We start from the raw sequence: 107,555 nt of genomic DNA, 5'->3' as shown, positions 1-107,555 counted from the left end.
TGTGTTGGTGTTAGAGTCGCGGGACCCAGAAGGAGGTGAAGCGGGGCAACTCAAACGTCCTGGGGATCCAGAGGTGTGGGGATTAGTCTGAAAAAGCCGGATTATTTGGGGGAACCTACTTGGGAGAAGGGGGCGTCCTCAGCTGTCATCTCATTTTGCCTTTTACATGCCCGGAGTGGGAGACTGGATGAGTAACTCACGTTCACAGAGGGAAAATTATGTGCTGGAAGATCACACAATTGGCCCCTGGTGGGGCTAGGCTAGGCCTCCCCAGAACTTCGGGCCTGACTGGGGACATTTCCACGCGGGCAGGATCCTTCTTTGAGACTCAGTGTGCCCCTTCCCAAATCTAGAAGTCACAATCCGGGTCTGGCACAGTGGCAACTGGCCCTGGCAGCTGACTCGGGGGTGGGGGGGGGGGGCGGCGGGGGGGAGTGTGGGTAGGTGGGAGAGGTATCACCCCAAGCATGACTGCAGACTTGGGTCCTCACCCCAGTCCCACCACTCCCTTGCTGGGTGATGCTGGATGGCTTCCTAGACCTCTCTGAGCTGGTTTCATTCCATCACCTGCGTCGCTTCAGTCGTGTTTGACTCTGTGCGACCCCACCTGCCAAAAGCACCTACCAAAAGGGCTCACTATGTATGCGGGTGCCCAGCAGGTTCTGTTTTCTGTTACATTTTGTCTTTCCTGTTTTGTTATTTATACAATTACACGCATGCTTTACCGAATTCAGAAGGCATTGAAGGTTTACAGTACCTTCAGTGAAAAGTCAGTCTCTTCTCTCCCAGCCACACAAATTCCTTCCCCTGAGGCACCCACTAGTCCTGACACCTTGTGCGTCCTTTTGGACTCAGTCTCTGCCTACAGTGCATCAGCAGACATGTATTTTGTTTTCCTTTTTGTACACAAATAATGGCTTCGTGGTTACTCTGAGAGTTTCACTTTTTCTGTCTCAGGGAGCCATGCATGCTGCTGCTGCTGCTGCTAAGTCGCTTCAGTTGTGTCCAACTCTGTGCGACCTCATAGATGGCAGCCCACCAGGCTCCCCCGTCCCTGGGATTCTCCAGGCAAGAACACTGGAGCGGGTTGCCATTTCCTTCTCCGGGAGCCGTGCATATCTGTACACAAAAAGCATCCTTGTTCTCTTGGCCGTTTACCCAGTTTTCCTTCGTGTGGAGGTCCATCCACCACGTCTTCGATGTCCCCTGTCAGTGGATGGGCAGGGTGTCACCATCATTTGCTTTCACCAAACAATTGCATGGCTCACACGTGTAACAGGATGGTTTCTCAGGGTATCTGGGGCTATTTTTTCAGGTAGTTTATCAAGGCCATTATCAGTTCAGTTCAGTTCAGTCGCTCAGTCAAGTCCGACTCCTTGCAACCCCAAGAATCGCAGCACACCAGGCCTCCCTGTCCATCACCAACTCCCGGAGTTCATCCAAACTCACGTCCATCGAGTCGGTGATGCCATCCAGCCATCTCATCCTCTGTCATCCCCTTCTCCTCCTGCCCCCAATCCCTCCCAGCATCATGGTCTTTTCCAACGAGTCAACTCTTCACATGAGGTGGCCAAAGTACTGGAGTTTCAGCTTTAGCATCATTCCTTCCAAAGAAATCCCAGGGCTGATCTCCTTCAGAATGGACTGGTGGGATCTCCTTGCAGTCCAAGGGACTCTCAAGAGTCTTCTCCAACACCACAGTTCAAAAGCATCAATTCTTTGGCGCCCAGCTTTCTTCACAGTCCAACTCTCACATCCATACATGACCACTGGAAAAACCATAGCCTTGACTAGACGGACCTTCGTTGGCAAAGTAATGTCTCTGCTTTTCAATATGCTGTCTAGGTTGATCATAACTTTCCTTCCAAGGAGTAAGCGTCTTTTAATTTCATGGCTGCAGTCACCATCTGCAGAGATTTTGGAGCCCCCACAAATAAAGTCTGACACTGTTTCCACTGTTTCCCCATCTATTTCCCATGAAGTGATGGGACCAGATGCCATGATCTTCGTTTTCTGAATGTTGAGCTTTAAGCCAACTTTTTCACTCTCCTCTTTCACTTTCTTCAAGAGGCTTTTTAGTTCCTCTTCACTTTCTGCCATAAGGGTGGTGTCATCTGCATATCTGAGGTTATTGATATTTCTGCCAGCAGTCTTGATTCCAGCTTGTGCTTCTTCCAGCCCAGCGTTTCTCATGATGTACTTTGCATAGAAGTTAAATAAACAGGGTGACAATATACAGCCTTGACGTACTCCTTTTCCTATTTGGAACCAGTCTGTTGTTCCATGTCCAGTTGTAACTGTTGCTTCCTGACCTGCATATAGGTTTCTCAAGAGGCAGGTCAGGTGGTCTGGTATTCCCATCTCTTTCAGAATTGTCCACAGTTTATTGTGATCCACACAGTCAAAGGCTTTGGCATAGTCAATAAAGCAGAAATAGATGCTTTTCTGGAACTCTCTTGCTTTTTCCATGATCCAGCAGATGTTGGCAATTTGATCTCTGGTTCCTCTGCCTTTTCTAAAACCAGCTTGAACAACTGGAAGTTCACGGTTCACGTATTGCTGAAGCCTGGCTTAGAGAATTTTAAGCATTACTTTACTAGTGTGTGAGACGAGTGCAATTGTGCGGTAGTTTGAGCATTCTTTGGCATTGCCTTTCTTTGGGATTGGAATGAAAACTGACCTTTTCCAGTCCTGTGACCACTGCTGAGTTTTCCAAATTTGCTGGCATATTGAGTGCAGCACTTTCACAGCATCTTTCAGGATTTGGAATAGCTCAACTGGAATTCCATCACCTCCACTAGCTTTGTTCGTAATGATGCCTTTCTAAGGCCCACTTGACTTCACATTCCAGGATATCTGGCTCTAGGTCAGTGATCACACCATCATAGTTATCTTGGTCGTGAATATCTTTTTTGTACAGTTCTTCTTGCCACCTCTTAATATCTTCTGCTTCTGTTAGGTCCATACCATTTCTGTCCTTTATCAAGCCCATCTTTGCATGAAATGTTCCCTTGGTATCTCTAATTTTCTTGAAGAGAGCTCTAGTTGTTTTTCTCTATTTCTTTGCTTTGATCACTGAGGAAGACTTTCTTATCTCTTCTTGCTATTCTTTGGAACTCTGCATTCAGATGCTTATATCTTTCCTTGTCTCCTTTGCTTTTTGCTTCTCTTCTTTTCGCAGCTATTTATAAGGCCTCCCCAGACAGCCATTTTGCCTTTTTGCATTTCTTTTCCGTGGGGATGGTCTTGATCCCTGTCTCCTATACAATGTCATGAACCTCTGTCTGTAGTTCATCAGGCATTCTGTCTATCAGATCTAGTCCCTTAAATCTATTTCTCACTTCCACTGTATAATCATTAGGAATTTGATTTAGGTCATACCTGAATGGTCTAGTGGTTTTCCCTACTTTCTTCAATTTCAGTCTGAATTTGGCAATAAGGAGTTCATGATCTGAGCCACAGTCAGCTCCTGGTCTTGTTTTTGTTGACTGTATAGAGCTTCTCCATCTTTGGCTGCAAAGAACATAATCAGTCTGATTTCGGTGTTGACCATCTGGTGATGTCCATGTGTAGAGTCTTCTCTTGTGTTGTTGGAAGAGGGTGTTTGCTATGACCATTATCAGTCATCCTCAATTGCCCCCTCTGACTGGGCATCCCTCAGGCTTGTTCCCCACCCCTGGGTTTGGACCAGACCATCTGGGGAATGAGAAGAAGCTATGTTGGCTTCTTGGTAGATTGGGGGCTCACTGCCCCCCACCAGGCTGTACTGAGGCCTGGTTGGTGGGTGCTGGGCAGGGAGGGTCCCTGCCAAGTCTAGTGTTTGGTGTTGCTGCAAGGATATTCTCCTCACCTAGACGGGAGACACACTGTTCTCCCCAGAGCCTTTAGCCTACTCATCTCCAGGCCAGGCTCCCCTCCCCTACTATGAATTCTAGACCCCAGGCCAGAATTGTCCCCCAGAGAACCTCCACTTTGTCACAAGAGCTTCTGGAGTGTAGCTTCCAGAGGGGAGCTGGGCCTCCCTTCTGTGTTCTCTGCTCCATGGAGCAGACATGAACAGATCCTCCCAATTTCTGGGCGCTAGACCTTTAATGATGTCACTCACAATCTCCTTAGCTTTGCAGAGGGCCACGCTTCCCTGGTTTCTGATCCCAGGCAACACAAACCAGCTCTGACTAATACAGACAGAAAGGGATTCATTAGAAGCTGTTGAGCGTGTCATGGATGCTCAGGGAGAGCCAGAGAACCAGGTCCAAAGGCCACACCCAGCCGGGAACAGTGCCCCAAATCACATGCCGGAAGTGGCTTGGTATGGACACCGCCACTGCTGCCCTGGCCAGACCCCTCATCTTGCACCGACACTGGACGCCGGGCATTCCCACCACAGTGCTACGGCTGCCTCCCCCGCCTGCCCACGGAGCTGGAGGGTGTCTGTGCCTGGGGAGGGGAGGGGGGCCTGCCTGCAAAGGTGGGGTGGGGGAGGGAGGAAGACCTGGACAGAGGAAGGGGGTCCAGGTGCTGGGCACCCCGAAGGGTGACAGTAGACCCTGCAGGGTCTTGAACTTCTCCATGCTGCACCCACTAGATGCCACCTAGACTCCGAGCGCCCAGAGTCTGTCATTTGGTTCCCGTGACAGTGCTCTGAGTAGGTGCCATCACCCCTTTCTCCCGGTAGGCACCTGGCACCCTGCATCGCTCAACTTCAGAAGAAAGGGAGGCGGCTCAGTGGGGGCTGCCGTCCACCTACCCACATCCCTGCTGACACAAGAGGCCCTTCCCTCTGCACTGCCCATTCCCTGGCCTGGTGGCCTCAGAGTGCAACCTCTGGGGCCACAGGGACTCCTGAGGCAGAATGGGGTTGACACAGAGGATTCAGCCAGGGAGGCAAGCCAAGCTTCTAGAACATTCCCAGAAACCAGTCTCTGGGGAGGGGGTGAGTCAGAGGGTGGGACAGGAAGGAGAGTGCATTCAGGCTCTGCCATCAGTCCAGACCCTCCATCTAGAGGGTGGCTGCAGAGGGGATCCGTTTCCTGAGCGGACTCCTGCTGTCAGTTTCTGTCTTCCTCATTCATTCATTCAGTCATCTGCTCGTGTATTCAGCATCACTGACTTGCGCTGGGTGCTGGGGATCCATAGGATCAAGGGGCTCACAGTTGAAGGGAAGAGAAAGACACAAAAGGGCAGGTCAATACTACAACAGAGAAATGAATGAGGAACACAGAGGGGGAGTGGGGCCCAGGGTCTTCAAAGAGGAAGTGACATTTGAGCTGGCTCTCAAAGGATGCACAGGGTACACACGGTGGTCCAGGTGGGAGCAGATGCCCCCAGTGCAGGGGGCAGCCTGAACAAAGGTGTGCAGGCATGAAGAAGGCTGCAGTGTTCCGGAAACGTCCAAGAGGGAGGTGTCAGAGGCCTATGGAACTTGAGACTGGAAGGGCAGAGGGAAACCAGCCAGCGAAGGGCCTTGGCAGCTCAGATGTTTTCCTGGGCAGGGTTTGGAGCCGAAGAATGACGCAGATGGACCTGGGTGCTGGAAGTTCAGCGAGTCCACATTTTGAAGTATTAGCAAGTGGGTCTCATTACCACCCTGAACTCAATGTGCCCCTAACCCACATGGTCGGCTGAATGGAGTAACCCTTTCCGGATGTTTTTGGGGAACTACAAAATGTTTCAGTTTCTTTTAAATCAGACGAAAAAGTGAATGTAATGGTAATGAGTATGTAACAGTGGATCCACTCTGGATTGCATCCATCTCTATACCAAAGCGGATGTAAATTTTAAGATCTTGACCCACATCAGCAAGAGTGCCAAGGACTCCTGAAAGTCCTGGTGCTCTTGGCACATTAAGGAGGCAGCTCTTGAGTTTCAAAGCATGTCTAGAATAAATTCACAACAGGTCAGTAACATTGAAAAGTGTTTGAGTTTGTGGAATCTGGGTTTTTGAGCATCAAAGGAGATTCAGAAGGCCTGGGAGGACCAGCTACACCTCCAGCCTCCACCTGAGATGGGGAAAGAGCCTTAGACAAAGCTGAGCCCCCTGGGTGCTACCCGCCAGGGAGAGGGTTGAATCCAAATTGGCTGAGATGAGAAGTGAGGGTCTAATCAAGATTCCATTGGGGACGTCCCTGGTGGCACAGTGGATAAGAATCCACCTGCCAATGCAGGGGACATGGGTTCGATCCCTGGTCCAGGAAGATTCCACATGCTGTGGAGCAGCTGAGCCCATGCACCATAGCTACTGAGGTCTCCGTGCCTAGAGCCTGTGCTTCGCAATAGTGTTGAGTGTCAGTGGTATCTCAGTAAAACTGGAAAATGAATAAATAAAAATGCACCCATACCGGATTCCTCAAAAAATTAACCAGCAATCACACTTCTACCCCATGGACTGTAGCCCACCAAGCTCCTCTGTCCATGGAATTCTCCAGGCAAGAATACTGGAGTGGGTTGCCATTTCCTTCTCCAAGTGATCTTCCAAACCCAGGGTCTGAACCTGGGTCGCCTGCATTGCAGGCAGACTCTTTACCGACTGAGCCACAGGGAAGACCTCTGGATATATCCAAAGGAAGTGAAAACAGGGTTTTGAAGAGATATTTGCATACTCTTGTTCATCGCAGCTTTTTTCCCCAAAAGCCAAGAGGTAGAAGCGATCTAAGTGTCCACTGATGGACAGATGAATAAGGTGGTCTCTACACATACAGTGGAATATTATTCAGCCCTTAATAAGAAAATTCAGGGACTTTCCTGGTGGCCCAGTGGCTAAGACTCTGCACTCCTCCAGGTTTGATCCCTGGCCAGAGAACTAGATCCCACCCGCTGCAACTAAAGATCCTGCATGCCGCAACTAAGCCCCAGTGCAGCCAGATAAATAAATAAAAACAAATATTAAAATAAAAAGTTGAAAAAAGGAGAAGGAAATCCAGCAGCTGTACAGCATGAACTAACCTGGAGGATATTATGCTCAGTGAAATAAACCAGTCACAAAAGACGCATGCTCTATGGTTCCAGTGCTATCTGATGTCTAGTGCAGTCGGTCTCAGAAATAGAAAGTAGAACAGCGGTTGCCAGGGTTCTAGCCTCAGGGAGGGAGAATGGGGTGTTTGTTGTTTAATGGGTATAGAGTTTCAGTTTTGCAAGATGATAAACTTCGGAAGATGTGTCTCACAAGGACGTGAATGTACTTAGCAGCATTGAGCTGTGCCCCTAAAAATGGTTACGGTGATTTACTTCATGTTACCTTTTTTTTTTAACCACATCAAAAAATGCAAATATCCCTCAACTTTATATGCATTTCTGTGGCTGTAAAAATATTCACAAAAGAATTTTATAACCTAGTTTTGAAAGTTCTCCGGGTTCCAGGAACTCATTTGACTTGCTGCTAACCTTGATTTCTCCACAAACATCGTCCACTCTTAGGAATCTTGGGAATCCTTCCCAAGTGAGAAGATGTGACCTACCGATTGTTTTCACACACGGTGACACATCTTAAAATGCTACATTTGTGAAGCTGACACAACACTGGGTGTAGAAGATATTTAAAGAAACATTTACCCTTTTTAAAACTGGGGGAGGGGCTTCCCTGGTGGTCCAGTGGCTAAGACTCCATGTTCCCAGTGCAGGGGGCCCGGGTTCAAGCCCTGGTTGGGGAATTAGATCCCACTATGCTGCAACTACGGCCTGGTGCAGCCAAACAAATAAACACGTAATTTTAAAAATTGGGGAGCTTATGTATTTTGAAGCCAGTGACCTTCCCCTCCCCCAGACCTAAGGACTGGAGGCCCCTCACCCACAGGGTCTCCCAGGGAAGCTGTCCCTGCTCAGGGGAGAGGCCTCCCCTTCTGTCCTCCCTGATCCCAGTGCCAAATCTCGGCTGGGCCCCAAGAAAGGACTTCTGAGAGGAGACAGACCCCAGGAGGAAAGGGCAGGGTGGTATTACTGTGAGTCAGAAAGTCAGAGAAGTGGATCAGAGGGAGAAGCAAGGTGTGGGGAGGAAGCTGGGCAGAGGTGCTGAGGGGGGAAGGGCAGCCCTCCCACAGAGGTCAGGGGGGGCCCACCTGGGGCCCCACAAAGGCTGGGTGCAGAGCTCTGGACTGAGCCCAGGGCCCCGGGGAGCCCTGGTCGGCTCCAGACCGAGTGACGGCAGGGTGCCACGAGGTCTGGACAGGGCAGCTGTGAGATGCCTGGAGGAGGCAGGCCAAGAGGCACTCACGGGCCGGTCAGGTTCTATTCCCAGCTCCCCCCTGCCCCGCCCCATTTAGACAGAGAGCATTACACACAATTTTAAAACCGAGGCCCACAGTAAAGAGTGTGGGCCCTGAGCCGGATCCCTGAGTTCAAATCCTGGCTCCGTTACTGATAGCGACAGAATGAGGGGACAAAACAGGTGACTGAAGGGTGATTAAATAGTTAATCCCACTAGGGGGCTGTAAGTAGAAAGATATGGGAGACCCCTGTAAGTTAATGATTACCTGAGAAAGCAGTTTGCTTAACCACAAAACCAATCAGGCTTGTTTAGCAACAAAACCATGCCACAGGACATGCCCCAGAGCAGTTAAACAATGGCGGCATGAGCCCCCCTCCTGCCCGGTGAGCTCAGTGAGCTGATGATCTCGGACATGCTCTCTGCACACATGAAAAACAGCAATCTGTGGACCTCGCTTGACCATGTAGGGACAAGAAGACTCCCCTGCTCCACCTGGAGGAGGAACCGATGATGAAAGCATGACGTCTGCTCCAGAAAGACAAAGAAGGTCTCCCCTCCTCATGTTTCCTTTGATTATAAAACTGCAGCCCCACTGAGTTCTTGGGGCGCAGCATCTCTCGCCCACCTGCGTGTAGGCCTCATAAGCGTCCTAGTCTAATAAGTCATTTCTTATCTACCACTTTGCTCTAGCCAAATTCTTCGCTGCCCTGAGACATAAAGCAATAGGATACCGGGGCTCTCCGGAGCCCCCCTGGAATGACACCAATCGGTTTCACGACCACAATAAGACCTGCTGTGTGACTATGGGCAAGTAACTCAGCCTCTCTGGGCCTCGTTTGCCTAAGTTGTAAAGTGGAGCGATGGTGGGGCAACCCCTCCATAGCGTGGCTGCGAGTAGAGCCTGCTGATGTCAGCAGAGCTCCAGAGGCACTTTTCAGCGCTGAGAACTTTGGGAACATTCTCATTCGTCTTCATTGGAGCCAGGATCTGCTCCCATCATCCCCTTCATACGGGTAAGGAAGCCACAGACGGAAGGGCTGGTGTCAGTCCGCTTTGTAGACAAGGCCCTGCAGAGGCGCTGTGATGAAGTTGCCCTCTCCTAACACAGCTTCACCCTCCCTGGAGGACAGAGAAACAGACCCTGCTCAGAGAGAAAGAGAAACAGAAGCAGAGAGACAAGAAGTCAGAGAGAGAAGCTGCCGAGACAGAGGGAAGGTTCTAGACCCCGACTGAGGTGGGGACAGAGTTAAGGGGAATGTGGCCCCCGATTCTCCCCAGGGACCCCTTGTGTGTGGGGGGGAGAGGTTGCAGGTCCCTCGGGGCGCCCCAAGGTGGCCAGGAGAGTGGCCTTGAGCAGAAGCCTAGAGCAGGCACGCAGCGCTGACCACTGTCCCCGAGGTGCCCTGTGAGCGTGGGGCCCCAACAGTGGCCAAGCAGGGCAGCCAGAAGGGAGCCCAGAGGTGCCCATTCTCTGAGGCCTCCCCAGAGCTGCAGTCACTTAAGCCCCTCAGCTCCAGCCCACTGCCCCTTCCCAAAGCGGGAAACTGAGGTAAGGCAAGTGAAAAACCAGGAGTCCTGGGTTTTGAAAGGGGAAGGTTGGGAATCCAGAGTCTTGGCTCTAGATCTCTGCCCCAGCCTCTCGGAGCCACCCAAGGCACCTCCTACCCAGAGAGGGTGATGTTCCAGGTGGGCTTCCTGGAAGAGGTGACAGCAGGCTGGAGTTGAAGGAGCAGGGCTAGAGTGGGGGGTGGGGACTAGGGTACAGGCATCCTTCTCAGGCACCCCCTGAGCAGAGATGGCCCCGGACTGGGGAGGGGACGGTGTGATTCCCAGGAGACCCTGGTCTCCAGACCCCTGGCTGAGCGTCTCCCAGCTCCAGGGGGAGGAGGATGACAGGGGACTCGGCATGAGGCCAGAGCAGCAGCCACAGCCAGAACATAAACCTGTCAAGGCTTCTGGCGCCACCGCCTCCCGGCTCCAGCTCGCGACAGGCCCTGGCTGGGCTGACAGGAACCAGGAGCCCTGGAGCCACAGTGGGTGGGGGGTTTTGGGGGGGGCTGTGGGGGAGACAGGACGTGGAGGCAGCTCCCGGTTCTCAGCCTGACTCCTGCCCAGGGGGCTCCAGCCCACCCTTCACACCTGCTCAGAGGGTGCCCCTCCACCGCCGCAGACACCAACTTCTCCGCTTTCACGGCATCACAGCTTCTGGTCCTCTGTGGGTGTTTGCAGTTCAAGCTCCAACTGCTTGCCACAGGGCAGGCTGATAAATCGAGAGGAAGAATTGTTGGGGCACTGAATAGCGACTTTATTCGGAAAGCTGGCAGACGGAGAAGATGGGAGACTAGTGTCGCAGGGAACCGTCTTCCCCATGTCAGAATTCAGGCTTCTCATACTAAGAGGGGAAGGGGAAAGTCCCGGTTCCGGCCAGACTCCAGAGGGGATGTGTTCATTTCTTCCTCCCCTGCTGCCATTCACAGGTGGGCCTGGTCAGGCTCTGTCCTGTGAGCTAATCTAAGGTGTTTTAGCTTAACACTCGTTACCTGGGTGGCAGGATTCCCAGAGGTGGTTCATTGTGTATAATACAAGCTTACAGGTGGGATTTCATTTGGTGGTCCAGTGGCTAAAATTCTGCACTCCTAATGCAGGGGGCCTGGTATTTGATTCCTGGTCATGGAACTAGAGCCCTAACTAAAGATCCCACCGGCAGCAACTAAGACTCAGCATAAGTAAATAAATATTTAAAAAAAAAAAAAAACCTTATGGACAATAGTGATTAACTTGTAACAGAATATGAAGGTCCTTCCCTCTTACCTGGGCACTTGGGACCCTGGCCTCTGGATGCCCTCAACTCACCAGGGTCCCCCCTGCCCTAGCCGCCCCCAGCAGGACCCCCACTGTCCCTCCCAGCATCTCTGCTTCTGCTTAGTCTGGTACCTTCTGTGTGATTGACCGCTCCCTCCCCTGCTGGACTCTACCCATGTCTCTCTGGACTGTGCCTGAGTGAGGGGCCGCCAGGCTGACAGTGCGCCCATTACTGGGGGACCAGGCCTCCCAGCTCCTTGGGGCAAAGGCCTCTGTCTGTTCCCTGATGACTCACAGTGGCAGCCGCCTGCAGAATAAATGCGGACTCCTTTTCTTACAGTAAAACGCACACATCTTAAGTGAACAGCTTGATGGAGTTTTACACATGCGTACACCTGGGTAGGGCTTCCCTGGTGGCTCAGTGGTTAAGAATCCGCCTGCCAATGCAGGAGACCTGGGTTCAGTCCCTGGGTTGGGAAGATCCCTTGGAGGAGGGCATGGCAACCCACTCCAGTATTCTTGCCTGGAGAATCCCATAGACAGGGGAGCTTGTCGGGCTACAGTCCATGGGGTCGCAAAGAGTCAGACACGACAGAGCGACTAAACGACAACAACCACATCTGGGTCATTCAGATGGAGAGCTAGGTCACGTGCACCCCCAGCAAGCTTGCTCTTGCCCCAGTCCGGGGACAACCTCTACCCCAAGTCGATCACCCGCTGTTATTCTTGCCTGCTTCTCATCTCCCTACGGAGAGGATCACATAGCGTGGGTTCCTCTGCCTCAGGCTTCTCTTGATCAGTGTGATAACATCCAGGACAGTCACCCAGGGGGCTGCCTGGGTCGACCATCCATGCTCTTGTCATAGATGAATAGCCTTCCACGGTGGGGACGGAGCCCCCACAATGCCCTTCGCCCGTGGACAGACATCTGTCCTCTGTACTGTGTCCAGTTTGGATCTGTTATGAACAAGACTGCTGTGAGTGTTCTCAGACCTGACTTCTGTTGGAGGAGGGCGCGTGTTTCTCTCTACAGAGGAAATACCGTCAGCAGAACTGCTGGGTCTTAGGGGAGACATCAGAACTCTAGTTCCCAGCCTGGTCAGTCCTGACCGTCCCTCTGCAGCCATGTCACACCTGTCCCCACCCTCTCCCCAGTGGACACACTGGGTGACTCCCCCTCCTCCTTCCAGCAGCCCAGTGGCTGAAACTCTTGACTCTTCGGTCTTATTTGGGAGAGCTGGACGGCTGTCCTGACCTCACTGCCCCCACCCCCGTGGGCCCAGGGGCCCCTCTCACAGCAGAAGGGCCCACAGGGTTGGTCAGCAAGCCGAGAGCCCTTTCCCCCATGAGAGCACAGAACTTTCTTCCTGCACCAGGAGCGCTTCCCATGGCACTCTGGGACCATCCACTTGGGGTGTGTCCCTCTGTCTTGGCCACTTTGTTCCCATAGGACGGGCTGTGGCCAAGCTGTTCCCGTCCCCGGAGCCCAGCACACAGCCGGGGGAGGATGACGGCAGGCGAGGATGCATGGAAAGGTGGGATGAGAGAGGGCAGCCTGAGATGAACGTCCCCACCCTGGGCACTGAGCCTGGAGATTTAGGCTTAAGGTCCAGTCTGCCTGCAGCTTTTAACTTCTGGGGGCCCTGCTGCAGCCTTGGCGTCCCTCTGGGGTCCAGGCAGGATTGAGAACCTGCCCTTCCCTTCATCCCCGCCAACTAAGACTTAGACTCAAGGCAGGCCAGCTGGGGACAACCACAGCCACATCGGCCAGCCTCCCCAGGCCCCAGGGGTCCCCGTCCCGAACAGCTCAGGCTGGACCACGTCCACGGCGGGAAGAGAAGGGGTCTCCTGCCCTGTCGAGGCCCTTCTCTAACATTCTCAGAGACTCCTCAGGGGGCTGGTGGCTGGACCAGGGGAGGTGGGTAAGCTGTGGTCAGGCTCTGTGAGCAGAGGCGCCATTGCCCACCCCGCCCTTGGCCCTGAGCCCAAACCCAGGTTCCTCTCTTCCCAGAACTTCGTCCCCCTGAGTCACTGGTGTTACGTGCTTTGGCCTCATTAACCTCCTGAACCTTCCAGAAAGGAGTGGAAACATCCTCCCACTGAGGAAGCTGGGGGTGGGAGTGGGAGAAGGGCAGGGGACCACCCTGGCTGCAGCCCAGATCAGAGGCAGGGACCGGGGCGGGGCTGGGCACCCCTGCCTCCCCACCAAGGGCCCTGTGGCCCCCTCCCTTCCCCTCCAGCAGAGTTCTAAGACCCCTCCGGGTCCCATGGCCAGCTGGTGGCACTTACCACACTCCTGTCTATTCATCTGTAAAATGATGCTAATCGTGGGATTGCCCCAAGGATGTGAGGTTCACATTCGTGAATTGTTCAGTCCAGTTCCTGGTGCCTAGTAGGTGCCAGACAAGGATCCTTGGCATCGCTGTGCCCTCTGCATGTGGCCCTCGCTGGGTTGGGCTGGAGTGACTGGGTGGGGTGGAGGGATTGAGGAGGGAGCGGTCTGAGTCTCCTGGTCTCCGTTTCTGCTGCCCTCGGTCTCTCTCAGCCTCTATCCTACCAGGGGTGCATGGAGAGGCAGTTTGAGGGCAGCCAGGAGATATTCTTGGAGTCCTTGAGGTTCAGCGTGGACAATGAAGTTGCCATGGAAGGAAGTCACAGGCGGCCACAAGAAGGTGACCTTTGAGGTGGGCCTGAAGGACCAGGGGATGTTGGCTCCAGGTAGAGGGGCAGAGAGGTGGGAACAGCAGCAGGAGAGTGAAGGAACAGCATTTGTGTGCCCTCGAGCTGCCAGAATGACAAGGAACCTCGGGGCCGACTCTGGGCACCCAGCAGGCAACACCGTGTCCCCAGCAGCTCTGCAGAAGTCCCCAGGGCCACCGGGGGGCAGCCTGCATCTCAGGCTGGGGCCAATCAGGGGGTCTCAGGAGGACCATGCCCTCAGCCTGGACTACCTTCCTAGGAGGGACCTCCCAACAGGACCCTTAAGAGACCTCCTCTCTCAGGTCACACCCTCGCATCTTGGTGCCCCAGGTGGAAACGTCCCCGGGGAGCTTAGGCTGACGGAGGTCTTCAGACCCTTCCGTGTGAACCAGCATTCCCAGTGGAGCCCCTGATCCATGCCAAAGAGGGGGAGTGCCAAAGCACACTTGTGGGGAAAAGAGGGCACAACAGTTCAGTGGGGCCACCTGGGCTCCTGCTGCAGGGGAGAGCTGCGTGTCTGGAGAGGAGCCAGGGTGCGGAGATGGGGGGCTGGGAGGTTGCAAAGGGCGTCCGGGGAGGGCCCCTGGGGCACCCCGCATACCTGCCGGTTGGAGTGATGGGCCGTGAACTGTCCCCACCCCTGACACAGCTTGTCTTTCTCACTCTTCTTTTGGCTTCAATTTTGCCCTTTTCCCCTACTGAGCCCAGACCTGGAACAGAAGCCCATTTTCTGATTTTATCTTCTGTTTATTGGGAAATGGTCGTGCCCATCTCCGGGCCAGCTCAGACGGCTTCCCCCCAGGAAGTGAGGGAGTTCCCATGGCTTATCAGAGTTAAAAATAGAGACAAGTGATGCAGTGAGAGGCAGAGAAAGGTAAGAGTGGGGGATACAGGGAGAGAGACAGAAAAACGGGGACAGAAGGGCAGGGATACAGCAGGTCCTCTGCCCTCATCTGTTCGTCCGTCCATCAGGCTGACGTCAGAGGCCCTGGGCCCCACTGGGTGTCGCTTCATGGCTCAAGGCCATTGTCCCTGAGTCTGTGTTCCCCAGGTTTGTGCACCTGAGAGCTGGAGCGCTGAGTGGGCTGACGTGGTCATTGTCACCCCACTGCCCCTGCTCCCGGAAACAGTGTCGGCGTCTCCGTCCCATGACAGCCTCCTCGTCGTCCCTGTGGAAGTCGAGCCCCTGCTGATGCAGGACTGGCCTTGAGGGCCGGGGCTGGAGCTGGTGACTGCCTGCTGAGTGTAGGAGGGAATGAATGAGTGAATGAGTGAACAAGCAGGGACTGAGTGACCCGAGGACCTTACCGCTCATCTCTTCCATCCTTTACATGCACGAGAGAACTGAGGGGTGTCAGACAGGGCACCAGGGCTGGGGCTGGGGCAGGACACTCCTCGGAGTGCCATGCAGGGCTCTCCCTGAGGGCAGGTCTCACAACACGGCTCTGGGGCTCACGCTCCCTCTCTGCTCTGTCAGGATCCCAGTCGGCAGCTCTATGGGCCAGCCACCCTGGCTCACGAGGCCTTCCCCTCCAGCCCAGTCCTGGACTCCCAGGCCCCAGAAGAGCCCAGGAAAGCCAGCCCAGGCACGGCTGAGGTTCCAGTGAGAGCCTGGGGTGGGGTTCAGGGTGTGTAGGGGGACACCCTACCCACACTGTGCTGGGCTCTCAACCACCCACAGCTGGGCTCTGGGCTCAGGAGCTGGCTGAGACTTCGTGGCCGGGCTGTGCCTATCACAGAAAGTGGTGCCTGTCCCTCGTTGGGGCCTATGGTCCAGGACAGCGGTTGATCGGGGTCTTCTCCAGAACTCGACTTGGGGGCTGGAGGCCCAGGGAACCACGAGGGGGTTGGGGGCCGGGGCACAGCTCTAGGTTTGGCTGTGGGGTAACGTGGTGGCCTGAGGTCCTCTGGGACATCCATCCGGTCAGAGGCAGCCAGGACCCCTGACCTTCCCGACTCAGGGGTCTGTCAGTTCCTGCAGATACCTGTCTGCACGCCCCTCGCCCTGGCCTCAGGCAGCCCTCCATCTAGGATAGGACTTTGTGGCCCCTTTCTCCAGTCTGGAGACCAAAGGTGGGGACGGGTCTGATTCCACAGGATTGGCACAAAGTCGGTCTGTGCCGCTTGGTGATGTTGTGATATAATAAGAACTGTATACTTGGTCTTTGTCCTGGCTCCTGGGACAGAGCTCTTAAAACTTTGGAATTTTCTGAGTGAGAGGAGCATATTTTGTTATGCATAAGGAGCCCCTGTCAACCATCCCTCAGTTTATGCTAATGAGGTGACTCTGGGTGGGCCCCTAGAGTGCTTTAATTTTTTTTTTTTTTATCTTGGAGCTTGCAGGATCTTAGTTCTCAGACCAGGCATCCAACCCGCACCCTCAGCTGTGAAATCACAGAGCCCTAACCACTGGGTTTCCTTGGTGGCTCAGACTGGAAAGAATTCGCCTGTAATGTGGGAGACCTGGGTTCGATCCCTGGGTTGGAAAGATCCCCTGGAGGAGGGCATGGCAACCCACTCCAGTATTCTTGCCTGGAGAATCCCATGGACAGAGGAGCCTGGTGGGCTGCAGTCCATGGGGTCACAGAGAGTCGGACACAACTGAGCACGCACAGGCACTGGAGCACCAGGGCAGTCCCCCTAGAGGGCTTTAGGATGGAAGCAACCATGTGGCCAAAGGCCTGGGAGTCTCGGCCCTACTCCCCATCAACCACAGCGTCCAGACCCCCCTGCCCTCCAGCCGCATGATCAGAAGGCCAGAGGGGGAAGACCAGAGTATTTAACCCCTCTACCTACAGCCCCCTGTCCCTGCCGGGCAGACCCTTCCCGTGGCTCCTGCTCACTGGCCCTGGAAACCCCACCAGTCCTTCAGGGACAGGAGTGTTTATGGCCCCGTCGGTGCCCTGGGTCCCCTGGATCTGCTGCCCACACCCTTGTAAATGCTCACATTTGCCCCATTAGACAGTGTGCCATCTGTTTCCTGCAGTGCCCGACCCATGCCGGGTGCTGGTGGAGAGCAGGGCCTCACAGTTACCCAGCTCAACCCTGGCTTTTACATAAGGGGGAAACTGAGGCCCACAGAGGGCAAGTGATCCGTCCAGGGTCACCCAGCCCCAGGGTCGGGGCTCATGGCTGCTCTGGAAAGGCCAAGGCTTTGCTCTGCAGAGGCTGGAATTCCGTGTGCCCCTCCCCTCCCAGCCCCGCCCAGGCTGGTCACGTGAGCATTTCCTCCCCACCAGGAGCCGGATGTGTCTGCAGAGGCTTAATAAACCCATTAGGGCTGTTTGCACCATCCGGACACACACCTGGGCACCCAGCCAGCGCCCTCTTCCCTGCCCGGTGCCCCGTAGCAAGGGGCGTCTCCTGGCCTCCTCGCTGTCCCTCACCCCAGCCTCCAGCTGTCCCCACCCTGCCCACCCAGCAGTCACTGTGGCTTCCAGGCCTTTGTACGCTTGGTTGCTCCTGCCTGGGTCCCTTTCTTGGGGTCACCTGGCACAGTGTGGCCCCTTCTCCAGGAAGCCCTCTCCTCTGGCTCCCAGACCTCTGCGTTCCCTCCACCTCTTGTGCTGGCTGGTTGCCCTCTCCTGTTGAAGGAGGAAACAGACAGAACAGGCTCCATCTTGAAAGCAGGACTCCATCTTGGGCCGGACTGTGGGCTTTGAGCTCTACGCCCAATATGTATGGAAATGACATACCAACTGGAAAACCAGGCCCCCTGGATGGAAGAGCCCCAGGGCTTGTACCTAGACTCTCTGTTGCCTAAAAGAATACCCTAATTATCTGTGTAACTGAATAGAATCATAAATTCTATTATGCTTACTGGGGTATGCTGCTGCTGCTGCTGCTAAGTCGAGTCAGTTGTGTCCGACTCTGTGCAACCCCATAGACAACAGCCCACCAGGCTCCCCCGTCCCTGGGATTCTCCAGGCAAGAACACTGGAGTAGGTTGCCATTTCCTTCTCCAATGCATGAAAGTGGAAAGTGAAAGTGAAGTTGCTCAGTCGTGTCCGACTCTTAGCGACCCCATGGACTGCAGCCTACCAGGCTCCTCCATCCATGGGATTTCCCAGGCAAGAGTACTGGAGTTGGGTGCCATTGCCTCTCCAACTGGGGTATGACCACAGGCCTATTGATAATTGTCCGCTGTTAACTACCTAGGCTTAAGGCATATGAATCAGGGTTAACTTTGATTGTATCTTTCTTTTCCTTTGTTCAGACTAGTTTCAGGGAATTTGGGGAGGTGGGTTTGGGCACGTACACTTAGGGTATATAAAGTTTTCACAAAAACTGGTCGGGGTCCTTGGCTAAGAGGAGACTTTACCTTGGGCCCACCGGTGTAATAACCTGCACTCCACTATCTGCATTGTCCTTCTGAGTGAGTTTGTTTCCCAGAAAGCATGGCTACAACATTTGGTGCATGGGCTGGGAAACTCCTCACTTTGAGAAGACAAGTCCCATTTGGGACTACTCCGAGGCCTTGTGGCTCGAATCTTCTAGAGGTGGGAAGGCGCCTCACCCTTCTGGAAGGATTCTGCTTCTCAACTCCTGGACCTTTCCTGTTAGCAGGTAGTGGATGGCAGCAGGGGAACTGAGCGCTCAGGTGAGGAGGAACCCACCCGGTAGGGTGGAAGAGGGGGCCTGACCACCCCCCTGGGAGGGATTAGAAGGGGCACAGACCCACAGGAGCCTGGAATAGGCAGGTGGCAGCGATTGCTTGGTACACAGGTTGATGAGCGTGTTAGGGCTTAGGAAGGAAATTTGTGAAGGTCATTTAGGAGGTGGTGTCCGCGCCGTCTTGGGGAAAATTATTACCAAGCAATCACCAGGGCATTTTTAGGAGAAGAAACTTGGTTTTTGTGTGCTCGTAGTCTGCCCTCCCCAAGGTGTCCCATCTGCTATGAAATTCTCGACCCCTTCGGAACTGTCAGGCTAGAAGGAGGGGGATATATAAGTGAGTACGAACTGGCTTTTCCAGAGACGGCCTGGGACATGGGATATTTAACCCATCTGTATTTTCATCCACACCTGATCAAGCCCACCAAGGCAGAATGGACTTTAAAAGTTAAGGGAGAAACAGTCTTGGATCACGTGGTGCTCTGGTTTAGCTGTGCTGACCCGAAGGTGAAGACACGCCGATCCCCCTTCTCCCTCTGGAATCTGGCAGGTAAGGCTCTTCTCACCCCAGTTAGGAAGGAGGCAGAATGGCAATTTAAGTGTCACTGAGTGGAAATATCAGAAGTACATAGGGTACCGAGAACTTTGTAGACAGAACAAAAAGGAAAAGTAGAAGATCTGAGAAGGTAAGCAAGATGAGGGGAAGTGATTCTAAGGCAAGCGTATTGGAGTGCATGATTAAACATTTTAACAAGGGATTAGGAGGAGACTCTGGGGTGAAGATGAAGCCTAACTGCCTCCACATACTCTGTGAGGTCGAATGGCCCCCTATGGGAGTAGGATGGCCACCAGAGAACACCATGAACTCAAAAATAGTGGAAGCAGTCTATACAGTAGTCACAGGAGAGCCAGGACACCCGGATCAACATCCATATACTGACTCATGGCTAGGGTTAGCTCAACACCCTCCTACTTGGACAAGGTTCTGTATCCAGAAGGGAAAGGGAAAAATATTAATGGCACAAAAATTGACTGATGATAAAAAAGGAAATTCTACAGGATTTGGACGGGGATGACCTGACCCCTCCCCCATACTGGATAATGACGCGCCTGCCTCCCAGTGCTCTGCCAGGACCTGAGGCTGCCTTGATGCCCAATCCAGGACCAGGGGAAGTTCCTGCCCTGCTCTTCCACCAGCTCTCCCGGAGTTCGTAGAGCTGCCACCTTGGCAGGCTCCGATCCCATCGATGGAGACCTCTGGTCAATGCCCCCAGAATTCCACCTCAGCTGGACCTCCTAGACTGTATCCACCTCTCCCGGTGAGTACTGATGGGAAGGGGGAAGAAAACACAGCCATTAGACAGAGGCTGCACTCCGCCAAGGAACAAGGGGAAAGAACCCCACTACAGATGCCCCTCAGAGGGTACAACAGCCTCCAGTTCAGGACGCATGGGGCACTACCGTCCGCCCCCTGTAGCCTATTATTATCAACCATTTTCCTCTACGGATATATTAAACTGACAGAGACACGCTCCACCATACTCGGGGGAGCCACAAGCCACGATTAGGCTAATGGAGACTATTTTTCAAACCCACCGCCCTACATAGGATGACATAATCCAACTACTAGGCTCCCTTTTCAGCACTGAGGACAGACACAGGATCCTAACTGAGGCCAGAAAATGGTTAAGAGAAGTGGCACCTGAGGGTACTGCAAGCCCGCAGCGGTGGGCAGAACGAGCCACCCTGAGGAGAGGCCCGACTGGGACTGTAACACAGAGGAGGGAGGGCCACCTGGGAGATAGCAGGTGGCCATTTTACAAGGTCTCAAATCAGGGGCCCGAAAAGCTATGAGTATCACAAAACCCTCCGAAGTGATTCAAAGGGAAAGCAAATCACCCTCTGAGTTCTGCGAAGGACTGTGCGAGGCCTATAGACTTTATACGCCAATAGACCCAGCCCCCGGAGAAGGTAATGGCACCCCACTCCAGTACTCTTGCCTGGAAAATCCCATGGATGGAGGAGCCTGGTGGGCTGCAGTCCATGAGGTCGCTAAGAGTTGGACACGACTGAGCGACTTCACTTTGACTTTTCACTTTCATGCATTGGAGAAGGAAATGGCAACCCACTCCAGTGTTCTTGCCTGGAGAATCCCAGGGATTGGGGGGCCTGGTGGGCTGCCGTCTATGGGGTCGCACAGAGTCAGACACGACTGAAGTGACCTAGCAGCAGCAGCAGCAGCAGACCCAGCCAGAGGCTGCTGGGTCTGCAGGCTTTGTGTCTCTAGCCTACCCTGAAAATGTCAGATGGGGGGACACCAAGTGACTCATGAGTTTTTATACATCCCCGAATGCCCAGTAGCTTTGTTAGGAAGAGACTTGCTGTCTAAATTGGGGGCACAAGCGGCCTTTCCCCCAACGAAAGACCCCACTGTTCGAGTGGGCTCAACCACCTCTTTACTCTTCCTCTCAATAACCCCTCAAGATGAATGGAGGGTGCCCGATCTCCGGGAAGGGAAACCAGACGGGCTAAACAGTCAAGAGAGAGAGTTAACTCAACAATTCCCTGAGGTCTGGGTGGAAAACAACTCCCCCCCCACCCCGCCCAGGCTTGCAAAACAAGTCCCACTGGTAATAGAACTCAGACCCGGAACAATTATGTCAGCATCCGCCTTGGGCCTGCCAGACCTTGCTAAGCCGTTGACCTTGCTAAGAGTGACCTTGTAGTCACTCTTTACGTGACTGAAAAGGGCAAGGTGGCTACGGGAGTGTTGTCCCAGACTATGGGGACATGGGACAGACCAGTGACTTATCTCTAATCAGCTGGACAGTGTTGCCACTGGGTGGCTGGGAGGCTTACAGGCAGTTGCTACAGTTGCCTTACTGGTCCGGGGGGCAGCCAAGCTGACTTTGGGCCACGATTCGTTCGTAAAAGTCCCGCATGAGGTCAACACTCTCCTGCAAGGGGACCCCCATAAATGGCTGTCGACATCCCGGATTACCCAATACCAGGGACTGTCATGTGAGAACCCCCGTGTTACTACTGAGCCTTGTCAGGCCCTGAATCCGGCCACTCACCTTCCTGTGGGAGAAGGTGGGCCCTCACACGATTGCAAGGAAATACGCCAGCAGGCCTGACTTGAGAGACGAGCCAATCCCGCACCCAGATTGGGTCCTGTACACCAAGGGCACCAGCCTGGTGAAACAAGGACAGTGACTGTCGGGATTTGCAGTCGTCATGGAAGAAACCATCGTTGAGGCTCGCTCTCTGCCATCACACTGGTCCGCTCAATGGGCCGAACTATATGCTCTAATCCAGGCCCTCCAGCTGTCAAAAGGTAAGAAGACAAACATTTACACAGACTCCAGGCATGCTTTTGCCGCACTACAGGGCTCTGTATAAGGAGAGAGGCCTTTGACAGTGAATGAAAAAGATATTAAAAATAAGGAAGAAATTAAGACCCTATTAGATGCTGCCTGGGAACCAGAAAGGGTTGCAGTCATACACTGCTGAGGACGTCAAAAAGAGGATACCCCCCGGGCTCAGGGAACAGACTGGCAGATAAGACCGCTAAACAAGCAGCCGAGGGCTTGGGGGTGACGAGTGAAGCCCCTATTAAAGCTCTCATACGGCGGAGCTACCTGAGCTAACGCTAGACTCTCCAAATACACCGAAGCCCAAAACCAACTAGCCAAAGCAGAAGGGGCCATCCAGACTGAAAAGGGATGGTGGGAATTGCCAAGTGGCAAATTATGGGTACCGGAGGAGCTGGCACCCACTCTGGTAAGCCAAACACACCAAGCGACCCACCTGGGGAGGGTGGAAGAGCTAATTTGAAAATATTTCTCGGTTCCCCGCCTCTCTTCCCTATGCAGGACAAAATCTCAGAACTGCACTGCCTGCTCACAGGTCAATGCTGCCTCTCGGCACAGACAGAAACCTCCAGGGATTCAGCTAAAAGGCATGCTGCCCTTTGAACACCTGGAAGTGGACTTCCCTGAAATGAAACCTCACCGACACCACCATTACCTGCTGGTCATATGTACGTTCTCGGGATGGGTAGAAGCTTTTCCTACCCCGACTGAAAGAGCATCAAAAGGAGCCCAGTGCCTGCTTAGGGAGATAGTTCCCAGATTTGGATTTCCTACCAGCATTGGATCAGACAATGGCCCGGCTTTCGTAGCTGATTTAGTATAACAAGTAAGCAAAACTTTAAACATCAAGTGGAAATTACATACAGCATATAGGCCCCAGAGTTCTGGGACGGTGGACGGAACCAGCCGGACACTTAAAGAGACACTCTCCAAGTGGATCTTAGAGACTGACGGTTCCTGGGTGGACTTGTTTCCGATGGCTCTGCTCAGACTCAGGATGACCCCACAGTCCCATGGCTCTTCTCCGTACAAAATTGTGTATGGGAGGCCCCCTCCCATAATAAAACAGGTGTCAACAAATTTGCCTCAGGTAAGGGGAGATGAGATTTCACAGCAGATGGAACAACTGGGTAAGGTAATAAATCAGGTAACTAAGTTTGTACAAGTAAGGGTGCATTCCCCCTTGGGGAACAGATTCATGAATTTGTGCCTGGTGATCAGGTGTGGGTCAAGGACTGGAAACACGACTCCTTGGCCCCGCACTGGAAGGGTCCATATACTGTCGTTCTAAGCAGCCCCACTGCAGTTAAAGCTGCAGGCGTCACTCCCTGGATCCTCCACATGAGGGTGAAAAGAGCATACCACGAGACCCAGAGGACACCGAGTGGACTACACAACAGGACCCCACTGATCCCCGTGAAACCAAGATCATCTTAAAGAAGAAACAGAGGTGAACTCTACAATCAACTGCTGCTACAAGGATTTGCCGGTATCATCTTGAGACTAACTATCTTGAGACTAACCCTTTCAGTACAGGGAGGGACCTGAGCTATAATTAACGTTGAATGTTGTGTATATATTCCTGATTTATCTGGCTATATGTCAGCCACCCTAGATGACATGAAAGGTCAGGTAAAAGTTATGTCTGATGATAATCTTCCTTTTTGGACTTCGGTCCTATCTTGGGTGAAGAGTGATGGGTGGAAAACTATATTTACCATTGTTATAGTTGCCTTGATAGTTCTGCTTTGTGGACCCTTTATTTTACAATGTATTATGAACTTTGTAACTCAAAGATTGATGTCGTTCTCCCAGATTGGAGGTCGGAGAGTCAGGGTGCAATATATCCCTATGAATGATGCTCATACTATGAGTTAAGAGCATCAAGAGAGGGGAATGAAGGAGGAAACAGACAGAACAGGCTCCACCTTGAAAGCAGGAGTCCATCTTGGGCCGGACTGTGGACTTTGAGCTCTATGCCCAGTATCTATGGAAACGACAAACCAACAGGAAAACCAGGCCCCCTCACCCCCGGATGAAAGAGCCCCAGGGCTCATACCTAGACTCTCTGTTGCCTAAAAGAACACCCTAATTATCTGTGTAACCAAATAGAATAAATTCTATCATGCTTATTGGGGTATGACCACAGGCCTATTGATAATTGTCCCCTGTTAACTACCTAGGCTTAAGGCATATGAATCAGGGTTAACTTTGATTATACTTTCTTTTCCTTTGTTCAGACTAGTTTCAGGGAATTTGGGGAGGTGGGTTTGGGCACATACACCTAGGGTATATAAGGTTTTCAGAAAAACTGGTCAGGGTCCTTGGCTAAGAGGAGACTCTGCCCTGGGCCCGCAGGTGTAATAAACTGCACTCCACTATCTGCATTGTCCTTCTGAGTTGAGTTTGTTTCCCGGAACACGTGGCTACAGCACTGTCCCCCACGGCGCTGAGCGACCTGAGGACAGAGCTCCGCCTGGGTCATCTCGGCCCAGAGTGGAGTGGATGACGACAGACGCTCGGTGTCCTGCATGGGGTTTGGGCCCCCAGTCTGAACCCAGGCATCTCCAAGGAGTTACAGCTTCTCACACACTTCCGCGCCCCCACCCAGAGTGAGCACAGGAGTGGGGGTGAAGCCTAGAAGCTCTAAGTCCTCCAGCCAGGAGGAGAGGCCACAGAGAGGAGGCTGGGGGGGAGGGACGGCATGTGCCCACAGGGCAGGTGGGCCTCACTAGACCTAACGGGGTCACTGGATTCATCCTCGCTGCCCGGATGGCTCGGCTGGCCTAGAACCCCTGGGTTGCCCCCCTGATGCTGTGTCCTCCTGAGAGCGGCTGGGACAGGCACGCAGGGAGACCAACAGATGTTCATGACCCAGCCATTCAGGGAGCTGTTGGGGACATTTATTCCTCAAAGCGGCAGGCCCAAGCTTTGGGCTAAGGATACCCTCCCCTCCCCCTTAGTTAGAAACGCTCTCTCCTCGGGCTCTGAAGCAGCAGGGTGGGCCCCCAGCCTGCACCAGGGGCCCCCTGGAGGCCCTCAGGAGCCCCCCACAGCTGAAGGCCTGGACATGTGGTGGGTGTCATATTTTCTCACGAACACCAGCTCCCCTGGGCCGGAGATGGGCGTGCTCCCGCAGGTGTCGTACCTGGGGGGCGTGGAGGGGAGGGGAGAGACAGAGAGGATGGTGAATGGACAGCCCGATTGAAATCTGATGGCCATGGCTTAGAGCCTGGAGTGCTGTGTCCCTAAATCTGAGAAAACGCAGCTCTGTCTCCCCCCTCTTTGTCACGACCCCGCCCCCATGGTCTCCTCCATTCCCCACACCCAGGACGCCTCCACAACAGCATCTGCGTTTCCCCTGATCAAAACCGGTCACTGGCTCTCTCTGGCCTTCAGGATACAGCTCAGCCTTGAATCAAGGCCCAGGCCTTGGTGGCAACTCTTCTGCCCCCAGACCCTCCCCACTTGCTTCCCTCCCCCTCCTCTCCAAATTCTCTTTAGGGATCAGATGTCTCTTTCCTCTAGGAAGCCTTGTGGACATCGCTTTCCCCACCAGGCCCCCGCATCTGAGTTCTAAATGAAGCCTTGAGCACTCAAGTCAAAGCTCAGCGCTTAGAGGAAAAACAATTCACCTCCATCCGCCTGGACCGTCTGCTCTGTGCCCCCACGTGCAATTCTAGCTCTTGCCACCAGGGGGCAGATGGTGTCCGCTCAGAAACTGTGGCCCCACCCACCGGCTCCACCCATCAGCGGGTGTCAGGCAGGCAGAGGGACGAGGGAAACAGGGGTCAATGCGCCCACAAGCACACATACTGGCTCTAGAACGCTGGGGATCCCTTGATCAATAACTGTTACCCCCGTTTGGCCTTCAGGGAAAACCTCTCCTGCAGAGCTAGCAATGCGGAGCAGGGTTGGAGGCCTGGATCCAGGGAAAGGGAAGAGGCGGCCCAGGTCAGGGACCCCACCCTCCCAGGGGAGCCTCGACCCTGTCCACGTACCAGGCGAAGATGAGCAGGGCGAGGAGGGCAGCGAGGAGGACGGCCAGCAGGACGGACAGGATGGCAATGATGACCACAGTGCCTGCGGTCTGGGGCCCTGGGGCAGCCTGGAGCACCTCGGCTGAGGACGCCAGGGGGTGCCACAGGTGGGTAGGGCAGGAAGGGAGGAAAGAGATCCGACCTGAGAAGAGGGACCTGGAACAGCCCCCAGACCAACAGCCTCCCAGCCCAGCCGGGAAAGAATGGGGCGGGGGCACAGGCTGGGAGAGGGGCTCTGACGGACTAGGGGCTGGCCCTTTCCTCCCAGCCCACCCCCAGGCCTCGTGTTGGCCCTGCACACCTGGCCGCATACCTTGCTGCAGGCGGGTCTCACTGGACCACTCTGTCTCAGCCATGGGTCCCCTGTCACTCATCACCAGGAACTTCACTCTGAACAGGAGATCCAGCATTGGGGGTGCGAGTCCCGGGGACCTGAAACCCTCCCACCCTGGTGCCTGTCAGTCTGTCTCCCTGACTCCCAGGACCTGGGAGGAACAGCCTGGAGCTGAAAGCGCAGCCTTAGAGTCCACCGGAAGGGGCTCTGATCCCAGTCGTGACTGTCTCCGCTGTGCGGCCTTGGGTGCATGGCCTGCCCTTTCTGGGACCCTCAGTGTTCTCACCTGGGACAGTGAGTGGAGTGGGCTAGGTCCCCCAGCACAGAACATCAGTGAATCAAGTCCTGAGTGAGATGAGATGGGGCCCACTCTGACTGGATGGGGAGACCCCGCCCATGTGGTCCAGGTGGCCCATGGGGTGGGGGCTCGAGCTGGGGGCGGGGCCTCTGCTCAAGAAGACTAGACAATTCACCGCGGCCTCCCTGGTCCCCTCCTGCCATTGGCAGAACTGGAGCCACGCTCCCAGGCACCCGGGCTCAGGCCTGGACACAGGCAGGAGCCTTCCACCCCCGCCCCGGCCCAGTGCTCACCGGTAGGGGCCGGGGCCCGGAAGTGGGCGGTTGCAGCCTCTTGTCCTCGGGGAGCAGCGGGTATCGTTGCCGACGCGCAGGACCCGGAGCTGGTTGCTGGGCGGGCCGCCGGGGTAGAGAGCCCGGCTGGCCCTCAGTGTGAGGTAGTAGCCCCGCTGGGGGAAGTCGGCAGGGACCGGGGTGTCCTCCACCTTCTGTGGAGCCGTGAACTTCTGCGTGGCTGAAGGTGGCACGGAGGGTCAGACGGTGGGGGCGGCCACATCCACCTACCCCCTGCTCCCCCCAGGCTCACTTCACAGAGGGAAAAGCAAGACCCCGGCGGCACCCACCGTTGCTGTGGGCCACCACTAGCCAGATGGCGTCAGAGTCGGAGATGCTGGGGTGGCTGAACTGGCCCCGCGGCTGCTCCAGCGTGAAGGTGGACTGGGTGAGCCTCCCTGCCAGGGTGGCACTCGAGAGCTGGGGCACGTAGCTGATGCGCTCTGGGCCGGGTGGGGGCAGAGAAAAGAGACTCAACAGGATGACCAACTCCTCATAGTCTAGTCTGGAGGCTCACGGTCCGGGAAGCCCCAGTCTGAGGGGGGAGTTAGGGCTTTTCCTGGGGGTTCTAATCAGGCATTAATCAGGAGGGCTTCTTGGCATCCAGCCCCTGGCCCCTGCCTTGGGAGCCTATTAGGGGTGGGCACCATTGGCGGTCAGGGGGAAGCCTTGCCCCCTGGAGTCACCAGGGTCTCAGTGAAGTACAGGGCAGATGGAGGTTCCAGAGGCCCCTCCCCAAGCTGCATAGTCAGTTGTGAGAGAGGCATCTTAGGTCTTGCTGGGGTGAGACTCAGATTTGGGGAAGCCTAAAGAAGCACAAGCTGGAATCAAGATTGCCGGGAGAAATATCAATAACCTCAGATATGCAGAGGATACCACCCTTATGACAGAAAGTGAAGAGGAACTAAAAAGCCTCTTGATGAAAGTGAAAGAGGAGAGTGAAAAAGTTGGCTTAAAACTCAACATTCAGAAAACTAAGATCATGGCATCTGGTCCCATCACTTCATGGGAAATAGATGGGGAAACAGCGTCAGACTTTATTTTTTTGGGCTCCAAAATCTCTGCAGATGGTGACTGCAGCCATGAAATGAAAAGACACTTACTCCTTGGAAGGAAAGTTATGACCACCCTAGATAGCATATTGAAAAGCAGAGACATTGCTTTGCCAAGAAAGGTCCGTCTAGTCAAGGCTGTGGTTTTTCCAGTAGTCATGTATGGTTGTGAGAGTCGGACTGTGAAGAAAGCTGAGCGCCGAAGAATCGATGCTTTTGAACTGTGGTGTTGGAGAAGACTCTTGAGAGTCTGTTGGACTGCAAGGACATCCAACCAGTCCATTCTGAAGGAGATCAGTCCTGGGTGTTCTTTGGAAGGAATGATGCTAAAGCTGAAACTCCAGTTCTTTGGCCACCTCATGCGAAGAGTTGACTCATTGGAAAAGACTGTGACGCTGGGAGGGATTGGGGGCAGGAGGAGAAGGGGACGACAGAGGATGAGATGGCTGGATGGCATCACTGACTTGATGGACGTGAGTTTGAGTGAACTCCAGGAGTTGGTGATGGACAGGGAGGCCTGGCGTGCATTCATGGGGTCGCAAAGAGTCGGACACGACTGAGCAACTGAACTGAACTGAGCCCAAGCCTGAACCCTAGGCTGGACTCTGGCAGAGCCCAGTGACCTTGAGCTCTGACACTCTCCGGGCCTCAGTTTACCCACCTCTCGAGTCTCCCCAGCTCCACCCACATGGTCCAGGTTGGTTGGTTTGATGGGAGGCGTGAATGGCTTGGTGGGGGGGTGGTGGTGACACAGGAAGACCCCAGGCCCAGACGTGGGGACGGGTCCTGGCTCAGAGCGCAGGGTGACCTCTCCTCACCTAGAGCTCTGCACCTCCCGCCCACCTCAGACTCCCTCCCCTTTGGGAACCTGTCCCCTTCTCAGCCTCCCACAGCCCTGTCCAGCCTTCAGGCTCTGCTCAAAGAGCTCAGAACCCCTACTTCCTCTCCGGGCCCCCTGAGGTCAGAGCTCCCCCTCCCTCCAGCCCCAATTGCTGGAGAGCTCCAGAAAGATGAGATGGGCTAGGGAAGTTTCCAGAACCCTCTTCCTCTTTTGGTTCAGTTCAGTTCAATCTGATTCATTTCTATTAAATTCAGCTAAGCGCCAAAGGTTCAGGGCTAGAACCTCCCCTCTCAGAGCTCTCAGCTCTAACACTGAGGCCCAGGGCACCCTGCATACAGCAGGTACTTAATGTTCGTGCTTAACAGAGGAGAAAGGCGCAGAGCAGCAGCAATGGGGGTTGGGGGCTGTATCTCTAAGTTCTTCCAGTTGAAGAGCCTGACAGTGAACTATGCCTGTCGCTCCCTTGCAGAGCTTCCTTTTGGAGTGTTATCCTTAAAGACTTCTTTAATTTTTTTTAATTAAAAAAAAATGTTGGGGGGCCATGCTTGCAGGATCTTAGTTCCCCACCCACCCCCTGCAGTGGAGGCACATATTCTTAACCACTGGACCGGCAGAGAAGTCCCTGAAGTCCTCTTTAAACCTTTCCTGGGGACATGGAGGAGGGGAAGGAGGGAAGACACTTGGTGACAACTGGGCTCAGGAGACAGGGGACGAGAAGCCCAGAGAGGCAGGAAGCGCTCCTTGCTCCCCTGTCTTGGGGGGCGGGGGCACAGGTGTCTGCCTCGTGCCCTCTTCTGGTGGGCTGTCTCCCCTGACCCATCTGGGACCCAGCCCCAGACTCAGAACTCAGACTCAGGAGGCAGCTGGGGGAGGTGGGCTCTGTCTTCCGGAAGCCTGAAGCGTGGTGGGCACCACCCCCTCCTCACCCCACCCACCCTGCCCCGACCCTCACTCACCCAGGCTCATCCCCATCTGGAGGCAGGCCAGCAGCAGCAACAGTGCCATCAGCAGCGGAGACTGTCCCCTGCCAAGCCCCATGGCCAGAAAAAGCGTCCAACCGTCTGTCTGTCCAAGGGTCTGTCCGCAGCATCCAGAGCCCCAGAGGCTCCGCTCCCTGTGCTGGGATGGGGCGGCCGCTTCTGGCACCTCCTGCTGCCCCTCCCAGGTGCCCCCTTCTCTCAGACAACTGGTCGGACAGGTTTAGGGGCTGAATCTGTTGGCCCTAAGGATTTGGCATCGCCAGGGAGGGGTCTGAACAGAATAATTAGCTGTGCTGCCAGACCAGCCCGGGCACCCACCCCCGACTCCAGGAGGGCCTGGCCAGGGAGGGGCCCCCGGAGGGGGCGGCAGCCCTGGGATCCAGGCAGCCCCAGTGGCAGTTCTGCCAGGCCCTGTGGAATCTCCTCATCCAAACAGTTCTCCAACCTGGCACCCAGGGCTCCCCATGGGCACCCTGTGCGGAAGGGAGTAATCCTCATTTCCTGGATGAGGCACAGAAAGCGGAAAGGGGGGCTTGTCTAAGATCACCCAGCCAGCTGGGGCAGACCCCAGAATTGGAGGATCACCCCCAAGGCAAGCCTGGGGGCATTCAGGGCACTCCCTGCTGCCTGGCCCCGGGAGGGGGCTCCCCACGGCCCCCCTGTGCGGAAGGCAGTAATCTTCATTTCCTGGATGAGGTACAGAAAGAGGAAGGGGGCTTGTCTAAGATTGTTGGGGCAGACCCCAGAACTGGAAGATCTCCCCCGCAAGGCAAGCCTAGGGTGACTCCCTGCTGCCCTCCTGCAGCCTCGCCCTGGGAGGGGCTCCCCCACATCATCCTCCCTCCTCTCCTTATCCAGGTGACCTCCTCTCTCCTTCCTCCATCTCTGGCCACTGCCAGAGCAGGACAATCCCCCCTCCAGACAGAAGGTTCTCGGCTGGGGCCCAGGGCTGGTGGGTGGAGCATGAACCGACCACCTCTCATCTGGACTGGAGTAGCCCCCCTCATGGGGTTCTCTGCTCCAAGCACAGGGACCCCACTCGGCCTAGCTCCACAGCTGACCAGAGCCACCCTCTTAAAACTCAAACTCCTTTGGGGGACACTTGAATTTTAAAAAAACAATTAATTATATTCCTTAGTCATTATAATGCATTTGATTTATATCTCTATATAATCAAATATATAATCTAGTTGATTGCCAGCCCACCTGAACTATCTTTCTTTCCCAAAATACTTAAAATGTGCAAATTGTTTATTGCAGTGAACTTGAAAAAAGGAAAATATTCCTACTGACACTATGTTATTACCTAGTAGACTTTTTTCGACCAACTGTTTACTTGGACTTGCTAGCAAATGGTTGCAGACTTTGCAGGATATGAACATTACTGCATTTCACCAGTGACTGACTCAGCCTCAAGGGAGTGTTAGTTGCTCAGTCGTGTCTGACTCTTTGCGACTCCATGGACCGTAGCCCACCAGGTGCCTCTGTCCATGGGATTCTCCAGGCAAGAATACTGGAGTGGGTTGCCATTTCCTCCTCCAAGGAATCTTCCTGGCCCAGGGATCGAACCTGGGTCTCCTGCATTAGCAGGCAGATTCTTTACCATCTCAACCACCAGGGAAGCCCAGCCCCCAGGGAACTGGGGGCCAAAACCAGAGGGAGAAACTCAGGGAACAGGATTTCCCGGGTGGTCCAGTGTCTAGGACTCTGTGCTCCCAATGCAGGGGCCTGGATTCTATCTCTGGTCAGGGAGCTAGGTCCCATATGCGGCAACTAAAGATCCCGAATGCTACAAGTAAGACCTGGCACAGCCAAATAAATGAATAAATATACTTTTTTAAGTATTTAAAGGGGGAGGGGAGGCAGACAAGGTTGGGGTAGTCCAGGTGTTCATGGGGAGCCTCAACCAAAAGGCGCTGAGACACCCTCTCCCAAGGCCTCTCGCCTCTGTGTCTTGGCTCAGGCCAGGCTCTCCCTGGAGGGCCCTCACTGCCTTTCGTACCCAGCGAGCTCTTGTCCTTTGGCCCTACCTACCCCAGGGTCCGGTGTCACCAAAAACTCCCGATTGGCCTTGGTGCCTCCTCTTAAGGCCCTCCACAGCACCTGACGTGCACCTACATCCTCTTATACACTTGTTGCAATAAAATGTATTGTTTCATCAAGTGCAGCTCTGGCCACACCTGGCCCTCCTCCTGCTGGAAGCTCCTGGAGGCAGGAATCCCCCTCCTTTCCCCACAGGATGGCCGGGTGGACGGGGAGGGCTCCCAGGTCTGGCACGGGGTGCGGGGGAGGCCTCCGCAAAGCAGCCACTTCGGAGTGCTGCCGGTTACACGGATGGGCTTCAGATGCAGGTCATCCTGTGCTTGACGTTTAGCCATGAGACACGGAGGTCGTGCTTAGACTTTGAAGCAGAGGTGTGGGCCTCTCAGAGGACATGACCTGCTGCTGGGCCTGGAGGCAGAAGAGAGGGGGACATGAGCCGGCAAGTCCTGGGCAGACCCAACCCCGGAAAAGCTTCTTTATCTCGCCAGCCTGTTATTACAGAAATGGTCACACCTGGGAAAGTTGGAAGTCTATAGAACAAAGAATGCCCTTATATACAGTCCCTACCCAGATTCAACAACTGTTAACATTTTGCTATACTTGCTCTCAAGCCTCTCCCGTGTGTGTGTGTGTGTGTGTGTGTGTGTGTGTGTGTGTATGTATACACACTATGGGAGAGTATAGTATATATGTGTGTATAGTATACACAATATGCTTCCCCGGTGGCTCAGCGGTAAAGAATCCACCTGCAATGCAGGAGGTGCAGGAGATTCGGGTTTGATCCCTGGGTTGGGAAGATCCCCTGGAGGAGGAACTGGCAACCCACTCCAGCATTCTTGCCTGGAGAATCCCCGTAGATAGAGGATTGTATCTGTAGCCTGGCGGGCTACAGTCCATGGGGTCACAAAAGAGTCGGACACGACTAAAGCGACTAAGCACAGTATATACATATGTGTGTATATATACACACTAAGTTACTCTCTATACATCAATATATACCTGCTACTGCTGCTAAGTCGCTTTAGTCGTGTCTGACTCTGTGCAACCCCAGAGATGGCAGCCCACCAGGCTCCCCTGTCTCTGGGATTCTCCAGGCAAGAACACTGGAGTAGGTTGCCATTTCCTTCTCCAATGCATGAAAGTGAAAAGTGAAAGTGAAGTCACTCAGTCGTGTCCGACTCTTAGTGACCTCATGGACTGGAGCCTACCAGGCTCCTCCATCCATGGGATTTTCCAGGCAAAAGTACTGGAGTGGGCTGCCATACTTACATGTATATAAAACATATATATGTATACTTACAAAAAGTATGTATAAATATATATGTATACTGTATATATTACACTTACATATATTTTAATATAATGTACAGTAATAAAAGTATATAGATTTACTTTTTTCTTTTTTTACTCTTCTGAAAGGCAGCTGAAAGCAGCCATCTGAACATGGGAGGAGCCGGCTTTAACCTTTCGAAAGTACATTCTTGCCCATCGACTCATCTCAGATCCCAGAAGCAGGCAGGCAGGCCTGACTATTAATCTCATCATACAGATGAGAACACCGGGCCCCTCAGGGAGAGGAGCTTTCTCGGCCCTGTGGACGGTCAGTGGTGGGGTTGGAAACCGGCCCCCTTTTCATCTGTTTAACCCAGGGGCCGTAGGAGCAAAGGACCATGCATCTCTCTCAGTCTGTGGGCCCCTCATTACTGCTCTGCACAAGGTCTTGCTTTTTTTTTTTTTCTAATCTCTTCCGGCCTTCTCTATCCTATTTCTGTGCTCCCCGAGGCATCGACTCTCCTCAGTTCGGTGTGTGTCTTTGCATCAGTTACCTATGGCTGCAGTGACGTGCATTAAGGTCTTTGTCTGTGGTCCCCAGCATGCAGCTCACAAAGGAACATCCTTGGTTCCCTGAAATAGCCCCGGAGTGATAAAGGTGAAATGGCTGTTTTGTTTTGTTTTCTGTAACAAGCCCCTTTCAACCACACCTGAGTTTATGTTGCTATGATTTTGGAAAGCCCCTAGATAATCACAGGAGGGGGGCTGGTTGCCAAGGGAACCAGCCACGTGATCAAGAATTTGCAGCTTCATCCCCCGACCTCTGGAGAGGGGAGAGGGGCTGGAGGTTAGATTTATCATCAGCTGCCGATGGTTTAATCAATCATGCCTATGTAATGAAACCTAAAAAAAAAAAAAAACCTCAAATATTGAAAAAAAAACTAAAATACTGAAAAATCAGCTCTATTTCTACTGATTTGAAATGCTATTTTCAAAAAATTTTCTCTGTTTAGCTGTGTCAGGTCTTCATTGACTCATGCGGGATCTTCCATTGCATCCCTGAGACTCTCTAGCTGCGGCTCGTGGGCTCAGTAGCTGAGACACACGGGCCTTAGTTGCAGCAAGCGGGCTTAGCTGCTCCACAGCATGTGGGACTTTAGTTTTCCAACCAGGGATCAAACCCAAGGCTCCCGCATTGCAAGGCAGATTCTTCACCCCTGGCCCACCAGGGAAGTCCCTGAAATGTTCTATTTTTAATCACAAGTCACAGGCGGGGGCAACCCTCGATGCCCTTTTCACTTGATCCAGGTCAAGGTCCCATATGTCCGCAGGGCGATCCTCCCCACGGCCCACCCTGGGGCGCCAGCCGGCTCCGTCTCTCCCCCCAGGCCCAGTGCTCCTTCCCAGACCCACAGGGCCTGAGGAGTCCCCCTGGTCCTGCATTCAAACTGGGGCTTCTGCAGGGGAGCCAGTGTGAAGGGGCCAGAATGCCTGGGGGAGCCAGGGAGGGCTACAGGGGCAGGTGGGACACACCGAGCCCTGGGGAATAGTCTATTCCCAGGGACCTACCTGGCTCTGTACCTGGGGTCACTTATGGGACAGGGTAGGGCCTGACCCGAGCCCACTCTCAGCCCATTCCCCACCCCCTGCCCCGAGGGCTCTCCCACTGCCCTAGGCGCCTAGATTCAGGGCTCGGACAAGGCACAGGGACTGGAGGGCGAAGCTGAGCCTGACGGTTCCATGCAGCAACATCTCCACTGGGGAGCGGAGGAAGGGGGGCTGAGGACTTGGAGGGAGAGGCCAAGATGATTAATGGGGCATTCCTGTCTGTCCCTCAGCGGGGAGAGGTCGAAGTCAGGGAGAAGAATGGTTGTCAAGGGCGACGCATTCTTCCTGGGAATAACTCCAGCCTGCGTCACCCCACAGGCAGTGGGGTTTCAGGGAGGTGGGGACTCGAGTGTCTGTGCTGAAGGAGCTTAGAGATGGTCACTCATCTGACGGGGGAGGGGAGACTGAGGCCAGCAGAAGGGGGCAGGGCTGCCTGCCGGGCTCACCTAGAGGAGGAGGAATCAAGGGTGACCCCTGGGCTCCTGGGGTCAGGCTGGGAGTAGTGGTGGTCGGTGGGGAGGGGGCCAGGACACGGCTGCAGTGGGCCCTGGGGAGGAGAGGAGGCAGGGAAAGCTGGGCCAAGGGGCCAGCGTGAGACCGGCCCTTCCTGCCTCCAAGCCTCTGCACACACTGTTCCGGCAGCTCTCACCATGGCCCCCTGCCCTGCGTACTCTACCCCATCCCTGCTCATGTCCCCAACACTGTGAGGGTGGGTGGATCAGTCTGCTCCACCCGCCAGGGCAGAACGCCCCAGACCAGACGGCTTAACAGCAGACCTTTACATTCTCCCAGTTCTGGAGGCTGGAAGGCCAAGATCACGTGGGCAGGAGTGGTGTCTTCTGGACCTGTCTCCTTGGATCGTCCCCTTCCTGCCTCTTCACCTGGTCTGTCCCCTGCAGCACCCCGGTGTCTCTGTGTCCTAATCTCTTCTTATAAGGGCACCAGTCTGATGGGGTCACATCCTCACCCTCAAGGACTTAATTACCTCTTAACTTCATTATCTCTTTAAAGACCCTCTCTCCAAATACGGCCACACTCTGGAAGGCCCCTGAAGGCCCAGCGCTGAGGACTGGGCACTTTCACTGCAGGGGGCACAGGTTCCATGCCAGTCGAGGGAACTAACTAAACAGTCACGCGCTGAGGCTTCAACATAGGAATTTGGAGGAACACGGTTCCATCTGTAGCGGTCGGCTCCCCGGCCCCCTCCGTGAGTGGGACTGGATCTGACCCTCCCTCTGAGAGGCCTGCAGGGTCTCTGGGCTGGGTCCCTTGACCTGTTGTCCTGCCCAGCAGCTGCCCCTCCCCCTTCTGAGGGGACAGGTGGGGGTGGGTGGGGTGGCCAGGCTGCAGAGTGAGCAGCGGGGTGTGGCTCTGTCCATCTGCTCCTGTTTCACGTCGGCCCCTCCCGAGAAGGTGGTGCCCGCCCCACCCTCTGCCAGGGGCCTGGCAGCTCCCCAGGCTGCTGTGGGCAGGACGGGAGGGGCCCCAGGGAACCCAGGAGGCAGCGGGCTGGGGGGGCCAGGAGCTGGACTGGCCCTCCCTGCCTTCCAGCTTCCTGCTAAGGACAGCAGGGCGGGGCAGCGCTCTGCAGAAAGTGCTTGAGTTGCCATCCTGCGGAGGCACCAATGAACTGCCCCTCAGGCTGGGACACCGGCCCTGGGGCCCTTCCTAGGAGGCAGAGAGTCACAAACCCCAACAAGGCTCTGAGGAACTCCAACATGAAAGGAAATTCTTTCCGTGAGCACAAAGCCAAACAGGAACGGGCTTCCCCAGTGGCTCAGTGGTAAAGAATCCACCTGCAATGCAGGAGCTGCTGGAGACACGGGTTTGATCCCTGGGTTGGGAAGATCCCCTGGAGGAGGGCATGGTAACCGACTCCAGCATTCTTGCCTGGAGAATCCCCATGGACAGAGGAGCCTGGCGGGCTACAGTCCATGAGGTCACAAAGAGTCAGACAGAAGTGAAGCGACTTAGCACACACGCACCACAAAGCCATCAGGAGCTCCTCGTGTTCCCCCAGCACCTGGGGCCTGGCCACCTTCCCGGGCATGACAGATGGTTGCTATTCTGACTGCCTCCTGCAACGCCCTTCTTATGTCCGGGACACAGCCCCCACCAGCCAGCACTACCCAAATGATGTCTCTGCTCGGACTGGGTCCCCTCACCCCCACCCAGGACCCCCCGACCATGGTGGGGGGTGCGGAGCCTGTATCTGCACCTCCCCCTGCATCACCCAGAGGGTGGAACGTGCCAGGCTCCTAGGGCACCCACATCAGCCCATTCTGGCCAGTGTGAGGGGGTTTTTTATAAAACAGTCAGGCAACAAATATGTATTAAACACCTACTGGGAGCTGGGCACTGTGCTAGCTCTAGGGGGCGCTCTGGTGAGCAAAGCACATGTGGTCCCTGCCCCGCTGGAGTTGAGAGTTTAGCAGAGGAGATGCAAAAGCTCGTCGTTTTAAATGTCTGATTACAACAAGGAAACAAAAGGTGCCGAGGAGGAAAACAACATGGCTCTAGGAGAGCTGAGGGGTCAGGAAGGGCTTCTGAAGAAGTGTGAGTGGAGCTGAGGAACGACCTAGAGGAAGGGGCGTGGAATGGAGGCATGGTCTCTATCGAGGGAAAAGCAGGTACAAAGGCCCAGTGGCGGGATGGGGTGGAGGGGCTAACAGAGGCACGAATTCAGGGAGCAAGGGATGGATCCTGGCGCCTCGCAAATAAGAAGACCTGCTCTCACGGGGAGGAAACCTCTGAGGGGGGGCAAAGGTGAGACACATTAGGTGTATCATTGAGTTCTTCTGGATGCCACGGGAAGAATGGGGGTGGGGAGCAGGGATGCAGACGTGCGGAGACCAGCAAAGGGGCGACTGCTGACACCTCATCGAGAAACCAGGGTGGCGGGCCTGGGGGACTGCAGGGAAGATGGAGAGAAACGGACGCTTCAGAGATGAGAGGAATAAAGTGAACCCCGAGGGTGAGAGAGAGGGAGGGGTGCTGGCCGGTTTCTACCTGCTGTCATTCTGCTGCCTTTGATTTTTGGCCCAATGAGTCATCTGTGAGTCATCGCCCCCACAATCACTGCTGTTTTTTCCTTCTTCACAGTGAACTTGTTTTTAAACACTGAGCCATGATGTGATGGGCCAATGGGTTTGGAGGTACTTCCCCAAGGACAGCCCTGGAGAACATGGAAAACATTTAATAAAGAGGTTCTCCGCAATGCGGTTCTCACTAGGAGCCCTGCTCCAGGCTGTCACGAGCTGGCCCTCTCGGAGCTTGGGTCTAGCTGGTGACCCTCTCGAGCGTGACTCTGAGGCGGAAGGCCCCAGCACAGCTCCCCAGGGCCCAGCGTGGCGGTGCCTGGGCTGGTGATGACCGGGCCTGCCACCCCAACTCCGTGTGGACTCTGTGGCGCCCGGGGAACGCCTGCTCTGGGGCAGCACGCCCGCAGCCCAGCAGGCTCACTGGGCAGCCTTCAGCTGACCAGGACTGGCTTCCATCTTTGTAAAATACTAACAATTTGTTAGTGTTCGTGTGGATTCACTCACCTACGATGACGTTCCCAGAACCCCCTTTTCCTGGGGATCGGCTCCAAGGCTGGGGTGATAGGACCACTTTCAGAACATAAGGGGCCCCATTTTGCATTCATATCCATCCCCACATCAGAAACCTGGGCACAGGAGGGACCTCCCTGGTGGTCCAGTGGTTAAGAATCCACCTTCTTGTATAAATCTTAATAATGTCGAATTGGTTCACAGTGATTTTCAGGTCTACTGTATGCTTCTGCTTCTCTGTACATTCTATTCTATTAATTTCTGAGAGTTTGATATTGAAATTCCAACTAAATATCTTATCTACCTAAAACAACTGTAATTAATTGGAACTACATGTAACTTTGTTCTGTACTTTCCATGCCTCCCGTAAAAGTGTTACTATGTTTTCATAATTTAAAAATTAAAAAAACGAATCTGCCTTCTAATGCAGGGGACATGGGTTTGAACCCTAGTTGAGGAACTAAGATTCCACATGCCATAGGGCAACTAAGCCCCAGCTAAGATCTGACACAGCCAAATAAATAAATAATTTTTTTTTTTTTTAATGAAGGAAAGATACCCAAGCACAGCCTCTCCCTTTTGGCTTGTCTCCCATGTCTAAGAAGTGCCAGATTCCTCCAATCACCTCCCAAATATTTCTAGAATCCACCTCTTCCTCCCCAACCTGCTTCGTCTGCCCTGGCTCAGGGCTGATTCCACGTGCCTGGAAGACCAGGTCACCCTTGCTCTTACCGGGTTCCCGGCCCCCCATCCCTGCTGCTGTGGTCCCAGGAACCACCTGTGTCACCATAAGGCAAGACTATTTAAGTCTGATCTCCCCGAGTTCCACTCTTTCTCCGTCCCTCCTTCTTTCCTCTGACTTGACTTACATTTGCCTCCTGAGACACCTCTCACCCCTAGTTAGTCCCCTTGACCATCAGGTGGGGTCAGTTGCCTCCCCTGCCCAGGCTTCACTCACCATATTGCAATGTCTGTTTAGAGCTCGTCTCCACGGTCAAGCCTCAGGTGGCCACGATGAGAGCAGCTCCTCAGAGGGGCTTGAAGATGTTTGGGAGGGGCAGCCCCAGGGACGCACATCACAGGACTCAGAATGCACAAAGATTCTGGCACTAACAAGCCACCAAAGGACCCCGGGACACGCCAGAGCCAGGGGCAATTCCTGCTCCTGGCTGATCCTCCATCTTTGGGCAGGTTTGTTCATCTTTTCACTCAGCAAACACCAGTAGATCCCTATTTCTCACTATCACTTCCTTCCTGGGCAGGCCCCAAGCCAGGCATTCTGTGTCTTAAGGGCCTTGTTGTCTGGTACTGGGGCCAGGCCTGGGAGGGACAGCGTGGGCCAGGCTCCGCTGGTGGTAGCTGGCATAGCGCAGGGCCAACTTTTAACCCTCCTCCAATTCTAAGAATGAGACTCTCAGATGACTCGGAGGTGAAGAATCGACTGCCAAAGCAGGAGACACAGGTTCAATCCCTGGATCAGGAAGATCCCCTGGAGAAGGAAATGGCAACCCACTCCAGTATTCTTGCCTGGAGAATCCCATGGACCGAGGAGCCTGGCAGGCTATAGTCCATAGAGTTGCAAAGAGTCAGACACAACTGAGCGACTAAACAACAACAATTCCAAGAATCCAAGAGGATCCTGGGCTCTACGGCAGCGGCAGCGGAATTCTAAAAGTGGCAGTCTGACAGGCCTGGTTCTCGTGGCCAGGTGTCACCCAGGACACCACGGTGTGAGCTCCCAACTGCACCGAGAGCAGCTCTTGTGGCTGGTGAGGATGCAGGCAGGGTGGGAGGGAGACCACAGAGGCCAGGGGTGCATGGGTTTTGAAAGCAGACTCCCGTGAAGCGTGTACCTGGAAGGAGCACTGCTAAATCCACCTGCATTAGTGGTGGGTTTCCTGGCCCTGCCTCCCACCCCATTGGGGGTGGGTTTCCCTGGGGCCATCAGGAGATGGGGGTACCCCCATGCATAGCTAGGGCTAGCAATCTAGAGGACAGGCTCGGGGCAGCGCCCGGGCTGGTGTCAGGGGCAGGCTGCACAGGGCGGAGCCAGGGCAACGCGTGTAACTGCCCCTCTTGCAGATCCAGCGCGGGCACCACTGGGATGGAGGAACCAGATTGCATTTATTCATCTCCAAAGTCAGGGGAGGGGGGTAGATTTCCCCGCTTGGCGCCCTCCTTGGGGCGGCCTGTATGCTGGGAGCCGCAGTCAGGCTTAGAAGGGCCTGGGAGCGGCCGGGGGACACGGGGTTGGGGACAGTGGATCGTGGGCAGATCACTGAGCATGTTTTTCCATCCAGAAAACGGTGACAGCTGTGCAGTGGGACGACACACCGTTGATCCTCAAACGAGAGTGTGACTGCTCATCCTCTGGCTTGGCCGAGGTGGAAACTGGAGCCGTGACCTCCAGAGACCCAGCTGCGCGGCTGCCGCTGTGAGACGTCAGGTCCAGCGGCGGGACGCTCGGCTGTGCACAGACGTGCGCATGCGCGGGACTCGGCAACCGCGGCGCCACGGCGCCCTCTTGTGTCCACGGTAGGAATCACCGGTCTTGCAGGGAGACGGACGCTGGAGAGTCAAGTGGCTCCTGCTGGGTGATGCGGGCGCTGGCTACTGGACAGCAGAGTCCATCGGGGGCAGATCGTCTCAGAAGTGTGAGCTCGAGGGTGCGTGACAGTCCGAGGGGGTGATAGCCCCCCCAACAGTAACAGGTCACATCAGGACACGTGGTCATCTGAGGCCCAGAGCAGTGAGTGAGCGCCCCAAGAACAGCAGCGAGCCCTGCGTGAGGGCCATGCCTAACACTGTGTGTGTGGCATGCAGCAGGAGCTCAACAAATGCTTGTGGAATGGGAGTGAGTGCATGAGTGTGTGTGCCATCTGCATGTGCAAGGAGGTTAGATGTGGTAGCCGGATCGTCACAGAGATCTACACGGTCTGACCTTCCAGCCAGTGAGGGCCACCCTCAGAAAGGACCCACGTCCAGGGAAGATGGAGGCATCTTTGAAGGCCTCACTGCAGCTCCGGCCGCCAGTGAGGGACAGACGGAGGGACAGACAGGGGCCTCATGTACCCCAATATGGCCCAGCCCAGCCCAGCCCACTGCAGGCCTCCTCCTGGGGCCTGGAAGTCTCCTTTCGGGCAGTGTGTCTACATGACCTCCAGCCTCGCTTGAAGCAGGCAGATCAGAGGCAGATGGCTTTGGGGGCTGGATGCCTGGTCTGACTGAGGCCCTCCCCCAACTGCCTGGAGACTGGGGAAATGAGAAAGCCCAAGGCAGGGCTGCTAGCAGTGGGATTTCAGGCAGGACAGGAGGTGCGATGCGGGACACACACCCACACACACACACGTGCACTGTGCACTCACCCCCCAGGTCCCCACTGCCCCAGCCCCAGCCAGGTGGGCCAAGCTAGGGGCTGAGGCTGGGGAAGCGTTCCAGGCCAGGCTCGCAGCCCACCGGCAGGGTGGCTGCCTCGCTGGGCGGGATGTGGTGGGTCATGTAGCGCTTTCCCATGAAGGAGCCGATCCGCAGCTGCTCCGGGGCCTCCTCCGGCCACCACAGGCTGGAGCTGGATGGGGACAGGGAGACGGGCTGTGGGTGGAGTGTCTCCCTGCTGGGTGGAGCGGGCTGCCGAGCTCCCATAGCCCTCCTCCTGCAGCCTCTGATGTCCCTTTCCTCCCTGGGAAGACCAGCTGGAGGCCTACCTCCTCCAGGTGGCCACCCTGGCTCCCTGGGTATCAGTTCATTGAAACAACTGAGGGCTCACTGTCAGGGAGAAGGGCCCAGGCAGAGCAAGGTGGCCCCGTCTATGAACCCATCATCAGAGGACCTGCTGGACTGCCTCCCTGAGCTCCTAGATGAGAGACACTCAGGGTGGAAATTCCCTGCACATTGCTGGAAGGGGAACCACCCAACTCAAAACTACAGGGCTTCCAGAAGGTGCTGGGCCAGAGAGAGAGCAGGGGCTATGGGGGGGCAAGGGGCCCTCCGGGGGTCGCCACTCACAAGCGCACGCTGGAGGCTGCCAGGAAGGCCAGGAGCAAGAGGCCGGCCAGAGAAGACAGGATGGAGGTGATGACGATCATGTCTCCACTCCGCCGCCCGGGCCACGTGTCGATGGAGCCTGGGGACTTCCCTGCACACACAGCGGCTTTCAGAGGCTGCCCTCAGACCGCAGGGCAGTCACCTCCCCGCCATGCTGACTGCCTCACGTCCCCAGCCGGCACCCTGAGCCCGCTCATCTGCCCCTCTCTGCCGCGGCACTTGCGCTCTGCCAGCCTGGACCACCCGTCACGCCAGCCTCCGCCGTGGTCTCACCAGCCGGACTGTTCCCACCACCCGTGGCAGGCAGAGAGGCAGCGGAGCTCAGGGCCGACCGGGTGCTGCCCTGTTCCCTGGAGCCTGGCATTCAAGGCCTTCACGTAATGAGACCCACGCCCCCTCCCCTCCTGACCCCAGTCTCTGCAGCCTGTCTCCCAGGCACCCTTCCATGGGACACTCGGCCTTTGACGTGCAGTTTTCTTGGTCTGCTGAACCGCTGGTCCTTGGCGCTCTGCTGAGAGCAGACTTCCCAGGACCACGGCTCCAGCCTCTTTCTTGCCCTGGCCCCTCTTTTCTACCCAGCAGTGCCCAGCACAGGGCTGGCTCCCTGAAGGAAGGGCAGACTATTTCTGTCCAGGATGGGGCTTCAGCCTAGGGCACCCAAGGGTTGGCAAACATTTTGGGGTGGACAGAGCTGGTGTCTCTGCCCAGGGGGCTGACCCAGTATCTCACCCTCTAGAGGGAGGTTCTATTTAGGGGGTGGCCAGGACTTGGATTCTGACTCGGGGGCCCCAGTCCCATGGTAGCCAGGGGAGGGGCCGGCTGAGCACGACCAGGGTGCCAAAGTTGGCTGGTCCACAGGGCACACTGGAGTTGGAGCGCCCGGCCCTCCACGCTACCTTGGCGGAGAGCAATGAGGTCGGACCACCTCGTCTCGGCCTGGGGTGAGCCCCTGGAGTTCGTCAGCAGGAACTTCACCCTGGGGGAGAGGACCAGGGGTGAGACTCTGCGCCTCGACTGCTCTGGGCAAGGCCCCCACCTCAGCCAGGCCCCAGGCAGCTCATGACGGCCAGGCTGTGGGCCTGTCATGTTCAGGGGAGGGGGGCACCCTGTGCTAAGCACCCCGAGACCTCTCTGGCCACAGCAACCTCTGCCACCAGCCCTCAGCCATCTGAACCGTCAGTCTTCAGACACCCTCTCTGGTTCAGGGGTCCCCGTGACTAAATGCCACATACGGGGGCTTCAGGGTGGCTCACAAGGGTGTGTGAGGCCCCAGCCCCTCTTCTCCGGAGGAAAACTGCTGGCTGTGTGGAGTCTGCAAGGCTTTGGAAGGCCCCCCAATAGGAGGGGGCACCCCTCCTGGCAAAGGCCAGGAGGGAGAGGTGTGCTCAGGGCGTGCTCAGAGACCAGGATCAGGGGAGTGGGCAGGCTGAGCTCCGAGGGCACCGCCCAGAACTTGAGTTGCATCTCTGTTCGGGGTGGGCGCTCTGGGATCCAGGCAGGCTGGCACCTGCTACTGACGGGAGCCGGCTCTCGTGGTCTCTAGGGACAGGGCGGAAGGCTGAGTCGGTGAGTGGCCACTGGGTCAGAGGGTGAGGGGCGTGGGCGTGGAAGGCGGCTACACTCTGCCCCGCCGTCCATGTGGCACCTGCCGGTTCCCCCAGCCGCACTTGGTCACCCTGAGGATGTCTGGCCTTGTCCCCTTGCTCGCTGGACCCCTGCTCTCCCACCCGGGTTCCACCCTCAGCCCCAGGCTGACTTTCCTGCCAGACCCACCTGTGGTTGGGGGGGAGCGGTCTCCAGCACTCCCCTCCCCACATGCTGGGCCCATCCCCTACCGGCTCTGTGATGCCCACCTCCTCGTGGAGGCCACCTGCCCCTCCAGGAGATCCAACCGCACACAGGAAGATACCAAAGCTGGAGAAGGGGAGGGGCTGGCTCGGCCTGCAGCCGGGAAGGGGCGGGGCCAGGACAGAGGCCTGGGCGGAGACTGGGGCGGGGGTAGGGTGGGGGGCAGCCCTGGTCTCAGAACCCAACCCCCACCCTCCCTTTCCCAGTGCAGCTCCCTTCCAGGTTTCAGGTCAGGCGACTCACCTGTAAGGCCCCGGGCCCGGGAGGGGGGCATTGCAGTAGCGAGGCTGATGGAGGTCAGCAAGGCAGCCGGCGTCATTGCCCACCCTAAGCACGGGGGCGCGCCCACTGCCGTCCGCAGGGTCCTCACAGGGCAGCTGGTCCATGGTCAGGGGCAGTGTCATGTAGTGGCCATCGGTCAGCAGCCGTGGAGAGGCTGGGATTTCAGCCAGTGTCTGGGGGTTCTGGAAGACCCTAGAGGCTGCAGGAGGGAGGCACAGGCAGCTGGGGCCAGAGGGCAGAAGACAGGTGGTCCACTCCCATAGCCCTGCGCCCTCCATGCCTGAGAGCCCAGAGTGCCCCTCCAGACACAAATCAGACGCCACCACTCAGATCCACCACAGGATAAAGCCCGAACTCCCCATTCACACCGAGTTGAGCGGGGCTCCCAGGGCCCTGGAGCTGTCCTCAGACCCACCCGTCACCCCAGGCCCCAGACCTGCACCATGACCTACCGTTGCTGAAGGCCACCACCAGCCAGACAGTGTCGGCCGCGCTGGAGTGCCTGTCCAGGACACAGCGCGGCTGCTCCAGGGAGAACGTGGTGGCCGTGACCTTCCCTTCCAGGTCCCAGGAGGTTATCCGCGGCGTGTAGGGGATGAGGTCTGGGGCCGTGGAGATAGGCGTGAGGGTCCAGGGCCCACTGCCCTTGGGGCTGCCTCTCCCGGTTGGTGGGGGGTGGGGGGTCCCAGGGTCTAATCACTCCAGCAGGTGCCCCAGCCCCTAGGGTCTGGCCAGGTGCACCCCTCCCGGGACCCCTACTTACCCAGGGTGAGGCAGGGCTGGGGCCAGCCCAGCACCACCAAGAGCAGCAGCCAGAGGTGAGGCTGCCTGGAGGGGAGCCCCATAATGGCCTGCAGCGCACCCACCAGCCTGCTTCCACACCCACAGCCTGGGGCTGGTCTGGCCAGCCCGGGCCGTGCCCCTCCCCCGCACACCGTGGGCCTGGAGGAGCTGGTTAGTCAGGCTGCCCCGCTGGCCAAGGGCTGGAAAGACCTGAAAATGTAAAAGCACCCCACTCCGCCTCCCAGCCCAGCCCACCCCAGGGAGAGGGCTGGGCAGGGCTCTGGGCAGGGGCAGGCCAGGGCTGAGAGAGGCCCCTGGACCCCCGGGTGCTGGCCAGGTCACCCCAGAGGCCCATGTCTGAGTTTGGGTCCCACCCAGACCCCCAGCCTTGGGGAGGAGGGCCACATGCCAGGGATTCCTGCACCCCGCGTACCAGGAGCCTCCCTCTGGCCTTCCATCCCCACCCAGAGGAGGAAGGGGCCAGCTCTAGCTCCCTCAGGGCCCAGTGGTCCTGCCCTCCCTTCACAAGGCCACATCCTCCCTTAGTTCCTGTGATCATAGAGCCCAGACAGCTGGCAAGTGCCCTGCTGACATCACTCCCTTGGGTTCTCACTACATATGTATTTTTTTTTTTTACTTTTTAGAATTCTTTTAAATTTTCATTAATTTTTTTGGCCACACTACTCAGCTTGAGGAATTTTAGTTCCCTGACCAGGGATTGAACCCAGGCCCTGGCAGTGAAAGCACCAAGTCCTAACCACTGGACCACCAGGGAATTCCCTATAGTGGGTTAGTCGCTCAGTCTCGTCCAACTCTTTGCGACCTCACGGACCACAGTCCACCAGGCTCCTCCATCCATGGAATTCTCTGGGCAAGAACACTGGAGTGGGTTGCCATTTCCTTCTCCAGGTAATTCCCTATATGTATTTTTAAAATTAAGATATTATTCACATAACCTAAGATGTCCCTTTAAAATGTACAGTTTAGAGGGTTTTGTTTTGGTGGGGTTGTTTTTTGGGGAGGCTGTTTTTGTTTTAAACAAGAAGGGATTTTTATTTACAGGAATTCTGGAGAAAGATGGCTGCTGGTATGGGTTTGGTCAAATGACATTAGGGTCCATGCCTCTAAGATTCTCTCGACCTTTTTTTTTGCCATACCTGACAGCTCGCAGGATTCTTGTTCCCAACCAGGGACTGAACCCAGGCCAGGTCAGTGAAAGCAGAGTCCTAACCACTAGACAACCAGGGAACTCCCTCTCTTGGCATTTTTTTCTCATTGCAGCAAGGTGGCTGCTGTGGCTCCAGGCATCGTGTTCTCACTCAAGGTAGGAAGAAGGGAGGAGCAGGGAGGTGTTGCTCAAACTCTTTTATCAGAAAACCTTATACTTTCCATATAACATAAGCCCTGTAGACTTCCTTTTAAACTTCATTGCCATAAATCACCAGATTCTAGAACCTTATCACCCCAAAAAGAAACACTGTACCCATTAAAACGGTCACTTCCCATCCCCCTTCCCCCCTGACAACCACTGATGTACTTTCTGTCTCAGTGGACTTGCCTCTGCGGGATATTTCATATAGACAGAATCACACAATGTGTCATTTTCTGCCTGGCTTCTTTCATTTGATATAATGTTAAGGCTCATCCATGTTGTATGTGTTAGCATTTCGTTCTTTTTTCTAGCTGGATAGCATCCCATTGCACGGACAGATCGTATTTTGTTCATCCATTCACCGGCTGATGGCTCTTTGGGTCGTCCCACTTCTTGGCTATTATGAACGCTACCGTGGCCATGTTTCCAGTTCTTGGATATTTATCTAGCAGTTTAACTGCTGAGTCATATGGTAACTGCTTCTTGTGGCACTGGTCGCCAGCTTTCCAAAGCAGCTGCATCTTACATTCCCACAAGCGCTGGGCAACGGTTCCACTCTCTCCACATCCTCACCAGTATTTATTTCCTATATATTTTATAATAACCACCCTAGTGGGTATCGAGTGGCAGCACTTGCGGTTTTGATCTGCACTCCCCTAATGATGTTGCTTGTCCACCATCTGTGTAGCTTTTTCAGAGAAATGTGTGTTCAAGTCCTTTGCCCGTTAAAATTGAAAAATTTTTTTATCATTGTGACAGTTCTTGATATACTGTGAATACAAGACTCTGATCAGGCAAAAGATGTGCAAACATTTTGTTCCTGCTCTCTGACTGCGCTGTGGGGGTGGGAGCCGAGGGTGAGGGTGTGGCACTCAGGTACCCATACCACCCCTCTGCCCTGTGAGCCCTGGAGCGAGTCTCGCTGTGGAACCTAACAGCGTTGGGCTCCAGCTTCTCTATCGGGGCCTCCTGGCCCTCCCCAAACCAACTTCTCCACAGGGCAGGGGGCACGATGCCAGGGGCTCACCAAGCTGCCTTACTTTCTTTTCACAATCAGAAGAGGAAAGAAAGTAACTTCTAGGTGAAAGTAAATACTCTAACATACACTGATCTTTGTAACAACAAATCATAAAACAGAATTTAAGTTTCTTTCTTAGGGAGAAAAGGGCTTGTGAAGGCCACAAGCACACCCCCCCACCCCCACCCCCGCTCACCTTCAGGAGGCCTAGGAGTATTGGATCCTCTTTCTAAGAAGACTGGGAAGAACTGGAACCTTGAGGGCGGGGATCAGACCAGACTTGGCTGGGATTCAGTCCCAGCTCTACTACTGTGCCCTTAAACCTCCGTTTCCTCATCTGTAAAGTGGACACAGCAGTACACGCCCCCACATGAGCAGCACTTAGAAAGTCAGAACCCGCTTAGAAAGTCAGAACCCCTGAGGAAGTAAATGGGAGGAGCTGCGGGGTCTCCCTGGCAGAGCTGCTGAAGGCCCACTGCAAGGAGAGCTGGGTGGGGCCAGAGGAGCTGCTCCGGTCAGCGCCCGGCTCCTGGCCTCCCCGCAGCCTGTGTCTCATTTAGGAAGAAACAAAGGTTGGACAGGAAGCCTGGCAGGTCCATTCCTTCTCTGATGCAGCAAGACGTGTGTGGGCTGGCCTTCACACATACACACCCGTGTACACACGCAGTCTCTCCAATGGCAAACCCACAGGGCCCACAGTCTTTGGCTTTAGGGCATTTATTGCAAACAGAACATCTGAGGTATGAAAAGCTGACCCAGACTCAGGCCTGCCCCGGCGGCGCACACGGCAGGCAGCCTCTCCTCACCCCGGACACTGGGGGCCCCACGCAGCCTACGGAGGACGGAGGGGCCCACACACTGAGGTAGCAGCATCCGAAGCCTCCACACGTACGACTCCCAGCCGCTCGCCCGGTTTCCACAGATAACCAGGCCTGGCAGGCACAGGGAAGGGGACGGGTGGGCATGGGGAGCCTGCACTCCACATGGAGCCCGCCGTTGTGGTGGACGAATGGGGCCAGCCAGGCTGCAGGTCACTGCTGCTCCAGGCAGTCCTCGGTCACCCCCTGGGCGGCCAGCTCAGCCAGCACATTCTGAAGGTAGTTGGGGTCGGGGTAGCCGTGGCCTGTCACGTTGCGGTCCATCTCAGTCTTGTGGTGGATCTCGTTCCACACCACTGTGTCGGTCTCCCCGGTGGTGCTGGATGTCCCTACTGTGAAGATAAGGCGCCTCTTCCAGGCCACCTTCAGCAGCTCCAGGACCTGCCCGAGGGGAGGGGATGGGGCGGGGAGGGGAGGGGATGGAGGAGGGGAAAGGGATGATGTGTAGGGGGGGTGGGGGGTAGGGGGGAAGGAGCAGTGGGGAAGGAGCAGGAGAAGGCTATGAAGGAGTGCTCAGAACAAACCCTGGCTGCAGGGGCTGGCCTGGAGGGCAGACACTCCTGACAACCCCCTCAACTCCCTCAGCCTCTCCGCGCCCTTGGGGCTGTCCCCACCCAAAGCCACCACCCTGGCTGTTCTGTCTGCCTGGAATGCTCTTCCCCAGCCTTCTCATAGCTGTTTAGTTGTGTCCAACTCTTTGCGAACTCATAGATTGTAGCCCCCAGGTTCCTCTGTCCATGAGATCTAGGCAAGAATACTGGAGTGGGACGCCACTTCCTTTTCCAGGAGATCTTCCTGACCCAGGGATCGAACTCACGTCTCCTGCCTTAGCAGGGAGGTTCTCTACCGCTGAGCCACCTGGGAAGCCCCTCCTCTGAGCTGGGAAGCCCCAAATCAGGACTCAGTGCAGAGGCGGCTCCACAGGCCACCCCCATCACCCAGGGTGAAGAGGCCCCGGTTCCGCCCCATCCCATCACACTAGGCCGCAGGAAGACCCCTGTCCTCCCCCCAGAGCACCTGTGGTCAGGTCGTCTCTGCCTGGATGCCCCATACCTGGACGCCTAACCTGCAGCAGGTCCCCAGGAAGGGGCAGCCCACACCCCAGCCAGCCCGCAGGCTTCATCCCCTCCTCCTGTTGCAGTAAGATGGGCAGAGGCAGAGCCGGTGCGGCCACCGAGCTAGCTTTCCCAACCCAATAGCCACCCGCTGCTCAGGGGCAGCCAGGCCGGACTTGCCAGCTGCGGGGCAGGGGCACGGAGGCTGCTCCCAGGGGTGGCAGCCGGGCCTTTACCTTGCGGCCCTGGGCGTTGTCGGGAAGGTAGCACTGGCGGGGAAACCCTCTGGCAGTGAAGGGCTTTCCAGGGTTGGGGTGTTCAGGGCCCTGCAGGAGGAACACAGATGGTGAGAGTGGGAGCTGAGGGGCTCGCGGGCTGCAGAGCTGCTGGGACAGGGCCCCCTCTCCCCAGCCGCACCCCGACACCTTCCAGGCGGGGCTCCTCCTGCACGCAAGTGACCAAATCAACCGCTGTCTCCTGTCTCGCTCTAACGACCCACCGTGCACATGGCCTGCCCACACCTGCCCTCCCTGAACCCATGCTGCTCTGCTGGGCACCACACACCCTACGGCCTCCACGTCCCTGAGGAAACCAGACCTGTCAGAGGCCAGACCGGAAGCTCCTACTTCACTGGCAACCCTCTGGGCACAGGGCTCTCTGGACTGGATGGCAGGGCCTGCTTCACCATCCCTGGGGCGCACAGCACCTCCACTGCTCTCTCCGGATGGAGCAGGGCCCCAAGACCATGGCAGCAGGCTACCCAGAGGGCGAGGGCTGGAACCACGCTCAGCCCTTGCTCTGCCCTCAGCCCATGGAGACACACCATGCTGCTGCTGCTGCTGCTGCTGCTAAGTCGCTTCAGTCGTGTCCGACTCTGTGCGACCCCATAGACGGCAGCCCACCAGGCTCCCCTGTCCCTGGGACTCTCCAGGCAAGAACACTAGAGTGGGTCACCATTTCCTTCTCCAATGCATGAAAGTGAAAAGTGAAAGTGAAGTCGCTCAGTCGTGTCCAACTCTTCGCGACCCCATGGACTTCAGCCTACCAGGCTCCTCCATCCATGGGGTTTCCCAGGCAAGAGTACTGGAGTGGGGTGCCATTGCCTTCTTCGGGAGACACACCATGTACAACTCCAAATCCCCCTCCTGCTTTGTGGCTCTACTGCTGTCTAGAATGTTTCTAATTTTTCCAGTTTCACTTTGAGCACAATGTCACTTTGGAGGACAACCAGGGGAAAGCACATAATTGGAAAAAGCAAGGGACATCCTGTCCTCCTGTATCTTCCCTAGCCAACGAGGCTCTGGGGGGATGCTGAGATCCCCCGGTCCAAGGCAGAAACCTGAGGAGCCCAGACTCTTGCTGGGTCTCCACTGGGACCTGCAGCTGAGGTTCCTGCTCCCCCACACCCCACGCAGGTCTGGATCAGCCCACTGAGCTGGTCCCTCAGGAGTGGTCAGGCCTCACTGCAGGCACCTCTCTGCTCTGCACTCTGCCCCTTGGGAAGGTTCCTGCTTGTGGGCTCCCCAGCCAGCCAGCTAGCCCAACAGAAGCTCTTGTTTTTCCTGGTTAGATTCCTGTGGGCCTTCTGCCCAGTACAAGTCCAGCTAAGATGCCTCCGCCTCCAGGAAGCCCTCCCTGGTTCAAGAAAAGGCAGGGGCCATCTCTTTGCTTCCACAACCCTAAGGGCTGGATGGAGCCCCCAGCACGAGTGCCACCTGATTGCTGGGAGTCTGACTGGGCAGCCGGGCCCCCTCAGTGACCCCGGGGGACAGAGTGGGACAGGAAGAGCCCCAGAGAGGGGCCGATTCCAGAAAGATCCAAGGAGGCTCCTCTTGTGCCGTGCCCCTCACCTGAATGCCGTGGGGAATGTTGTAGACTATGAGGATCGTCCCACAGTCCTCGTGGCCAGGGAGGGACATCTGAAACGTGAACACCTCCATCTTCCCCCGGGGCTGGGTCCCAGTCTTCTCCCCGTAGATCGTTTTGCAGGAGGGACATTGCAAGCTTCCATCCTGGGACAGGGCAGAAGGTTGTGGACTGAGCTGGTGGCCCTGAGAGGGCACCCAGGCCAGCCACCCCGCTGACTAGATGGGAAAGAGACCTGCAGGGACATGGGTTTGGTTCCCTGGTCACCCAGCGGGTCCTAGGCCAGTCGCCCAGCTCCCTGGCAGACTCCTTGCAAAGAAATTCAATTTTGGCAATGTTCTTGGAAAGGTAAGTTTTCCCCAGAAACTCATTATGCAATTTTCATTAAAGAGTCAAAGTACCAAGAGACTTGCATCAATTAGAGAAATTAGGTTTATAAACCAAAGTCTACACAGTTGCTGCTGCTGCTAAGTCGCTTCAGTCGTGTCCGACTCTGTGGGACCCCAGAGGCGGCAGCCCACCAGGCTCCCCCATTCCTGGGATTCTCCAGGCAAGAACACTGGAGTGGGTTGCCATTGCCTTCTCCAGTGCATGAAAGAGAAAAGTGAAGGTGAAGTCGCTCAGTCGTGTCCGACTCTTCGCGACCCCATGGACTGCAGCCCACCAGGCTCCCCCACCCCTGGGATTCTCCAGGCAAGAATACTGGAGTGGGTTGCCATTTCCTTCTCCAATGCATGAAAGTGAAAAGTGAAGGTGAAGTCGCTCAGTCGTGTCCGACTCTTCGCGACCCCATGGACTGCAGCCTACCAGGCTCCTCCGTCCATGGGATTTTCCAGGCAAGAGTACTGGAGTGGGATGCCATCGCCTTCTCTGCTACACAGCTGAGTCATGTTTAAAATGGAACAGAAAACCCTGTGACGGAAGGACTGCGAGGCTGGAGCCCTGGCCGGTACGCGTGGCAGAAGGATGCTGCACAGAGGACAGCCCAGGCACGAAGCCCCACAGGCCTTGGCTCTCTCTGCTCCCCGACCTCTGTCCACTCTGGCTAAATCACACCAACGGCAGGGCAGCCTGGCGTCGCCTGCCCCCAGCGCCCGCCGCTGCAAGGCCAGGACTGCGGACGTCTCAAGGCGGTCTCTGGGCAAGCCCCAGTCGCCTGCTCAGGTGCGGCACAGCCAGGACGGGCAGGTGACCCTGATCCCCCCACCCCGGCCGGGGGCCATGGGTACCTTGTTCCCGTTGCAGTACATGGCCAGCAGGCAGAGCAGGTGGAAGGTGTGGCTGCACTTGGCCAAGCAGCCCACGGCCATGGGCCCAAAGGTCTTGCTGTCGGTCACGTCGCTGTACCCAGACGCCACGGACAGCTTCTCCATACAGATGATGCAGTCCTGGAGGGAGACCCCACACGGGGCAGGCTCACCCACTGCCCCTGCGCCACAAGGGCAAGTCCTGAGGACCAGCCGTCATCTGCGGAAATGCTGGACCCCAATCTAAGTCAACCCCACAGCTCTCCATTCTGGAGGCTGGGAGCACCAAGGGGTCACTGGTGTCTGCAGCCTGAGCAGTCACTGTCACCGTGGCAGAGGGGATGGCAGGTGGCACTGAGCCTGGGGGCTGCTGTAACGCCTGGAGCCCAGGCTGAGAAGGCGGCAGAAGAGCCAGGCAGAGAGGAAAGGACAGGAGGGGCCCACAGCACTGGGCTTTCCAAGGGAAAGGGAACCTGTCAGAAGCACAAGCACAGCAACAGGCAGGCAGGAGAGGAAGAGAGCGTACTGAAGCAGGAGCCAGCACTGCTGTTGGGGGCCAGTGCACCTGCAGGGCAGGGGTGACCTGGGTGCAGGGGAACAAAGGGGAGGGGACCAGGTCCCGGGAGGCCCTGAAGGCCATGACTGGGGGTGGGGCTTTGTCTTACACATCAGGGTAAGCAGAAGCATTCCTCCTGCTTAGACTCCTGTGGGCATTCTGCCCAGTATAAGATGCCTCCGCCTCCAGGAAGCCCTCCCTGGTTCAAGAAAAGGCTGGGGCCATCTCTTTGCTTCTGTAAGCACAGCAACATGGCAACAGGCAGGTGGCATGAGCAGTGGGTACTAAACCATCACGGCCACACATTGGCTGTGTGATCAGCAGCAGCTGGCGGGGAGGCTGCCGGGGGCCAAACAGCCCAGCTGTGTCAGGTGAGCACAAGGGCAGAGAGATGGACAGACTCCTGTGAAGGGGGTGGGCAGGAGGGGAAGCCCAAGGTGAGAAGGACTTCCAAGTTTCTGTCCAAACCTTTACCAACCAGATGCTTCCTATGTTCTCGACTTGCAGGAGAAGGCGGCCAGAGAGTCCCCAGCTCTGAACCGGCACACGTGACCTTGAACCCACCCCTCAGGATTCTCCAGGGCTCTCCATTCAAACTGGAGAACAGTGGCATCACAGCCCCAAAATGAGACTCAGCAGAGACGGGTCAGGTGAAGCCGTGATGGGGTTAAAAGCAGGAACCCCAGCTGGCCCTGCCCGAAGCCAGCAGGGCAGGACTGGTCTCTGGACGAGGCACCTTCCGGCAGAGGACAGGCTGGGGGCCTCGTCTGAGCCACCCCGTTACCAAACAAAAGCAAAAGCAGCACGGCCCCCACAACACACACCTCCTCCGGGGCCGTCTTCAGCTCTTCGGTGTAGTTTCTGATCACCTGCTCTGGCTCTGGCTTTGGGGACCCTCCTAGGAGAGAAGAACATAAACGGTATCCTGAGGAGAACAAACTGGAGATGCTGGGATGAGAGAGGAGGACAGGGAGCAGTCCAAGCTGCCGGGAGGGAGGTTAGGATGGCTCAGATGGGAAGGTTAGTGTGCAGGAGAGGAGAGAACAGGCCAGGCGCAGAACAGTCCAGAGCTCCACCGGGGGCCGGGGTGGGGGGTGGGGGGTGGCCCCAGGAGCACTGGAGGAAGAGAAGCAGAGATGGCAGCTGGCCACGGCCTTCAGGAGCCACAGGCGGGGCCTCAGCCATGGCCCCGCGCACCTTCACTCAGGAGCCCAGACCCAGGCTTCAGAGGACATGCAGGAGGGCTAAAGAGCAGCTTCTAAACAAATGCCCTGGAGTGTGTTCTGGCCAGGTGATTTTACTCAACTTTCATTACTCTCAGAAGAGAGTCTGGGTAAGAGAAGTAAGTGTTCTGAGTTGTGTGTACAGTGCACGCCCGCCCTGCGGGGACATCCGTGTGCACACAACCGCAGAGACGGCCACACAGCCACAGCCAACCACGGCGCTCTTGGGCTTGTCCCTGGACTGGGGTGCCAGTGACCCGCCTCCTCGATTCCTCAGCTGCCCACAGCTCTATCGCCCCGCCTCTTCCTCTCGAAACCTCCCACGCCTCCGTGTGCACCTGAGCGTGAAGCTGGGAGGGGAGGCCCTGCACCGAACAAGCCCCACCCCAAGGACAAGCACCCCCTCCCCACCTCCCGCTGCAGCCAGAGAGTCAATCAGCAGAGTCACAGAGTGGCAGCAAAACAGGAGCAGAGGGAGGGATGGGGAGACCGGCCCAGTCTGGGAGGGCGACGCGGGGAGGCCTGCCTGCCTCAAGTCCGGGGGAGCTCCTGGTCCCAGCCTCTGAGACCAGAGGGGCTCTGGCGTAAGCCCAAGCTCCCAGCCATCAGCCTGTGGCTACAGAGCCTTACAAGTCTGAGGGCTCAACAGCGGGAGCCCCCTCTAGACCAGAGGAGGCCCGGTGACAAGCAGGAGGGAGTGGAGGGGTCGGGGCTGGGTGAGGCCAGGATGGAGTCTGGCTCTTAGGCTGGGACCAGATCAGGTCACCTCTGAGTCTCAGGTCACTCATCTAAAAAGTGGATCTGACGCCAGCCCAAGAGGTGAGCACTGAAAAGACATTAGCTGCTATGACCTGAGAGGCAGCTAGAAGCCAATGCAGACCAGGCACCCCCATCGACACGCATACACATCCCCAGACACAGACCTCAAGGACCCTGACTCTGCTCACTGGAGAGAAAGCCAGACCAAAGCACGATCCCCACCAGCACCAGGTGGCCAGCCTAGTACCTGGGACTCTACTCAGGGGAGAGACCTTCTAGAAAAGGCTGGTCTAGAAGGCCACTTTGGTGACAGGCCAGTCTCCAGCTGAACCCCAGAACCCCTCCGGCAAGGCCTGTCTGAGCACCCCTTCCTCTCCCGCCTCCCCGCGTCCAGGCAGCCTTTGGAAACTGACAGTAACTCTCCATGATCCACTTTTCTCAAAAGAGGGCCAGCCAGGTGACCGCCTACCCCACGAAAGGACATCTGAGCCCAGGAAGGCCAGAGGGTCTGCTGAACGCCGTGTTTTCAGAGCAAACCCCGAGTGTCGCAGGAAGCGGCCCTGCCCACAGATCCAGCCCTGAGGCAGAGTAAGAGGGAGCAAGGCTAGGGGTGGTGATGGCAGCTGGGCTCTCAGGGCCGCCCGTCCCTGGCTTCCCTCCTCCCCTCCTCCCGACGGTCAGAGAGGCAGCGAACTCGATCACCATGTGCCAGGCACTGCCCCTGTGTGTGTACTTCCTCTTCTTCCCACACCGGTCTGCTGGGTAGGAGGCCCACTGCTCGTGAATGCGGAAGCTGGCATGAGATCACAAAGCTGGTGAGCGAGCGCTGCAAACCCAGACTGGCAGGGCCAGAGCCCTGCTCACGCCATCCTGAAGGTCCCCGAAGCAGTCACTTCTCTGGCCCAGTGAGGGCAGCAGAGCCACGGTTTTAGAAATGACAGGCGTAGAACTTACTATGCAGCAGCCCCTCCTCTTGAATTCTCTTCAGACTCACACAGCACCTTCTAACAGTTCTGAAACCCCTTCTCCCCTAGCCATGTGACGGGAATGGCATGGTCGTTGGGGGCCCCTCTGAAGCAGCCCCACGTGGGCTGGCCCCTCCTGAGACACACGGTGGCCCCAGTGGAAGGGACAGAGCTGTCCCCCCTCCTAAGCCTCGTCTTGCCTCGAACTTGTGTTTACAGTCACTGAGTCTTCAAGCACAGGCCCCTCACGCTTCCACTGCAGCACTGAACTCTGGGTCTCACAGGGGAGTGGATTCCCAGGGGCCAGGCTTGCTGCCAAGGGCAGGATGGGCCACCGAGCCCATCACCACCCCCGCAGGCGAGGGGAGGGCGAAGGGCCGAGGTGGTCAGAGGAGAGAGGCCGGTGCGGGAGAGTCAGAGGCAGCGAGGCTCGGAGGAGGCTGAGCAGAGGCCAGAGAGTATTTGTGAGCAGGAACTACCTTTCATGGACATTTTCCTCAATCTCTTAACTGAGCTGTGACTTTTAGAGGCCAGACAGGAGGCGGGAGGGCTGGCGGGCTGGGGTGCGCGGCTAAGACACACAGGGAGTCCAATGGCTGACATCAGAATACTCGTCATGCCTACACGGGGTGCAAGATCAGACATGCAGAGAGGGGAGAAACGTTAGAAGGAGCTGTCCGGCTCGTGACCGCCACAAACCCCAGCTGCACCCAGGTGGCACTGTCGATGGCCATCAGGACTCGCCCATCTCCCCGGGGAATCTAGCTGCTCGAGGCTGCCAGGGCCCACCCAGACCGGCAGGGCTGAGCTCGACAATCAGTGAAATGCCAGTTTGTGAGAGCCCTGGCCCCAAGTTCCAGGAGGGTCTGAACAAGCACCCCATCAGCCTGTGCCCGGAGCATGCAGATGGGGAGGCCGTGGCTTCAGGAGGGCAGAGGGCAGAACACCACCCCAAGACGCGTCCAGAGCGGATCTGGGGGGGCCGCCTCTCCATGCCAGCGTGAGGAAGGAGAGCAGAGGGCAACACAGGAGGGTGCAGCCAAGCCATGGAAAGGCGGATGGTCCGGAGCTTGCGGGTCTCCCTCTGTGCCCCCGCAGCCGAGCCCCCGCGGCCCCCAGTCGCCTGGCCCCCCGTGGGGTGCTGCCTGTTCTCCGTGCACCACCCGGCCTGTCTAGGTGCCTTCAGAGCCATTACTGGGGGAAACAGGCAGGAATCCTGCCCCAGGGTCTGCCTCCTCACCGAGGTGTCCCTGTGGCCCCCAGGACCACTCCTCGGGAGCAGCTAAGGTCCCAGCCCGGAGCTCCCTTCTCTGGTCCCTCAGCCGAGGCTCAGACAGCTCCTCTGGCCGTGGTGGGAACACGGGGCAGCCCACAGCGGGAGGGGCGGCAGCAGGCGGCCACCCCGAATGGACTGTCCAATCTTGTCACTCCTTCCCTGATGCCTGCAGAGCGGATGCCCCACTCCTCAGTCTGGTGCTCCGCCCGTGCCCTAGCTGACCCTGACCCATGCTCCCTAAGGACCTGGAACCGAGCACATCCTCCTGCTGGAGGCACCGCTCCTGCCATGCTCTCAGCTACTCTGTGGTCCACACCGGCCTCCACCCTCCCCTCCCCATCCCTTAAGCACCTCCTGCCGTGAAGAGGGGCTCTGGGCTTCCTCTCTGCCACCCCCTTAGGGAGTTAACAGGTGTTCAGAATCTGGCCTGCAGTCTGGGCACCGTGGACAGGACAGGCGGACCTGCTGCCCTCTCCAGAGGTGATCCACAGCAGCCAGGGGGGAGCTGGCCCTGGGCTCCATCAGGCCCCACCGTGGCCCCCACTGGAGAACAGAGGTTCTCAGCACAGCCCACGTGCCCAGCACAGGACAGCAGCAGAGTCTGGTGGCCCAGGCAGCGCTGGGTGCACTGTGCCAGAGTGCCCATCAGAACACCGAGGCTGGACGCTGGGCACTCGTCCAGCAGGCAGTGCGATGCCACAGCATCCCAAGGCTGTTCCTGGGCTCCAATGTGGCTCCCCTGGGAACTAAACATTGGGTGGACTGGATGACAAGCAGGCAGGGGGTGCAGACAGATGGAAAGAGAACAGTTCCTGATGGGAACCCAGGAGTTGTGTGTGCTGACTGTGATTTATTCTCCCAGAAGCCACCGGACCCTGCCCATCAACCAGACCCATCTCCCAGCTGCCCCTCCTTGACCACCCATCTAGAACGGCCACGTTCCCCTCCAGCTCATCTCCTTCACTCCACTCCATTCTCAGCACCAGATGTAACATGGGCTTCTGTCTTTGTGACTGTCTTCACTTGATCCGACCACACAGGGCAGGGCCTGGTCACAGGGGAGACCCAGTCTCTGCCTGCTGGGGAGTGGACATCCCTGAGGCCACGCCATCAGCCCCGCAAGAGGCTGGCATGGACAGCGCTGCTGCTGCTTCTAACGAAGGACCCGCTCCTCCTCATTCCAGCCACAGACAGTAAGTCTCAGTTTACATGCCTGCGGAGAAGCAGCCCCTGGCTCTGCCGGTCTGCCTTCTCGTGAAAAAGTGTGAAGGTCATCCTGCAGCCAACACGTCACAAAAGCGGCATCCAGTGGAGAGGATGGGGGAGGGACACGAGGGGCCATCACAACTTCCCCAAGAGCAAGGGCTCAGGGATGTGCCCCCCCACAAACTCCCAACATCCCCAAACAACTGTAACAGGGCGGACAAGCACAGCCTTTCCCACTCTCATCTTGGTCTGCCAGAGCCCCTGGCAGGTCCCACACCTGGTCACACGTGCGAACTCCCCCTTTCTGAAGCCCAGCGTTGGCCTTTCGTCTAGTGACTGGGCTCAGATGCCAGCCTACCCTCCTCCTGCCCTGGCCTTACTAACCTGGCTTTGAGGCTGTTACCCCTCCCCTGGGGCTGACCGGCCTTGGGCAGGTCCTGGCAGCGTAAAATGCAGACACTCCTCCTCCCTTGCTGGTTTGGAGCCTGGCCCCGGCCTGGGGGACCCACTCCTCCCCACACCCCTTAGGGAGGGGCCCTGGCCAGGCGGCAGGCAGTAAAGCCATCCCCCGAGGCGCCTGGCTGACGGAGAGGCGGCCCCTCCTCCAGCGCAGGGTGCACGCAGCCCTTCGGCAGCGCAGCTGCTGGCCAGGAGCCTGCCTGAGAACCCCTGGGCCCAGGTGCTCACCTCAGTGAGGCACGAGTACTCCCAGATCCATGACCAAATCCACAACCACCGCCCAGCTGAGACGTCTCTCCAGCCCCTGCTACCTGGGGGTGGGCCCAGGGTCCCTGGTTCCCTGGCGCCCCACACAGCTGCCCCAGCAACAGTACAAGCCAGAGCCCTGCGTTCAGGGGAGGTGGTGTTCAGCCACTGACTTGTCTACTCTTTCCTCGCCAGGACCCACTACTGAGCTTCAGGGTCTGTCTCCCTGACAAGCACATGGGAGGTTAAAACGCCCCAGGATCACTCTGAGAGCAAAGGTGGCAGGGGACACAGAGAACAAGGCCAGGAGAGGGTCCCGGCCCCGAGAGTGCCTCAGCACCCAGACCACTGCTGAGCTGCGGGTAGAGGGGACCATGCTGGTATTAGGCCCTCAGCGACTGCAGGCTGAATGGAGCCAGGCACCTGCAGGCTGGGCTTGCTCCCGCAACCTCTCTCCAGCAGTACATGTACACATGCACGCGCGCGCACACACATACCTCAGCAGTACATGTATGCACACGCGCGCACACACACACACCCCAGTACATGTACGCACGTGCATGCACACACGCACACACCCCAGCAGTACATGTATGCACGCGTGCGCGCACACACACACACCCCAGTAGTACACGTATGCATGTGCACGCACACAGACGCACATACCCCAGCAGTACAATTACGCACGTGCACGCACGCACACACACACACACACCAGCAGTACATGTACGCACGCGCGTGCGCACACACACACCCCCCCAGAAGTACATGTACACACGTGCATGCACACACACACACACCCCAGCAGTACATGTACACACGTGCGCGCGCACACACACACACCAGCAGTACATGTACACACGCGCGCACACACACACACACACACCAGCAGTACATGTACACACGTGCGCGCGCACACACACACACACCCCAGCAGTACATGTATGCACGTGCATGCGCGCACACACGCACACCCCAGCAGTATGTGTACGCATACACGCACGCGCACACACGCACACCCCAGCAGTACATGTACACACGTGCGCGCGCACACACACACCCCAGCAGTACATGTACCCACACGCGCGCACACACACGCACACCCACACACACACCCCAGCAGTACATGTACACGCGCGCGCACATACACACACACACACACACAATCCGAAGTACCTGGGCCATGTGATGCCACGAGAAGACCTAAACTGGGCAGGAACTATCTAGTCATCTTTGCTCACTGTTCTCTCTGCCGCAGCAGAGGGCTGATGGCTGAGCAGGTGAGTGTGTTCCGGAGGGCTTGCTGGTTAGCATGTCCCCTCCTGGGCCCTTCCTGGCCCCACTCTCTTGTCTCCACTACATCTCTGACTGGTCCTTCCATGTCCTTCAAGTGCTCTTCTTCCTGGCGGTCCACCCAGTCTCTGTAAGTTCACACACTCCTGGGCGGGCAGACGCCCCCCTACTCCACCCCACACTGCTCTTCTGAGCTGCCCATCCAAACTCCCCCGCCTCCAGGACAGCTCCACCGGCCACAGACATGGACCCACCAGACTCGGGAGCAGCACAGTGTCATAGTGAAGAGCCCAGATTCTGAGGCCAACAAGGCCTGGGGCTGAATCCCACTCTGTCCAGGACTGGCTGCCTGGCCTTGGGAGGTTTCTGGAATTCTTAGAGCATCAGTTTCCTCAAATGTAAAATGAGAATCAAAGTTCCTCCCGCACAGAGCTGCTATTGGGATGAAATGAGTCTCGTCCTTAGTCACGAGGACTTCGCTGTCGGCAGCACACACCAGGCCTCATTCTATTCCTTCCATCTCACAACCAGTCCAATCACTGAGTCAGAAGCCCTTACCTCCATCCACTGCAAAGGCCCTAGTCAGTGGTCAGCCGGCCTGGGGCACGAAGCCTGGGTCCACACGGCCTCTCTGCCTCCAGCCTGGGCCTCTCCAGCCCGCCCTGTGCTATCACAGTGACTCACCCAGCACACGGACTGGCCAGCTTCCTCCCCTGCCTCCGCCTCTAAATGACGGCGGTTCACCAGACGCCTCGGTGTACCTTCATGCCACAGTCTACATTCCCCCTAAGTTAAAAAACAACTCTCAGTGGCTTCCCAACACCCACAGAAGGAATTCTGAAAACCGTTCAAAGGGGCAGGGTTAACAAACGACCTAGTGAGACACAAAAGCCACTTGCTCAAAACGTGAACTCCAGCCAAAAAAGGTGGAGGAACTCCCCAAAGGGCCCCTGTAGGGAAATGCCTAAAGCATGTCGGAACAGAAAAGCGACTCCTGAACCATAATTCAAGGTGACGTGAAAACGTAAAAGATGGAGAAAGTCGGAACTGTGCACCCACATCATCAGGTACGATCCCCTCCACATTGAGACAAATGAGGGGGCACCCAGGCTCACTCACGGGGGGACAGGTCACCATCAATGAAAAAAGGCGCTGCCCCCCCAAGGAGCCCCTGTGGGTTTCCACAAGAACACAGAGGGTCAGAAGACCCCCTCCCCACAATCTCCTCCCCCGCCCCACACATTCCCCACCCGCAAGTCCCACCCCGGCGGACATGACTGGACCGGAGACCACCTGCCTACCTGCGAGGGCTTGCTGGACCCGGCTGGGCTTCGGCATCTTCACGGGCACCGTGGCGGGGACACTCCGGGGGCTGCTCACTGGACCGCTGGGCAGGGAGGCACTTGGGGAGAAGAAGGGGACAGAGCTCAATGTGAGGAGCTGACTTGGCAGAAAGTGAGGAAGACCCTGGTGCTGCCGAGGCCCCTTTGCGGTTTCACTTCCCCGCAGCAGCCTCTGCACTGAGGGCTTCTGGTTTTTCTTTTTAAGAGGAAAGATCCCCACGAAGAATATCTCAAAGGATGGGCGAAGAGGTCTGATGGTCACGACTCTCGAAAGCACTTCCTCCGTGAAAATCAACCAATAAAAGTCAGACTCCAGGTGGGGCACTGGGGAGGGGAGGGAACACTGGGCAGGGAAGAACACGGCTGGGGACAAGACTCATCTTTTTACATGGTATGGATAACGAAGTGTTGGCTGTCACAAAATGCTCTCCTGGACAATCCCAAGACTCTGAAGACAAATCCTAAAAGAACTATGAGCTCACCAGCTTCACCGAAATGAGGGCTCTGTGGTAGCCAGAGAGTGGAAGTCCAATAGAAACCACTCCTAGTGGTCAAGCCCAGCACCACCAGTAATGGGCCAGACATCATCAGGAACTCCAAGAAAAGATGTTCTGAGAAGGAAATTAACACCCTTTTTGTGGTTTCTGCCAAAACAGCATAGCCTCAGTCCAATCATGAGAAAACATTTGATGAAACCAAATTAAGACCATTTGACAAAAGTAACTCTTCCAAAGTGTCAAGGTTATGAAAGATAAAGAAAGACTGAGGAGCGGTTTTATCCAGAGGAGGAGGAGAGGAGGAATGACAACTGGATACAGAGTGGGTTCATGGATCGAGAAGAGAACAACACAGAAAAAACTGATGAAAATCAGAAAAGTCCTTAGCTAATAGTCCCACACCAATGGTGAGTCTTTGGTTCTGGCAACTGCACTACGGTTATCATGAAAGATGTTAACACAAGAAGTCCAAGTAAGAGAGATGGAAACTCCACTATTTTTGTAACTTTCCTGTAAATCTATTTAAAATAAAGGAAAAAAAATTTTTTTTAATGAAGGTCTTGCTTCCCACAGTGACTAATTCCAACTCTCTCACTTGGCTTTAAGCCATTATATATGTGTGTGTGTGATTATATTTTTACTTTTTCACTTTTTAAATATCTGTTGATTGATCTGACTGTACTAGGTCTTAGTTGCAGCATGTGGGATCTAGTTCCCTGACCAGGGACTGAACCAGGGACCCTTGCACTGGGGGCTCAGGGTCTTAGCCACTAGACCATCAGGGAAGCCATCATATTTTTAAATGGTAATAAATCCATGCCAGTATAGGTTGTGGGGAGCCCCATACTGGAGACGGCTGATGCAGATGGCCCGAGGTGCCTGCTACTCCCTCCTCGTCCCAGTGACTGTGTCCTCCAGCCCTGCTCATGTTCAAGATGATACAAGACGAAGGGTCCGCAGCCCCTAACTGGAGCTCCCCGAGGACAGGGCCTGGGTTCACTGAGCTCAGGCCACAGCCAGGAGCTGGAAAGGTGCTCAGGAAACGATGGACGCCTCCAGCCTGCTGTCCTACCCTCGCAACGGCCAACAGCCCAGCAGCCACCTGCTGGTGGCAAATGCTTCTGGGAGCTCCTCCAGCCCCCTGCCTACCGCCAGCCTCGGGTCACACATGCTGCTGGTGGACGCAACGGGGAGCTGGCCGGTTCTGGTCCACAAAATCTCACACTGGCTGGTACTGGTTTTCACTTCTGGACTTTACGCTTCCTGCTGCCCATGTCTACTGTCAGCCCCAAGGGGACAATGGAACCAGGTCTGGATGCTCTGCTAAGGCAGTGGGGGAAGGGCTGGGCATGCACGACACCCGGGCTAAGGCTTTGGCCCCACTAAGCTGTTTAATTTGAAGCCACACCCCACCCCCTTCCTGAGTGTGTTTCTTCAATTCTCAGGTTCTAGAAGTGAACGACTTGGAGAAGATACAGTCCTTGGAGGCGTCCTTCACCTCCTAAGCCAACTCAACAGGGAGCAATGAGCCAGAAAAGTGGGAAAGCCAAAGCCTGGCTCTGCTGCTCCAAGGGGTGACCCAGCGGGCTGGGCACCACGGGCCCAGCAGGGCCAGGGCAGCGGGGTCTCCCCTTGCTGGCAAGAGGCCCATATCTGAGAGAGAAGGCCAAGGCTCAGGTTCTACCACAAGAATGAGAGCAGAAAGCAGACAGGCAGTAAGGCTTCCAACAGGCAGCTCACGGAGGAAGTGGGACCAGGAAGCGTCAAAGTTCCATCTGCCTAGGGGTCTCCCGGTGTCACTTCCCCTGTGACTTTCCCCAGCTCCTCCCCTATACGTTTCTCTGCTGTGATCCGAAGGGACAGAGAAAGGATCCAGCGGTTTCCACGACGGGGACTCTGAAGGGCAGACAGAGCCTCGGAGGTCACGGATCCCCCTGCGCTGTCCGCTAAGAGCTCAGACTGGCAGAATGTTCTCTGCTGTGGGCACCATTTGCCCATGAAGTGCCCTTCTGAGAATTCCTTCCTATCAGCCCCCTGCCTGCCTGTTGGGTTCCTAGGTCTCCTACTAGGCCCTCCCTGCCTTTCCCATCTAAGAAACCATCTCCAGGAGCTTCCAAGTGGAGGTGAGAACACAAGACAGAGATTTCTCATCGTCTATTTGGACAGGATTGGACAGTCCTGGACAAGGGGCAGAGCTAGGAGGCAGGAGAGCACGGCATGCAAAGCTTCCCTCCAGTTCCCCACAGGGGACCCTCTGAGCATGTGCAGTACAAGACGCTTAAGATGCAGACAGAGCCTGGGGACCCCACTGCCAGCACCCACTGAGGGGCACGTCGAGTCCCCTTTCCGAGCTTTACTTTCTCTCTCTGTAAGATGAGAATAATCCCCCAAGCCCCCCTGGGTGGCTGCCAGGCTCAGTGTGCAGTACGATCCAAATGCCCGCTGTGTCCCAGGTCCCAGTGGAACAAGGCGGTTCTGGAGAGTCGTGGGGCCCTCACCAAATCCTGACCAACACAGCCCTGTCAGAGCAAAGGGAAACTTCTGCAACTGCCCTAGCCAACTTGGTAATCTTACAAGGGGAAAAGAGAGACGTAGAGAGAGAACAGAGGTGAGCCGAGGGCTCACAGTGAGCGAGTCAGGAGTCAGGTCCCACTGGAGTCCAGGACCCCAATCCTACAAGTTTAAAGAGCCTGACTGATAGCAGGAGGGAGCAGGGTGCAACTTTCAGAGGCTGGGAGAACAGCGGGACAAGAACAGAGTAGATGGACGAAAATGAGAGCCATTTTCCTAGGCCAGGTGAGTGCAGGGGCAAAGACCCCCGAGACCTTGCTACAGCGAAGCTGCAACAGAGGGCTGCTCGTAATCACCACCCCGAGTCAGCAGAGAGCTAACACCTCTATTAAACAATGGCACACCCACTATTAAACAACGTGTGCATGACACATTTTGGAAAGTCTTCCATCCAACATCATTGAAACACAAGTCTTGGTGCTTAAAGGGATAAACTTCAGCTACCAGGAAATTTACTTAAACCCAGCGGCTCAGTGACAAGCACGTGTCTTCCCGATAGATTACTCACTCAGAGAAAGGCTCCTGGGGCAAGAGGCGGGTCCATCAGCTGAGGTTTTACCCGGATTGAGCAGGAAGGGATTTGAAACTACATGGGTTCCAAAAAAAGAACCCACAGGGGCTCCACAAACTTTCATTTCGCTCACTCACAGGTCCTTCCCAGGGGCTACCAGTAAACGCTGCTGGTTCCCGGTTTCCCCAGTCTGTGGCGCTGCCCACCCCATCACCTTCCCCTCCTCACACCTGGTAACTTTCACCTGATGCTGCTGATGCTCGCTTGGCCTGGAGAAACTACACCACAGCCGCTGGAGAACTGAGGTGCCAAGTGTTTTCAAATCCTCCCAGCCCAGCTGGGTGAAGAGGTCAGGGATTAATTAGACCCCCTCTGGCTCTACAACAGCCGTTCGAGATGGCTGACTATAGAAGGCCGCACAATGAGTTAGACGCGGGAAGACTGACCCCTGCCAGTGAAAGACGCCCCTCCCTGCTCCTGAAGAGATGGTCCAAGAGGTCAAGGTGAACCCCCCGTCAGGAGGCAGGCCCCTCTGACCCTGCTTCACCTACCAGAGCTGGCTGGCGCAGTTCCCACCTGGTGTACAAGGCAGGGTGGCAAGGCAAGCAGCAACACGCACGGCCAAGCAGCAGAGTGAGGCTACCTGGCCCCGCAGCCTTCCCTTCTGGAACCTGCCTGGACGGGGCCCTCAGGCTGGGGAGGGGAGACTCCAGAGAAATCTCAGGGGAGACCAATGGGAGCCCCGTGCCAGAAGAAAGCAACAAAGCCCAAGTGGTCGCCTGGCTCCTCCCAGAATCCCAGCTCTAGAACCTTTGAGAAACCTGCCTCAGTTAACACGTCAGCACACAAGCCCCAGGAGGCTGGGCAAAGCTGACCGAGTCGTAAAAGCGGCTTCACCCTTACTGATAACCCTTCTGGGCTGGCAGACGTGACGTGTTTTTCTCTAAAATAGACTGACCCACGTACTGGAAGAGGCCTCGCAGGGCACTGGGAGGGACTGGGTTGGCACTGAGCCCAGCATGCTTATGTCTCTGGGGAAGGCCCAAGCCTTACCCGTGCTTCCAATTTCCAGAAAGACCTCAGAGCCACGAGCCCCAGCTTCAGAAAGGAAGAGACGTACAGGAAGACACCAGGACCCAGTGGGCCCGCCTTCTTCTCCGCAGCGCCAGCCTCTGCACGCACCCGTCAGGACGTCCTGTCTTCCTCTCACTCCAACTTTCAGATGGCTTCCAGAGCTCCACGTGCCCCACGCGGCCCGCAAGGGGCCTGGGTTTGAGCCCAGTTCTGCCACGTCCTGGCTGTGCTGCCAACCCCGCCAGCCTCAACATGCTCCCCTGGAATCTGGGGACACCACCTACCACAGGCCGTTGGGAGGATCTGAGAAAACCGAGCCTGGCTATAACGGGTGCTTGGTGAGCGAAGCTGTCATTGTCTTACCGAAGCCGGACGGGTCCTCTGGAGAAAACACTAGAGGCCCCAGAAGCTGCCAAGGAGGTCTCACACTGGGAAGCTTCAGCCCTCCTTGTGGTCAGGAGGGCTGGGCTGGGTGAGCGAGGTGGCACCAAGATGCTGACTCTCCGGGGAACAGGGCAGCCACAGGCCCCCACGTCCACTCACCGCCTGCTGAGGTCACCCTCTCTCAGAAATCTGCCCCCATCCCGGCCACCACTGTGAATCCTCAAAACGTTCTGCAGGCCCCAGACTCTCAATAAAGATCAACGCCAAGGCCCCTGGTCAGGGACAGGTGTCTGAGCACCCCAGAAGCATCCACCACTGGCCACTCCAGGGTTTCCCACTTTGAAGCGTCACCTAGCTTAGATGGGGCCCATTTCCTCACTTTGTCGGGGTGCCCTAGGGACCCGACTGTACCCCAGGGGCCAGCACAGCAGCCAGCCTACAGCACCTGCTGCCGCCCCCACACGCTCAGCGTTGTGCTCTTTCCTCGACACTGTTAAACTCCAAAACTGGGCTCCAGCCTTCCCCTGGACGAGACCGTGGGCTCGGGGAGAGGACTGGACCTTCCGTGTTTGTGATTTCAGGGCTGGGCACACAGCAGGCGTCAGTGAAATGTCCTCATGTACCCAGCAGTGGGCACACACACACAGCCAAATAATCTAACTGCTCAGAGAGCCCGATTCTCCTGAGCCGATGAACGGATCACTGGGTTTTTAACCCACGTGGCAACTACCAGCACTCACATGCCAGAGGTCGTGGAGGTCGGTGGGACGCAAGGCTGTGGATGGCCGTGGTCCCTTGGCACCACGTGATGCATGCAAAGGACATGACCAAGTGGTGGGGCAGGAGGAGGCAGGTGCCAGGTCTTCACGGCACAGGGGGAGCCTTCCCAGCTAAATAAGGGCGGAAACCCAAGGCCCTGACAAGGCGCACGGCTGGACACAACAGCTGTCAGGAACGCAAGATACCTGGCTGCGCCGGTGGCAGACGGTCCTGAGGGCTGGTGCTGCGACGCCAGGTGGGAGAGGCTGGAGCGGCAGAGGGGCGCGCTCCCCAGGGAGGGCGGTGCCCCGGCCCAGGGGTTGGTGGTGTTCAGCCTGGGCGCAGACCTGGCCCCCGAGAGGGAGGGCTTGTTGTACGGAGCAAAGGCCTGGTGGGTCCCCCAAACAATGGCGGTCCTGTGTGGGGGCTGGGGGACGGGGTAGGCGGGGAGGTTGGTCATGGAGTGGCGGTAGCGGCCTGACACAGGGCCAGTGGTACCACCGCTGAGGCACTGATGGCAAGAGCAGGCCACCCCCGTGTGGCCCGGCGGGGCGATGACGGTGGTCACTGGGTACGGGGGCCCCGCCTGGCGCCGCACGCTTCGGCAGAAGCTGGAAGTCTTGTTGGTCTGCGTGTGGGTGGCATAGTTGACGGTGTAGTTGTACCCCAGGGGCGCCAAGTCCACGAGCTGGTTGCCCTGGGCCACCTGCTGCTCCAGGTAGTCGCAGACGCTGGCCTCGTAGGCCGTCCAGGAGTTGTCGTCACCCAGCCACTCCCAGACGATGCCCCGGCCGGGGGCCGAGTGCTGCGCGAACAGGTGCCTCCGCACGGCCCGCATGGTGCCTGTTAAACGGAGGGACGCACGTCAACAGCTCATCTGCCGCCCTCACCACCCTCAAACCAGGCGCTTTAAAGTCCTCTTTGTTCCCTACAACCAACATAAGATAATGTGGTCACAATATACACACATGGGTCATGCTGCTGTCTGACCTAAAGGCTGACACTGATGACTCTCTCCAAATCTGGGATGAAAGGCAGAGTGCACTCTCTGTGCAAAGAAACTGCGGACCAAAGGGGTGAAGTGGCAGAGGGGGACCGGCCTTTCTCAGCTGGACTAGGGGACGCTGGACGCTGGGGTCAAAGACCAGCTGTGGCTCAGACCCGACGAGGCCTCTCAAGACACCCCTAATGACGAAACCTGTGTGGGCTGACCGAAGACACCAAAACAAAATGTCTGAAGAAGACAAAGCCATCTGTAATCCAAGCACCGAGAGGAAAGCACGCTTCGTAGACTGAGATATATTCCTGCCCATCCAGTCTTCTAAGCACGTACGCTTAGGTGCAGCTGAGAATCACAGCGAAAACCTTTCCTGTTTCCATGTGCTATGCTGTAGGTAATTCTTAGGTCTCTAAGACTCTGTGAAACTCATTAACTTTTTTTGTTTTGTTTTTTTGGCCCCACGGCATGTGGGATCTTAGTTCTCCCACCAGGGATGAAACCTGTGACCCCTTGCAAAGTGGAAGTGCAGAGTCTTAACCACTGGACAGCCAGAGAAGTCCCAGAAACTCATTAACTTTTACAGACTTTTCTTACACGGATGTACCTGGATTCCCTTGGACTTCTCAGGTAGCAACTATTAGGAAACACCTGTGGTTACCTTATATGAATAAACCAAATTGCATGATTATGGAAAGGAGAAAGGAAAAAATCGATTTGGGCCATGCTTCCAACAGTACTTGCCAAAAGATGATCACTGCGATTACCCTCTACCTACTCTCCTGACCTCAGCAGTCAGAGCAATACATTTAACCCCCAAATCAGATGACGTCACTCTTCTGCCCAAATCCTCCTGGGCCTCCTCCTTTTAGAAGAAAAGCTGAAGTCCCTTCAAGGGTCAGAAAAGCCCTGCATGAGCTGCCCCTCCCCCTGGCCTGTGCCTGGCCCTTCCTGGTGACCAGGCCACGCAAGCTCTAACTTCAGAATAACCTCTCCCTACACTTTACACACCCTCATAAACACTCACTGACCCAACCATACATGGGTCACGAATTATTTATCTTGCTCGCTGTCTTTCTTGGTGACTGCAAATGTCATGAGGGCCGGGACTTTTATCTGCATCTGCTGCCTGGAAGCCTGAGTCCTCACACCCCCAAGGAGGCTGCTATGGGATCAGAGCTGGATTCTTCAGGCTGGGCACCAGTGCGTTTGGGGCCAACAGTTCCTTGTCGTGGGGCCAGTCCTGTATGCTGTAGGATGTTTATTTTGTAGCATCCCAGGCCTCTACCCACTAGATGCCAGTAGCACCCACCCCACAGTCCTGACTGTCAAAAATGTCCCCACACGTTGCCCAGTGTACCAGGAGATAAAGTCACCCTCGGCTGAGAACCACTGATTTAGAGGGACAGGCACAGCTCTGGGAAGAAGCTGGCGGCCCCATTCTCGGTAACACTGATCACTGCTGCTGCAGCTGGTCAGTCGCCTCAGTCGTGTCCAACTCTTTGCAACCCCATGCACTGTAGCCCACTAGGCTCCTCTGTTCATAGAATTCTCCACGCAAGGACACTGGAGTGGGTTGCCATGCCCTCCTCCCGGGAATCTTCCCGACCCAGGGATTGAACCCAGGTCTCCTGCATTGCAGGTGGATTCTTTACCACTGAGCCACTGGGGAAGCCCATACTATTAATATAAACGTAGGAAAGAAAGAAACATGAGTGCACAGCAACGTGAAGTGACCCGCCCAGGTGACACGACTGTCCTTCAGGAGCCAGAACTCATCACCAGGCCCTCTCCCTAGCACGGTGTGCCACGCCCACGCTGGCTGGCCTGCTGGCCTGCTGCTTGCTAGACCTTCCAATCTCTACAGGCAGTTCTGCTTTGGGAGACAAGGGGAAGGGGCCGGGACGGCCTCTGCGCTGTGTTTCAAGGCACCCTGCACCATGAAGCGGCACCTCACACGCCGTGTGGTGCCCGCTACCACTCAGCGTCCGCCTCCCAGCCCTGTGCGTTTCAGAGGCAGGATGGCGCTGAGAGTCAACTCTGTGACCCGAACACAGAGCACAATGTCCGGCCCGAAGGAGGCACCTAGACACACGCTAGAGGCAGGAAGGGTCTTACCAGTGTCCTGGCGGAACTGCGTCCAGCTGGGGAGGTCAATGATGTAAGGAGCCAGTGAGGGGTCGGCTTGACCTAAGGGGATGCTGTGGGCCAGGCTCCCCAGTCCGAAGCGCTGGCCCTTCTGCTGCACAAACTGCTGCTCGATGTAGCTGCAGACGGCGGCGCTGTAGGGGTGCCAGGTGCCCAGCCCGTCCTGCCATTCCCACACGGCCACTGCCACCGGGCTGGTGTACACCTGAGCCAGGGAAGGGCTTGGGGCCATGGCCATCTTCCCCAGGACTCCCTGACTTCCCCAACGGCTTCAGACCACGCTGGGCTGGAGTCTCGGGTTCATTGCCCAGTGCTGCCAGGAGACCTGTAAACAAGACAGACAAGTGGTTACCCACACACACGGTGGCACTGCCCGAGTCGGTCTGGGTGCAGGGAAAAGCTCATGCTTTTCCAGCCACTTTTTCCCCTAATACCTTAAAAGCTTCATGAACCAAATACCTTACCCTGTTTCTCTGCTCAGGCAGGCAGTCAGAATCCAGCGTCAGTCAGGCAGTGCTCTTACCTCCACAAACGTCCGGGAAGACAGTGACTGAATTCCCGGTGCTAATATCAGCCCTGCTTCTGTCCCTTTACCAAAACTTTCCCTCTGGCCCAGCTACTAAGTGTATCTTTTGATACACTTAGCATATTTTCATGAGTCACCTCAAATCCTTCGTGGACGGGGGCCATGAGGACGCTTTATACCTGTGTGGGGATGACTTAGTTCCCCAAGTTGGTTTGTTAAGACACAAAACAATACCTGCTGTGTTACAGATTAGAAAAAAACCAAAACAGAGTCTCAGAAAGGACCAGGGGCTCAAGGGCAGCCTGGGGTCAATAGCAGAGCAGGGACTCAAAGTTGGGGTGGGTACCAGCCCCACCCAGGCCTCCAGGCCCCCCGGGCTCCCACATCATTAACTGTGGAGCCCGAGACGGACATCCAAATCCCTGGGCGCTGAGCTCCTCCCTCTCCGGCCTCTCTGAGCCCCGCTCTCGGGTCCCGGGCCTCGATGACCAGCAGCCAGGTCCAGAGACTTTACATGCATCTCCCGAGGCCTCCTCCCAGTCACCCCCGCCTAGTTGCATCATTCGTGGTTTGCCCAGGCCACCCGTCGTATAAACTTCGCCCCCACGGCACCACGGAACATATGCAGGGGTGACGGCGGTCCCGGTCTTTCTGTCCTCCTCAGACGGCAGACGCCCCGCAGGTCGGCCTTGTCGACAGCCCCATCACCAGCCCCAGCACAGGCCATGGAACGCAGCATGAGTGTGACAGGGATTAGCTCTGAGCATGGCTGAACTCAGGAGAAGATGACGATTCCAGTGCCTGCAAGTGTCTGAAGGAGAGGGGGGCTGTGGACTCACACGGTGGCAGTGCCCAGAGCGCCAGCTCCGGGGGTGCGAGGGGAACGGGGCCGATGTTCAGTGACAACACCAGAGGGACTCGTCTCAGTTAAGTGGAACAGACTGTCAAGGCGGTATTTCTCCCACTTTATGGACAGGAAACTAAAGCTCCAAGAAGTCAAGGCGCTACTGAAGGCCACACATATGGTGCTGAGAGACAGCACAGAGTGCACACCCAGGTCACCCGAGCTGATGCCCTTCCCTCAGCGGGGAAGGCTCAGTAATGGGCTCTACCTCGAGCTCCACTTTCAGGCCCCGCTTAGGGAGGAGAGAAGGGGCAAGAGGGGGAGGGAAAGAGGAGCCTGCATCTCATGCCCTGAGCACCCTCAGCTGTGACGTCCACGGAGGGCCCTGGTGCCAAGAGGGTCGCAGTTACGGCATCTGCTCCGGTTCCCACCCAACCCCCTTAAGCACAGGCATCAAATTTTGTTCCCACTTTGCAGACGAGGAAACTGAGGCCCTGGAAGTTTCAGAAACTTGCTTACATGGCCACTAATGAGGCCGGGACCCTGGGCTTTCGCTGCTGTCCCCGAGACTGCACTCCAGCAGGGTTTCCGTGAGAAGGCTGAGACCATCTGCCCCACGAGAAAGGCAGACCTGGAGCAGCACGTGAAAAGTAAGGGGCATGGGCTCTGGCGTCCACACACCGCTTACTGTGCTCCATTCACTGTGTCTTCTGATGAAGGTGACCAGGCCCTGCCAGCCTGACTTCAGGTGGACACAGCCACATCACCCTCTACTCTAAGTGCACTCCTCAGGGACTCAGACGGACAGGTGTGCTAAGGCACCCGGCAGATATCAGCAGGCCTGGGCCTCCCTCCCTTTCCCTGCCCCCTCCACCCCACCCCTGCCTACCCCTCGAGTCTGGGGCAGGAGCGGTGGCCCAGGGCGGCTCCGTGCTACCTGAGAGCACAGGCGGTGAGTCAGGCCAGAGATAACTCTGAGCACACCTCGGGGAGCCAGGACCGCCCCTGAGCTGCAACCACTTCAACAAATCCACACCTCCCACCCTGGAGAACCAGACCCGGGATGCTCTTGAGATGGCTGGAGGGTTTATTAGCTCAGCGCCTGCAATTAGAGGTCCCTGGAACAACACCCAGGTACAAATCACAGGACTGGTTTCGGGGCCAATTACTCCTGAGCCCAGACTTTCCCCCGGCACCTCCTGACAGGCATCACTCATTTCTCAGCCGGAGGGGGAGCCTCCCAGTTACCAGCACACGTGGTACGCTCCAGCATGTCCACACATCCCCAGGTGAACCGACTTGGAGAAGTCTGCCAAACAGCCTGAGAACTCCGCTCGAGAACATCAGCGAGAGCTGCAGACTGCAGGCACACCACAGTCCAGGCTGGCAGGGTCCTGGAGACCCAGAGATGAGAAAGACCCAGCACACGGCCCCTCCATGACCGGCCACTGTCCCCACTAATACAAGGCCTGCACTTTTTGTCCAGCTGCATCAAATCCCAGCAAGTGCCAAAACATCTGGAGCCGTTTCCCGCCTCCCAGCCGTGGACCCTGCTGCCCATGTCCCGAGTCCCATCCTCTCCGCATCTGAGCCCCTAGCAAACTTGCCCATCTTTCCAGACTCAGCCGGAGCCCCCTTCTGAGCCCTCTGACCAGGTGCTTGCCAGAAAATGCTGACTGCACCCTCCTGTGCGTCCTCACCGCATATCCCGCTTATCCGAACCGGATCACATTGATTGGTTTCAGCGTCTGTCCTCCCTCCCACAGCCTCCTAAAGGGAACTCCCTGAGGGCAGAGCCGAGGCTGACCTAAAGCTGGAGCTGCAGTTCGTCAAACACCCCAAATCCCAGAGGGGCTGAAACACTCACAAGGGAGGAGCACCTTTCACTCCAGGGGCCTGGGGCAGGGCCCAGGATGCCCACTGCTGCTCCCCTCAAAGGCAGCAATTACGCACACGCAGCAGCCAGTCAAGGCACCCATTCTCTGCTACAGCCTCAACCACCCCCAAGCTGCAGTTCAGAAACCTAATTTGTTTTGGCTCTTAATGATGGGGCTATTTAGGGTGCTCTTAATTATGAAAACTATTATTCTAATTGGCCATGGGAAAAAAGCCTCAGTCTGGGGGCCACCTAAATACTTTACAATAATGGAATAAGGGAATTCTGAAATAAATTATGCTACATCCCAATGATGGAATGTGAGTCTTTAAAAGGCTTTCAGACCTAGGATAATTCTCCTGCCAAATTAAAAACACAGGGTATGTAACCACACACACTATGATCTCAGGTAGGCAGGTGCACCATTTACTGAACGTCTACTACGAGGCAGGCACTCTGCCCAGTGCTCCTGTCATCCCGCTCTCTCAACCCTCAATCGCCCCTGAAGGTAGAAATTATCCCCATTTTACAGACGCAGGAACTGAGGCCAAAAGAAATAAAAAATTTATTCAAGGTCAGGTGGCCGGTCTGTGACACCATGAAGCCCATGTTCTTTCTACCTTATATAAGCCAATTTTTAAAAGGCTGGAAGGAACAACTCTTGACATGTTACTAGGGGCGATGGAGTTAAGTATGGGATATATGTTCTTTACTTTTCTCTATACTGGCAGATGTTCTACAACGATCATATTACTTATGATGATCGGACCAAAATTATCTTTAAAAAATGTATTAACAACTTGACCACAAGAAAAACCATCCTGCCTTCCCTTGCATTCTTCCCTCAGATTTAGCCACAACCAACAAAAAAAAAGCAAAATGGCTGTCTGGGGAGGCCTTACAAATAGCTGTGAAAAGAAGAGAAGCAAAAAGCAAAGGAGAAAAGGAAAGATATAAACATCTGAATGCAGAGTTCCAAAGAATAGCAAGAAGAGATAAGAAAGCCTTCTTCAGTGATCAATGCAAAGAAATAGAGGAAAACAACAGAATAGGAAAGACTAGGGATCTCTTCAAGAAAATCAGAGATACCAAAGGAACATTTCATGCAAAGATGAGCTCAATAAAGGACAGAAATGGTATGGACCTAACAGAAGCAGAAGATATTAAGAAGAGATGGCAAGAATACACAGAAGAACTGTACAAAAAAGATCTTCACGACCCAGATAATCACGATGGTGTGATCACTGACCTAGAGCCAGACATCCTGGAATGTGAAGTCAAGTGGGCCTTAGAAAGCATCACTATGAACAAAGCTAGTGGAGGTGATGGAATTCCAGTGGAGCTATTCCAAATCCTGAAAGATGATGCTGTGAAAGTGCTGCACTCAATATGCCATCGAATTTGGAAAACTCAGCAGTGGCCACAGGACTGGAAAAGGTCAGTTTTCATTCCAATCCCAAAGAAAGGCACTGCCAAAGAATGCTCAAACTACCGCACAATTGTACTCATCTCACATGCTAGTAAAGTAATGCTCAAAATTCTCCAAGCCAGGCTTCAGCAATATGTGAACCGTGAACTTCCTGATGTTCAAGCTGGTTTTAGAAAAGGCAGAGGAACCAGAGATCAAATTGCCAACATCCGCTGGATCATGGAAAAAGCAAGAGAGTTCCAGAAAAACATCTATTTCTGCTTTATTGACTATGCCAAAGCCTTTGACTGTGTGGATCACAATAAACTGTGGAAAATTCTGAAAGAGATGGGAATACCAGACCACCTGACCCTGCCTCTTGAGAAATTTGTATGCAGGTCAGGAAGCAACAGTTAGAACTGGACATGGAACAACAGACTGGTTCCAAATAGGAAAAGGAGTTCGTCAAGGCTGTATATTGTCACCCCGCTTATTTAACTTATATGCAGAGTACATCATGAGAAATGCTGGACTGGAAGAAACACAAGCTGGAATCAAGATTGCCAGGAGAAATATCAATAACCTCAGATATGCAGATGACACCACCCTTATGGCAGAAAGTGAAGAGGAACTCAAAAGCCTCTTGATGAAAGTGAAAGTGGAGAGTGAAAAAGTTGGCTTAAAGCTCAACATTCCGAAAACGAAGATCATGGCATCCGGTCCCATCACTTCATGGGAAATAGATGGGGAAACAGTGGAAACAGTGTCAGACTTTATTTTTTGGGGCTCCAAAATCACTACAGATGGTGACTGCAGCCATGAAATTAAAAGACGCTTACTCATTGGAAGAAAAGTTATGACCAACCTAGACAGCATATTGAAAAACAGAGACATTACTTTGCCAACAAAGGTTCGTCTAGTCAAGGCTATGGTTTTTCCTGTGGTCATGTATGGATGTGAGAGTTGGACTGTGAAGAAGGCTGAGAGCCGAAGAATTGATGCTTTTGAACTGTGGTGTTGGAGAAGACTCTTGAGAGTCCCTTGGACTGCAAGGAGATCCCACCAGTCCATTCTGAAGGAGATCAGCCCTGGGATTTCTTTGGAAGGAATGATGCTGAAGCTGAAACTCCAGTACTTTGGCCACCTCATGCGAAGAGTTGACTCACTGGAAAAGACTGTGATGCTGGGAGGGATTGGGGGCAGGAGGAGAAGGGGACGACAGAGGATGAGATGGCTGGATGGCATCACTGACTCAATGGACGTGAGTCTGGGTGAACTCCGGGAGTTGGTGATGGACAGGGAGGCCTGGCGTGCTGTGATTCATGGGGTTGCAAAGAGTCGGACACGACTGAGCGACTGATCTGATCTGATCTCTGAACCCCTTCCTGGCCCCTGGTCCCAAGGCACAGCAGGACCCTGCTGTTCTACCAGAGATGTGTTTGACACAAAAGAGTTACGTGTGTCTGAGAGTCTTTCTATTCCTAGGGGATTTAGGAAAACTTTAGAACAAGATCTGAGCTGACACAGGAATCTGAGTGAGACGCATCCCACCTAATTGTGGGCCTCCAAGTCGGGGAGCCACACAAGCGGATCCCCTTACAGTTGAGGCCTCCAGGAAGAAGGCCCTGAACGTGGTTTTAAACTGGTGCCCAGACTGAGGGATTGTCAATGTGCCAACATGTGAGGACCCATTTTCTCCCCCTTGAGTCCCACTGAAATACGAAGTGGCCTGGCCCAAGCCTGAGTGGGCAGTTCACCCCAGGGTCCACACGCAATGATCCTGGGACAGTCACAGCCCCTCTCCTGGGCTCAACTGCTCAGGGGGTTGGATGGGTTTTCGAGCTTCTTATAAACAGCAGAACCCTTTCCCAAATGTGACTGTACGCCTCCCATCAATAACACAAGATGTAAAAACGTGGGGTGCTCTGCCACAGAGGGTGCCCTCTACTTCCGACTCCGAGAGGCCCAGGAAGCCGCTGTGCAGGACAGAGGCGTCTGAGGTGCACGGGCTGGAGACCAGTGAGGCTGGGTGACCTTAAGCCCTATTTTCTAAGCTGCCTCTCTTTCGGGTGCTTTCCCAGAAGCACGGGCCTGCAACTCCACACCCCACCAGCTGACACGGTAAGCATGACCAGTAACTAGAGCATGACCTTGAAAGACCTGTTATGGGCAGCTGGCCACCCGGGCACTGTCAGAAAGCATTCCTGTGGACCTGGGAAAGTCGAATCCTGTGCAAAGACATATCAAAGAAATGTTCTACTTTGCTAGATGTGTTGTTTTTAACACAATGGAGTATTATTTTTCTGTCTCTCAAAGTCATAAAAATAACTTAATTTCAATACACAGTCCCACCAACACTGAGAAGTCACATTGCTGGGAGGGATAAACTCCTTCCAGAAAACAGTCTGGTAATATGTATCAAGAGGTTTAAAAATGTTCACTCAGGGGACTTCCCTGGCAATCCAGCGGTTAAGACTCCATGCTTCCACTGCAGAGGGCGCAAGTTCAATCCCTGGTCAGGAAACTAAGATCCTGCATGCCCCATGGTGAGGCCATCACTTGCTTTGACCCAATCATTAAGAAATCTATCTAAGGAGATTAGAGGAAAACGTCAACATAAAGCTATTCCCCACAGCACTACTTTAACTTGGTAAAGAGAAGCAGAGAGAAAACTCAGTAGAAATGTACCCAAATGCTAACAACAGCTGCCTTTGAGTGGAGAAACTGCAGGAGACCTTTTGTTTAACTTCTGAACTTTTCCCATTTTTTAAAGTGGGAAAGTTTTACTTCTGTTATCAGAAACAAACCTCAACAATGCCCACAACTTTCAAAAGATCGTAAATAGGAACCAAACCCCCACCTCTGTTAACCTACCATCCTGACTTTAGACAGCCACTCCCGTCCCAATGGGGTTTCATTAACAGGCCTGTCAAAGCACCACGGTGCCTCCTTGCCAAGAGACACACGCCCCACCCGAGTTCCCAGAAAGTGCAAAAAACACACCACCCAAGGACCTGGATTATTACAACAGGAGCGCTGCAAGGTAGGGCTTTGGTTTAGACAAGGGATGGCTCCATCAAGCGCCACTCAGACCTTACTAGGCTTCTGAAGGATGGAAGGACTAACACTTGAGTTGTCCCTTGCACGCTGGGGCTGCAAGATGGGAAATGACAACTCCTCTCCTGGCTGGTGCCTGTCTGGGGCCTCCAAAGGCAGGTCTGAGCAGAAAGCCACACAGTATCCAGGGGGTGGGCCCCGGTGACCGACAGTTGCTCCATGGACAACCTCCTTCACCAGCACCAAGAACCCGCTGCCCCTTCTTTGGCCAGGAGCAAACTGACCACCCACAGGTCATCAGAGGGCTGAGCCCTGGTTCCCAGGCCTACCCTGAGGCCAGAATGTGGGAGCCGAGGAAGCAATGGCAGGCACAGTGGCCAGCAACAAGAGCTTACTGTGTATTACCAGGCCAGTGCTGGCTAAGTATCTTCTTAGTGTTCTCACTTAATCTTTACAATACAGGGCAGGGTATTATCTCTGTTTTATAAAAGAGAAAACTGAGGCAAAAGATAAGCAAGTTGCCTGAGAAGTCACAGGTATGTGCTGTGCTGTGTTCAGGAGCTCAGTCGCGTCCGACTCTCTGTGACCCCACGGACTGTAGCCCACAAGGCTCCTCCATCCATGGGGATTCTCCAGGCAAGAATACCGGACTGGGTTGCCATGCCCTCCTCCAGGGGATCTTCCCAACCCAGTGATCGATCCCAGGTCTCCCGCACTGCAGGTGGATTCTTTACCATCTGAGCCAAAAGGGAAGCCCAAGATACTGGAGTGGGCAGCTGATCCCTTCGCCAGGGGAACTTCCCAACTCAGGAATTGAACCGGGGTCTCCTGCAACGCAGGAGGATTCTTTACCAGCTGAGCTATGGGGGAAACCCAGTCACAGGTTTCCCAAATCAGTTTGCAGAGGGAGAAGTTGATGTGGGTACATCAGCCTGCCAGATGTGTCTGCTCAGCCTACTACAGTTTGTAAACCTTACAGATTGAGCTAATGTTTTAAAATTAGGATAAATCAGTCAATCAATCCAGATTTCCAGCTTCTCTTGAAAACCAGAAAACCTGGCAACGTTTGCAGACCTGTCCCAGATTCATTATCCAGCTAGCGACAACGAGCTGCGCCACTGTGGTGGCTGGTTCTGCTCTCGAGGTTACCACAGTTACCATGACTCCCCAGCGCGAGGCCAGCAAACCTTTTCTGTAAAGGGCCAGAAGGTACCTATTGTAGGCTCGGCAGAACATAGGGTGTCTGCTGCAACTACTCAACTCTGCAGTGTGAAAACAGTAATGGGCCACGTGTAAACTAACTCGTGTGGCTGTGTCCCAATAAAACTTTATTTACAAAAACAGGCTGTGGGCTGACTTGGCCCATGAGCTACGGTTTGCCAGCCAAGCTGTGCTCTCACCGTCCGGATAGTTGAGAAGTACTTCTTGGAACCCGTTTCTCTTTTAAACGCTGCGAGAGTGCTTATGGCTCTGGCGAGCCTCCCCTGTGGCATGCCTGCGCTCTGCAGACATGTTGGGCTTCGCCCAACACCTGAGGGTAAAACACAGCACCCGAGAGCACGACAGGCGGTGTGTGGCCCGGGTCCCCTGGGAAAGCCCAACTGCTCCCCAGAGCCACGCCTTTCCTGCGTCGGGCAATCAGGCCCTGTCTGCCTCTCCTCTCTGCACTCCCCCGTGACTCTCTTATCTGTTCCCACGGCTTCAATAATCCCACGCACGTTGATCGTCCAGATCTTTCTTCAGATACCCTGCCCACATCCCTGGTCCAGCCATCAGCAACCCCAGGGACAGCCCAGGACTGATCAGGCTGTTTCATGCCCACCCCTCTCCCACCCACAGTGTCCACTCTACCTGTCCATTCACTCATCTCTTAATTCCCTGTGAAATCTTTCCTACACCCACTCCTGCCCTGCAGTGAAAAGTGGCCACATCTAACCACCAATGTCCATGTGACACCTGAGTGCGATTATCTACTTGTCCCCTCCAGTGGGGCATGGGCTCCTTACAGGCAAGGATTACGGTTAGGAAAAGATTTTTCAAAGGAGACACAGAATGCTGACTATAAATGAAAAGATACATTTCACAGTGTTAAAATCAAGAATGGTTGTTCAACAAAACGTGCCTTAAAGAAAACAGAAAGTTACAAGCTGGAAAAAGATATGTGCAATAAACACAAAGGATTAAAATCAAGCATACATAAAAAAACTCTTACAAATCAATTTTTTTTTAATGCCAAGAACCCCACAGAAAAATTGGCAGAAGATATAATTTACAGAAACACACATGCCAATAAACTCATGTAGAGATGCTTGACATTAGGGTTTGGTGACATAGAAACCATGATCCCAAAGATCCCATTTTATATCCATTCCATTGGCAAAAAAAAAAAAAAAACAGCCTATATCAAGTGTTGGCAAGAGTGTGGAGCAAGTGTGGAAGTGTACGAGGGCAAACTCGTACAACCACTTCAGAAAAGAGTCTGGCAACAGCTATGGAAGTTGAATATTTATTTACCTTACGATCCAGCAAAACACCAGCCCTCAGTTCACACCCAAGAAAACCTCTTGAGTAGGTGCAACAGGGAGCATGTATAGAAGTGTTCAGAACAGCTCTCTCTCAGTAGCAAAAACCTGGAAACGACCAGGCGCCCATCAATGGAAGATCAGATGCAGAAACTGGTTTGTTCACACCATGGACTATTATTCAATATTCAAGACAAATGAACCAAGTGATAGCAATACTACGGACAAATTGTAGCAATATTTTTTTAGGTTCCTTAGGAATACCCAGGTACCATAAAACTAGATAAAAATGAAAGCAAAGGGATAATGGATATCTCAGGATGGGAACAGGAAGAAAGATCAAAAACTGGATATGTATTCTGTCTCAAGATCCTGGCTTTTGTTGTGGATGGATGAAACGCAGGAACTTACAACACTCATTAAAAAAAACTTAGGAAATAAATAAAAGTAGGCCATGTGTGAACAGGTGATCAGTGTGGAGCAACCCAGTTCTCTGTTTATCTGAGGTGAATATTAAAACAAACCCACAGAGTTTGTTTTAATTCATCTCCGGGTGCTGAGCACAAACCCTGGCACACAACTTCCTGGGTACATGTGGAATGAATGAGGGACGCTTTGTCCGTAGCCCCATTCCTGCTGTCTCTTAGGTACCTCCAACATGTCTGAAGTCAAACTCACCTTCCTTGCTTCTCTCTCTTTCCTCCTGGATTCCTTGGCTCCGGGCTGCCCCTCCTCCAGCTTCTCCCCACAGCCCAGCAGCTGCCCTGGCTTGCTCTCGCCTCCTCAGCCCCCACTGTGAGCACCCGGCTGGGACCTGTCAGCCTCTCACCTTGATGAGCACACTCTCCCACCTGGCTTCTTCCACCGTCTCTCCTTCTCACCCACCTCAGAGACAGGGATGAGGCGGAGCTTCCTGGAGTACAGTCCTGCCCCTCTCTCTTCCACACCTCCCTTCGAGGTCTAGAAACAATGTTCACATTCCGTGGCTCACGGTGAAAGTCCACCAGCCTGGTCCCTCCCTCACACTACCTGCTGGCACACTCCCTTCAGTACCCCTCTCTCGTCTACTCTTCCCCCTCCCCAGCTCCTTCCACAGAGTTTAAGTGATGACCCGATACCCCATATATATCCGGTTTCCCCAACTCTGTGCTTCAACTTTACCTGGAACCCCACCCACTTGGCCAACCAGTTAAACACCTCCAGGATGCCGTGATGTGCCCTCTTGCAAGAAAATCCCCTCTCATCAACTTCTACAGCATTGCATCTGTCCTCTACAGTTCTCTCCGGCCATTCTATCTCTTTGACAAGCCCAGGAACAGCCAGAGCACAAGCTTCCCTGTCTACCTCCCTGTACTAGAAGCTGGCGTGATGTAAGGAAACAGTCACGAGGAGAATGATCCAATCCAACCCATTCCATGCTTTCTAGCCAGGGTGCTCATTTAGCAAGGCCCTTCCTGGAATTCTCCGCTAAAATCCCCCAAGTCTTGACATGACACGCAAAAGCCCCCACACTCAGCCCTGTACCCATCCCGATGCCCCAGCCACACTGGAGTCACACTTACAGTGACCCAGACACACCGGGTCTCTTCACAACTTTGCATTTACTGACTCCTCTGCCTGGCTTCGTCCCATACTTCCTGGGTCCTACTCCTTCTTCACAATTCACTTTGGCTCTCACGTTCTCAAAGCCTTCTGGACCTTCCCTTCTGGGCAAGGGTGGGGGTGGGGTGGGCTCTGCCTGTGATTACCCACTCCTCTATATGTATCACACCGACAATGCTTTGTTGCAATCTATGGTTTCTTTACCTTTCCCACTGAATGATGAGCTCCTGGAAGACAGAGTTTTTATGGCTGGTCACTGCACGCTCAGCACCAAGCAGGGGGCCTGACCAAAAGGAAGCACCCAGTAAAGGTTCAAGTGACCAAGGAAATTAAAATTTTCGATGCAGAAATCCTGACTCGTGTCCTTCGTCTCATAACGCATGTGTGAAAACAGAAAGTAGCTTCTAAGACTGGTTAAACAGGAGAAGCTGTTGGCAAGAAGCCACCTGAATTTATCTGAGACAGGAGGCAATCAACAATCCACTCCCAGGGCTCACTTTCATCCTGGGGACCTCAAATTTCCCCCTTCCCAGTCTGCACTTTCTCTACTGAAAACCAGATTGGAAAGGCAGCGACGTGAAATCCCTGTGGCTCTCACCTTTTCTCTGTGGAGAGCTGGCACAAACCGTGCCTTATTGATGAAGATACCAGATCCTTAGGAGGAATGACTTGTGTGGATTCCCATCTTGATAGAAAACGCAAACAACAAAAACCGGGCAAATCTGAAAGGCTTGCTGACTCAGCGACACAAATTCCAAGGCACCTTTGCCAACAAGGAAGAAGACGATCGGGTTTTAAATTGGGAAACAGCAGTTAGTGAAAACGAATGCACAGATGTTGGGTCTGTGTGCTGTGGCTGGGGACTGGAAACCACCAGATTTATTTTCCAACAGCCTGGGCACAGCAGAAGGTACAGTAGTCTCCCTCTGCCCACTCAATAATCAAGGGGCTAGTTAGGGGAAGGAAAAAAAAAAAAAAAAAAGCCCTTCCACAGAAAGGCCTGAAAGGATTTTGTAAGCCAGTTTGCTCTGTGAGCATCCAAGAAATCAACAAACCACAGAACATAAAAGTTTGCCAAGGTCACGCAGTGAATGAACAAGAAGCCTAGCTATAGTTACCCAGATGGTTTAAGTAAAGCCTGATTACCAGAAAGACCACCTTCTAGAACTCTAGACGAGCTACGATGGCACACAGAAATATTTTGAGTTTCTTAAGCGGCCAAGCGTCTATCACACAGTATTTCCACTGCTACTGGCACTTAGGGAAGAGGAACCAGTGTGGAGGACAGTAGCTGACTTGAGAAAGGGTAGTTTCGGGGGCAAAGGGGGAGGGAAGTCTTCTAAGTCCTCTTCACAGCGTAAGCTACTGGCACCCCGCAAAAGTGAGCCAGGGTCCCAGAAAAGAGGCACTTCCTGGAAGGCGGACCTTACTTGAGAAGAAGAAAGCGGAGTTAGTTAAGCGAACTCCTCAGAAGTACAGCCCCCGGCTCCAGGGACCCGTCCACCGGGAGGCAGATCCCAGCAGGACCCACACCCTCACTAGGGCAGCCCGGTGTCCCCGCCGCCGCCGCCTCCGGATCCTGTACGAAAGGGTACTCTCCTCTCGACGGGCCAAACTCTCAGGGTCTGCGCCCCTCCCCTTGCCAGCACTTCGGCGTTCCCGCTCCCCACCTCGTCCGGTCTCTCAATGCCCTCAACTCCCGCCCCCGGGGACCTCCACCCGGAGCCCGGTCCCCGCAATCCCCCTGGGACCTCACCCCGGAGCGCCTCTCCAGCCCGGCCCAACCCTCCCTCACGCCCACGCCCGCCCCCTTCCGGTCCCAGCTCGGCTAGGTCTCCCCCGCGTCCCCGGGACCCCAGCCCTAGGCGAGGAGCAGGTGGCCCGGGCCGCCCCTCTCACCGAGACTGAAGAGAGCGAGGCAGGCGAGCGGAGGACACCGCCGCGCTCAGACTGCAGCTCCGCTTCGGCCTGGGCACTGCTCCGGCTGTAGCTCCTACTCTAACGAGGAGGCAGCTTGAGTGAAACTCGGCGTCGCAGCTTCCTCGGGTTCCAGTGCGCATGCCCAAGACGCTGGGCCTTCTGGGAAACGTAGTTCCGGCGGGGCAGCAGGGGGGCGGGGCCGAGCCCGACGTGCACCTGTTCGGTTCAGTTCAGTTCAGTTGCTCAGTCGTGTCCGACTCTTGGCGATCCCATGGACTGCAGCACGCCAGGCTTCCCTGTCCATCACCAACTCCCGGAGTTAACTCAAACTCATGTCCACTGAGCCAGTGATGCCATCCAACCATCTCATCCTCTGTCCCCTGCTCCCGCCTTCAATTTTTCCCAGCATCAGGGTCTTTTCAATGAGTCAGCTCTTCGCATCAGGTGGCCAAAGTATTGAAGCTTCAGCTTCAGCATCAGTCCCTCCAATGAATACTCAGGACTGATTTCCTTTAGGATTGACTGGTTTGATCTCCTTGCTGCCCAAGGGACTCTCAAGAGTCTTCTCCAACACCACAGCTCAAAAGCATCAATTCTTCAGCGCTCAGCTTTGTTTATGGTCCAATTCTCACATCCATACGTGACTACTGGAAAAACCATAGCTTTGACTAGACCGACCTTTGTCAGCAAAGTAATGTCTTTCCTTTTTAATATGCTGCCTAGGTTGGTCATAGGTTTTCTTCCAAGAAAAAAGAGCTTTGTACCTACTTGGGTGACAGACACTTAAACATGCAACTGCAATCTAGTGTGATAAATGTGATAAAGGAGTAAGAGCATAGAAGGGGTGCCTAATTGCAGGAAGAGGGGATGTCAGGAAGACATTTCACGAGAGGTGACACTAGAATTTGAAGCCTGAGTAGGGGTTTGTCAAATGGAATACAGGGAAACATTTACAAAGGATGAGAGATGAGAAAGTGCCTGATGCATTCAGGAAGCAATGAAATGTTCTGTGTAGCCAAGGCAGAGAATAGGTACATGGACAGGGTGAGGACAGAGAAAATGGATTAGGGTGTGGCAGGATATGGTTAAATGGCTGGGTGAGATTATGAAGGACTCTAAATATCACGCAAGAAATTTAGTCCACTGGAGTCAATGGAAGGATTTAAGCAGAGGAAAGAGAGGCAGCATTGCACCTGAGAAGGATACCCTTGTGGTGGGTGGAGGATTGAGAAAGGAGTGGGGAGACCAGTTTGGAGGCTTAGGCTGTAGTCCAGGTCAAAAGTGATGAGGCTTAAACCAGGCTAATGACTAATATTTTGGATCACAGACTTCCTTTACAAAGCTAAAGAAAGTGGTTCCCAGAAAAATGCTTGGATACATTCACACGTATACACACATACATTTTACATACAGTTTCAGGGGGTTCAGCGTCCTCTGAATCTTGGACTCTAATTGAAATATCTTTACATAATCTAATCAAAAGCTAGTGAAGGAAGAGAAGGAGTGCCTGCAGCAGGCCTAGTTTCTGGTACCCTAGGGCAGGACCTCTTACCGCCCGGGACCTGACTCAAAGGACACTGGTCTTGAGCCTAGGAAGGCATCGAAGTCGGGATCTCCCAGTTATGCCCAGAGCCAGCTCTCCATAGAGGAATGAAGGGTAGCGTTTTACCCGCGATTTATACTAGATGCTTTAAGTGGCTACAGATTAGAATAGGACACTTCCCTTCCCCTCTCAGAGCCTCAGTTACCTCAGCCATAATCATCCACAGGATGTCTAAGGCACTTAGTAGGTGCTGAGCACTGGACATGCGTCACCTCAGTGAATCCTCTCAACGAGATGGATGTTATTCCCATTTTTTGGACCTCTCCCCACAGCATGCAGGACTGTGGGGTCCTAGCCACTGGACTGCCAGGGTATTCCCTGAGGAATGCTGACTTCTGAAGAACAGATGAGAGGCAGAAATGTCTGGGGAAGAGGCTGGACTTGGGGACACGGGGTGAGCATGATGGCTTAGATCCAAGAGAAGTGTCCCATGAAGGGGGTGCTCAGTGATGGCAGACAGTTCTTAGAGGCCCAACCTGCTGGTCCCCGGGCGGGGAGCCCATCCAGAACCCAGAGCTCCTGCTTCCCTATCTGGGGCTCCCTCATTTTTCAGTCAACCGGCTGACATTCAGAAAAGTCCCAAACTTCTGACTTAGCACAGGAAGGCCATTAGTGACCGCACAGCGGTTTCCACTGAGAGACAGGAACTGAGGTCATGGAGGTTAGGAACGCCTGGGAGTACAGGCGGCTCTTCCAAGAGCCATCTTTGTGTTCCACACATGGGAGGAGGGATTGAGAGGACCGAAGAGGATAAACCCCCACAGGGGGGATGACGCCACCTCCATAAGGATGCCCGTGGCCGCCTGCACTTTCGGTGACCTCCGAAAGGCGGGAATAGCAGGTGATAGTCACTTTCTTTGTACTTTTCCTGTAACATTTGAGTGTGTCCCAATGAATAGTTTCCATTTTTATAACCTGAAAGGAAAGACTATTTTTATTTGGGGAAAAATGAAGAGTTCCGGTTGTGAAAAGAGGCAAAATAGGGCAGCAGCAAGAGGGAGAAGGGGGGACAGGGACTGTGAGTTTTTAGGCAGGAGAAAGTGGGGACAGGGACTCTGAGTTTTTAGGCAGGAGAAAGTGAGTGTGCTGTGTCCTGAGGTCACAGCAAGATGTCCCTCAAGAAGCTGGAAATGAGGGAAACTGGATGGACCACTTGCAAACTGAATTTGAAGCCAATACACGCAGCAGAAGGAGGCTGGTTAAATGACCCTGGGACGCTAGGTAGAAAGGATGAGGAAGACTCACAGGTGCTGAGGGAACTGGTAGCTGAGATCTGCTGCTGCTGTTGCTAAGTCACTTCAGTCGTGTCCAACTCTGTGAGACCCCGTAGATGGCAGCCCACCAGATTCCCCCATCCCTGGGATTCTCCAGGCAAGAACACTGGAGTGGGTTGCCATTTCCTTCTCCAATGCATGAAAGTGAAAAGTGAAAGTGAAGTCGCTCAGTCGTGTCCGACTCTTCTCGACCCCATGGACTGCAGCCTACCAGGCTCCTCCACCCATGGGATTTTCCAGGCAAGAGTACTGGAGTGAGGTGCCATTGCCTTCTCCGAGCTGAGATCTAGTGTTAAGTGAAAAAGGAACTCTCAGAGCAGAGGGTTATAGTAGAGTAGGTACTTATTTGTGTGTGTGTGTGTTTATTGGTGTGTAGTTGAGTTACAATATTTTGTTAGCTGCAGGTGCACACCAAAGTGAATCAGCTATTCATATCAGATCAGATCAGTCGCTCAGTCGTGTCCGACTCTTTGTGACCCCATGAATTGCAGCACACCAGGCCTCCCTGTCCATCACCAACTCCCAGAGTTCACTCAGACTCACGTCCAGCGAGTCAGTGATGTCATCCAGCCATCTCATCCTCTGTCGTCCCCTTCTCCTCCTGCCCCCAATCCTTCCCAGCATCAGAGTCTTCATATACACATATTCATTCTTTTCAGAGTCTTTTCCCGTATAGGTCACTACAGAGTATTGAGTTCCCTGTGCTATGCAGTAGGTTATTAGCTATTTATTTTATATATGCTAGTGTGTATATGTCAATCCCAATCTCCCAGTTTACGCCCCCTTCACCCCTCCCCATATAACCGTGTTTGTTTTCTACATCTGTGACTCTATTTTTGTTGTATAAATAAGTTCCTTAGTGCCATTCTTTAGATTCTACATATAAGCTACATCATACATTTGTCTGACCTGCCTCACTCAGTATGACAATCTCTGGGTCCATCCATATTGCAAATGGCATTATTTCATTCTTCTTTGTGGCTGAGTAATATTCAACTGGGCTTTCCTAATGGCTTGGTGGGTAAAGAATCTGCCTGCATTGCAGGAGATGCAAGACATGCCGGTTTGATCCCTCGGTTGGGAAGATCCCCTGGAGGAGAAAATGGCAATCCACTCCAGTAATCTTACCCGAAAAATCCCATGGACAGAGGAGCCTGGCAGGCTACAGTCCAAAGGGCTCCAAAGGATAGGACACAACTGAATGCCTGAGCACAGAGCAGGCTATATTCCACTGTAAATGGGTACCACATCTTTATCCATTCCTCTGTCAATGAACAGTTAGGTTGCTTCTCTGTCCTGGCTATTGTAAGTAGTGCTGCAGTGAATACTGGTGTGTGTGTATGTGTGTGTTTAAAATGCACACACAGGCTTGTCAGCAGAGATTTTTCTGTAAGGAAACCTAAGATGCTCCAAGAAGGTAACAGATGAGCTGAAGATTTTTATTTTATTTACTATATATTCGGGCTTCCCTGATAGCTCAGTGGTAAAAAATCTGCCTGTAATGCAGGAGACACAGGTTTGATCCCTGGGTTAGGAATATCCCCTGGAGATGGAAATGCCAATATTCAATGCTAATTTTTTCTACCACAAAAATATGAGACTTCCCCCCAACACACACACACACAGTAGGGTAGGTTAGGTATGCCCTGTGGGAGCTGAAACATTCCTGGCAGAGGCTCTGTCCTTAATCATCTGCCCAGAAGGAAAGACTTCTTTTCTAATGTCTCAGAGACTGGCATTTGTGCCCCCCACGGACCTTTGAGGGTTCCTAAGCAACGGAGGGGTTTCCCAGGCGGCACTAGTGGTAAAGAACCCGCCTGCCAATGCAGGAGACGTAAGAGATGTGGGTTCGATCCCTGGGTCAAGAAGATCCCCTGGAGGAAGGCATGGCAGCCCACTCCATTATTCTTGCCTGGAGAATCCTGTGGACAGAGGAGATTGGCTACAGTCCATGGGGTCGCACAGAGTCGGACACGACCAAAGCAGCTCAGCACGCAGGCACACAAGCAGCTGAGAATGAGTGAGGTGGCCATAGGTGGGGGAGTGGTGGTGGCCAAAGGAACTTAGATTAAAAAATAAAGTCGGGGTAAGGGGAACTTTCCTGGTGGTCCAGTGGTTAAGACTTTGCACTTCCAATGGAGGGGGTGCAGGTTCGATCCCTGCTTGGGGAACTAAGAGCCCAATGCCATGGGGTGTGGCCAAAAGAAATAAAATAGCCTAAAAATAAATTAATTAACAGTGGGACTTCCCTTGTGGTCCAATCGTCAAGACTCTGACCGTCTACTCTGGGAGGCAACCAGTTCAACCCCTGGCAGGGAACTAAGATCTCGCATGTCACGTGATGTGGCCAAAAAAATAAAGTCCTTCAACTCCACTCCAGGTGTCAGCGTTTACTGCTTCCTAAAGCTCCAACCCTGGACTCAGCCTCCAGCTCACCCTGGAGCAAGAAAAGATCAACGTAAACCTGGGAAAAGGCAAGACAGGGATGCCGCTGAGGGGATCAAGCCCTTTCTGATGTTTTGCTTGGGAAGGCAGAATTTCGTTGCCTGGTGCCTCAGCTAATTGGCCTCCATCTGATACTCCGGAGGGCTTGTGTGATTAGAAGCCACAGCTGCCTTGCTCATTATTTCTGATTAATAGGCAGCACTTGGCATCTCTGGGCAACGGTGCTGGCTCAGGATCCAGGTGTGATCTACACAGCCCACAAGAGCATGATGGCTTTGCAGCCCTAAGGTGGGAAGCTGTCCCCACTGAAAGCATTGTCTTATGTAAGTCCCAGTCCCTTGGAACACGATTTGATGAACTGCTTTGTCCTCGCTACTTCCCTTGCTGCCAGTCTGAAATAACTAATGTGTACTCAGAGTTAATACATTGGAGATGTTTGTTTTAAATCTAAGCAATCACACTTGACCTCTGGCCCCCACTCCACAGTTATTGTTTTGATTGTAAAGTAATGCTCTGGCACCCTAGTGTCAGAAAAAGAGAAAAGAGAGAAAGAAAACAAAAAGAGAGAGAAAGAGATCGAACAGGCCCAAAATGGACTCACTTGTGCTAAGCCCCACAACAGCAAACCAAGACTTAATAACTAATTGCAGTTTCAGCCTCTCCCAGGAAAATAATCCTTTAACCAGCCTCTCCTTTAACCAGTCAATCTGGAATTACCTAGCAAGTACCAGTGGTGGTTCAGATGGTAAAGAATTTGCCTGCAACGCAGGAGACCCTGGTTCGATCCCTGGATCGGGAAGATCCCCTGGAGAAGGGAATGGCAAGATCAGGCTTCCCATTGATCTCCAGAATACTGGCTACCGACTCCAGTATTCTTGCCTGGAGAATCCCATGAACAGAGGAGCCTGGTGGGCTACAGTCCTTGGGGTCCCAAAGAGTTGGACACAACTGAATGATGAACACGAACATATCAGTGAAGTGATTCGCCCCATACACACTTTGTGCCCCATAGTAGGAGGGTAACTTTCCCTGAAATAACCCCCTCTGCTCAAAACTTCCTCTTCCCACCCTCTTCTGCCTATAAAAGGCTTTCATTTCGTACAGCTGTTTGGAGGTCCTTTCTATTTGCTAGACAGAGTGCTGCCTAACTCATGAACTGTTGAATGAAGCCAATAAGGTATTTAAATTTACTCAGTTGAATTTTGTTTTTTACATTCATTTGGGATCTTGAGTTACCCGAGAGAAGGGATCAGGGACTTCTCTGGCAGTCCAGTTGTTAAGACTCTGAGCTTCCACTTCTGTGGGCATGGGTTCAATCCCTGGTCAGGGAACTTAAGATTCCACATGCCATACAGTGCAGCCAAAGGGAAAAAAGATAAAGAGAAGGGATCCACTGTGATGTGTGGACAAACTCAGGTGCCCTAGCCTGAAGGCTGAGGGCAGGTGGTCCCTTGGTAGACAATGGATTATCTTTCTGGTGATATCCTACCTCCTCCTGAAAATTTCCATTAGCCCTTAGGAGTTGCTCAGAATCTACTGGGAAAAAAAATACCTGATAAATCTCACACCTGTCAGGAAAAATTGTATAAGACCTTGAAAGTGAAATGAAAGTCACTCAATTGTGTCCCACTCTGTGCGACCCCATGAACTGTAGCCCGCCAGGCTCCTCTCTCCATGGGATTCTTCAGGGAAGAATACTGGAGTGGGTAATCATTCCCTTCTCCAGGAGATCTTCCCCAACCCAGGGATTGAACCTGGGTCTTCTGTATTACAGGCAGATTCTTTGCTGTCTGAGCCACCAGGGAAGCCCCCAAAAGACCTTGAAATAGGCAGAAAGTTAATCTGAAAGGGTGTTAGAAAACGCCCGGTTACCTGATTCTTTGAATCTGCCTTTCCTTTTACAAAACCGATAGTAATACAAATAACTCTTATCCAGAGGGATCTTATTGACTTCTGTCTGTGGAAGCCATTTTTGTCTCTATCAGCAAATTCATGTCTGCATTCCTGCTTGCCTTTGTAAATCTGTTTTTTTTTTTTTAATTCTCCTTTGTTTTCTTTTTTTCCTGATTCTCTTTTGAACCACTTTTTTACATCTTGCTCTTACCCTCAATGAATGAGTTAAAACAAGGTCTTCGACACTTTTTTATTTTACATTTGTGGTATCATGATTTTTTTCTTCATTGTTCTTTAACATACCTCATATCTCCCTTTTCCCCCTGGCTATCAGGAAGGCAAAAATTTAAGATTAAGTTGTCTTATTTTTCTAAATGTTTTACCAGCAGGGAATGCCTGTGGGCTGGGGCTGCAGGCTGGTCCAGGCAACAGTGTGTGGGATTTCCCAAAAGGGCAAGCAAGGGGCAGCTGGAGCCCCCAGGATGTGCCACGTGCCTTTGGGTGAAGTTTTAAACCTTCAAACTGTTGATTCACCCAGGGTTTCCCAGCATATAATAGGGCGCTTCCCCAAACACACACCAGGGACCTGCGTGCCTGCCACTCTCCTCCCTTTCCCAAGGAAGCTCCACCTTGAGGCAGGCAGGCAGGGCCCTCTGACATTACTGCTGGAGGCCAGTGTCTCCGCTCACTGAGCTGAGGCCCCCCGGGAACTGCCTGGGGCTGACACTCACGGTCACATCCTCAGCACACTTCCTCCCCACACCAGACCCAGCCACTTCCTCTGAGGACAACCGAAGCTGAATGAGAAATGAGTTCCTGAGATGTTGCAATACCCGGGACCATGAGGACAAGTAACCCGTAGGTGTCTGCGGCAGGGACAGCCCCCCAGGGGTCCTGGGAGTAATCTTTCTGGAGAACAGCTCTGAATGCACACTGCGTTCCAAGCGTCACATGAATCATTCCCATAACCCTGAAGTTGAGAGCTCCCCTACCTGAAACAAGATAAAGCTTAGCAGGAGGAAGCGGGCTCAGGCAGGGGTGGAGCTAGGTGGAATGTGAGACCGGTCGCCTGGCCCAGGGGTCCTGACCAAGATTCCAGCAATGCACTGTTAATCTGCAGACAGTGCCATCCTACAGACGAAGGGAACTGCCAACCTGACCATGGCCGGCTTTCTGTCGGCCCCCGGACCGTACTCCGCTGCTCAGTTGATCTCCCCAACAGGGACAGTCCATCCATGGCACTCAGCCCTTCGGTGGCTCTTCTTCCTGTCATCAGCCCTACATGGCCTCCCTCTCTACTCTCCCCCTTACTGGACATCCAGGCCCTCCAATCCATCAGAGCCCATGCTCTCCCTGTCCTCTCTTCCCTTCATACCCACCTCCCCATTTTGCCCAGCTAGGACCTGCTTGATCCTTGAGGGTTTACTCCAGGATCACCACCTCCAGGAAGCCCACCCTTCCTACTCCAAGTCTCTTTTCCCCTTATATAGCATACCTGATAGAAAGGGAGGCAGATTCCTTCTTGAGGTAAATCCCTTGGCCCAGAATCAGCCGGGGATTTTATTGAGACGCAGAGTCTTAGGTCTGGAATGGGGTCCCAAACTCTGCCTTTCCCACAATCCCCAGGTGATGCCCAGTGGTGTTTATAAAAAACAAAACAAGAAAAACACATGGACTTCATTGGTGGTACAGTCACTAAGAATCTGTGTGTCAATGCAGGGAACACGGGCTCGATCCCTCGTCCAGAAGATTCCACATGCTGTGGACCAGCTAAGCCCGTGTGCCCTAACCACTGAGTCTTCACGCTGCAGCTACTGAAGCCTGCGCTCCACAAAAAGAGAAGCCAGTGCAACGAGAAGCCCATGCACTTCAACTAGACAGTAGCCCTCCGCTGGCACAGCTAGAGAAAGCCTGTGTGCAGCAGCGAAGACCCAGTGCAACCAAAAACAAATTTGTAAAAACCCTGAAAGAAAACCAACAAGACAGGAGCAAGGATCTAGGCCTTCCTCTTCTGAGACCCAGAATCACAAACTCTTGCTCTGAATGTCTTTAAGCGCCATTGGCTCCAATCAGTTTATGCCTCAATAGCCCTGCCCAGCTGAAACCAGCCCCATGTGGCCCCCAAGGGTGCTCAGGGCTCACAGCAGGTGACTAGCAAGGCTGGGATTCCACAGTGATCTTCACCCAGTGAGAAGTCACAGCTGGGGACGAGGTTGGAGGCAGCTAAGGGCCAGTGCAAGGTAGGGACATCACAGCCCTCAGCAGAAAGAGCATGGCCACCTCCCCTGGAGAGGGGCCACAAACTTCCTGGGCGCCCTTCCCTTGCTGAGCAGCCCTAGGGGCGATGGCCCTTGAAGGGAGTGAGGAAAGTAGGGGAGATGGAGAGGCAGCTCCTGTCCGTCACAGGAAGCCCTGAAGCACCCACAGCTAGTGACTAGATACTTGCTCCTTGGAGGAAAAGCTATGACCAACCTAGACAGCGTATTAAAAAGCAGAGACATTGCTTTGCCAACAAAGGTCCATCTAGTGAAACTTTGGTTTTTCCAGTGGTCATGTATGGATGTGAGAGTTGGACTATAAAGAAAGCTGAGCACCTAAGAATTGATGCTTTTGAACTGTGGCGTTGGAGAAGACTCTTGGGAGTCCCTTGGACTGCAAGGAGGTCCAACCAATCCATCCTAAAGGAAATCAATCCTGTATATTCATTGGAAGGACTGATGCTGAAGCTCCAATACTTTGGCCACCTGATGCGAGGAACAGACTCATTGGAAAAGACCCTGATGCTGGGAAAGATTGAAGGCAGGAGGAGAAGGGGACAACAGAAGATGAGATGGTTGGATGGCATCATCGACTCAATGGACATGAGTTTGAACAAGCTCCGGGAGTTGGTGATGGACAGGGAGGCCTGGCATACCGCAGTCCATGGGATCGCAGAGTTGGACACAACTGAGTGACTGAAGTGAACCGAGACCACAGCACCCCCACATCCCAGCGGGGCTCCTCTACAGCAGCTTCAGCTGTCAAGATGAGCTCTGCCCTCTGCCATCACCTATGGCCTTCAAGCTTCTAGCCCACAGACGTGAGGCTTTCTGCCAGCTGCCACTAGAGAAAGAGACTAGAAGTCCTTTCCTCCTTGCCCCTACTCCTTGCACCAGATCCACGGGGCCCAGAGCCAGGACCCTCTGCCAGCCTAAAAGTGGGGCAGGGCCCACCCCACTTCAGCCCCCAACATCTCTCATTTTGGGCTCACTAGAGACACGGGGTTATAATTGCCCCTGAACAAGCGAGCCTTGGCCCAAGGAAGGACGCGTTGCCCAAAGCCAGGAAAACAGGCTTGTCTTCACCAACAATCCTGGCCTCTCTCCTCTTTGTTGTTTACTCGCCAAGTTGTGTTAGACTGTGACTCCTTGAACTGTAGCCCGCCAGGCTCCTCTGTCTCTGGGATTCTCCAGGTGAGAATACTGGAATGGACAGCCATACCCTCCCCTCCAGGGGATCTTCCCAACCCAGGGATTGAACTCTCATCTCCTGCATTGGCAGGCGGAGTCTTTACCACTGAGCCACCAGACAAGCCCATACAGACTCACTAAAGACACAGTGGTACTTTGATTTCACTGTTTGAACCCATGACTCGGTTATTGTCTGCCCTCCGCCCCTACATAGCCACTCCCAATTCACCCCCATCTAGTCACTGCTCCACACCAAGTTCACTTTCTTCTTTTATTGGGAAGCAGACACAGGGCACACGGGGTGAGAAGCAGCCCGAAGCCTCCCAGTGAGACCCAGGACAATGGCAGCCAGAGTCAAGGTCATCACAGTAGCCAGGCCTAAGCCCAGCATCACCAGAGGGGGAGAGGAGGTGGGCCCTTCCACGCCACGGTCATTCATCTTCCTCAGGAAGATCAACGGCCCCACGGTGACGTCTGCTTCCTCCGTCACTGAAAGACAAGACATCCGAGGGTTACCCAAGTCCCCAAGCCAGGAATCGGGTGAGGGGTTTGTTCTGCTCAACGGGCTGAACCGGTAGGTTTAGTTCTAGCTGCTGCATTAGTCTCCCGGACCCGGGATTATGGGCTACCCTGGTGGCTCCGCGGTGAAGAATCTCTAGCCAACGCAGGAGACACGGGTTCAATCCTTGGGTCAGGAAGATCCCCTGGAGGAAGGCACGGTTACCCACTCCAGTATTCTTGCCTGGGAAATCCCATGGACAGAGGAGCCTGGTGGGCTATTGTCCATGGGGTTGCAAAGAGTTGGACATGACTGAGCAACTTAACAATAACCCCCTGACTGTCAGGATCCCAGGATGACTGCAGAATGGCCCTGGCCAACATCAGGTGGGGGCTTGGAGCCTCTCCCACTTAGCTCCGAGATGGTATCCCCTAGAAATGCATGTTAAGTCCCTTCAGTAGGGTTTGACTCTTTGGGAGCCCATGGACTGTAGCCCGCCAGGCTCCTCTGTCCAAGGGTTCTCCAGGCAAGAATACTGGAGTGGGTTGCCATGCCCTTCTCCAGGGGATCTTTCCCCACCCAGGGATAGAATCCATATCTTTTATGTCTCTTGCTTTGGCAGGCAGTTTCTTTACCATTAGCGCCACCCAGGAAGCCATCCCCTAGGGCTAAGCAGCTTTAAATGGGGAACAAGAAAAGGACTGTCACCCTAAGGTCACAGCTGGTGCCTCTGAGGGGAGGGACCTCCCGAGACCTACCGTGCCTGCGACTTCGGGGAACAGGCCTGCCCTCCCGGTGGGACAGCCTCATGGAACGGCCTGAAATGCCACAGCGCCCCTTGCTACAGCATCGACAGATATCAGTGGGGCCTTCAACTGGGGACCACCTGAGTGAAATACAGGAAGTTAGACAGCTTTGCAGCCTGCAGGAAGCAGTTTGCTAATAGTGGGCACATTGGGGAAAAATCAGCATGAGCAAGGATGGCTGGTTTTCCACCCTAGTCTGCTCTCCTTACCTGTTGGAGGACTTGCTGAAGGAACAGGCTTTGTTTAGTTGGTCCGGGACTCGGTCAACCGGAGTGACCTTCAGGTGGCAGGTGATATATATCTGGAAATAAGAGCAGCTATTACCAGGCAAAGTTCTAGGCAGTTCAGTGACTGGTAAGCCAGTTCGTCAATAACCTTAGCCTTTGAGGAGGGGAAGCCCACTTTAGAGACAAGAGGATGCATATTCAGAGATCAGCTTGCCTACAAGTCCAGAGCAAGTTGCAAATTGAATTCTCAATTAGAACCCAACCCATCAGCTTTATTCCTAGACTCTCACACTTCTCCAATCACTCAGCCGTGTCTCACCCCCAGGGCCTCATTAAATCAAAACCTTAGGAACGGGGACTCAAGCCCAGCGGGAACAAAATCCAACTTGGCTGCTGGAATGGGAGGAATTTTGACAAGACCAGAGCTCAGGTCAGCCCAGGGCCTCTTGGTAGAGGGATCCCAACCAGAGGTCCCCCTCATACTCTAGGGGTCCCCCACCCCACACACGCCCTGCCAAGGCACTGGACCACCAGCTACCTGTCCTGAAGCCTTCGGCGTACAGAACCACAAGCTGTGGCCACCACCTAGTGGCTGAATGCACCAGCAGGGAAACCGTTTCAGAAACTTGAATCAGCCAGGCTGATTGTCTGACTCCCGATTGTCTGACTCCACCCCTTCTCGAAACCCGGAGAAGCACTTCCTGGTCCTTTAGCATCCCTATTCCAGGAAGGGAACTGCCTTGAGCCTCAGCTTCTTCCCAGATGATGCTAACTGGGGCCTCAGATCCCCGGAGCGGTTCCTCATTAGCTGTTGAGTAAGAGTCCATCTCCCCTGTACTCTAGCCACAGCTGGCCCAGCCACCTGCCCACCTTTGAGGGAGAGCCCTCCCAGAGTTCAGGCTGCCTTCCCTTGATCAGGATCCTCCTCTGGTCTTTAGGTACCACCCCATCTTCAGAATGCAGATGCTGGCTCAGGTGTCGGCCGTGATGGCTAGCACCTGTGTGAAGCCTCGTCTCCTTCCTGTGAGGTCACCACCTGTGAGGTCACCACCCTACCCCAACAGGATCTTCTACCTTAAGACCCACAAGGTCATCGATATGGGGACTAGGACCCTTCCCTCATCTAGTCTTTCTCCCCAGCCCCATTCAAACACACAACCTGCCATTACAAAGCTTCAGGAGAACATCCAGTAGCTTCGGTTGCACCTTTCATCACCAGCTGTAGCAAAGGACTCCTGTTCTCAGGCAAGGTGAAGTAGCATCTGTGTGCTCATCTACAAAGTTCCCATTGCTTGCCTCTCAATGCCACCCAGCCATGTAGGCCTCTGGCTCAGTACTCTAAGCCTAGCTGCTTGTTAGAGAACTTAAGTGGTTTTTGATGCATTTGTAAATAGAGACCAGTGACTAGGCATGGCATAAAACACTAACAGAACCTAGATGGTAGGTATGTAGCTGTTTGCTTTGAAATCCTTTCTCTACGTATTTGCAGATTTTAATGGAATGGGAAAGTTCATGTCAGACCCCACCCAAGTTGAGTGAAAATATATGGGCTGATTAAATCAGTATTTTGATGATCTTTCCAGGTGGTTAGTACAAGAGCCAGAGCTGGAAATCCTTGCTTTAATCACTGTTCCTTCCTGACCAGCTATCCCGAATTCCCATCCTTCCATTCCTATCTCAGGAAAATGCACTTAAGAGCTACTTGAGGGCTTACCCTGGTGGTGCAGCGGTTAAGAATCTACCTGATAATGCAGGGGACACAGGTTTGATCCCTGGTCGGGGAAGGTCCCACACGCTGCAGGGCAACTAAGCTGGTGTGCTGCAACTACCGAGCCCCCTACTCTAGAGCCCACGAGCCCACAACGAAGACCCAGCACAGCCAAAAATAAATATTTGAAAGATAAAAGCGTCTTGGTTTGTAAAATTCTACCAGCACTTTCTGGCTAGCTGCCAGTCCCACCTATTCTTCCTGCCAGTCATCACATGTGGTCCAAGTTTTAGCTCCCTCCCGCCTTGCCACCCTTAGTGTCAAGCTGAGCTTCCTAGCTTAGTGGTTCATCAATGGCACCTGAAGACTTGTTAGGAATGCAGGTGCCAGGCTCCACTCCAGGTCTATTGAACCAAATCCTGGAGGGTATGGGCTCAGTGATCTAGTTCAACCCACCAGGTGATGCTGGTAAACTTAGGGTTCAAGCAGCCACTGATCTAGCCTATGTTCGAGTTTGAGAGGCTAACTAGTATGAAAAGTTCGTACCTGCTTCCCTTGCCCCTTCTAGAAACCCTCCAGAAAGGCTGGCACCTGCTCTGATGAACTCCTTTACTCAGCCCATCTGGGTTCCAGTCCTGTTGACCTTGCTGAGGATAATGTCAGTGACCTGGTCACCAGATACTGCACTGCTGATGCAGTACCATCATCTGATGTGAATTGTCAGCTGAGTCTCCTGGGTTCCCACTCTACCTTGTTATGTTTCCAGGATCCCTGACTCATTCCATCCTTCGTGGATTTTCTCACTCCATCCCACATAGATTTTCTACCAGTCTCTTAAGGCCTATGCTTTCCCAAAGATCTCGCTGGAAATCATGGCTTTATCTACTTGCTAAGTTACTAGGATAGGGCAGAACTATCATATCATTGCTTAAGGGAACAGCTCATGAGTGACAGCACCAGCTTAGGAAGGCTGGTCCGCCTGACCCTAAGAGTTCAGGCTTATTCCAGGCTATTAAGCCATTACCATGTTTCTGGAGTCATTAGCAAAATGGAACACATCCACTGTGAACTGGAGGATCTCCGGTCTGGGTCTGGGTGCTTTGAAAGCAGACGAGGCATCGGTGAGACCATCGACGAGACAACTTTGAAGAGAGCAAGTGAAACACAGTTAGAGATGGAGGAAGGTGACACAGGTCACATCCCAGAAGGGTCCCCCAGAGAGGCAGGCCAGCCTCACCCATGGAAGTCCACGATGGTGTGGTAAGGGGAGGTGCTCCAGTCTGGCGTCAGCGTGGCCACGCAGTGGTCCACAAACAGCCGCAGGGGCACGTGGCTGCCAGTGTGGACTTGGGCCTGGAGGTGGGCTCTGTCTCCCAGCTGGAAGGTGGGCGTCATCTTCTCGGCGCTCCAGTTCTCTGCAAGGCACGCCGGGGGTGAGAGCCTGCCGGAGCACTGCCCCCCCCAACAGTTGACCCCTCCCAGCCCATCTTGCTCACCCTCCATCAGGCGCAGAGAGAAAACCAGCTTCTCCTCCGAGAACACCGTGGTCCTGAATGGCACCCAGGTGGGCTGGATGGCCCAGCTACTCACATTGCCCTGCCTAGGAAGAGACAAGCAGCTGCCCACACCTGGCCTGCGGCTCTGGGCCCTACTAGAGACACTGTCCTCTGGGTGTGTCTGCCCACCTGCCTGAGCACCGCCCCCCGGATCTTGTCTGGGGAGGCCCTTCCACACATGCCTTGTTCCTTCATCGTATCAACACCATCTCCCCTCCCAGATCAGAGTCAAGTTCAAAGCCTTCCTAGACGTCCCTGATGGCTCAAAGAATCCGCCTGCAATGCGGGAGACCTGGGTTTGATTGCTGGGTTGGGAAGATCTCTTGCAGAAGGGAATGGCAACCCACTGCAGTATTCTTGCCTGGAGAACTCCATAGACAGAGGAGCCTGGTGGGCTACAGTCCATGGGGTCGCATAGAGCTGGACACGACTGAACGACTTTTACTTTGCACTCAACCCAGCACACAGGGCCAGGCCTTGTAGTTGTAAGCCAGTCACTCAGTCCCCAACCCTTGATGCTCCAAGGTCACAGGCTCATGCTTCGTGCTGGGGCCTCCCCCACCCTCACTCAGCTACAGAGTGCAGGTTGTGATGGCCAAGGTCAAGGTCAGAGCTTGGAACCCACTTCTGCTCTACTGAGCGAGCCTTTCTGAACTGAGGGGGCAGGGCAGCCCTGCAGCTTCCCCCAGGAGGCAGCTGTGGGCTGGCCGGTTTCAGGGGCTCTGAGCAGAGGCCACAGGGCCACGCCCACCCCCACCAGGACTGAGGGCAGCGACGACAGCCCCAGCCTTTCCTCCGTCCTCACAGCCTCACTGCCAGGTGCTGCCAGGAGGCTGACATGCTTGCCGAGGGGCCTCTGGGCCAGGGGCGGCCACACAGACCTGGGGTAGTGGCACTCGATGGGGACCTCTGCGCGGTTAGTCCTCAGGATGGACAGGTTTCCTGCAGGGCGGGGGTTGTGGAGCAGGAAGGTGCTGTACACCAGGGCATTGTCGGTCACCTGAGGGAAAGGAAGGGGTTAACTCTACCAGCATCACCTGCCCCAGGTGTGCCCGGCAAGGGGCTGGGGGGCCGGGGCCGCTGGAGGTGGAGAGCACACAGGCCCTGGGCTCAAAGCCCACTTCGCTGACCCGTGGGAGCAGCTGCACAGGCGCCCCGCTTCACACCTGGTTTCACTGCAAAATAGGGACACCGCCCCGGGGGTTCTGGATCAGCTCTGTGTCACCAGCAAGCAAGGCCCTGTTGACCAGAGGCCTTGGGTGCGAGGTCCTGTCTCAAGCTGCTGCCCCCCACCCCGAGACACATACACCGTTTCCTTTTCCAGGGAAGGCCTGGGGGCCAAGAAAGCCCCCAGGAAGAGGCTAGGAAGTTCCAGGAATTTCAACTCACTGCCACAGCGGTGACCACCTAACTCACCCTCCTTCTTCTGACTTATTCTCACGCTCGTCTCAGAGGGGGAAGCTGGCTTTGCGGCTGCCCAAGGCCGGAAGAGCACCAGCAGGTGCTGCTGGGCAATTTGCATCCCCTCCCAACACCCCCCTCCCAGTGAGCAGCTGCCCAGCCCGCCCTCACCGCTCAAACTTCAGAGGAGAGTCCTAGCTGTCCATTAGCGAGTCCCCAGGTGGAGAAGCTGCATATTTGTGGAACCCGGTGCAAAGGGAAAATGTGGGGCTCCTTGTCCAACAGGAAAGAACGTCAGGACAGTGGAGCATCATTAAAGCAAGCGTGGTCCCCGCAAGCCGCCGGAACCCCATGTGATTTTCCCCATGTGATTCTCATCTGGTGAGACCGGGCAAGCTGCCCAGCTGTGCTCCATGGTGGATCTTACAGATACTGACGTCTGCCCCCACTTCCATCCCAATTTCAGATGGAATATAGGGATCAGTCCCTGGGTGACTCTGATGCCCTAAGACTGGGAGTTACTAGGTTAGGATAATCCCTTAACTCTAAGCAGCTCTGGCTTGCCTAAGCTCTCCCCAGGGAAATGAGGTCCAGGTGGCTTCAAGTCCAGCCCTAGGGACCATCCTGAGACCAGAGCTCCCGAGGAGGACTCCAGGGGCTGAACTTGGCTGAACTGAGACCAGAGTCCAAGGGCTATCTGGGTGGGGGGCGTAAGGGAGGGGAGGACAAATCCTCTGAGGGGCAGCACGAAGTTGATCCAGGAATTGTGCACCCGCTGGGCCAGTGCCCTGGCCCTTGCTAGGAGGGCCCTCCTACCGAGGCTCTGCCCCTCCCCTTGGGGGACGATCTGGCCTGAATTACTCAGCTTTCCCCCTGCACACACACCCCCGTTTGAGACTGCCCCCATGGGACCCACACTTTGAGCCTCTTCAACCATGATGCCCTTTGACCCTGCCCTCAAACCACTTTCAACTCAAGGCTTCAAAGCCATTAACATGAATGAGGGACACCAAAATAGTTTTTTCCCGTGATGACTTTTGGGCTTTCTGAGGTTTCAAAATTCACCTCTTCCATACAAGTTTCTAGGGCCCCATGAAAGCGCTGGGTTACCTGCAGAGTAACCCATCACGCACCCACCCCCCACCCATGTTGACTATGTCTTCTGGTTGCCCCCTAGGGGTTCAGAAGTCCTCAGAAATCAGAGTGGGGGTGCCCGGTCTGGCGCAAAGTGAACTGCCACTTCTGGTCTCCACCCCACCTCCCCAACTTTGGCACCCAGAGGCAGGAACTCCCTCACCCCAGCGCCACCAAGGCCCAGCTTCAGGTCTCAGCGGCTCCACCCACCCAGCTCCCCCTAATGAAAGGGATCCACCCTAGCCCCACCTTCACCCACACTCTGCATCACCGGCCCCCTCCCGTGTCATCCCATCAAAGCCGGGGCTGCCGAGGTGGGGCCAAGCCTCACCTGCAAGATGTTGCCACACTCGTGCAGCCCGACCGCAAACCTAACCACGCCATCCGTGTCCGCGGAGGCCAGCGGCTCACAGTTGTCGGGGCCCAGGGTGAGGTCCGCAGCCCGGATGAGCTTCCCGGTGCCGAAAAGGTCTTTGTCGACTGTGACCACCAGCTGGGCCTCCTGACACTCCACCATCACGGCGGGCGGCTTTGATGGCCTGAAGCGCTCGGTTTCATCATCCCAGAAGGGCTGGGGGCTGCAGAGCTCTGTGCTTCCCCAGAGCAGAAAGCAGACAAACAGCCTAGAGCGCGGCCCCATGGTGCCCACGAAGCCACTCCCACCCACTGTGACTCCTGGGCAGGCACCACCCACCGTCTTATACCCCTGATGATGGCCACTCACACCTGGGCCCCAAGTGCCTCTCTTCCCCAGCCAATCAAGTGGGCCAGGCCCCGATGCTTAAGGTGGCCCTCCAGGCCCGCAGCATCGGCCTCACCTGGGAGCTTGTTCAAAAGGCAGACTCTGGGACTTCTCTGGTGGCCCAGTGGTTAGGAAGGTGCACTTCCACTGCAGGGGGCACGGGTTCCACCCCAGATGGGGGAACTAAGATCTTGCAAGCACCGTGGGCAGGCCAAAAGAAAGAAACTCAGACTCTCTGACACAGCCCAGGCTAACTAAGTCAGGACCTGGTCTCCCTCTTTATCCCCAAGTGATCTGTATTCACGTTAAGCTTTGAGAAGCATCAGCTGGTAGCCTGGTCAGTCATAGCTTCTCACCCCTTCCCTCCTTCCACCCTTTGCTGGCCTTTCCCTCATCACCTAGAGAGGGAGCTAAGAGCTACCCTGGATCCTTAGGGTGTGTGTGTTGGTTGCTCAATTGTGTCTGACTCTTTTCAACCCCATGGACTATAGCCCACCAGTCTCCTCTGTCCGCGGGCTTCTCCAGGCAAGAATACTGGAGTGGGTTGCCATTTCCTTCTCCAGGGGATCTTCCCGACTCAGGGATTGAACCCACTTCTCTCACATCTCCTGCATTGGATGCGTATTCTTTCCCACTGTGCCACCTGGGAAGCCTGGATCATTGCGGGAGACCAGGAGAAAGCCCTTGACTAAGGACTGATTAAGGATGAGGAGAATTTTATCAGAGATGGGTGCTCTTTCTAAGCAGAGAAACCATGGTATCATTAGGAGACCAGGGAATGTTGTGGGATGCTGCTCAACTTTATTTTTTTTTATAAGATTGCATTTTTCAATATTTATTTATTTGGCTGCACCAGGTCTCGGTTGTGGCACGTGGGATCTTTAGTTGTGGCGTATAGGATCTAGTTCCCTGACCAGGGATCGAACCTGGGCCCCCTGTATTGGGAGCATGGTGCCTTAGCCACTGGACCACCAGGAAGTCCTTGCTGCTCAACTGCATAGGAGGTAGCAGGGAAGGGCAGTTCAGGCAGAGGGATCTGTGTGAACAGAGTGTAGACAGGACACTGGGTAGACCCGAGGGAAAACCTCAGGAACTCAGAGTTGCTGGAGCCTCAGGTCCCTAGGGGCCAGAGAGACAGTTCAGGGGGCTGGGGGGCAGGATCCTGAAGGTGCTGGGCTGAGATGCTGGACTTTGCTCTTGGTGGGGGAGAGGCAGGGTGGGGAAGATGAGTGGTCTGGCCAGCTCTAGTTGGGGAGGGGTAGGTCTGAAGACAAGAGTCAGGGGGGCTACTGCACCCCTGGTTGGGAGGTGGAGAAAGACTGACAGACAGGGTGGGCCCTTCCTCACGGCCTACTCCTTGCCAGGCCTGGGTGAGAGTCCTTCAAGAGGAGAGAAAGAACTCAAAATAGTCACGGCGTTAAATTCCTAGGGGCAGAAGTGATACCAAGCAGGGCGCTGTGGGGCTCCTGGACAGAAAGGCTTTCTGTGTCCCCCACTTCTTTGATTTCAGGAGACAGCCTTCATTCAGCCCCCATGCCCTTCCCTGGGTCCCAATGGGCAGATTCAAGCACTTGTTAATTAGGGAAGGGAGGGGATTTGAGACCAGGGAGAAACAGTCAAGAGCAGCCTTGGGGCAAGGTGCCCTTTCCCCACGAATGGGTACACACAACAATATCTTTAAGCTATTTTGCAGACACTGAAAGCCCCTCCAGGTGGGAGAAGGTAACAATTAACAACGGTGTGCTGCCCACAAGCATGTAGACCCCAGACCATTTGGACCTGAAGGTTGACGATGCTGACTCCTACTTGCCTCACCAACCCAAGAAGAATGTCCACAAGCTGATCATGCCCGCTTTGAACAATTACTATAAAACTTTTCACTGTCTTCTCCAAGAGGGGGGACACATGGTTTTGAGGGCATTAGCCCACTGTGTCCCCCTTTGTCTGGAAAAGTAACAAAGTTATCCTGTTCTCCCTCACCCAGAACTCTGTCTCTGCGATCTGATCCAGCACTGGTGTAGAGAGAAGCTGAGCTTTCGGCACCAGAAGTGCAGGTGTGCGTGCTAAGTTGCTTCAGTCCGACCGTTTGCAACCCCATGGGCTGTAGCCCCCAAGGCTCCTTTGTTCATGGGATTCTCCAGGTGAGAATACTGGAGTGGGTTGCCGTGCCCTTCTCCAGGGGATCTTCCCAACTCAGGGATGGAACCGGCCAGTGTCTCATGTCTCTGCATTGGCAGGTGGTTTCTTTACCACCGGAAGTGTGTACTCTTGTAAATACTTGCTTCTAATTCCCTAGTGGCTCAGATAGTAAAAAATCTGAGCTACAGTCCACAGGGTCGCAAAAAGTCGGACACGACCAAGGAACTAACACTAACTAAAGGGATTGAACCATATGTAAGTTGCTTAAGAATATACTTCCTTGGTGTTTTTTGTTTTTGTGTTAATAAACTTGTTATTTTGTTAATAAATGTGTGTGTTTTTGTTAATAAACTCGTGGGAAAATAAATGAAGGGGAGAGATTACCCTCACCACTTCCTTTGACTTGATCAACACAGGTCGGGGTGTGGTGGGAGGAAGCCGGCAGAGAGAAGCAGATGGGAGTTCAGGCTCCAAGCTTGCCTGGGCGGCCTGCCCACCACAGCAGAAACCACCTGGGTTTCCTGCCTAGCAGGCCCACAGGCAGAGAGCCAGCTGTGGCCTGAGGCCCCCGAGGGACAGCCAGCCGGAGAGACTGTGTCCTCTGCTGCGAAAGGGACCCCTCAGTCCCACAGCTGTGTTCTCAGATTGTGCTGGGAGTAGGGTGGAGTTGACTGGGGATGAGCGACCAGGGAGGGCATCCCTGAAGCCATCAGCCCCTCTCCGCCTTGGAGTTAACCCCCCTTAGAGGGCTTCCCTGGAGAAGGCAATGGCACCCCACTCCAGTACTCTTGCCTGGAAAATCCCATGGATGGAGGAGCCTGGTAGGCTGTAGTCCATGGGGTCGCTGAGGGTTGGACACGACTGAGTGACTTCACTTTCACTTTTCACTTTCATGCATTGGAGAAGGAAATGGCAACCCACTCCAGTGTTCTTGCCTGGAGAATCCCAGGGGCTGGGGGATCCTGGCGGGCTGCCATCTATGGGGTCGCACAGAGTCGGACATGAGTGAAGTGACTTAGCAGCAGCAGCAGAGGGCTTCCCTTGGTGGCTCAGATGATAAAGAATCCTTCTGCAATGCGGGAGTCCTGGGTTCGATGCCTGGGTCTGGAAGATCCCCTGGAGGAGGGCATGGCAACCCACTCTAGTATTCTTGCCTGGAGAATCCCCATGGACAGAGGAGCTTGGAGGTCTACAGTCCATGGGGGTCACAGAGTCGGACATGACTGAGCAACTAAGCATATCATAGCACGGAGGGCTTCAGGGGAAAAATAGATAAGAATCGGTAAGGGTAGGGGGAGTCTGGGTGAGAGTCTATATGCACACGGGTGGTGGTGAGCGTGTGTATTCAGAACAAGGACCAGAGACAGCACCCCTGGGAGCATGGCCAGTCCAGCCCCCACCACACCAACCCAGACCAGATTCTGGATCTTTTACATTTTTTCTGAGAAGTGCTGCCCCCTGGTGGCCAGAATGTACCAAAGCGGCGCCACCAGCTCAGAGCATTTTCCTTTGCCTAAAACTTTTTAAAGTCCGGATGTCGTAATGTTGCTTTAGTTGCTAAGTCGTATCTGATTCTTTTGGGACCCTCGTGGGCTGTAGCCTGCCAGGCTCCTCTGTCCATGGGCTTTACCAAGCAAGAATACTAGAGTCGGTTGCCGTTTCCTCCTCAGGAGATCGTCTTGACCCATGGATGGAACCCACGTCTCCTGCATTGCAGCTGGATTCTTTACTGCTGAGCCACCTGGGAAGCCCAAAGCCCATAGTGGTTTCTAAAATACTATTCCTCTTTAGATGCAGGACCCAAGTTTCCTTGGAGAAATGGCTGATTCCAGGACTAGGGCCGGGAAAGTACAGGGTGAATCTGGAACATCTTGTTATGCCAAAAAAATGCTCATAAAATGATACGGATGTGTCAGAAGAACATAGGAGCCAAATGAATGGGGTGGGGTTGTGGGAACTGGTCCAGCTGGGGACAAGTGTCCACCAGAATGAATGAAGACAATAAGACAGCACATTGAAAGAAATAAGAATCCATGAGTGTCCGTGCAGAAGCTAAAAACACACAAATGAGTAAGCTTTTTCCATAAAAAGGGAGACTTCCTTATAGTACAGTGCAGACTAATGATTGTAGAAGGAGAAATAGATTCAGAAAATAACCATTTGCAATCATCACAGTAGTAACAGATGCAGGCAAGAAGTATTAGTGCAGGTTAAAAATCAGCT

At 54.7% G+C, this 107,555-nt stretch overlaps 4 protein-coding genes and 2 non-coding genes across 12 annotated transcripts; 1 reads left to right on the top strand and 5 right to left on the bottom strand.

Annotated features, from left to right (window-relative positions):
- Nucleotides 1-24,571: 24,571 nt before the first annotated feature.
- On the bottom strand, nt 24,572-29,921 carry UPK3BL2 (uroplakin 3B like 2). Its single transcript, XM_061401984.1, has 6 exons — nt 29,544-29,921; nt 26,985-27,137; nt 26,656-26,875; nt 26,044-26,120; nt 25,692-25,812; nt 24,572-24,838 (listed from the first exon to the last, which is right to left on the bottom strand). Exons 1-6 carry the CDS (start codon nt 29,623-29,625, stop codon nt 24,730-24,732), a joined length of 762 nt encoding a protein of 253 aa, XP_061257968.1. The 5' UTR covers nt 29,626-29,921; the 3' UTR covers nt 24,572-24,729.
- Nucleotides 29,922-36,945: 7,024 nt separating this feature from the next.
- UPK3B (uroplakin 3B) lies at nt 36,946-47,992 on the bottom strand. 3 transcript variants are annotated; one of them, XM_061401981.1, is made up of 7 exons: nt 44,979-47,992; nt 44,668-44,817; nt 44,177-44,414; nt 43,859-43,999; nt 42,982-43,061; nt 42,047-42,176; nt 36,946-41,609 (listed from the first exon to the last, which is right to left on the bottom strand). In XM_061401981.1, exons 1-7 carry the CDS (start codon nt 45,058-45,060, stop codon nt 41,450-41,452), a joined length of 981 nt encoding a protein of 326 aa, XP_061257965.1. In that variant the 5' UTR covers nt 45,061-47,992; the 3' UTR covers nt 36,946-41,449. The 3 variants fall into 3 exon arrangements, with proteins under 3 accessions (XP_061257965.1, XP_061257967.1, XP_061257966.1); XM_061401982.1 differs by lacking the exon at nt 43,859-43,999 and having other exon boundaries at nt 40,147-41,609; XM_061401983.1 differs by lacking the exons at nt 42,982-43,061; nt 43,859-43,999.
- Nucleotides 45,702-45,773, bottom strand: TRNAE-UUC (transfer RNA glutamic acid (anticodon UUC)). Its single transcript has one exon. It is a non-coding gene; the product is annotated as a tRNA-Glu (tRNA).
- A 97-nt stretch (nt 47,993-48,089) lies between the features above and the next one.
- On the bottom strand, nt 48,090-84,598 carry DTX2 (deltex E3 ubiquitin ligase 2). Of its 5 annotated transcripts, XM_061401976.1 has the most exons (12): nt 84,436-84,598; nt 83,135-83,299; nt 80,927-81,042; nt 70,672-71,026; nt 67,763-68,399; nt 61,719-61,819; nt 56,417-56,557; nt 53,815-53,888; nt 52,417-52,575; nt 51,172-51,333; nt 49,558-49,647; nt 48,090-48,647 (listed from the first exon to the last, which is right to left on the bottom strand). In XM_061401976.1, exons 4-12 carry the CDS (start codon nt 70,937-70,939, stop codon nt 48,420-48,422), a joined length of 1,860 nt encoding a protein of 619 aa, XP_061257960.1. In that variant the 5' UTR covers nt 70,940-71,026; nt 80,927-81,042; nt 83,135-83,299; nt 84,436-84,598; the 3' UTR covers nt 48,090-48,419. The 5 variants fall into 5 exon arrangements, with proteins under 5 accessions (XP_061257960.1, XP_061257962.1, XP_061257959.1 ...); XM_061401978.1 differs by lacking the exon at nt 80,927-81,042; XM_061401975.1 differs by lacking the exons at nt 80,927-81,042; nt 83,135-83,299.
- Nucleotides 84,599-89,431: 4,833 nt separating this feature from the next.
- On the top strand, nt 89,432-89,504 carry TRNAG-UCC (transfer RNA glycine (anticodon UCC)). The gene has a single exon. It is a non-coding gene; the product is annotated as a tRNA-Gly (tRNA).
- Nucleotides 89,505-95,364: 5,860 nt separating this feature from the next.
- On the bottom strand, nt 95,365-103,133 carry ZP3 (zona pellucida glycoprotein 3). Its single transcript, XM_061401974.1, has 8 exons — nt 102,783-103,133; nt 100,798-100,916; nt 99,857-99,960; nt 99,598-99,775; nt 99,385-99,502; nt 96,635-96,726; nt 96,378-96,505; nt 95,365-95,609 (listed from the first exon to the last, which is right to left on the bottom strand). The coding sequence occupies exons 1-8, from the start codon at nt 103,089-103,091 to the stop codon at nt 95,392-95,394; spliced, it is 1,266 nt and encodes a 421-aa protein (XP_061257958.1). The 5' UTR covers nt 103,092-103,133; the 3' UTR covers nt 95,365-95,391.
- Nucleotides 103,134-107,555: the final 4,422 nt, after the last annotated feature.

The sequence above is a fragment of the Bos javanicus genome, chromosome 25, assembly GCF_032452875.1.
Source record: "Bos javanicus breed banteng chromosome 25, ARS-OSU_banteng_1.0, whole genome shotgun sequence".
NCBI lineage: Eukaryota > Metazoa > Chordata > Mammalia > Artiodactyla > Bovidae > Bos > Bos javanicus.
The sequence above is the reverse complement of the archived record's forward strand: the minus strand, read 5'-3'. Positions and strand labels throughout refer to the sequence as shown.

Coding starts and splice junctions, on each gene's coding strand:
- UPK3B (XM_061401981.1), bottom strand. CDS start 45,060: ATGGGGCTCCCCTCCAGGCAGCCTCACCTCTGGCTGCTGCTCTTGGTG. Junction 44,000..44,176: donor CCGGGCCCGGGGCCTTACAG/GTGAGTCGCCTG, acceptor CCCCTTCTCCAG/CTTTGGTATCTTCCTGTGTG. Junction 43,062..43,858: donor CCGCTCCCCCCCAACCACAG/GTGGGTCTGGCA, acceptor CCTCTCCCCCAG/GGTGAAGTTCCTGCTGACGA.
- ZP3 (XM_061401974.1), bottom strand. CDS start 103,091: ATGGGGCCGCGCTCTAGGCTGTTTGTCTGCTTTCTGCTCTGGGGAAGC. Junction 100,917..102,782: donor AGTGTGGCAACATCTTGCAG/GTGAGGCTTGGC, acceptor CCTTTCCCTCAG/GTGACCGACAATGCCCTGGT. Junction 99,961..100,797: donor ATCGAGTGCCACTACCCCAG/GTCTGTGTGGCC, acceptor GTCTCTTCCTAG/GCAGGGCAATGTGAGTAGCT.
- DTX2 (XM_061401976.1), bottom strand. CDS start 70,939: ATGGCCATGGCCCCAAGCCCTTCCCTGGCTCAGGTGTACACCAGCCCG. Junction 68,400..70,671: donor GCAGTTCCGCCAGGACACTG/GTAAGACCCTTC, acceptor TCCGTTTAACAG/GCACCATGCGGGCCGTGCGG. Junction 56,558..61,718: donor GGTCCAGCAAGCCCTCGCAG/GTAGGCAGGTGG, acceptor CACCCCGTGTAG/GCATGACGAGTATTCTGATG.
- UPK3BL2 (XM_061401984.1), bottom strand. CDS start 29,625: ATGGGGCTTGGCAGGGGACAGTCTCCGCTGCTGATGGCACTGTTGCTG. Junction 26,876..26,984: donor AGTGGTGGCCCACAGCAACG/GTGGGTGCCGCC, acceptor TGCCACCTTCAG/CCACGCAGAAGTTCACGGCT. Junction 26,121..26,655: donor CCGGGCCCCGGCCCCTACCG/GTGAGCACTGGG, acceptor TCTCCTGTTCAG/AGTGAAGTTCCTGGTGATGA.